This window comes from Cantharellus anzutake, assembly GCF_015039405.1.
Source record: "Cantharellus anzutake strain C23 chromosome Unknown EI90scaffold_29, whole genome shotgun sequence".
Classification (NCBI taxonomy): Eukaryota; Fungi; Basidiomycota; class Agaricomycetes; order Cantharellales; family Hydnaceae; genus Cantharellus; species Cantharellus anzutake.
In genome coordinates, this window is record NW_024066979.1 from 607,380 (window position 1) to 744,470 (window position 137,091).

The 137,091-nt window shown below is 49.5% G+C and overlaps 23 protein-coding genes across 23 annotated transcripts; 13 read left to right on the plus strand and 10 right to left on the minus strand.

The window, feature by feature from the left end:
* Window positions 1–26,334: 26,334 nt before the first annotated feature.
* Window positions 26,335–27,689, plus strand: EI90DRAFT_3016970 (uncharacterized protein; the record flags this gene model as incomplete). Its single annotated transcript, XM_039057057.1, has 7 exons — window positions 26,335–26,584; window positions 26,645–26,715; window positions 26,736–26,979; window positions 27,029–27,327; window positions 27,384–27,489; window positions 27,510–27,602; window positions 27,649–27,689. 7 exons carry the CDS (start codon window positions 26,335–26,337, stop codon window positions 27,687–27,689), a joined length of 1,104 nt encoding a protein of 367 aa, XP_038915259.1.
* An 11,375-nt stretch (window positions 27,690–39,064) lies between these two features.
* Window positions 39,065–39,764, minus strand: EI90DRAFT_3016971 (uncharacterized protein; the record flags this gene model as incomplete). The annotated part of the gene is made up of 3 exons (XM_039057058.1): window positions 39,065–39,103; window positions 39,163–39,657; window positions 39,708–39,764. The coding sequence occupies 3 exons, from the start codon at window positions 39,762–39,764 to the stop codon at window positions 39,065–39,067; spliced, it is 591 nt and encodes a 196-aa protein (XP_038915260.1).
* Window positions 39,765–44,991: 5,227 nt separating this feature from the next.
* EI90DRAFT_2923158 (uncharacterized protein) lies at window positions 44,992–46,219 on the minus strand (the record flags this gene model as incomplete). Its single annotated transcript, XM_039054811.1, has 3 exons — window positions 44,992–45,217; window positions 45,263–45,432; window positions 46,085–46,219. Coding segments are annotated over 3 exons (531 nt in total), but the record flags the coding sequence as incomplete, so codon positions are not given.
* Window positions 46,220–51,233: 5,014 nt separating this feature from the next.
* EI90DRAFT_3124859 (uncharacterized protein) lies at window positions 51,234–51,986 on the plus strand (the record flags this gene model as incomplete). The annotated part of the gene is made up of 1 exon (XM_039063761.1): window positions 51,234–51,986. One exon carries the CDS (start codon window positions 51,234–51,236, stop codon window positions 51,984–51,986), a length of 753 nt encoding a protein of 250 aa, XP_038915262.1.
* Window positions 51,987–52,686: 700 nt separating this feature from the next.
* EI90DRAFT_3124860 (uncharacterized protein) lies at window positions 52,687–53,271 on the plus strand (the record flags this gene model as incomplete). The annotated part of the gene is made up of 1 exon (XM_039063762.1): window positions 52,687–53,271. One exon carries the CDS (start codon window positions 52,687–52,689, stop codon window positions 53,269–53,271), a length of 585 nt encoding a protein of 194 aa, XP_038915263.1.
* A 6,131-nt stretch (window positions 53,272–59,402) lies between these two features.
* Window positions 59,403–60,847, plus strand: EI90DRAFT_1259534 (uncharacterized protein). The gene is made up of 5 exons (XM_039051609.1): window positions 59,403–59,582; window positions 59,668–59,785; window positions 59,960–60,114; window positions 60,260–60,539; window positions 60,664–60,847. Exons 1-5 carry the CDS (start codon window positions 59,520–59,522, stop codon window positions 60,669–60,671), a joined length of 624 nt encoding a protein of 207 aa, XP_038915264.1. The 5' UTR covers window positions 59,403–59,519; the 3' UTR covers window positions 60,672–60,847.
* A 3,222-nt stretch (window positions 60,848–64,069) lies between these two features.
* On the plus strand, window positions 64,070–65,728 carry EI90DRAFT_1260487 (uncharacterized protein). The gene is made up of 9 exons (XM_039051611.1): window positions 64,070–64,601; window positions 64,667–64,707; window positions 64,767–64,780; window positions 64,836–64,893; window positions 64,946–64,962; window positions 65,016–65,121; window positions 65,179–65,192; window positions 65,246–65,328; window positions 65,391–65,728. The coding sequence occupies exons 1-9, from the start codon at window positions 64,346–64,348 to the stop codon at window positions 65,402–65,404; spliced, it is 603 nt and encodes a 200-aa protein (XP_038915265.1). The 5' UTR covers window positions 64,070–64,345; the 3' UTR covers window positions 65,405–65,728.
* Window positions 65,729–67,911: 2,183 nt separating this feature from the next.
* On the minus strand, window positions 67,912–69,118 carry EI90DRAFT_1259899 (uncharacterized protein). Its single transcript, XM_039051610.1, has 3 exons — window positions 68,429–69,118; window positions 68,167–68,334; window positions 67,912–68,089 (listed from the first exon to the last, which is right to left on the minus strand). Exons 1-2 carry the CDS (start codon window positions 68,961–68,963, stop codon window positions 68,276–68,278), a joined length of 594 nt encoding a protein of 197 aa, XP_038915266.1. The 5' UTR covers window positions 68,964–69,118; the 3' UTR covers window positions 67,912–68,089; window positions 68,167–68,275.
* A 10-nt stretch (window positions 69,119–69,128) lies between these two features.
* EI90DRAFT_3061361 (uncharacterized protein) lies at window positions 69,129–70,049 on the minus strand. Its single transcript, XM_039060548.1, has 2 exons — window positions 69,502–70,049; window positions 69,129–69,446 (listed from the first exon to the last, which is right to left on the minus strand). The coding sequence occupies exons 1-2, from the start codon at window positions 70,011–70,013 to the stop codon at window positions 69,296–69,298; spliced, it is 663 nt and encodes a 220-aa protein (XP_038915267.1). The 5' UTR covers window positions 70,014–70,049; the 3' UTR covers window positions 69,129–69,295.
* Window positions 70,050–73,254: 3,205 nt separating this feature from the next.
* EI90DRAFT_3061366 (Alpha/Beta hydrolase protein) lies at window positions 73,255–75,404 on the minus strand. Its single transcript, XM_039060549.1, has 5 exons — window positions 75,260–75,404; window positions 75,066–75,209; window positions 74,727–75,004; window positions 73,971–74,668; window positions 73,255–73,905 (listed from the first exon to the last, which is right to left on the minus strand). Exons 1-5 carry the CDS (start codon window positions 75,262–75,264, stop codon window positions 73,651–73,653), a joined length of 1,380 nt encoding a protein of 459 aa, XP_038915268.1. The 5' UTR covers window positions 75,265–75,404; the 3' UTR covers window positions 73,255–73,650.
* A 2,319-nt stretch (window positions 75,405–77,723) lies between these two features.
* On the minus strand, window positions 77,724–78,545 carry EI90DRAFT_3016976 (uncharacterized protein; the record flags this gene model as incomplete). The annotated part of the gene is made up of 4 exons (XM_039057059.1): window positions 77,724–78,065; window positions 78,176–78,273; window positions 78,336–78,353; window positions 78,440–78,545. The coding sequence occupies 4 exons, from the start codon at window positions 78,543–78,545 to the stop codon at window positions 77,724–77,726; spliced, it is 564 nt and encodes a 187-aa protein (XP_038915269.1).
* A 1,089-nt stretch (window positions 78,546–79,634) lies between these two features.
* EI90DRAFT_3145815 (ClpP/crotonase-like domain-containing protein) lies at window positions 79,635–81,744 on the minus strand (the record flags this gene model as incomplete). The annotated part of the gene is made up of 7 exons (XM_039065349.1): window positions 79,635–80,048; window positions 80,114–80,769; window positions 80,856–80,923; window positions 80,995–81,058; window positions 81,153–81,234; window positions 81,389–81,502; window positions 81,616–81,744. 7 exons carry the CDS (start codon window positions 81,742–81,744, stop codon window positions 79,635–79,637), a joined length of 1,527 nt encoding a protein of 508 aa, XP_038915270.1.
* Window positions 81,745–82,390: 646 nt separating this feature from the next.
* On the plus strand, window positions 82,391–84,121 carry EI90DRAFT_3061378 (cysteine desulfurase). The gene is made up of 5 exons (XM_039060550.1): window positions 82,391–82,515; window positions 82,567–83,196; window positions 83,422–83,583; window positions 83,643–83,839; window positions 83,897–84,121. Exons 1-5 carry the CDS (start codon window positions 82,396–82,398, stop codon window positions 83,964–83,966), a joined length of 1,179 nt encoding a protein of 392 aa, XP_038915271.1. The 5' UTR covers window positions 82,391–82,395; the 3' UTR covers window positions 83,967–84,121.
* Window positions 84,122–84,188: 67 nt separating this feature from the next.
* On the plus strand, window positions 84,189–85,733 carry EI90DRAFT_2996784 (uncharacterized protein; the record flags this gene model as incomplete). Its single annotated transcript, XM_039056220.1, has 9 exons — window positions 84,189–84,279; window positions 84,371–84,454; window positions 84,506–84,537; window positions 84,597–84,691; window positions 84,751–84,841; window positions 85,166–85,236; window positions 85,291–85,422; window positions 85,446–85,526; window positions 85,637–85,733. Coding segments are annotated over exons 1-9 (711 nt in total), but the record flags the coding sequence as incomplete, so codon positions are not given.
* A 484-nt stretch (window positions 85,734–86,217) lies between these two features.
* EI90DRAFT_3289940 (uncharacterized protein) lies at window positions 86,218–89,013 on the plus strand. Its single transcript, XM_039067195.1, has 2 exons — window positions 86,218–87,073; window positions 87,141–89,013. The coding sequence occupies exons 1-2, from the start codon at window positions 86,626–86,628 to the stop codon at window positions 88,721–88,723; spliced, it is 2,031 nt and encodes a 676-aa protein (XP_038915273.1). The 5' UTR covers window positions 86,218–86,625; the 3' UTR covers window positions 88,724–89,013.
* EI90DRAFT_3061383 (uncharacterized protein) lies at window positions 88,675–89,010 on the plus strand. Its single transcript, XM_039060551.1, has one exon. It carries the CDS (start codon window positions 88,830–88,832, stop codon window positions 89,001–89,003), a length of 174 nt encoding a protein of 57 aa, XP_038915274.1. The 5' UTR covers window positions 88,675–88,829; the 3' UTR covers window positions 89,004–89,010.
* Window positions 89,014–90,476: 1,463 nt separating the features above from the next.
* EI90DRAFT_2996787 (uncharacterized protein) lies at window positions 90,477–91,509 on the plus strand (the record flags this gene model as incomplete). Its single annotated transcript, XM_039056221.1, has 6 exons — window positions 90,477–90,727; window positions 90,797–90,874; window positions 90,926–91,028; window positions 91,089–91,146; window positions 91,204–91,305; window positions 91,357–91,509. Coding segments are annotated over exons 1-6 (735 nt in total), but the record flags the coding sequence as incomplete, so codon positions are not given.
* A 62-nt stretch (window positions 91,510–91,571) lies between these two features.
* On the minus strand, window positions 91,572–96,150 carry EI90DRAFT_2996789 (SIT4 phosphatase-associated protein-domain-containing protein). Its single transcript, XM_039056222.1, has 11 exons — window positions 96,008–96,150; window positions 95,735–95,947; window positions 95,394–95,595; window positions 95,203–95,337; window positions 94,449–95,144; window positions 93,539–94,390; window positions 93,306–93,487; window positions 92,818–93,247; window positions 92,551–92,763; window positions 92,445–92,495; window positions 91,572–92,392 (listed from the first exon to the last, which is right to left on the minus strand). Exons 1-11 carry the CDS (start codon window positions 96,016–96,018, stop codon window positions 91,658–91,660), a joined length of 3,720 nt encoding a protein of 1,239 aa, XP_038915276.1. The 5' UTR covers window positions 96,019–96,150; the 3' UTR covers window positions 91,572–91,657.
* A 707-nt stretch (window positions 96,151–96,857) lies between these two features.
* Window positions 96,858–97,931, plus strand: EI90DRAFT_3145821 (uncharacterized protein; the record flags this gene model as incomplete). The annotated part of the gene is made up of 6 exons (XM_039065350.1): window positions 96,858–96,928; window positions 96,998–97,209; window positions 97,281–97,308; window positions 97,360–97,498; window positions 97,556–97,861; window positions 97,911–97,931. The coding sequence occupies 6 exons, from the start codon at window positions 96,858–96,860 to the stop codon at window positions 97,929–97,931; spliced, it is 777 nt and encodes a 258-aa protein (XP_038915277.1).
* Window positions 97,932–101,506: 3,575 nt separating this feature from the next.
* On the plus strand, window positions 101,507–103,559 carry EI90DRAFT_3124872 (uncharacterized protein; the record flags this gene model as incomplete). Its single annotated transcript, XM_039063763.1, has 10 exons — window positions 101,507–101,670; window positions 101,724–102,013; window positions 102,069–102,168; window positions 102,219–102,315; window positions 102,365–102,549; window positions 102,603–102,793; window positions 102,851–102,921; window positions 102,971–103,088; window positions 103,145–103,207; window positions 103,261–103,559. The coding sequence occupies 10 exons, from the start codon at window positions 101,507–101,509 to the stop codon at window positions 103,557–103,559; spliced, it is 1,578 nt and encodes a 525-aa protein (XP_038915278.1).
* A 263-nt stretch (window positions 103,560–103,822) lies between these two features.
* On the minus strand, window positions 103,823–106,042 carry EI90DRAFT_1261064 (uncharacterized protein). Its single transcript, XM_039051612.1, has 18 exons — window positions 105,894–106,042; window positions 105,768–105,836; window positions 105,688–105,715; window positions 105,578–105,629; window positions 105,489–105,520; window positions 105,402–105,426; window positions 105,328–105,339; window positions 105,254–105,269; window positions 105,115–105,184; window positions 104,990–105,060; window positions 104,881–104,940; window positions 104,797–104,824; window positions 104,692–104,742; window positions 104,604–104,641; window positions 104,461–104,554; window positions 104,325–104,399; window positions 103,956–104,265; window positions 103,823–103,902 (listed from the first exon to the last, which is right to left on the minus strand). Exons 2-17 carry the CDS (start codon window positions 105,827–105,829, stop codon window positions 104,257–104,259), a joined length of 723 nt encoding a protein of 240 aa, XP_038915279.1. The 5' UTR covers window positions 105,830–105,836; window positions 105,894–106,042; the 3' UTR covers window positions 103,823–103,902; window positions 103,956–104,256.
* An 8,920-nt stretch (window positions 106,043–114,962) lies between these two features.
* Window positions 114,963–118,076, plus strand: EI90DRAFT_3016987 (uncharacterized protein; the record flags this gene model as incomplete). Its single annotated transcript, XM_039057060.1, has 11 exons — window positions 114,963–115,299; window positions 115,389–115,487; window positions 115,542–115,753; window positions 115,814–115,892; window positions 115,931–116,015; window positions 116,069–116,098; window positions 116,251–116,482; window positions 116,646–116,837; window positions 116,895–117,717; window positions 117,796–117,996; window positions 118,039–118,076. 11 exons carry the CDS (start codon window positions 114,963–114,965, stop codon window positions 118,074–118,076), a joined length of 2,328 nt encoding a protein of 775 aa, XP_038915280.1.
* A 357-nt stretch (window positions 118,077–118,433) lies between these two features.
* Window positions 118,434–119,993, minus strand: EI90DRAFT_3016988 (uncharacterized protein; the record flags this gene model as incomplete). Its single annotated transcript, XM_039057061.1, has 1 exon — window positions 118,434–119,993. One exon carries the CDS (start codon window positions 119,991–119,993, stop codon window positions 118,434–118,436), a length of 1,560 nt encoding a protein of 519 aa, XP_038915281.1.
* Between the last annotated feature and the right edge of the window lie 17,098 nt (window positions 119,994–137,091).

Consider the following 137,091-nt stretch of genomic DNA (forward strand, 5'->3'; position numbering starts at 1 on the left):
AGTTAAGATTGCCACTGTAGTAAAAGGCAGCAATTAAGGAGAGAAATATTAAGTAGATATTTCAACAGGAGAGCTGGTTAACACTCCAGATTTCAAAGTGTAAACACAAAACAGTTATTTTGCTTCTGTTAAAACAAGCGATAAAATAAGACAAAAATAAAACAAACTCAAGGGACACTCCAGACACCATCCAAATTAAACAACGCTACACAGAATTACACCTAGACAAATTAATAAATTTCAATAAAGAAACAGCTCCGCAGGGCTCGGTTTATCTGTAAGTCAATTCCCAGGAACTTTAAAACTAACCCATAAAAATAGAATTAGCCAAAACACTCGGATTGGTACTATATTTACAATAAATAACACTAGTACACTCCCCCATCCTAACTAAAGAACCAGGGAACAGCTTGGTGGTGGTCTTGTTTGAACCTCCCAACTGGCTTTCCTTTGTTCTCTCCTTCACCGCTGGGCAATACACTCGCTTGCCCTGCAAGCCTACCTTCGGGCCTATCCCTCCTTTCCGTTTCTGGGTTATCGCCTACCATTCCGCTAACCCCGTAACCCGACTCGTCGGTAATATTCAATCGGCTAATGTCTAACCCCGTTAGCTCCGCTCCGCTCGGCTCTGCCATTTGCGGGCCTGCTCTCGTTGTAACCATATATATACTCCACTTGTACATAGGTTACACCTCAGTAATAAAATCGACTAGAGTTTACCCCTTTCAGTTCTGGTTGCCAGTTTAGTAAGTTAGGGCACAGACGTGTTACTTGGCACAGCGCTCCTGGCACAAGTCGCTGAGGCCGAAGCCCTCTGTCACAGAGACACTCCCTCGTCTCAACCTGGTCTCTGACACCAACTTCATGTCCTTATGTCAGAGACCAGATCTGGGATGAAGACGATGTCCCCATGGCAGAGGGCTTCAGCCTCAGTGACTAAACCAGGAGTGCTGTGCCTAGTAACACATCCATGCCCTAATTTATTGACTGGCAAGGAAACTAGATGAGGGGGAAACTCTAGTCAATATTATCACTAAGGTGTAACCTATCTACAAGTTATGTATATATAGCTACAAGGGAGTCAGGAAGGCAGGGCCCATAAATGGCAAGGGCCAGGTGGAGCGGAGCTAATGGAGTTACAAGTTAGCCAACTGAATATTACTGACAAGTCAGGTTATGGGTTTAGCAGGGTGATGGGCTATAACCCAGAAGTGGAAAGGAGGGATCGGCCTGAAGGTAGACTTGCAGGGAAGGCAACTGAGTTGCCTGGCCAAAGTGGGGGTGCGCTTGTGGACGTTGGAGCTGTCTGGAGACCTTCAGGGTTCCGTACTTAGGGAGGTGTAGGTAATATATTGAATTGAGGGGGTGGTGACCATCAGGGGAGTCAGAGGGGATTGCAGGAACCAGAGGCTCCGAGGTTAGTGATGAAGGAGCGGAGGCAATCCAGAAGGGTTGGAGGTGGTGGAGGGTGATGGCCATGGATGGATATGACACCTTATATCTCACTCATTTCTTAATGGTTTTTTTACATTCTCAGCATCATAAATTTACATTTATTCCCACCTTTCTAACGGTTCCAAAGTCATACTCATTTGTATGCAGGCAACTTTTCTGTTTAATTATTCGGGATTTATTGTATGCATAGGCGTTTGTAACCTTACTGCAGGCTTTCATGATTTATTTCAGATTTTTCCGCCATGTTCTCAGGTGTTTTTGCGTTCTCTGTTAGAACGGTGAAGGAGAGAACGAAGGAAGGTCAGTTGGGAGGTTCAAACGAGACCACCACCAAGCTGTTCCCTGGTTCTTGTCAGGGACAGCTCCGAAAGTGGCAAGGTCCCAGTGTGTGGGACTTGGTGGGATGAATAGTGACTGTGCATAGCAGTGATCCCATTGCGGGGTGAGCGTCCCTGACCACTTAGTCTGAAGTGGGAATGTGAGAAGAAGGCTACTTCTTCAGTTCCCACTCCAGCTGTTATTATATACATGCAGGGTTGATCACGTGGGGCGCGCCACATCACCCTCGCACACAGCCATGGCTCTCTGGGTGCCTCCGCAGGAGATCCCGAGAGGGCCTGCTGTGGGTGCGGGGCGAGTGCGGTGGTGGTAGTGGCGGTATAGGGATGGTAAGATACAGGAGGGGAAATGGGCATGCGCACCGGTGATACATTGAACAGTGGGAAAGGTGGTCCATGTAAGAGAGAGAGAAAGAAAGAGAGAAAGGAAGGAGAAAGGGAGAGGGAGAGGAGGGAGAAGCGGTGTGGAGCAGGGAAGTGGAGCGGGGGTCGGGCGGGGCATGTTGGGGCGTGCCCTGACAGTTCTTTAGTTAGGATGGGGAAGTGTACTAGTAATATTTGTTGTAATTATAGTACCAATCCGAGTGTTTTGGCTAATTCTAATTTTATGGGTTAGTCTAAAAGTTTCTGGGAATTGACTTACAGATAAACCGAGCCCTGCAGAGCTGTTCTTTTATTGAAATTTCTTAATTTGTCTAGGTGTAATTCTGTGTAGCATTGTTTAATTTGGAATTTTAACTTGAATTAAATCTTCTACTTGGTGAAGTTTCAAAGATTCTACTCAGTTAATGGATTTGGATTGTGTCTGGAGTGTCCCTTGAGTTTGTTTTATTTTTGTCTTATTTTATTGCTTGTTTTAACAGTAGCAAAATAACTGTTTTGTGTTTACACTTTGAAATCTGGAGTGTTAACCAGCTCTCCTGTTGAAATATCTACTTAATATTTCTCTCCTTAATTGCTGCCTTTTACTACAGTGGCAATCTTAACTGTATATCACTTTTTCACACTGGAGTGACAACCAGAAATGCTTGAGAAAAATAATATTCTTACTTCTCTGAGGGGGGCGAAAAGTTGCAGAAAGGGTCTCCCTTTTATACTCCTTGGGTCGCCTTCCTTTTTCACACTCTACCTCTTATTTACAGGATTTATTTACAGTGTATTTTTCTCAAACTGAATAAAAAATGAAATTTTCATGCTATAGTTCTACTGCACTCTGCTGCACTGAACTGTGGCTCTACTGCAGTCAGACTGTGCCTAGAATCCTTATTGTCCTTCCTTGCCTAAACTGTTTTAATAGTTAATTAGAACTTGACTGCACTGCATTTGTCGCAGTTTCCTATTTCAAATTCCTCATATTTACCATTAAATTCGCTATGACTCGGTGATTCTGAATTCAAACTTCGCATTACTATGCATACGGCTGTGCTGAGACCTTCAGCTAATTTATTCCATTTTTATCCAGCGACATTTAGTTAAAATGAGACTTGAAATGGTAAATGAGTGAATTATTCAGGTTTAGAACTGAAAGAAAAAGTTGCTAGTAGTCAAGAATTACTCAAACGAATGTATTATAGCTCTCCACTTCATTAGAATATCATTCCCTAAAATTCCTGCCATGGTCCATCGTAGTTTAGTGGATTTCATGGATTTCGTTCATCTCCCCTGATTCCCCTTTGTATTATCACATCCTAATCCTCCAGATGTATTGTTTGTTGTTATAGTAGGTCGTCCTCGAAGATATCATATTTTTATGTATTTTATTTAGGGCTCTGGACCTCTTTAAGCTGTCTTCCCACGCGTTTTCAGGTTTCTAACTTCATGTCCTTGTATCTCATTCATTTCTGGATGGTTTTTCACGTTCTTGGTATCATAAATTTCCATTTATTCCCACCTTTCCAATGGTACTAAAGTTGTGTTCTATTTCCTGGTATTCGTCGAGTTAGCAAAAGTTCGCATGCAGATTTGGTAATCACATGCATCGTTCCCATAGTCGTTCATATGCGGGCACCGTTTCTGTTTAATTGTTCGGGATTTATGGTATGCGCAGGTGTTTGTGTCCTTCATATGGGCTTCCATGATTTATTTCAGATTTTTCCCTCATGATCTAAGGTTGTTTTGCACTTTCTGTGCTTTGTTTTGACTGGGCTCTTCCTTATTTGGATGGAACTTGGTCTTCGCGATCTGCCGAAGTGCGGATCTCGGTTCCAACGGCTGGTTCCCTTTGCATTGCCACCCTCATGTGTCATTAAACATGATGCAGATTTCTATATTCCCGTCATTGGTATAACTTTACAACGGCTGGACCGTTTGGGCTGAAAATTTGCATAACTATAGTTCCCTATTTTTCATAATTTCCGTGTAAATTTCGTTGTATGTTTTAATTATGGATCCTTCGTAAACATCGTCTTTTCCCTGAGCCCGGACTTTTGATGTCACTATTCCCGTTATTGGATATCTCATTAATGCGTGATCCTTTGATTATGAAAGTTTGGGTGGATTAAGATTAGATCCCTTCCTTTCTAATGGGCTATCAAGCTTGTCTCGGTCGTTACTGGTTGTTCTTCGCACTTGCTTTTTAAACGTTGTCCTCATTTTCCGGGAGTTTTAGTCATATCTCCATTGTTTATGGGTAGTTTTCCCTGTAATTACTTTCATTGGGTCCGTTTGGGGGACATTGTCATGGCCGTGCATTCCGGCCCATTAGCCGCCTGTCCCGATGCCGCCCGAGCCCATTCCCGCTACGCAAGCGTGAGTGCGAGCCCCAACCTCAGCCCTATCCTCCCTGAGGACTCCCTGCTCACTTCCCTGCTTGCCCCTAGGCTCCCCTGCACCTGGCCGACTCCCCCACAGCCACACCAACCTTCCCGCCCTGAGTCCGCCTCCGGCACCATGCCCAGTGCAACTCCTCTACCCCGCCCACTTGGCCCCTACAGGGCTGCTACCATTCCTGCGCCTGACTCCGGCCCAACTCTGAGTCCAGCACCACTATGATACCATCGCCGCTATCGTGGCCCTACGCTCCTTCCTTTATTTATCTGTTATTGTTTGTTTTGACCCTCGGTCATTGCCGGCCACTATGCGGCCAACCCCACTCCTTATTCTTGTTTGCTTCCGGACCCTTCGGCCTTCGGCCTGGGTCTGCTTCCATTCATTCTTCCTCCTATATATATCCTGTATGATACTTTGTACCTTAGCTCTAATATCAATTTGACCACAACTCCCAAGTCCTGACCCCAGCAAGGCAACCCCAGTAAGTCTGAAATGAGGGCCAATGTCATATCCATACAATCCCAACCTCCACTCCGGGCTCCCAGAACTCCGAACTCTGACTTCCGGAGCCCTACTTCCCTTCCATCACCTTCTCCTTGCCGACTCCCAAGAGGTTATCCCACCTCCAGCTCGGACACCACCTTCGGTCCGACTCCAGAACATTCCGGGTCCGACCCCAACCTCGACACCTTCCAGACGAGTACGCAAAACCTATGCTCCCGACTCCGGACCTCCGCTCCAGTATCCCGTTCACGTCTCGTCTCCGGAACCTCCGGTCTTAGCTCCGACCTCGGACTTTGACCCCACCTCCGCTTATACCCATTGTATTGGTTAGCTCATTCCATTTAATTACCTTTGCCAATATTCCGGAGTTTAACCTCCGAGTTCAGACTTTCCGGACTTACTCCGGACCTTGCAACTATTGCATTGTCCATTTCAATTCCGCTATTCTCCCTCATTCCTATTTGGGCTGCTGCTTCCTTTCTATTCAGTCAGCTAGCCATTCCCGACTCCCATCCTCCTTCCTTCCTTCTTGGGCCTTGGCCCTTCATTCCTCCTTTGGGAAACACCATTGAGTCAAACACTTGACCCTCGGTGTTGTTCCTCTTTCCATCTCCCTTTGTCTCCTTTTGTCCTACCCTTGTTCCTTTTGATTCCGGACCCCTCCTTATATACAATGTACCTAGTAACTTGTAACCTCAGTCCGAAATCGACTTGAATTCCCCCAAGAGACTTTCCCTCTGCTAGATCCGAAATTAGGGACCCCCAGGACAACCAGCAATGGCACAGCGCTCCACCTGAGTCGCTGAGGCCGAGGTCCTTCCATGCTAAGTCTCCGATTCCACTCCGGAGTCGTCCGAATCCGCACGTTCTAACAGCCAAGAGACAGCTAGGGGGCACAGCGCTCCTTTAGGGTCGCTGAGGCCAAATGCCCTACCCTCAGGCCTTGTTCGCAGCATCACGGCCATCACGGCCTATAGTGGCCCGCAATGGCGACCTTCGGTGCCGACCCCGGACCAGTGTCTAACAGACATCTACATTCCCTATCATAAACACGACTTTGAATTTTGAATTAGTTCCTGAGGAATCCTTGTTCCATGGTACTTCCATCCTCGGCTACGTGTGCAGACGTGGGATAGTTTCCATGGAGGTTCTCTGGCTGTTTTTATAGTCAAATCTTGGTCGATTGTCCTAATTATTGGTTTAATATTTGCTATAAATTCCCCTGAGAATTCCGTCTCGTTGATGCTAAGCTTGAAGTATTTTTGCTAATTTTCTTTCTTCCATTTTATCATATGTAGTCATAATAATTCGTATAATCTCGTCAAAATTTGTTAAAATTCAGGTCCTTCTATTTTCTCATATCTACTTATCGTATGGGGTTTTGTAATTTATCTGGCATATTTCCATAATGGGTTTCCATAGTGTGACCGTTATTTCTCCTACAATGGGGTGAGAGCAGACAATTCTGGAGTGGAACTGGAGACTTAGCAAGGAGGGACCTTGGCCTCAGTGACTCAAGGGGAGTGCTGTGCCATTGATGTTTGTCCTGTTGGTCCTTAATTTCAGACATAGCGAGGAGGAAGTCTCTAGGGGGCATTTCTAGTTGATTTTAGACTGGGGGTCTATCAAGTATGTATGTCATATCCGTGCATACCCAATCCCGCCCCAACTTCCGGACCTCCTCCTTCCCCACCTCCGGAATCCTACCCTACCGCTGTCCGTTCCGATATTCACCTTCAGTCCTGGCACCACACCACCCTTCACCTCCCATGCCACCTCCACTCCTCCGTCACTCTCCTGTCCTATCTCCATCCGTTCTGATAACCACCTCGGACCGAACACCACCCCTCTCGCCACCCTCCTCATACTCCTCCGCTCCCTCCTCACAACACCTCCACCCTTCCGTCATCCTCCTACTCTTCTCCCATCCGCTCCGATACCCACCTTCGGACCTGACACCTCTCCTCTCTCCCTTCCCCTCTCTTCCCTCTGGTCCTCTTCCGCCGACCTCCCACCAAGTTACGACCTGAAATGCCCCCTAGAGACTTCCTGCTCGCCTACTGTGAAATTAAGGACCAAATGGACAAACAGCAATGGCACAGCGCTCCGCTTGAGTCGCTGAGGCCAAGGTCCCTCCACGCTAAGTCTCTGATTCCACTCCGGAGTCATCTGAATCCGCCCGTTCTAACAATGTACAAGTGCCCACATATAATAGAGAGACAAAAGCACAAGAAACAAAGGTGGTCCAAAGTGGAACAAAGGCATCTGAACGGAGACAAAGGGAGTTACAGAAGTGGAGTGGTACTGAGGGTCATGGGTTAGACTCTATGGCACATCTGAAAGGAGGTAAGGAGGGCAAAGCCCAGAGGGGCAGGAGGATGAGGTGAAGTGAGGTTGATGACTAACTGGCTAAAGTAAGGAAGCAGTAGTCCAAATAAGGATGAGGGAGAAGTGTGAAATGTATACTACAAGTGGCAAAGGTGCCGAATGTCAAAATGCAACGATCCTGGTGCAGATGGGGCTCAAGTAGAGGAGCTCTGGTAGTGAACTGAAGCTTCGCCAGGAAGCCCAGGTCTGCAGGCTGATACAAGAGGCTCTAAGAAGGATGCAGCCTCAGCGACTCAGAGGGAGCGCTGTGCCTCTGTTACATCTTAGTTAGTCCTTAATTTCAGATGTCTGAGGTATCTTGTAGGAGGGGGACATGAATCACTCATAGGGGAACTTGGGGGTAAGTTTTAGTCAAGATTAGAACTAAGGTACAACGAGTTCTAATCTAGTGACAGGTATATATATATCAAAGGTGGAGGAGGACTTTAGTCAAAGACTGACTGATACCGAATGATACTGAAAGTACTGAAAGGTTCTGAATGATATCTTTAATGGGGGACCAAGGTGTCGGGTTGAGGAGGGTGGAGTAGATGGCAACATGTGGTTGGAAAGTTAGGAAAAATGTGCCAGATATTCCCCACCTCAACGCTATCTCACTCAATTCTCCATCAAATTGGATGCAGTTTGTTGCATTGGATAGCTGTAGTTTAGGCGAGTTGGTTGACACGAAGGGAGCGCAGTTGTGTCGAGTGGTTTGGGCTGGAGATGCAGGTTAGGTTTTCTGTGGCCACTTTTTATTGTTTTATATTTTGTTGCTTGTGATATTGTATTTCCTATTCTATTTTCTCTTGCGACATGACCAGATGAGTCATATGGAACATGCTGGAAGCTTGCAGACATGTTTGCAGGGTCGTTTGTATATAATAACTGGGGAACGCCACCTGAAGCAGCAGATCCCACTACTCTTACAATTGCATGCATGTTCACTCTCAATGTTGCTATTGGCTGAGATGAAGCCTGAGATTTGTTCTCACTCTGTAAACCCACCGCACACTCTGATTTCAGGACCACATAATTTACACTGCAGCATGCAGTGAGTGGAATAGCACTGTATGGGGCAGAGAATGGACCCTGGGTTTGGGGTCATACAGGACCCTGTGCATAGGACAATTGAGCTTGGGAGAAAAAAACATAGGACCCGCTACGGAGTAGCAGGAATATTGGCTAGTTACATTTTGATACAGAGATTTCCCCTCCACTACATTTAGATCTGGTCACCAACTGTCAGGGCAATAGCCCTGAACCCCAAGCCATATGTAATTACGATGTACATATAGTCATGTGGGTAAGTGGTAACTTCTGGGTGAACCGCTTACACACACCATAATATACACACCATCATATCACCTATGGACTTGTGTGCTGAGCAATCCCACTGAGACCTCACACCAAGTGAAGTGTGCTGGAGGTGTGGTTGAGTGCAGTAGTCTTGAGGGAGGCAAGGAAGCCTCACAGTGTCCTCAGGGAGATGTCAGGGCATGCCCCAACATGCCCCGCCTGACCCCCACTCCACTTCCCTGCTCCACACCGCATCTTCCTTCTTTCCTCTTTCTTTCTTCTTCCTTTCTTCTTTCTCTCTTACATGGACCACCTTTCCTGCTGTTCAATGTATCACTGGGGTGCATGCCCATTTCCCCTCCTGTATCTTACCATCCCTATATCGCCATCATCGCTGCCGCACTCACCCTGCGCCTGCAATGGACCCTCTCGGGATCTCCCCCAGAGACACCCGGAGAGCCATGGCTGTGTGTGAGGGTGACATGGCGCACCCCATGTGATCAACCCTGCATGTATATAATAACAGCTAGAGTGGGAACCGAAGAAGTAGCCTTCTTCTCACATTCCCACTTCAGACTAAGTGGTCGGGGACGCTCACCCCACGATGGGATCACCACTATGCATAGCCACTATTCGTCCCACCGAGTCCTGCACACCGGGACCTCACCGCTTTCAGAGCTGTCCCTGACAGGAGATCCACACTGAGTTATAGGACACTGAGTCCCAGTTGAGTTTTGAGTTTGGTCTTGATTCTGTCTGGGAAGCCGCTTGCTGGCCCCCTTTTTATTTCTCATCCTGCTGGGTGGGAGGTGGTGCGAAGTAGTTGAAGTGGTGGTGGTGGTGGTAGGTTGGTGCACTGCTGTGCCATGCATCCATTCCTATCCAGTCCCTGACCCCTTGTGCTCCTCACCCTGCCTGCAATGTTGGGAAGTAGGGAGGAATGGTGTAGGGGATGGTGAGGTTGTTAGGAAGGTGTGGTGAGGTGGGAGAGTGTGGGGTCAGGATTCCGGGATATGACACCAAGAGGAGTCCATGAAGCTTGGAGGTAGCGGAGGTTATGGAGGTTATGGAGGTGGAGTCGGAAGTCCGAGGAATATTGGCAATTGTCATATCCATACAATCCCAACCTCCGCTCCGGGCTCCCGGAACTCCGAACCTGACTTCCAGAGTCCTACTTCCCTTCTGCCACCTCCTCCTTGCCAACTTCCAAGAGGTTATCCCACCTCCGGCTCCAACACCACCTTCGGTCCAACTCCGGAACATTCCGGGTCCGACCTCATCCTCGACACCTTCCAGACGAACACGCAACACCTATGCTCCTGACTCCGGACCTCCGCTCCGGAATCCCGTTTGCGTCTCCGTCTCCGGAACCTCCGGTCTTAGCTCCAACCTCGGACTTTGACCCCACCTCCACTTATACCCATTGTATTGGTTAGCTCATTCCATTTAATTATGTTTGCCAATATTCCGGAGTTTAACTTCCGAGTTCGGACTTTCCGGACTTACTCCGGACCTTGTGACTATTGCATTGTCCATTTCAATTCCGCTATTCTCCCTCATTCCTATTTGGGCTGCTGCTTCCTTTCTATTCAGTCAGCTGGCCATTCCCCACTCCCATCCTCCTTCCTTCCTCCTTGGGCCTTGGCCCTTCATTCCTCCTTTGAGAAACACCATTGAGTCAAACCCTTGACCCTCGGTGTTGTTCCTCTTTCCATCTCCCTTTGTCTCCTTTCGTCCTACCCTTGTTCCTTTTGATTCCGGACCCCTCCTTATATACAATGTACCTAGTAATTTGTAACCTCAGTCCGAAATCGACCTGAAATGCCCCCAAGAGACTTTCCCTCTGCTAGATCCGAAATTAGGGACCCCCAGGACAACCAGCAATTGCACAGCGCTCCACCTGAGTCGCTGAGGCTGAGGTCCTTCCACACTAAGTCTCCGATTCCACTCTGGAGTCGTCCGAATCCACCCGTTCTAACAGTGGGCCCGTGAATGGTGGGACTGAGCGGAGCTGTCAGAGACCAGGTCGAGACAAAGGAATGTCTCCATGGCAGAGGGCTTCGGCCTCAGCGACTTATGCCAGGAGTGCTGTGCCAAGTAACATGTCCATGCCCTAACTTACTAACTGGCAACCAGAACTAAAAGGGGCTAAACTCTAGTCGATTTTATTACTGAGGTGTAACCTAATATAGTTACAGTGGGGGCAGGCCCGTAAACAACGGGGCTGAGCAGAGCAGAGCTAATGGGGTTAAACATTAGCCAATTGAATCTTACCGACAAGTCAGGTTGCGGGGTTAGCGGAATGGTAGGCGATAACCCAGAAACGGAAAGGAGGGATAGGCCTGAAGGTGGGCTTGCAGGGCAAGCGAGTGTATTGTGCAGCGGAGGCGGGAGTGCACTAGCAGATGTCGGAGCTGTCCAGAAGCCTTCGGGGCTCCGTACTTAGGGAGGCGTAGGTAATATATTGAAAAGAGGGGGTGGTGACCATCGAGGGAGGCAGAGGTGATTGCGGAATACAGGAGCTCTGAGGTTAGTGAAGAAGGAGCAGAGGTAGTCCGGAAGGATTGGAGGTAGTGAGAGACAATGGCCATGGATGGATATGACATGCGTATGGCTGCGCTGAGACCTTCAGCTGATTTATTCTATTTTTATCCAGTAACATTTAGTTGAAATGAGACTTGAGATGATAAATGAGTGAATTATTCAGGTTTAGAACCGAAAGAAAAAGTTGCTAGTAGTAAAGAATTGTTCAAACGAATGTGTTATAGCTCTCTGCTTCATTAGTATATCGTTCCCTAAAATTCCTGCCATGGTCCATCATAGTTTAGTGGATCTCGTGGATTTCATCCATCTCCCCTGATTCCCCTTTGTATTATTGCATCCTAGTCCTTCAAATGTATTGTTTGTTGTTATAATAGGTCATCCTCGAAGATATCATGTTTTTTATGTATTTTATTTGGGGCTCTGGACATCTAGAAGCTGTCTTCCCACGCATTTTCAGGTTTCTAACTTCATGTCCTTGTATCTCGTTCATTTCTGAATGGTTTTTCACGTTCTTGGCATCATAAATTTTCATTTATTCCCACCTTTCCAATGGTACCAATGTTGTATTCTATCTCTCGGTATTCGTCAAGTTAGCAAAAGTTCGCATGCACATTCGGTAATCACATGTGTTGTTCCCATACTCATTTGTATGCGGGTGCCGTTTCTGTTTAATTGTTCGGAATTTATTGTATGCACAGGTGTTTGTATCCTCAATATGGGCTTCCATGATTTATTTCAGATTTTTCCCTCATGATCTAAGGTTGTTTTGTACTTTCCATGCTTTGTTTTGACTGGGGTCTTCCTTATTTGGACAGAAATTGGTCTTCATGATCTGCCAAAGCACGGATCTTGGTTCCAACAGCCAGTTCCTTTCGCATTGCCACCCTCACATGTCTTCAAGCATGATGTGGATTTCTATATTCCCATCGTTGGTGTAACTTCACAACGGCTGGACCGTTTGGGCTGAAACTTTGCATAACTATAGTTTCCAATTTATCATATTTTCCATGTAAATTTCGTTGTGTGTTTTCCATATGGATCCTACGTGAACATCATCTTTTCCCTGAGCCATGACTTTGATGTCACTTATCCCATTATTGAATATCTCATTGATGTGTGAACCTTTTATGATGAAAATTTGGGTGGATTAAGATTAGATCCCTTCCTTTCTAATGAGCTATCAAGCTCGTCCCGGTCGTCACCGCCCGTTCCTCGTGCTTGCCTTTTAAATGTTGTCCTCGTTTTCCAAGAGTTTTGGTCATATCTCCATCGTTTATGGGTAGTTTTCCCTGAAATTACTTTCATTGGGTCTGTTTGGGAGACATCTACATTCCCTATTATAAACACAACTTTTGAATTTATTGGTTACTAAGGAATCCTTGTTCCGTGGTACTTCCAGCCTTGGCTACATGTGTGTCAGGGTTCAGCACCCTGCCCTAGGGTGCCCCAGACTCCCCAACCAATCCCTTCCTTCCATTCCTTCATTGTTGCCTTGTTGTTGCCTTTCTGTGTTGTGTATCCGCGCGCACGGGATAGCGTGGGAACTTTCTGAGCGAGCAGCTCGCCCAGAATGTTCCCACGGGTCACAGCCACAGTTCTGGGCAAGCAACTCGCCCAGAACGTTCCCACGCTTACTGGGCACTGCCACCTGGATGTTCCCTCCGGGTCACACTACACAACTCTAAGAGCTGTATAGTTGTGGGCATGTGACCCATTCCTTTATATAGCAACCATGCGGGGAGATGAGACCTTTACCCTTCTTCTCATCTCATGCCCCGCATAGTGTGAGGACAGGCCAGATGGGGGTTGAGGTCAGGGAGCCTCCGAGTCCGAGGCCGGGCCCTGACAATGTGTGGGTGTGGGAAAGTAGTTTCCATGGAGGTTCTCTGGTTGGTTTTATAGTCAAATCTTGCTCGATTGTCCTAGTTCCTTGTTTAATATTTGCTATAAATTCCCCCGAGCATTCCGTCTTGTTGGTGCTAAGCTTGAAGTATTTTTGCTAATTTTCTTTCTTCCAATTTATTGTATGTAGTCGTAATAATTCATTAAAATTCAGGTTCTTCTATACTTTCATATCTACTTGTCATATGGGGTTTTTTTGTGATTTGTCTGGCATATTTCCATAATGAGTTTTCATAGGGTGACCGTTATTTCTCCTACAGCGCATACTGGGTTGCACCCTGAGGCTGTCCAGGGTGCCTGGGGCTGGGTCTGTCATGCACATGTCGTGGGAGGGTCAATAGTACATGGATATAAAGGAAGGTCATCTGTGTAAGATAGAAATAGAAATAGAAATAGAAATAGAAGGGAAGGTGGAGAGAAGAAGGAGCAGGAAAGGAGAAAGGGGGAAGAGGGGGCACCGGGTGGTACTGGGTGAGGTGGGTCCAGGTGGAGGCAGGTCGGGCAGGTGTGCCCTGACATGGAGTCAAAATCCTAGGTCAGAACCATGATGGGATCTCAGAGCAAAGGTATGAGTGGTGTCTGAGTACAGGGTACAGGACAGTGGTGGAAGGTTGTAACTTGGTGGAGGTTGGTGGAAGAGGGACAGAAGGAGAGGAGGGTGGAGAGGAGTGAGGAGAGGAGTGAGGAGAGGGAGGTGATGTCAGGTCCAAAGGTGGATATCGGAGCAGACAGGGATAGGGTAGAACTCTGGAGGTGGTGGAGAGGGGGGTCTGGAAGTCAAATCAGGGTTGGGTATGTATGGATATGACATTCTCCATGCTTTGTTTTGTGGAGTCTTCCATATTTGGACAGAAATTGGTTCTGATGGCTGGCTCCCTTTGCATTGCCACCCTCACATGTCCTTTGACATAGTGTGGAATATCCCGTTGTTGGTGTAACTTCACAATGGCTGGGCCGATTGGCCTGAAACTTTGCATAGTGGTAGTTTCTGATTTTTCATATTTTTCATGTCAATTTTGTTATGTGTTTTAAATATGGATTTTGCGTGAGCTATGACTTCAATGTTGCTGAACCCATTAATGAATATCTCATTGATGTGCAAACCTTTTACTATGGAATTTTGTGTGAATTGAGAATAGATCCCTCCCTTTCCAATGAGCTATCAAACTTGTCTCGGTTGTTACTGGTCATTCTTCGTGCTTGTCCTTTGAACGTTGTCCTCATTTCCTGTCATATCCATACAATCCTGACCTCCACTCCGGTCCCGGAACTCTGAAACCGACTCTGGAGCCCCACTTCCCTTCCATCACCTTCTCCTTGCCAACTCCCAAGAGGCTATCCCACCTCCAGCTCCGACACCACCTTCAGTCTGACTCCGGACCATTCCAGGTCGGACCTCAACCTCGGCACCTTCCAGACAAGCATGCAACAACATCTATGCTCCTGACTCCAGACCCCACTCCGGAATCCCGTTTGCATCTCCATCTCTGGAACCTCCGGTCTTAGCTCCAACCTCGGACTTTGACTGTTATGGAAATGGGAATTTCCCATTTTAGACTCTTATGGGTTCTGTATCATGTGATATGTAGAGTAATTGAGTTTAACCAATCGATTAATCAACAAAAACCCAACTGTGAAACCACCTGTGAAACCTCATGTTACAACATCTGTGAAAACATCTGTAAACCCTAATGAACCACCTCCCTTCCCCTTTCCTTTTCCCTGTGCCTCGAATGGATGAAAATGGGTGCCTCTGGCCCCATTTTCGTAACATTGACCCCACCTCCACTTATACCCATTGTATTGGTTAGCTCATTCCATTTAATTATGTTTGCCAATATTCCGGAGTTTAACTTCCGAGTTCGGACTTTCCGGACTTACTCTGGACCTTGCGACTATTGCATTGTCCATTTCAATTCCACTATTCTCCCTCATTCCTATTTGGGCTGCTGCTTCCTTTCTATTCAGTCAGCTAGCCATTCCTGACTCCCATCCTTGGGCCTTGGCCCTTCACTCCTCCTTTGGGAAACACCATTGAGTCAAACCCTTGACCCTTGGTGTTGTTCCTCCTTCCAGCTCCCTTTGTCCACTTCCAGACTACCAAAGCTCTCAAAGCTCTGAGAGCTCATAGAGATATATTTGCCCACGGAGGACTATTAGCTCTATGAACACCCTGAGCTCATGTTTAATTTGCAAAATATTCAAAAAATTAAAAAGCTTGACTACACTATCATGTTGTGACTGGCCACAGTCAAGTCCCTACCCTAGGGTCAACTGGACAACAGTCTACTTAACTTGCAACCCCTCATGTGGCACTGCACACCAAGGGCACACAACCCAATTGATATATACACTGAATTTAGGGTTATAAATAGGGTTAATCCAAAATTACTTAGGGGAAAATGGGGGGAAAATGAGGGGAAAATTGAGGGGGGGGATGGGGGGGAATTGGGGGAGATGAGGGAGAAAATGAGGGGGGAATTGGGAGGGGGAATGAGGGGAAAATTAAAGGGGGGGATGGGGGAGAATGGCAGAGGGAATTGGGGGGGGGGGGGATGAAGGGGAAAATGGGAGGAAAATGAGAGGGAACTGGGGGGTTTCTAGAAACTTGAAAAAAAGTCAGGGAAAATAAAATTCAGAAAATTCAGGGAGAAATGGGGGACTTTCAAAAAATTGAAATCACCTTTCTATCATAAAATTTTTGCTATCTGAAAATTTCAAGGCAAACTCCAAAATCCAAAAATTTACACTATATATTTCATCTCCTTTCTCACCCAAAACTCAACCAATTTCGACAATTCAAAAGGCTTGGCATGGATGTATGGATGATATCTGAAGGATACATCAGCTTTCTGTTTGCTTTATTGGGCTGTATTTTAAATTTACTCTTTTTGGGACACTTTTCAAAACTGATTTATACCCTACATAACATGCATGGTTACATTGCCACACTTAAGTGCTTTCCAATGCACATAGATAGAATCATCAAAATTGGATGAGTTTTGAGCAAGAAATGAGATGAAAGATAAAGTGCAAAGTTTTGAATTTTGGAGTTTTCCTCAAATTTTGCAAATAGCAATAAACAAGGTGCTGTATCTCAGCATATTCCATGGATACATCAGTAAACACAAAAGGTCTATGAGGTCTATGAGCCTGCTGAGATCATAGAGCTCATAGAGCCTTTGGAGCCTTTGGAGTGATGAGGATGGCTATGTTCCACACATTTACAGAAACATATATCCATATTACCATTGTACTACTTGTGCCAAGATAACTCAGCAGATTCCATGGAGACATGGAGACCATTCAAGAGCTCATAGAGCTTTTTGAGTGATGATGATGGCTATTTTACATGCATTTCCAAAAATGGATATCCATATTATCTTTGCACTTCTGCATCCTTATGAGAACAAAACCATATATATATTTCATTTTCTTGACTCTATGTGTAGAGGGTGCACAGCAAAAGACTCAATTTGCTCACAGAGCTCTGAGAAGTCCATACCAGGTTTGCTGATGTATGTACATTGTATATAAGGAGGGGTCCAGAATCAAAAGGGGCAAGGGTACTCCGAAAGCAGACAAAGGGAGCTGGAAGGAGGAACAACACCGAGGGTCAAGGGTTTGACTCAATGGTGTTTCCCAAAGGAGGAGTGAAGGACCAAGGCCCAAGGAGGAAGGAAGGAGGTTGGGAGTGGGGAATGGCCAGCTGACTGAATAGAAAGGAAGCAGCAGCCCAAATAGGAATGAGGGAGAATAGCAGAATTGAATAGGACAATGCAATAGTTGCAAGGTCCGAGGTAAGTCCGGAAAGTCCAAACTCGGAAGTTAAACTCCGGAATATTGGCAAACGTAATTAAATGGAATGAACTAACCAATACAATGGGTATAAGCGGAGGTGGGGTCAAAGTCCGAGGTTGGAGCTAAGACTGGAGGTTCTGGAGACAGAGATGCAAACAGGATTCCAGAGCAGAGGTCCGGAGTCAGGAGCATAGGTGTTGCATACTTGTCTGGAAGGTGTCGAGGTTGGGGTCGGACCCGGAATGTTCTGGAGTCGGACCGAAGGTGGTGTTGGAGCCAGAGGTGGGATAACCTCTTGGGAGTCAGCAAGGAGGAGGTGACAGAAGGGAAGTAGGGCTCCAGAGTCAGTTTCGGAGTTCCAGGAGCCTGGAGCGGAGGTTGGGATTGTATGGATATGACACTAACCTCCCTTGCATCAGTGTCTGTATTGGCCCTCCTAGATTCAGGGGCCACCGGGAACTTCGTGAGCCCCAAGTTCGTCCGGAAGCCTCAAGATGACCCCACTCCCACAGCCCATCCCCATCTGTAACGTCGATGGGACCCTGAACAAGAATGGAGCCATAACTGAGGAGCTGGAAGCCCTCCTGACATTCTGGCAGCACACAGAGCGAGCCCACTTTGCAGTCGCAAACCTTGGATGGCAATCCCTCATCATAGGGCACTTGTGGCTCCTACACCACAACCTGGAGGTAGACTGGGCACAACAGAAAGTCATCATGTCCTGCTGCCCATCCTCCTGTAGACAGCCATGAGCACGAGACGACCAAGACCCTGCACTAGAGCCAGGGGATGGGATCTACGCTGCAATCATTCCCCCTGGCTGGGGACACAACCTGAGGGCCACCACAACCCCCTCTCAGTGGATGGCCCAGGAGGCCCGTGACCCAGATGCAGAGCCCTCATTGTTCAAGACACTGGTGCCAGAGCACTACCAGGACTTCCGGGATGTGTTCTCAAAAGAAGCCTTCGACCAGCTGCCCCCCCAGAAGCCCTGGGACCACGCTATAGATCTGGTACCAGATGCCAAACTGCCCAGAGGAAAGACCTTCCCCCTCTCACAGCCAGAGCAGAAAGAACTGGATGAGTTCCTGCACGAAAACCTGCAGAATGGGCAGGTATGACCATCTAAGTCTCCAATGGGGGCACCAGTCTTCTTTGTCAAGAAGAAAGATGGATCACTACGCCTAGTACAGGACTACCGGAAGCTGAACGAGATCACCATAAAGAACTCATACCCGCTCCCACTTATCTCGGATGTCCTCGCCTGCCTCTGGAACGCCAAGTACTTCTCTGCCCTGGACCTGTGCTGGGGGTTTAACAACGTCCGGATCAAGGATGGGGATGAGTGGAAGGCAGCATTTGCGACCAACCGAGGGCTGTTCGAGCCTATGGTAATGTTCTTTGGGTTGTGTAACTCCCCTGCAACTTTCCAAACCATGATGAACGACATCCTTAGGGACTTCATCGACCGGGAAGTCATTATCTGCTACATGGACAACATTCTTATCTTCATGGCTACCCTGGAGGAACATTGGAGGGTCGTCCGAGAAGTCCTGGAAATGCTGCAGAAGAGAAGGCTCTTCCTGAAGCCAGAAAAGTGCAAGTTCAAGCAGACCCGGATCGAGTACCTCAGCCTCATCATCTCAGAGGGTAGCATTGCAATGGATCCTGTAAAGGTCCATGGAGTCCTCAACTGGCCAACCCCAACCAAGGTGAAGGAGGTGCAGTCCTTCCTGGGGTTTGTGAACTTCTATCACCGGTTCATCAAGGACTTCTCTGAGAGGCACACCCACTCCACAAGTTGACCCGAAAGGCCCAAGCCTGGAACTGGTAATTTCAGAAGCAGTGAGCAGGAAGTCTCTAGGGGGCATTTCTGGTCGATTTTAGACTGAGGGCCTAAAATGAGTATGTACAAGTGTGTAAGGAAGGGGTGGTGATTTACATTATTCCTTTATTATTGCTTGTTGTACTTTTGTATTTACATATGTATGGTGCGGAGTCAGGTAAAGGGTTCTTTACTCTTCTCCACACCAAGTCGAATACTAAGTTCTGTACAACCTAGATATCGACTGACCTGAGGACTGAAGAGGCACCAAGGTCAGCACCTACACTGACCTTACAAAGCACCTGTATATAGTAGAAAGACGAAAGCACAAGGAAATTAAAGAGGGTCCAAATCGAAACAAAGGCATCCAAATGGAGACAAAGGGATGATGGAAGTGGAGCGGTACTGAAGGTCATGGGTTAGACTCTGTGGTACATCCAAAAGGAGATAGGGAGGGCAAAGCCCAGAGGGGCAGGAGGATGAGGTGAAGTGGGGATGATGACTAACTGGCTAAATGGAAGGAAGCAGTAGTCCAAATAAGGATGAGGGGAAATCGTGAAAGATACACTACAAGCGGTGAAAGTGCCAAGTTTGGTCCATGAAGCTCGGAGGTTGCGGAGGTTATGGAGGTGGGGTTGAAAGTCCGAGGGATATTGGCAATGCTTTTTACGTAGAATGAGGTCACCAATGCAATGGACTTAAGCCAAGGTGGAGTCAAAGTCCGAGGTCGGAACTATGACAGAATCTCGGAGTGAAGGTACAGACAGTGTCTGTCAGGGCACATACCCTGACTTAGCCCGGACCCGGACCCGCGTCCGGACCCGCTCCACTTCCCGTGCACTTCCCGCGCCGCATGCTCCGTGCGCCGCATGATCCGACCCCGGATCCCACCTCATGTGACTTCCGGGTATCCCCGGAAGTTTTCGCCATATTGGGGCCACTGTGGGAAAGTGAGAAGTTAACCTTCTTACTTTCTTACCCACAGTAGGTTGTGCCTTAGGATAGGCTGTTCACATACAGGGCTGTGGGCTATAGAGAGAGGGGTCATGGGGACCCCGGGTCCGTCCCCTGACAGTGTCCGAGTATGAGGTACAGGACTGCAGCGGAAGGTCGTAACTTGGTGGAGGTTTGGTGTCAGAGACCAGACTTGAGACGAAAGAATGTCTCCGTAACGGAGGGCTTCGGCCTCAGTGACTTCTGCCAGGAGTGCTGTGCCTAGTGACACGTCCGTGCCCTAACTTACTGACTGGCAATTAGAACCTAGGGGGGAACTCTAGTTGATTTTTCTACTGGGGCGTAACCTATGTACAAGTGGGATATATATATGGTTACAGCGGAGACGGTTCCGCAATTGGCGGAGCCGAACGGAGCGGAGCTAACGGGGTTTAACCATTAGCCGACTGAATATTACCGACGAGTCGGTTCACGGGGTTAGCGGAAAGGCAGGCGATAACCCAGAAACGGAAAGGAAGGATAAGCCCGAAGGTGGACTCTGCAGGGCAGGCGAGTGTATTGCTCAGCGGAGGCGGGGGTGCGCTAGCGGACGTCGGAGCTGTCCGGAAGTCTTCGGGGCTCCGTACTTAGGGAGGCGTAGGTAATAAATTGGAATGGGGGGGTGGTGACCATCGAGGGGTACCGAGAGGATTGCGGAATAACGGGGGCTCTGAGGTTAGTGAGGGAGGAGCGGAGTTGGAACGGAGGAATCGGAGGGACCGGAAGTCGATGGCCAGGGATGGATATGACATTTGGCAGAAGAGTGATGGAAGGAGAGGAGTGAGGGGAGGAACAATAAGGGGAGGTAAGAGGAGGAATGAGGTCAGGTCCAAAGGTGAATATCGGAGTGGACGGAGGTAGGGTAGGAGGATGGACAGGGAGTAAGAGGAGTGTGGTGTGAGGAGTGATGTTCAGTCCGAAGGTGGATGTCGGAGCAGATGGAGATAGGGTAGGACTCTGGAGGTGATGAAGATGAGGGTCCGGGAGTCGGATTGGGATCGGGTATGTACGGATATGGCAACTGCCCCAGTTCTCTCCTTCCCCACTGACTCCAGCCATTTCAAGCTCAAGTGCAATGCCTCCAATTTTGCAACCGGTGCAGTCCTCTCTCAGCTCCAGCCCGATGGGGAGTTCCACCCAGTGGCATTCATGTCCAAGAGCTTTACAGATGTGGAATGTAATTATGAAGTGTATGACAAGGAGATGCTCGCAATCGTCTGAGCTCTTGAAAAATGGAGACACTTCCTAGAGGGTGCTGAAGAGAAGGTCGAGGTCTACACTGACCACTGCAACCTGGGGTACTTCCAGATGGCCCAGAGGCTAAATCAACACCAGGCTCGATGGTCCCTCTTCCTCTCCCACTTCCACTTTACCCTTGTCCACTGTCCCGGGAAGCTTATGGGAAAACCAGATGCGCTCTCCCATCGTGCCGACCACCTGAAAGGGAAGGATGACAACAAGGGGTTAACCCTCCTCCAACTGGCCTGGTTTGAGGCCCATGCGACAGAGGCAATCTCGGTGGAAGGTGAGGAGGTAGGCATCTTAGATCGGATATGCAGGGCAAAGGATCACAATGAGAGAGTAGTAAAGGCCATGCAAGAGCTGGGAGAGGGGACATTAAGGTCGGATGAATGGGAAAGGCAAGGCAAGCTGATCCTATACCAGGGGAGGGTGTACATCCCAAAAGACCCCCAACTCCGCCATGACCTCATGCAGCTACACCATGATGCACAGGCAACAGGGCACCCGGGGTGGTGGAAAACCCTGGAACTTGTCTCCTGCGACTACTGGTGGCCCCAGATGGCAGAGTATGTTGGGTGGTATGTACGCAGGTGCGACACCTGTAACTGTGTCAAATCCTTCCCCTCACAAAAAGTTGGGAAGCTTACCCCGAACAAGGTCCCCACCCATCGCTGGCAGGTGATATGGTGGGAGAACTCCCAGAGTCCAAGGGCTATAATGCCATCCTGGTGGTAGCAGACTGCCTGTCCAAACGTATCCATGTGGTCCCCACTGTGACGACTGTAGACTCGGAGGGTATCGCACAGCTCTTCCTAGAGCATGTTTGGAAGCACCATGGGCTCCCTGAGGAGATCCTCAGCGACAGAGGGAGTGCCTTCATCTCCCACTTCTTGAGGGAGCTCGTGGACCTCCTCGGCGTCAAACTGACCCCCTCGACACCCTACCACCCTCAGATGGATGGACAGACTGAGTGGGTCAACCAAGAGATCGAAGCCTACCTCCGGGTGTTCATCAACCATCAACAGGATGACTGGGCAGTTTGGCTCCTGCTAGCGGAATTCTCCTACAACAACCGCATCCACTCATCCACCCACCGAACCCCCTTCGAACTTGACACTGGCCAGCACCCCAGAATGGGGACAGAACCCACATGTATGTCCAAAGTGGAAGCCACTGATGGGTTCTTGTCAAGGATGATGAAAATGCAGGAGGAGGCGAAGGCTGCATTGGAACACGCAGTGGACAAGATGGCCCGTTACTACAACCGAGACCATGAAACGGCCCCAGAATATTGAGAAGGTGACCAAGTCTGGCTTAGCACCCAGAATTACATGACCGACCGCCCGACCAAAAAGCTGGACCACAAATGGCTTGGCCCCTTCAAGATCGTCAAAGTTGTTTCCCCAGCCACTGTCAAACTCCAACTTACCACACGACAGAAGGGAGTTCACCCAGTCGTGTCCGTAATGAACATCAGGTCACACCACCCAGACGATATCGCAGAACGACCCACTGACCCCCACCCAGGCCCGGAACTTGTAGATGGAGAAGAGGAGTACGAGGTTGAGAAGGTATTGGACTCTAAGTGGCTACGCCGCAAACTCTGGTATCTGGTAAAGTTCGTTGGTTGGCCAAGCTCAGAGAACCAACGGCTCCAGCAGGACCACTTAGCCCATGCCCCCTCCTGGATTGAGAAATTCCACAGGACACATCCCCTAGCCCCAGGGAGAGAGAGGGAGAACCGCCTGGCTGCTTTTGGGTGAAGCAGCTTAAGGAGGGGGTGATGTCAGGGCACACCCACCTGACCTGGGTCCACCCGGGTCCACCTGGCCACACCTCACCCACTGCCCTGCTGCCCCGCTGCCCTGCTGCCCTGCTGCCCATTCCTCTCCTTCCTCCTTCCTCCTTCCTCCTTCCTCCTTCCTCCTTCCTCCTTCCTCCCTCTTTCCCCTCTCTCTTTCTTCCCTTTTCTTTATTTCATTCTTCCCATCACTCTCTTCTTGTTTATTCCTTCTATTTACATGGACCACTTTCCCCTGTATCAATGTACTATTGACCTGTCCAGCCCAGACACCCTGAACAGCTTCCTGCTGTGCCCAGCATGCATGCCTGCAGTGGATGCTCTTGGGATCCCCTGCAGGGACACCCAGATGACTGCGGCTGTCTCCAAGGATGATGTGGCACTCGTCATGTGACTCAAGCCACATGTACATAAATGTACCTGAAGTGGGAACCAAAGAAGTAACCTTCTTCTCACCTTTTCCACTTCAGGTAAGTAGTGTAGTCTTGTCACGGCCGTGCATTCCGGCCTGTTCCCCACCCATCCTGATGCCACCCGAGCCCGTCCTGCTGCACAAGCATGAGCGCGAGCCCCAACCCTCATCCCTATTCTCCTTGAGGACTCCCTGCTCACCCCCCTGCTTGCCCCTAGGCTCCCCTGCACCTGGCCGACTCCCCCACAGCCACACCAACCTCCCTGCCCTGAGTCCGCCTCTGGCACCATGCCCAGCATGACTCCTCTACCCCACCCACTTGGCCCCTACAGGGCCGCTACCATTCCCATGCCTGACTCTGGCCCAACTCTGAGTCCAGTGCCACTATGATACCATTGCCGCTATCGTGGCCCTACACTCCTTCCTTTTATTTATCTGTTATTGTTTGTTTTGACCCTCGGTCATTGCCGGCTGCTATGCAGCCAACCCCGCCCCTTATTGATGTTTGCTTCCGGACCCTTCGGCCTTCGGCCCGGGTCCGCTTCCATTCATTCTTTCTCCCTATATATATCCTGTATGATACTTTATTGTACCTTAGCTCTAATATCGATTTGACCATGACCCCCAAGTCCTGACCCCAGCAAGGCAACCCCAGTGAGTCTGAAATGAGGGCCAAGAGACAGCTAGGGGGCACAGCGCTCCTTTAGAGTTGCTGAGGCCAAATGCCCTACCCTCGGGCCTTGTTCATGGCATCACAGCCATCATGGCCTATAGCAGCCCACAATGGTGACCCTCAGTGCCGACCCCGGACCAGTGTCTAACAAGTCTTCCCTTTTAATAACAATTCACCTTTTCCACTTCAGTCTAAGTGGCCAGGGACTGCTGTCCCGCATTGGGCCTGCCAGCACACACACCCACTTCGCACCCCAGGAGGGTCCCTCTGCTGGGTGCTACATCCGGGCCCCCTCCACCCTGGATGCGTCCCTGACACAGAAACGGGGTCACGGTTGTACTGAACTCGAAATGAGTGCTGGGTGGCTAATGCAATACATTAACATTTAACGGAATAACTGCTTGCTCTAGTGTGTCAGGGCACAGCCCTTGACCCCGCTCACCCTCAGACACCCTCACCCTTTCCCTAACCACCCTCTCCCCACATTTCCCCATTCCCCCTATCCTTCCCCCACTGTTTCACACAATGATGTGCGTGTGCGAACCCATGGGAATGTTCTGGGCAAGCGACTCGCCCAGAAATGCACAGCCACAGCCACAGGAATTTTCTGGGAGAGTAACTTGCCCAGGACACGTGACCGTGGGAACATTCTGGGGGGGTGAGCAGCTCGCCCAGAACTTTCCCACAGGTCACACCTGTTATGGAAAGTCGGCAGCAAGCGGGAACTGTATAGTTCCTAGGGTCCTTTTGTGTTGGCCTCACAGGGGGCTGAGAAGCTTACCCTTCTTCTCAGCTCATTCCCTGTGAAGGCTGAGGCTAGTCCCCTCAGCGACTTCTAATGTAAATAAGCACTATACATGTGGTCTCAGTCTGTCAGGGCACACACCCTGACTAGCCCGGATCCGGACCCGCTTCCACCCGCCGTGCTTCCCACACGTGCGCACGCTCCGCACACCGCATGCTCCGGGCCCGGTTCCTACCCCTTCATGTGACTTCTGGGTATCCCTGGAAGTTTTGCTGATATTGTGGCCACTGTGGGAAGATGAGAAGTTAGCTTCCTTCTCATCTCCTTACCCACAGTAGGCAAGTGTATTCTACATTGCCTTTATCTATACATCTCCTTACCCACAGTAGATTGTGCCCTGGATAGGGCTGGCCAGACCTGAGGCTGTGGGCCATAAGGGAGGGTCATGGGGACCCGGGAGTCGTCCCCTGACACAGTCTCGAACAAGAGAACTGATTTATTGTTCCTTTACCTATATGTGTGGTCTGTAAACACAGTCAGAACTCACATACAAGGAATAAAGTAAATAAAAGTATATCACCTCAGTCTCAAACAAGAACAAGAGAACTGAGGGGGTGTGAAAAATTTCCGTGCACAGTGTGTTTTATACACCTAGCACTAATATCACTTATAGTGACTGCCTGCTATAACCGGCAATGAAGAGGACATCAAGACAAAAGGTATATATGATATCCTCAATTGATATCGCATCAATAAAGAAAATATTAGTATGCATGGACATTGATATTCCAATAACTTCAAGCAGCTGGGGAGAATACCCCAGCTTCCACACCTGGCCTCACCCTCCAGCCACTCCCAGCTGGGGTCCGGATCCTGACATAGTGACAATAGCTGTCAGGTGACACGCATGCTTGTGCAGGTTGCACCAATAACCTAGTTGTGATTAAAGCCAGGGGAAAGGAATGTCGCCATCTTAGGGTCAGCTATATATGTACATGTAGAGTCCGGCAATAAGGAAACCAAACAGATCGCCGATAGAATCACATGATCATAGAATGTTCCAGAACAATGCCAGAGATGATCCAGGCCACCGGGGCTTAGGTAAGCGGAGTAGACGGGAATTGCCGGCATACTTCCCACGCACATATGTGCAGCTGGCATAGGGTCCAGGGTCATTGCTGATCCCTGACAATAGCTCAGTCTCAAGCAATATGCATGAGAACTACAGCAGTTTTGTGAGAAAGTGGCAGTCAAAAAGTGAAAGGGTATTGAACCCTTTTGTAAAAAAAATATCAACAAAATGAGTAAATATTCGGAATTTTTTATTTTCAATTCAAAAAAAATATGCTAATACAGTAGAATAAGCGCTGTGTGGCCATTTCCGCATCCCCCATCATTATCAATAATGACTACATCAGCGAAGACTGGCTATCTGAATAACTGTCAATATGGTCCTCATATTGTGTGTGATTGCCGCATATTTTGAATCATGACAGCCATTGACAGCCATTCGAAAATAGTGTCAGCCATGCCATCGTGCATTCCAGAAAGTCCAACTGCAGAGCTGTCAATGAAGCTCTCTATTTGCATAAATACAGGCTTTGAAACAGATTCCTCACTTTAATGAATCCTCAGGAAAAACTTCGTAACTCTTTGCCTATACGATGCCAGAGACATACACTCTGGATTATTATGTTCTTAACAAGGATAAGCGTGCATGTTGGAATGATGACCATATCACAGGGTCAGCCCCCCACCCCCTTCCCAAGACACCTCAGCAGGCATTCCAATACTACCTCGCAACAGGAGATGCCCGATATTTGCCCGATGACTCTGACAGAGTCCTTGACGCTTTTGATCCTTCAGCCCATAATTGGCCACCTGAAAACTGGACTATTCCATTCCCACCAAATTGTAAGAAAATTACCGTAAATGTAGTTGGATAAACACTGACTTTGCCACCATTCCATTCAGGGGAAGCACTACCACTTGATGATCCAATGCGGATGAAGTGCAAAGAATTTATTGCACAAAAGCAGAAAGCGGTACAGGGAATGCAACATAGGCTACAAGCTACCAATACTGCAGTCGCCGTTCCTTCTGCCCAAGCTGCAACAGCGCAGTCCTTGTCCCACCTCCACTTCAACTGTCATACCCTCCATATCCCATCGCATACCCCATGGTTTCCTTCCCTGGGCAACAAACCATGTTCCTACCACAGCAACCGACTTCCTCCCCACCCATTGCCATGCTTAACCCAACCCGGGCCCCTGACACAAAGAACTCTGCATCCAATGAAAGATTGGAAAGTATGTAGTTTTTTCACTTACTATGAGCTTCACTCAATGACTTGAGTAGAATTACTCGAAATCTGCTACCAATGTGACACACTCAATCCGAAGAAGGTGGCAATGGAGGCAAGTCTCCATTTGCCCATTGATTGTTCTGCCCAATTTGCACTCCAGAAAATCGAGGAGGGGATGGGCATCAATGTCACTGAGCACAACATTGGGCACCTTCCAACTTTCGATGGAAAGCAACGGTGGGATGTGCCAGTCCAGCTCAAGACTGTCGCGCACATGGAAAAGGTGCTAAATGGACTCCGCAACTGCATGTCTCGTGCCCAGGCAAGCAAAAAATTATACATTGTCAATATTGTAAGTTCCAAAACATTATCTACATGTCACCTATATGTGATATACCAACTCACCAGAAACCAGTACCCAAAGCTGACGACAAGCATGGAAAAAGCTGTTGTTCTAATACAGTAAACGACGCGATTCAATCCAACCCGACTTCGGAGCAGTATGTGCTGCTTGGTAAGAGGTGGGAATGTCAGAAATGTGGTGGTCACTGTTGGCCACATACCCACGCAAGTGGGAAGCATTTGCACCTGAGCAATGCAATGCTGTCTTTGTGGGCACAACAATGGGTATGTACTTCCAAATCACTGCAATCACTGATACTCATCTCATTAGTATTTGTAGACAGACAACACTCCTGGCGCCAATCTCCATAATCCCCCATCCCACCAATGGTTTGATGTCCCAGCTCTGGCGAAACAAACTAAGGCCATCAATGAGAAAAAACGCCGGGAATCTAGTGTGAGGCCCCGGCCCATGTCTATATTCCGCCCACAACATCAGTTGATGTTGTGTTGTGTAATAATTATGTCGCGACGCTAATTTAGCGTCGCGGAAGCTTCTCTATTTATTTGTGCTGAGAATGTATAAGATTGTATATAAACCCTCGGGGTAGCTGTAAAAGGCGGATTAGCCTTTACTTCTACCCCGTCAATATACAGCCAAATCAAGCGTATACTTAGACGGATTACTGAGGCCTGAGGCGAACGGGGGAACGGAACGTTACCGTCCCCAAACTAGTAAGATAACCTTTCACTTTTTTACGCTCTTATTCTCTTTTCCATTCTCGGCACCGCGTTACCGGCGCCGAAACCCCATTCGGCAACGCGCGCGTCATCGGCCCCTGACAACGCGCGACTTCGATCAAGTTCTCACGCGAACTTGTTGAACAACTCGACACCTCTTCTGGATGTCGTGGAGATACAACACCAGGAGCACGTCCAACGCTCCCACCAACACGGCCGGCCCCTCCACTAGCTGTAGGGCGGAAGACGACACCACCTCAAGTGATGGTGGCGATCTGGGCCTGCAAGGGCCCAGGGACGCATCTCAGACGCGTCCCACCTATATGAGAGACGTTGACGAAGTCACAACGTCTGAAGCCCTCACAGCGGAGACTCTTGCGGCATTCGTCCCAATGCGCGCGTCGCGTCCTCCATCCCCAACCCACTCCCTCGCGTCTGAAACGGCGCGAGTACTAAGAAATCGCGTCGACCAAGTTGACGACGACATCGCCGACTTGAGAGGCGATGTCCGTAACATGAATACCCAGATCTCTGGGAATAGCGACAACATCGCTCATCTAGATCGTAACATCATTAAGGTGGAGGAAAGACTTAATGAGAAACTTAATGAAATTCTCCTCGCGCTCTCTCGACGTGACGAGCCAAAGCCACCCGCAGCAACGGTGGATAACCCATCTGCAAACCCTCCAGTGAACCCAACAACGGGTGGAAACCCCATCGTCGTCTCTGACCAGACGAAAAAAACCGCTGTTGAGGCGCAAGCGCCCCAAGAGGTCCCTGTAGTCCCCGTTAATCAAACGGGTCAACAAATCACTAAACCCGCTGTGGAGGCGCAAGCGCCCCAGGAGGTCCCTGTAGTCCCCGTTAATCCAACGGGTCAACCAATCAGTGGGGTCCCCATACCTGGAGGGATCCCCACTGTCTCTGCCGTCGTCACAGAGGCGACAAGTTCACGCGCGTCTGTCGAGGTACAAGAATCTGACGGACGTTTTGTTCCTATCTTTAGTGGAACGAAGCCACCTACCCCGTCGATGGCGCCAGTAACCACTGACGCCAAAGGAAAGGGTAGGGAGATCGACCCAGGACAACTGGCTGGATCATCGATTACAGGGGAGAGTGGAACTTCTCCATTTCATTTCAGGCCAGGCTTCGTGCCCGCGCCGTTCATTCTGTCGTCCCAACCCACGAACAGTGGGGTGAAGATACCAAGCATTGACGCTACTCAAACGCGTAATTTCCCTCCCGACCACGGGAGAAAGAAAGCAGTGCCGATGAAGGCCACTGTGGAGATGATACAAGAGGAAGACGGTGATGCAGAAGCCACCAGTGTTCCGTACGATTACTACGCACGAAAAAAACGCCCGATCTACGTCCAGGATCATGTAGATGACATTGGCGGACAGCCCACCAAGGTCAGACCTATCTTCGCTAAGCGTAGTCTCAGCGAATCTACTTTTGACTTTAACACCCGTCTGGATGCAGACGCAGCATTCGTATACAACGTGGGTCGTGGGGCAAACGGTGAAGACCCCGAAAGACTGTCCCACGGCACAGCACTCAGACGAGTGCTGGATAACTACCACCGATTCTCACAACCGCCTGCGGCTCCAGAAGGGGGCAAGAGGCGTGTAGACCAAGTTAGGTCTAACTCGGGAAGAAGGCCCCGCCGTCCGAGTGGCGATGGTGATGACGAGGATGGTGGCGAGGGTGGCTCGTCCTGGCCCAACCCACCATTTCCTGACCTATTTGGCACCGAAGCAAAATGGGAGCCTTCATCCAACTTTCCAAACCGCTCGTCTGTACGACCCGGTTTGTTTGACTCAACCATGCGTTCATACGCAGCACCGGCGGCACGAGTAGTGCCTGATCCATCTGAGTTCATGACTCAGCTTCTTGAATCTGCACGCCGAAGTGTGGAGGTCTGAATCCTGCAGCCACTGCCTGCAGATGTACGCCCAGAACTGCTCAAGAAGATGCAGGGACTGACTCCGACCATCAAATGGTCTGGAGAGAATAACTCGAAGATATTCCACAACTGGCTGCACTCCTGGCTAGCCTATATGTCGTCGTGTGGGTGGAAGGGTGAAGCTTACAACGAGTTTCACGTCCACACTTTGACAACCGCCGTTGAAGGCGAGGCACAAGACCTCCTGATGCACTATATACGCATTGGAGTGCAGAACGGGGTAACCCCCCCATTCTGGGATCTACTAGAGATCCTTATCTGCACCTTCATCAAGAAGTCTGCAGCAGTAGCATCCACGAAAGCGTTCAAAACGCTTTCATACGATTCCGCGAAGGGAATCAAACACTTCTATAACCAGCTGTATCGTGCAGCTGGGGAGATGATCACGCCTCCTGACCAGGCAACGTTCAATGAACGTTTCCTGAACGCCATCCCTGGCGAAATGCGTTGGGAGATGGTTATGCGCCACGACATTTCCGTGGACTACACAACGAAAGACGAGTTGTGGACCGCCGTGCTCCGCCTGGACCACGCATACGATTCAATTAAGGCCATCTCTGCATATCGTAACGACTCGCAAGCGCCAGCCACGTCAAAAACGATGCAAAAACAAGCCAACGCCGCAGCAGCACCCAAAAAAGCTGCTGATTCTTCGTCCGCCAAGAAAGTGTACAAAAACACATTCGGGGGAAACACGTCAGCTCTGAAGAGCGGACAACGCTCAACCTTCCGTGTGAGCTATTCGCCGGCTCCAAAAACAGAGAAATCGATGTCGTCTACAGCGACGAAATCGACGCCATCCTTGGATAAGGATGGGAAACCGCGTTGTTTTAAATGCGGGAAAATAGGCTATCAATGTGATTGCCCAAATCACGACAAGCCCAAACCGCGCATGTACAACATAGCGGTCAAGTCTGACGAACGAGACCTACAGGACTCGGAGCCTGTAGAAGAACCGGAAGGTGTTGAAGATCCTGCAGAGGTGCAGGACTATATGGCCGACGATGAGGCGTTCGACGATAAACTCGTGGACGACCCATATGATCCCAACCTCCTCGCTGAGGCGGAGGAGGAGTACGTAGAAGTGGACGCCGACATGTTCGTCGGTGCTATGACGTTCGTGGATCCCACAGACGAAAACTTCTCCATTAAATTAGCGTCTGCTCGGCAAGCAGACAAACTGCCATCTGATGAGCAGATAGTAGCTGAGCTTGTCGACGACGCAGTAAAGACCTACAAGAGGGACGGTGTTATACCGGTCCCAAAATCTTCATCGGGGAAACCGTCAACGCAAAGTGTGATGAGTTCTTCAGTGCCTAACAAGCTTCTGAAGAAAATCCCGCCAATATTCGACGCGAAGTTTAGAATCTCGCAAGAGGCAGGTAAATACCCTGAAAACCGCAGCGCCGACTTAAGGCGGACGCTCACTGGCGAGGTTAACATCGCCGGGGTAAACGCCTTTGTCCTATTTGATAGTGGCGCTGAAACAGACGCCCTATCTCCAGATTTTGTCCAAGCAGTTCACATTCCACTGCTCGAGTTGCCAAACCCCTTGGTTCTCCAGATGGGGACCAAAAACAGTCGTTCGTGCATAATGTACGGCACGAATACTCCTGTAACCATTCACGGGGTTACGTCTACTCACTATTTTGACGTCGTCAACATTGACCGCTACGACGCCATTCTCGGAGCTCCGTGGCTGAATGCCAACGGAGCGTCCCTCAATTTCGAAACTCACACCGTCCACATAAAGACGGGCGACATCAAAACGTTTGATGTCCTGACGGAACGGGGTAAAACCTCAGTGGGGGCTGCTGCATGCGGTCGCCCCAAACTTCCCCGTGCACCGAGATCCGAACTGTCATCTAAACAGACGGCATGACGCAATACGGCGAAGGCTGGAAATTTGTGCCGAGATATGTACATTACATATATATACCTCGGAGTAGTTGTAAAGGCCCGGTAGCCTTTTACCTCTACCCCGTTGAATATACAGCACATTAAAGCTTAAAAAAGTGAAAGGTTGCTTACTTATTTGGGGACGGTAACGTTCCGTTCCCCCGTTTGCCTCAGGCCTCAGTTAGTCCATCTAAATATAAGCTTAAATGTGCTCTATATTCAACGGGGTAGAGGTAAAAGGCTACCGGGTCGAAAGATCTCAGGCTTCCCGACTGTTCCCATTTAGAAGGTCTGCCAATGACAGACCCTGAATTCGTGCCACTCAGGAATTGGTGGCGTGAACGTTTCAAAGACATCATGGCGCCAGCCCCTGAAGTCCTACCTCCGTTCAGGGAGGTTAACCACCGGATCAACTTGATTGATCCGAAAAAAAAATATATAGAAAGAAGGGCTACGTGCCCTCAGGCTCTCGAACCGCAGCTTCGAGAAAAGATCACTCGTTATGAGCGAGCCCAATGGTGGGAACGCAAGGCGGTCGCAACGGCGGCTCCACTTCTTTGTCTTGCAAAGAAGGACGGTTCTTTACGGACTGTAATCGATGCGAGAAATCGCAACGCGAACTCCATTCTCGATGTCACGCCCATGCCTGACATGCGTTTCATCATGGATAGTATGGCTCGGGTAACTTATCGATCAAAGATCGATATGACAGACGCATACAAACAGATTCGTATCGAACTGGACTGCGTACAATACACGGGGATGAGTACCCCGTACGGTACTTTCATATCGAACGTGCTGCAACAAGGGGACTGTAATGGCCCTTCCACGTTCCAGCGCATTTTGACTTGGATCCTAAGGGACCAAATCGGTCGAGCCGTCCACGTATGGTTCGACGACATCTTCACTGGAACTACGTCAGTGAAGCAACACAACGAGAAATTCTTGTGGATATATACTCGTCTGAGGGACGAGAAGCTCTATGTAAGCCCAAGAAAATTTGAGCCATTCACCCCTGTACTCGACATACTGGGGTGTAAAGTGGACTCAAACGGAATCCACGCAGATTCCGACAAACTAGAGAAAATAAGGAACTGGCGAACGCCAGAGAACCACACCGAGGTTCTGCAATTCCTAGGGCTCATTGAGTACCTAGCGAAATTCCTACCCAACGTCAGTGCATACACTGGACCGTTGCAATCCATATGCACCAGCCATATGCCGTTCCGCTGGAACGCCCTACACGAAAAATGTTTCGCGCAGATCAAAGTAATCGCGTGCAAGACGCCGATTCTAAAGCCCATAATCTGGGATATACCGGATTCAGAAGACCAAGACAAGTACCGTGTCTGGGTGATCACCGATGCCTGCCCCGCTGGCGTCGGGGCCGTGCTCGCACAGGGTGCAGAATGGCAAACCTCTAACCCTGCTGCGTTTATGTCGAAGAAGTTCACCCCGACTCAACGGGCGTATTTCGCCTATGAGCTAGAAGCTCTAGGCATTCTGGAAGCGCTCACCAAATGGCTCGACGAGCTGACTGGTGGGCGGAAATTCACTGTGGTCACTGACCACAAGGCGCTTACTTACTTCAAAGAGAAGAATCACATTGCGCCGCGTCACATTCGTTGGCAGAATTTCTTTCACGGTTTCAATTGTGACATCGTGTATGTACAAGGCCACACAAACAAAGTGGCCGATGCCCTGTTGCGATACTATGAGTCCTCGTCAGACGAGGATGTCCACTACGACGATTACATATCCGCAGATATACGGATTGATAAAGAGGGTGACGATCTGCCCTTGGCGCTGTAACGGGTCTATCACCACTAGACTCGAGACAGAAGAGAGGGGGAGAGTTGGAGTGGTCGCTTGCACAGGTTTGTTTGACTGGGTGTGGATTCCGCTACTCCTCACTGTCTAGCTAACTATACAGCTGGTCACGGTATCACGGAAGAGTCCGGTAATGACAAATAAGGAAAGAACAATAAGAAGGGGAAACATCAGGTGGAAATGGAGTCAGAAAAATCAGGAAAAATAAGAAATGTGTAGAAGGGAACATTGGCTAAGGGTGGTAGAATCGCGGGATTTGGCTTGTTTATGGTACACCAGCAAATCCCCGTTACAGCGCGTGCTGAGGAAGCACGGGAATTATTACACCTGCACAGGTTGAGACTGCAGTGCATACGGCTGGGTGCGTCCCACTCTATCGGAGACGCTCAGGAGCCACGAGATCTCGAGGCATCCGTGCTCGATCCCCCTGATGATCGTCAAGGGAGGAGGGAGCTTTCCCTCGAAGATGTACTGCCGCCATTGGCAGAGCTACGTCCTCATGTAGAGGACAAAGCTTTCATCGCAAGTGTGAAAGACGGCTACTCCAAACACAATGCTTGGAGAGGGATCCTGGCAAAACCTGGGGATTTCCCTAGGTTCTCGATCGTTGATGGCCTAATTTTCCATCTGAATGATTCAGGCGAGCCACGACTTGTCCTCCCTGAATCTATTCATAAAGGGGAGAGGATAACGGGCATCGCGATCGAGCACGCACACCGCATCCTTGGTCACCTCGGTGCCAAGAAGACGCTCGAGTACATACGCAAACACTACTGGTGGTCTTCGATGTCAAAAGACATCGAGAAATTCTGCACGTCCTGCGGGACGTGCCAGATGACCAAGAAAAGCAAACTCAGATATCCAGGACTGCTTCACCAGCTCCCGGTCCCTGAGAAACCTTGGGAGTCAATCGCCATGGATTTCGTCGGACCATTCCCGACGAGCCTGAGTTATAACTACCTCTGGGTAGTTCTGTGCCGACTAACGTGCCAGGTTCACCTAGTGCCTGTGACGACCCAGGTCAAGACTATTGAACTGGCGCATCTGTTCCTGCAACATGTCGTGCGCTTGCACGGCATGCCAACATCCATCGTGTCAGACCGTGACACGAAGTTTACGTCTCAATTTTGGACTGAGTTACACCGACTCATGGGTGTTAAACTCAAGTTAACTACCACATTCCATCCTCAAGGGGATGGCCAAGCAGAACGAGCGATCCAGACGGTGGTCCAGATCCTTCGGTCATTCGTCCGACCCGATCAGCGAGATTGGGCCGTGCATATACCCATGGTAGAATTCGCATTGAACTCAAGTGCGAACAAATCAACGGGATTCGCCCCGTTTGAGTTGGTATACGGATACCTCCCACAAATGACCGTGTCTCTGCCGTCATCCGAATTGCCGGGGGTGAAATCCTTTGCCCAGCGGGCCCTGGACAACATCCAGGCCGCTCACGACGCTATTATTAAGAGTCGTGTAGAACAGGCTATCCAGGCGAACCGACATCGGCGCCCTGATTCCCCAAAACTGAAGAAAGGGGACTACGCATATCTTTCAACGAAAGATCTGAACCTCCCCAAGGGGAGGGCGCATAAGTTGTTGCCAACTTATATTGGCCCCTACGAAATACTGGAGGTATTTGAGGACTCATCAAACTACGTCCTCAGGCTTCCCCCAGTGTTGACGCAAAGAAATATCTTTGCGAAGTTCCACGTCTCACGGCTCGCACCTCATGAGCCGAATGATTCTGTGCTGTTCCCTGGGCGCGCCGTAGAAGTGTTTTACGACTTTGGCGACGACCCAGAATGGGAATACCAGGTTAAGGAAATCGTCGACCATCGATGGGACAACGATAAGTCTTTATGGTTCCGTGTCCGATGGGGACTTGGTGACCTTACTTGGGAACCCTTGGCCAACGTAAACGATCTAATTGCGTTGGATGACTACCTAACAGTACAAGGGGTAGAGAACGTCGAGGAACTGAACCGTCAATGACGGGATCAGACGCCGGACAATAGATCCAGCGGACCATCACGACCACGGTGTGAACGTTGCCTACCGGTCCGATACCAGCGGATATCAATGCCTTATCACAGCCAACTATGGCGTTGAAGCCATGAGTTGCCTAAACTGGCAAGTCCGGGAATATCCGAATAATATCGGATAAATGCGACGAAAGCGGGATCAAATCCTGCTTCCTACCATCAAATTTGAAATCGCTCAAATGAACGCGACTGAATCCCCCCTCGCTGATTCCTCCCTCGACCTTTCCCCCATCAAGGAGGCCCTCGTAGACTCCAGTCCAAACTCCCCACCTGTAAGTCCCACCACGGATGCTGCCATGTCGTCGATGGACGACAACTCCACAGTCGCTCAGACTGTCACCCCTGGAGCGCCCAGCACGGGCGTTTTAACCCCAAAACAGGACCATTTGGTCCTGCCCACTTGCGTAAGCGCGAGTGAGAAATACCCCCACCTGCCACATTCCACACAGACAGGGCTCGATCAACTCGAAATGATTACAGAAGTCGTGTGGGCCCGTATCGAGAAGAAACTCGAGAAACGCAAAGAGACTACGTTCGAAGACGAACGTAGGAGTGATGAGCTCGATGAGCTCAGGAACAAGTATGAGATGCTGCAGAACGAGGCCGACGACCTGCGTTCTGAAAACGACCGTCTTCATCGACGGGTCGAATCCCTCCGAAAGGCCAACGACGAACTCAACGAGGACGTCTTTAGAGTCGCGCGCACGGCGAGGGGACGCCCTGCGTCTCCCAAACCCGCCCCGATCACATCTTCTGCTCCCTCGTCGTCACGGCCCACTGTTCCCCAAACCATCGTTATCCCCAGGGTTGGCCCGGTGGATCCTGCGTCGGCCAAGTCTGCGCCGTCGAAAAAAACCACCTCTTCCAAGAGATGGGCTCCCACGTCCGACGATGACGAGATGGAAGGCGAATGGGTCGTCGACCCTGATGCCCCGTTCGAAGAATTCGTCGCGAACCGTCCACCCGGCTACCATTACTACGAGTACTACGACGCCAAACTCACTGAAGTGCATGGCGAACCCCTACCCCCACCGACATATTGTCGATCGGTGGCCCTTCCTACCCACTTCTACGACATCGACCATGTCGATAGAATCGAATTCCCAGACGCGGCTGCGCTCGTCCGCGACAAAGGACCTAAGTGGTTCGAGTTGGTTCGTAACTAAGATAGACGACGTTCATAAGTTGTCACTATGATGGCAATTGCCGGATGTGGCAGTACAGGTCACGAGCGGCCAATGTTTCTAGGCCCAGAAATTCATGTGTATAATTGAAGTTATTGTATTGTCTGATTGTCTTATATATACTATTTATATATTCTTTTCAATATTTCTAGCTGCAAATTCCCGAATAACCTCCTGCACTGCCTCAGGTGGGAGTCCGCGATGCCCTTTGTATTTTTTGACTGCCCATTGGGCCTCACACCCATTCAGGCCATAGCAATAGCTCTCCATGTACCGTAATGAACGATTTGCAAACCTGTGGATTTGTGTTATCATAAATATTTGGGATTTAATTGAAGAAGGAATCCTTACTTTCGCATTGAAGTTATCGTCACAGATTCCAATGCTTTCTGCAGATTAATTTCCACATCTTCAACCTTCGATGATGGTGGAGATTCACGATAGGTCCTCTTTGAATAGCCCCATACTTGTTCAATAAAGTTCAGTTCGCAGTGGAATTTTGGGAGGAATAGAATGCCAAACCCAGCAGCTTCACAGTGTGTCTGAAGCAGGGATTTGACATTCATGAAGTCGTTAGAGTGGAAAAGGATATTGCGGCAGCAGCATTGTGCTGCTGTACCACGACATTTGAACTTGTCACACTGAGCACGAAGCCCAGCAACCTCATAGCCCCGCTCTTCTAAGATCTTTGCCATCCCTTTGAAATATCCAGGATATTTGGGGTGATCATCAGGGTAATAAATATGTTGAATTTGACCATTCCAAGTTGTGTCTGCCATGTGTTTAATCGTGGTTTGAGGTTTCCCATTGGGCCTGTATATGATTGCGCCACTTGAATCGCGTGCATTCACGGTTATTCCCCATTCCTTGGGACCCTTTGGCATTTTGAGTGCTGACAAAGCATCATCAGCACGTTTGGAATGTGTGCGTGCATTGTCAAAGACCAAGACATGATTGTCATGGGGATAATGCTCCTTCAAGATCTCCATTGCTGTTGTCACCTGTTTGATCACATCATCGTTCGTGAAATATCCATCCCGGTTACTGCCTGGCCTGAGTGTGACCCGAGCTGTCCGATCACCACCTTTCAGCCACCCATAATCAGCTGAGACGAAATCAGCCACCATAACAGAAGCACCTTCACCCTTAGCATAGGGTTTTGCTGTTTCGGAGTTATGAACCCAACGGACCTTCCGACGATCATGAGCGTAGAAGATGGATTCATCATGAAACCAGACAACAGTGCGTGGACCCTCAGTTGAATCAATCACCTCTTCCCCCTTTTCATCCCATTTCCTCATTGTCATCCCATATTCAGCCATTGCGGGAAGAAACACATGCTGCCGATATCGGATGACATCTTCTCGCTCATGACCATCTGAATATTGTCCCTTCTTTTCCCTCTGCCAGCGGTACCCCATCACTTTTAACCATCGTTGTGCTGTTCGGACAGATATTGGTTTCTTTCGGCTCAAGCGCTCACACATCTCTGGAGTATTTAGAAATTGAACAATGTCCAATGCCGAGATGTATGGACCAAGGCTACGGAGGTGAGCCTCGATTTCGTGCCTAAGATCCTCATCCGTCACAAGTATTGATTCCTTCCATTTTCCATAGGGGTTCATTGGAATGTCGTCGGAATCAACCATGAAAGCGCGACACCACTCACACAACCTTTTTGCATATGAGGGCCCACGGTCCCAAGAGGTTGCCACAAACTCTGAAGCACAAATCCAGCCTATGTCCAGCACCAAACCCGCATGGTCAGAACTATACACTCGCAGCAATTGGAGCATTTGTTCAAATCTCATGCGTGTTAAGTCATCAAAATTTGATTTTTTATGACCAGGGCCATTCCGGCGGGGTCGAACAATTTCACTGAGCCTTTCAGCAGATTCTTTTGCAGCCTCTCTGGATGGAGCGGCAACGAATGAGTGGGAGTGATACTGAGTTGGCAAAGGATCTTTGGGGTAAGTCTCTGATGTGATGGGGATGGGTGTTTCGGATGGGTTGATGGGAGTGTCTGGATAGGGAGTACTGGTGCGCGTTGATTCTGAGGCATCATCTGTTCCAGGATTGATGTTATCTGGAGTTGGGTGATTGGAACCATTGAGATCTTGGCTAGTTATTTCACGCATACTCAGCAGAGAGTCATCAGAGTCGGCATCCGAGTCGCTGACAACAATCGGGTCTGGGGTACTGGAGTTGGATTTGTGGGGAGGGCGAAAGAAATCATGTATGGTGCGTTTTTTTTGGTCAGCTTTGGTTTTCTTAGCCATCTCTTGCACTTTCTGCATAACAATGCGTTGTTTGGCAGCATGACGGCGTCGGGTCCGCTCTGAAGGAGTCCCGTTGATTGTTGTTCCGGCATACTGAACCTTATTCCCCACAATCGCACCCCGCTCATGTATTAGATGGGATAGGACCTTTTGAGCCTGACACATGCGCTCAAACAGCGGGATTTTTGATAGCCGTTCAGAGGTGTTGTCGGAGTTTTCATCCAAATCATCGGCATCAAACTCGCTCTGATCACTGTCACTTTCCAGCTCAATGTCGAAATCACAAACATCGGAGTCACTGCAACCCAAGGTGTTGTTTTCGGTGGGAATGGACAAGTGTATCACAGCAGGAGTGCATCGATGTGCGGGTTCAGGTGCATTACTGGCCAGTTTTCTCTGAAAAAAAAATCAGAAATAATGGATTTTTTGACTAGATAGCACATCACCTTCTTGGAGTACTCTCCAAGGTTATTTGCGCGACGGCGCTTTCTCTGTACCGGCATGAACACGATGTATGGAGGGAAAAGGGAATGAACAAAGTGGTTTCCTTTTTTGGATTCGGCAGTTTCCTCAATTTAATTATACTCAGCCCATTGCGGCCAACCTGAAGTCCGTTCATTTTTTTTAATTGCAGAATTCACGTCGGGGTGGAAAGATATTCTTGATTCTGATGCTCAGAAGTATTTTGCTCCTCATTTGACAATAACAATAAATATTTAAATTTGCACACCGAGAAGTCATAAAGTGGTATCATTTCTACAATTTCTCAGTTCTACATTTGCCTCAAAAGTGCAGTATCAGGGATGAGGTGGGGTGTGAGTTGTGCCATGATTTGCTTCCGGATAGTGACGACTTATGAACGTCGTCTATCTTACATACACACCGAAGAGGGTGTGAGGTTCTATGCTACAATGTACCATCTTGCCTGGTCGTTCAAGACGGGCAAGCCCTCGCAAGAGGACGTCGACACCTGTACCGATTGGTACAGGGTGGCTACAAACAACCGCGCCTCACGAATGCGTATGTCGCGCGACGACATTGAGACGGAGGCGAAAAGACTTCCCGACCAGTACCCCCCGGCTCGTATTGCACGGATGTACATCCTCGCGTGTCGATGGATAAAACCAATGACTGACGACGCTCGTGAGCGTCGTAAAATTCAACGCCAGGAACGAGCACTTATGTACTCGAACCCTCCCCCAACGTCGTACTCAAACCCGCCTATGATGTACGCGAGCCCACACCCTGTGGCGTATTCAAACGCCCCACCTCCGCCGCAATACCCCCCTCCGACATATGCACACTCGTCGGTGTACGAATCCGCCCACGCACCACCAGTGCGAGGGCGTGCTCCCTCTTCTCATGGACGTGGCCATCCCACGCACCATGTCCATTATTCGCACCGTCGTCAAGACGAGGATTCGTCCATGAACGACGCTGATGTCGAGACTCGTCACTACGACAACAACTATCTGAGTGACGATGTCGCTGTCGACGCGGCTAGGTCCACGACGACTCATAGGACTACGTCGAATCGCCCATCCGGCTCTGGCCCGTCCGGGTCAGCGCCGCGTAAACGAATGAGGAACTGACCCCCCCTCATCCATACCTTCGTCAACGACAATGCCGTCGTTGATTACCCACTTTCGTCAACGACAAGGCCGTCGTTGATCAATAATCTCTTACCTTCATCAACGACAATGCTGTCGTTGATTGTCTATTCTGTACCCTTCGTCCTTCGTCAACGCAATCGTCGTTGATTATTCATTTTCTCGTCGGCGACAACTCTGCCGTCGACGACCTACACTGTCAACATCGTCATGGTGGACGATGGTATTTAATAAACTCACAACGACGAGAAAGTCGTTCCATCGTCGACAACACTGTCGTCGAGATCTGGGTGCATATGTTCCAGGAGAAACTCTAAGTGGGCTTCCCCTACAAAATACTATTATAGCCTCCTGCAATGAGTGTGCCCCCGTTTGCATACATTCTTCGTATGTAGAACGTTAAAAAAAATTTTATTTCTTTAAAAATGCTTGCTTTCCCCTTGTGTATATATGCTAGTACCCTGTCTGCGATCTAGTATCGCAAGGGAGGAGGATGTGAGGCCCCGGCCCATGTCTATATTCCACCCACAACATCAGTTGATGTTGTGTTGTGTAATAATTATGTCGCGACGCTAATTTAGCGTCGCGGAAGCTTCTCTATTTATTTGTGCCGAGAATGTATAAGATTGTATATAAACCCTCGGGGTAGCTGTAAAAGGCGGATTAGCCTTTACTTCTACCCCGTCAATATACAGCCAAATCAAGCGTATACTTAGACGGATTACTGAGGCCTGAGGCGAACGGGGGAACGGAACGTTACCGTCCCCAAACTAGTAAGATAACCTTTCATCTAGGAACCTGAAGTGCAAGTGCTGTGCTACTACTCCACCACAAACCCCTCCAAAGTCCAATGCTGCAACCACACTACTGGCCAAGAAAATTAAGGCTGAGGCTAGTCCCCAGGTAAAGGTTGGGCTCATTGTGACACCAACTAAACTGCGACCTGAAAACCGCGAAACCATTGTTCTCTCCTCCGACCCGGTAACCCCAGTCCGTCACACATCCATCATTTCTCTCTCATCCTCACCTGTCCCTGGACCTTCCAGGAAGGACTCTGCCCTCATTTTCAATCTTTGCAGTGACAGCTCTGCAGATGAGTCCGACATTGACGAGTTAGAATAAAATTGTGCACTTGCTGTCAAATCTTTTTTTAAAAATTATCCCAATGAAAATTTGATTATAAATTTGATCATAATATACAAATGCCTCGTGAGCTCAGCCAATCATTTAAGCCAAATAGCCCAAATGACTGAACCAGCCACATGCTGAGGCTTCAGTCACTGAAAATACTGCTTCAAGAAGTAAAGTTTTTGTGGCATTGATATCCCCTCTAGATAGCACAGCGTCCACATGGTCTCGATTGAGACAGAGCCAATGTTTTATTGAAGAGAAGGCTTCCTCAATCGGGTTTAAGTCAGGGGAGTAAGGTGGAAGGAAAACAAGATGGACACCGCTACAATATCAGGACCAGTAAGACCAAGCTTATAGAACCATAAGGCACACTTACCAGTCAGCACACACTCATCGGACTTATGAATCCGCGCATTATCCATAATTAGAACAGATCGGGAGAGAGGGAATGTGTTCATGCGTTGAAGGAGAGAACGAAGGAAGGTCAGTTGGGAGGTTCAAACGAGACCACCACCAAGCTGTTCCCTGGTTCTTTAGTTAGGATGGGGAAGTGTACTAGTGTTATTTATTGTAAATAAAGTACCAATCCGAGTGTTTTGGCTAATTCTATTTTTATGGGTTAGTTTTAAAGTTCCTGGGAATTGACTTACAGATAAACCGAGCCCTGCGGAGCTGTTTCTTTATTGAAATTTATTAATTTGTCTAGGTGTAATTCTGTGTAGCGTTGTTTAATTTGGATTTAAACTTGAATTTAATCTTCTACTTGGTGAAGTTTCAAAGATTCTATTCAGTTAATGAATTTGGATGGTGTCTGGAGTGTCCCTTGAGTTCGTTTTATTTTTGTCTTTATTTTATCGCTTGTTTTAACAGAAGCAAAATAACTGTTTTGTGTTTACACTTTGAAATCTGGAGTGTTAACCAGCTCTCCTGTTGAAATATCTACTTAATATTTCTCTCCTTAATTGCTGCCTTTTACTACAGTGGCAATCTTAACTGTATATCACTTTTTCGCACTGGAGTGACAACCAGAAATGCTTGAGAAAAATAATACTCTATTTTCTTACTTCTCTAAGGGGGGCGAAAAGTCGCAGAAAGGGTCTCCCTTTTATACTCCTTGGGTCGCCTTCCTTTTTCACGCTCTACCTTCTATTTACAGGATTTATTTACAGTGTATTTTTCTCAAACTGAATAAAAAGTGAAATTTTCACGCTATAGTTCCACTGTGCTTTGCTGCGCTGAACTGCGGCTCTACTGCAGTCAGACTGCGCCTGGAATCCTTATTGTCCTTCCTCGCCTAAGCTATTTTAATGGTTAATTAGAATTTGTCTGCGCCGCATTTGCCGCAGTTCCCTATTTCAAATTCCCCATATTTCCCATTAAGTTCGCTATGACTCGGTCATACTGAATTCAAACCTCGCATTACTATGCGTGCGACTGTGCTGAGACCTTCAGCTGATTTATTCCAATTTTATTTAGTGACATTTAGTTAAAATGAGACTGAAATGATAAATGAGTGAATTATTCAGGTTTAAAACTGAAAGAAAAAGTTGCTAGTAATCAAGAATTACTCAAACGAATGTGTTATAGCTCTCTACTTCATTAGAACATCGTTCCCTAAAATTCCCGCCATGGTCTGTCGTAGTTTAGTAGTTTTCGTGAATTTCGTTCATATTCCCTGATTCCCCTTTGTATTATCACATCCTAATCCTCCATATGTATTGTTCGTTGTTATAGTAGGTCGTCCTCGAAGATATCATATTTTTATGTATTTTATTTAGGGCTCTAGACCTCTTGAAGCTGTCTTCCCACGTGTTTTCAGGTTTCTAACTTCATGTCCTTGTATCTCATTCATTTCTGGATGTTTTCTCACGTTCTTGGTATCATAAATTTTCATTTATTCCCACCTTTCCAATGGTACTAAGGTTGTGTCCTATTTCCCTGTATTCGTTGAGTTAGCAAAGTTTCGCGCGCACATTCGGTAATCACGTGCGTCGTTCCCATAGTTGTTTGTATGCGGGAGCCGTTTTCGTTTGGTTGTTCGGGATTTATGATATGCGCGGGTGTTTATTTCTTTCATATGGGCTTCTGTGATTTATTTCAGATTTTTCCCTCATGATCTAAGGTTGTTTTGCACTTTTCGTGCTTTGTTTTGACCGGGCTCTTCCTTATTTGGACGGAAATTGGTCTTCGCGATCTGCCGAAGTGCGGATCTCGGTTCCGACGGCCAGTTCCCTGCGCATCGCCACCCTCACGTGTCATTACACATGATGCGGATTCCTATATTCCCGTCATGGGTATAACTTCACAACGGCTGGACCGTTTGGGCTGAGAATTTGCATAACTATAGTTTCCTATTTTTCATAATTTCCGTGTAAATTTCGTTGTATGTTTTAATTATGGATCCTATGCAATCATTGTCTTGTCCCTGAGCTCGGACTTTTGATGTCGCTATTCCCGTTATTGGATTTCTCATTAACGCATGATCCTTTTATTATGAAAATTTGGGAGGATTAAGAGTAGATCCTTTCCTTTTTAATGGGCTATCAAGCTTGTCTCGGTCGTTACTAGTTAATCTTCGCGCTTGCTTTTTAGACATTGTCCTCGTTTTGCAGGAGTTTTAGTCATATCTCCGTCGTTTATGGGTAGTTTCCCCTGTAATTACTCTCATTGGTTCCGTTTGGGTGACATCTACATTTCCTATTATAAACACGACTTTGACTTTTGCATTAGTTCCTGAGGAATCTTTGTTCCGTGGTACTTCCATCCTTGCTACGTGTGCGGACGTGGGAAAGTAGTTTCCGTGGAGGTTCTCTGATTATCTTTATAGTCAAATCTTGGTCGATTGTCCTAATTCTTGGTTTAATATTTGCTATAAATTCCCCCGAGAATTCCGTCTCGTTGATGGTAAGCTTGAAGTATTTTTGTTATTTTTCTTTCTTTCGATTTATCGTGTATAGTCGTAATAATTCGTAAAAATTCGTAAAATTCGTTAAAATTCAGGTCCTTCTATGTTCTCATATCTACTTGTCGTATGAGGTTTTTGTGATTTATCTGGCATATTTCCATAATGGGTTTCCATAGTGTGGCCGTTATTTCTCCTACAGCGTGGGAGAAGGGACCAAATAAAATCGTTGAATGTCGCCGTTGTGTATGCCCCTTGCTGAATATTCACATGGAGCATGCCCTCTATGGTCAGAGCAGGAAGTATAGAGTACCTGAGGAAGGGACATTAGGATAAACATGGATTTGAAAAATGTTACACACTTAGTGCCTTGCATGAAAAAATCCTGACGACAAGCTCAGTCACCAGATGGTGCCCAGCCATGGGAGCGTGAGGAAGTATTGTGATTGCATCCTGTCTCATCAACAAAAACAAGCTGTTCAGCTTGATAATGCAGACCCATATAGTTCCTAAATGCGGTATGTAATCCTTCATTGCATTCAAATGCCGGCTTTTGTAGCTGTATGATTTGTTTAGAGTTGTCACGACCCGGCAATTCCCACGGTCAGGTGATCACTCCCCACACATTCTCCCTCCCCCGCTTCGACCCCGTCAACCCCGCTGCCTGCCCGACGCCGCCTGAACAAGCCCGTCACCCTTCCCCGTCACCACTACCTGTTTCCACGGCCCATCACGGGCCTACGAGTCTTTCTTTATCACGCTTGTTTTTCTTGATGGCCGTACACAGCCGTCCTTCTCCCACACTCTTTGTTTGTTTTCGTTTCTTCTTAACCCCGCCCGCAATCTCCATGAGATCTGGCGACTTAATTCCATTCATTCCGTTATACTTAAATACCGGTTGTACACTACCTCGTACTGGAGTTCGAAAATCAACTAGGGTTACCCCCTGCACTCTCTGTCTGACCCAGTCGCACCTCCTGCCTCCTGAAATATCGGGGCTGCATCAAGTACGAGGCGCAACGCTCATGAACGAGTCGTTGAAGCCGAAACCCCTTTCCGCCGCGATTGTCATCCCTGCCCTTGATGGGCTGTTACGCCGAGCAGCGGACCTTAACGGTCGCCGACGGCGAGTCACGGTAACGTTTTCCCACGCCCTGACAAGAGTTGATTAAAATAAGACATAAATATGTGTAATGCATACCTTTTTGTGTGTGAAGCCCCATTGCTTCAGGCTGAGCCAGACAGTGGATTCACAAACAGAGATGCGGTGATATCTCTCTAATATCTGTTGTATTTCATGGAGGTACAGGTCCGGCTTGAGTTTGATATGGCCTTGGACGAGCTACTTCACATAATTAGTACTGAAATCAACTGCTATGAGCATTTATTGTGCTCACATCCAGATCCCAGTTATTCAGTTTGCAACTGCACCTGCAGTTGCCGACTTTGTCAAAAGGGATCCCTTGCCTATGAGCTGAGAGAATCTGGTGAACTGTGCATTCACTAATATGGGTGGCCTGTGCAATCTCCTTGGGGGAAAGAGTTTGAGACATTATGGCAATGAGCCGCTTTGTGTCTGGTGTGGTGTGGCTAGTACCCATGAGACAGCGATGGTGGCTACAGAGCTGAGCAGCTTGACATGTGCCAGAGAGCTGGGTCCATCAATATATCATCAACAGGGAATGCAGAATGGCCATATGGCGCTTATTTTGCTATATTGACATGTGCTTCTATTGAATTGAAAATAAAAATTCCGAATATTTACTCATTTTGTCGATATTTTTTTACGAAAGGGTTCAATACCCTTTCACTTTTCGACTGCCACTTTCTCACAAAACCGCTGTAATATATTACCTAGTGACAATAGCTGTAAGGTAATATACAATAAGTTACAACATGTAGAAATGAGAGAACTGTAACTAACCTCAGTCTCAAGCAATATGCGTGAGAACTGAGGAAAAAGGAAACTAATCCAAAGGATTGAATGTAGTTTGTGGCCATCGCGGATAAGTCCGAAGTGACCAAAATAAGTAAGAAGAAAAGGTGTTGTGACCAAGTAGTCATGCTACTGCCGGAATGTGGCTGTCTGGGCAAGTTCCTCGCTCGGATGTGGGAATGTGGCTGTACGGAAACTCGTCCGGCCTCCCATAGCACACAGTTCCTCCAACCACGTTATCCATCAGTGGGGCTCAAATAATACACAATAGCTATGGTGCACTGAGCAAGGGTGTGTATACAGTCTAATGGACAGTTATGCCGGGTCTAACAGCCTCAATCAGTGTCATATCCGTACAATCCTGACCTCCGCTCCAGGCTCCCGGAACTCCGAACCTGACTTCCAGAGTCCTACTTCCCTTCTGCCACCTCCTCCTTGCCGACTTCCAAGAGGTTATCCCACCTCCGGCTCCAACACCACCTTCGGTCCGACTCCGGAACATTCCGGGCTCGACCTCAACCTCAACACCTTCCAGACGAGCACGCAACACCTATGTTCCCAACTCCGGACCTCCACTCCGGAACCCCATTGGCGTCTCCGTCTCCGGAACCTCCAGTCTTAGCTCCGACCTCGGACTTTGACCCCACCTCCACTTATACCCATTGTATTGGTTAGCTCATTCCATTTAATTACGTTTGCCAATATTCCAGAGTTTAACCTCCGAGTTCGGACTTTCCAGACTTACCTCGGACCTTGCAACTATTGCATTGTCCTATTCAATTCTGCTATTCTCCCTCATTCCTATTTGGGCTGCTGCTTCCTTTCTATTCAGTCAGCTGGCCATTCCCCACTCCCATCCTCCTTCCTCCTTGGGCCTTGGCCCTTCATTCCTCCTTTGGGAAACACCATTGAGTCAAACACTTGACCCTCAGTGTTGTTCCTCTTTCCATCTCCCTTTGTCTCCTTTCGTCCTACCCTTGTTCCTTTTGATTCCAGACCCCTCCTTATATACATTGTACCTAGTAACTTGTAACCTCAGTCCGAAATCGACCTGAAATGCCCCCAAGAGACTTTCACTCTGCTAGATCTGAAATTAGGGACCCCCAGGACAACCAGCAATGGCACAGCACTCTGCCTGAGTCGCTGAGGCTGAGGTCCTTCCACACTAAGTCTCTGATTCCACTCCGGAGTCGTCCGAATCCGCCCGTTCTAACAATCAGCAGGTGTTTCCCAGATGGGAATCAAGGGGGGTCAGTTATGGAAATCCTAAACATCATGTCCCTTTTTAGGATTAGGGAAATGTGCGAGAACCCCCCCCCCCCCCCTCTTTAATTCAATCAGCAGTATCCATTATTCCGGGAGATGCCGGTATCCAAATTTGGGATTTTTCTGCATCCTCCCACACACTCGCTGCTGAAACCAGGAAATGAACTCAGTGAAGGTATCTCTGGCAACCTCAAAAATGGTTATCTATAACATGCACTTAATCCAAGGAACAGGTTGATGCGGACTACAGTGAAGTATGTCCAGATTGCAGCAAGGAGATTTTGCTCGGCTATGCTGGTCCTGTAAATATGGAGAATCACAGAGGAAAGAAAGCCTGCCGCAAAAATCAGGAACTCCAAACAGCCGAACTGAGATAAACAAGCAAGTGTCATTGATGAAATCCTTTTTCCGGGAGCCCCATCCTGTCCATCTAACTGTGGCCTCCCCGCTGCCACTACCCCCTGGATCCCCTACCTATTCCCCAATTCCAGCACCTGCCTTTCTCCCCCATCGTGTAATCAACTCTAGCAACTCAGCAGCATCAGTCATGGTGGCTCCGACAATGCTCTCAAAACTCACCCTCATTGCTGCCCAGCTCCCAGAGTCCATGTAGCCAAAGCCGAAGATGCTGTGGCAGCACTATGTGGTGATCCTGAGGCAATTCTTCATAATCTTGAAGATGAAGAGCCATATGAATGGCTTGACAGAAAACTAAATAACATTTGTGGCAGCTGGGGAGTCAGTCGAGGACTTGTCCAACAAGCAATCAAATGGGGTGATCTTGGCTTACTGGGTCTTTGCTGCACATTACAATTTTTTATTGACCGCAAGTTGGCATCTGAGGTCATGCTCGAAACCCGACTTGAGATTCTAATAAATGAAGCAGAGAAAATGTACATTACCTCCTAAACCCTACAATGTGCATTTGACCCAATCATTACAGGTTGCCCAAATATTCATATACACCAGATGACACACTGGATGATACACAGGATTGTGATTCAGTGCCTCAGCCAGAATGATTGTCACCACCAGTTGCCAAAGGGACAAGCCAACAACCCATCATCCTAGATTCAGATTCAGATTCTGTTGACAGTGGTTACTGTTATCCATTATCCAGTTCGGGCCCTCACCAAAAGACTATGCACTATTGTCCTGGATTTCAGTTGACAGTTCCTGAAGGGTGTACTCCATTCACAGAATGGCCATGGCTAGAGCTTGAAAATCTGGCTATGTCAATGAGTGTACTCATTGAAAATGGGGCACTCACAATACACTCTGTGGCCTGCATGGAAGATGGGAGACCCTGCCGAGAGTGCCGAAATTTACGGCAGCTGACTCCCATTGTACACATCCAAGACCATATCATCCGAGGAATCCCAGAGAATACCCCATACAAGCATTTGAGTATGAGGATGGTTGAGTTGCTCAGGCGAAAAGATCATCAAATCAATGAACTTAAATTGGGTTGCCTCTGTTGGAGGAAGGGATCAAGTGATCTCCCAAACCATCAGGGAAGGGGTACCCCCCCCTGGCATAATGGGCAAGTAGTGTATGGATGCACGCTAGAAGTCCTGGGTTCAATACCAGGCTTATCCATTTTATGTCATTTGTCCAGTCACGCTGGTTTACATCATAAGAATTTGGAGCTCCGGATAAGTCCAGTAGTTGCACCGGATACAAATTTCCTCATGGTGGACAGCCATGGTACATCAATTTGGAGGCTAACACCCCAAATTGAGGGCGAGTGTTGGAGGAAGGGATCAAGTGATCTCCCAAACCATCAGGGAAGGGGTATCCCCCCCCTGGCATAATGGGCGAGTAGTGTATGGATGCACGCTAGAAGTCCTGGGTTCAATACCAGGCTTGTCCATTTTATGTCATTTGTCCAGTCATGCTGGTTTACGTCATAAGAATTTGGAGCTCCAGATAAGTCCAGTAGTTGCACCGGATACAAATTTCCTCAGCCTCAACACCCAGCATAAACTCAAGCACTCACTACATCAAACTTGGACTATAAGCGGTTTGCTATGGCTGTAAGCCAGTGTGATGCTCCACACATCAATATTCTAGTGCAGTCTGCCCTTCGAAAGAGGCATGGAATTAGAGAAATCATTCAGCTTCTCACAAAGGCAACTTTGGGTACTTACCATCCATAATACACGGAAGAGCAACACTTGATAGGTGTCGTACTGTATCAGCTAGGGGGTGCAAGAGTTGCCGAGTTTGCACATGCCACCCTAGGAACCCCAGGCCTAACAACAGTCCGAAAACATTGCACAACCTCAATTCTCGCCTCTTCAGGTTTTCCCACACTGGAGGAGCTGACATGGAATATTGAATCAGCTTATGAGTGCAATGCTACTTCAGGGGAAGGGATGGTCAGACTTGTCTGTATGTTTGACGAAATTAAGGTTGAGGAGGGATTGGACTGGTGTCCTCAGACCAATTCAATCATTGGCCTCTGCTGAGAACATTCAAGCCCTGGCCCACATATCTTCAGCAACTTGGATGATGCCCAAGTGATATGTGAAGATTTGCGAGAGAGACGTGTCCACTTTGGGACAGAGGTGAGTTGATAGTGCTGGCAGCCAGGCAAGACACTGACAATAGTATCATAATTAGGCGACAGTTGGAGCAATTGGCACACTTACTGAAAGCCATCGAGAATACATTGCCCGGCCTTTTCTCATCAGTGCAACATGCAAAAAGGAAACAGCAGAACAGCACACTGGGCTCCTTCGATTGGCATGGAAAGCTTGCAATGAGAAGCAGTCCCTGACAGGTCGTGTATACTGTCTTGCATCTGATGGTGAATCGCGATGTGGAAAGGCACTCATAGCTCTCACCGAAAAGTCCCCTTTGTCAGCATCATCACCTATCCACCCACTCCTCCGGGACCTGCAGCTACTAAATAATGGTAGGAGATGATGATATCACATCGGACAAGGATTACAAACATGTAATGAAATGTCTGTGGCATGCTCACCTTCATCCCAAAGGTGTCAGAATCGGTCCTGTTCAAATCACTCCCTCAGTCCTCTGAAAACAGTTTGAGTCTGCTGGCACCTCATCTAATCGCATCAATAATGTCCTAAATGTTGCAGACAAACAAGATGTCACAACAATGCTTAACCTAATGCAATTAATTTGGTCACTCTCATCTCCTTCGCTGCTGGATAACCCCATTCACTGCCAGGACCATCTTGCTTTGATCCAACACTTGAAGCTTGTCCAATGGCTCATCTTCCCTTACATAAACGTCGAGCTCAGCCTGCATGAGCAGCTAAAGTATCTCAGTGCTGCAGCACATGTGGCATATGTATTCTTCACGCACGAAAACATGCGCTCATCATACATCCCTGCCACGCTATACCGGGACATACAGATAATGGTCAAAAATGCTTACTTTTGCGTTGCAAAGGCAAAGTATGAAACTCCGAATAGGAAGTTCTTCCTTATCCTCTTGGGCACTGATAGGTTAGAATGGATGTTTGGGTTCATCTGTGCAGAGAATGGCTATAATGTGAACGTTAGCACTTATAGTCTCTCTAACCGTACCTCTGGTGCAGTTGAGTGCCATGCAATATTGTCCAAACATCCGGAGTGGGACCGAGGACCATGTCGACTATGGCTTCAGGGCATCAGCAATGCAGGTGGCATCGAACAGAAGGTCGACCACATCAATCCAGCATCATGGAGAGGCAACATTTATGTTGCTAATGTACAGCTAGCTCCGGCTTGGAGAGCTGGCCATTATCTCGTCAAAAATGATGATGATCTCAGAGAATTCTGTCTGGCACAGAAGTTCAATGATCTGGAATGCCAAATGGGCGCTGATTTGTGTCAGGGCCCGGCCTCGGACTCGGAGGCTCCCTGACCTCAACCCCCATCTAACCTGTCCTCACACTATGCAGGGCATGAGATGTATAGTAAAAGGAAAGATAATATACACTTGCCTATGCAGGGCATGAGATGAGAAGAAGGGTAAAGGTCTCATCTCCCCGCATGGTTGCTATATAAAGGAATGGGTCACATGCCCACAACTATACAGCTCCTAGAGTTGTGTAGTGTGACCCGGAGGGAACATCCAGGTGGCAGTGCCCAGTAAGTGTGGGAACGTTCTGGCGAGTTGCTCGCCCAGAACTGTGGCTGTGACCCGTGGGAACATTCTGGGCGAGCTGCTCGCTCAGAAAGTTCCCACGCTATCCCGTGTGCGCATGTACACAACACACAAAGGCAACAACAAGGCAACAGTCAAAGAATAAAAGGGGGTAAAGTAGGTGGGGAGTCCGGGGCACCCTAAGGCAGGGTGCTGAACCCTGACAATTTGTTAAACCCATTTGAATCAGTGGCATATGAAGACCGCAACAACGATGAAGGGCTCACCCAAAGTTCACAGCCCCAAGGAAACCCCACATCATCCATGACATCGACGTTCAAACTATCAGACCTAGCAGATAACGAATGTGCACATCGTAATGGTCTCAGCTGTACTGTTGGGTTGCCAGATGGGAAGCAAGTACATAAGGCAAGGGGTCCTATGTGAGTTCACAAAGTACTCAAGGGAATCAAACTCCATGGACCGTTTGAGGAGAGTGGCAAATGTCTCAAAATTTGCCCAACTCACACCGATACTGGCCCATTGTGTGGGAGATGGTTCAGTAATCGAAACACAGTGCATCCTAATCCAAGATCCTGTTGCAACAATTTTACAATGCAAAGGAGTCCCTTTCCTGGCAATCGCTCAAGTCAATTCAATCAAGGTTGACGGAAGTCCCCAGACATATGTGGACAAAGAAATGCTCCCTGAAAAGACAGTTCTGGTTGGCGTCCAGATCCTCAGCCTGAAGCCGGCAAATGTACAGTTGTTGGATGGGAAGGAGGGTGATTGGGTGTGGGAATGCGGGAATGATGCAAGCCTCATAGTTCCTGGAAAATATCTCCAACAGATTAGCCCAGAACTAGTTTTAGAACATGGAGGGACCTTACCAAGTCCCACCGCATATGGATTCCGGAGTGATGAGTTGCGCGATCTTGCCACAACAATGTTTCAAGGCCTCACCCCGGAAGATGTCCGTGGACTCATTGAAACCCAATTGACAGAAAGTTTCCCATATAAAATCGAAGGCAAGCACTCACAGACAGGCAAGAAGAATTTATAGCAATTTTACTGACCTATTTTATAGGGAGAGTGTGTATGGGTTTCGGGTCGGCGGATTCGCCTATCAGCATTGGTTCGCTGCTGATGGAGCCCCGGGATTTGTCGGTCATGACACAAGCGAATGTATTGCCCAGCAGAGGTGGGGGTGCGTGAGCAGACGTCAGAGCTGTCTGTTAGAACTAGGCAAGGGCAGACGATTCCAGAGGGGAACCGGAGACTTAGCAAGGAGGGACCTTGGCCTCAGCGACTCAAGCGGAGCACTGTGCCATTGCTGTTTGTCCATTTGGTCCTTAATTTCATAGGGGGCGAGCAGGAAGTCTCTAGGGGGCATTTCAGGTCGATTTTAGACTAAGGCCTAAAACAAGTATGTACAGGCGTCAATATATATAATGAGAGGGCGAAAGCACAAGGAAACAAAGGGGATCCGAATCGGAATGAAGGTGTCTGAATGGGAACAAAGGGAAGACCAAAGCGGAGCGGTACCAAAGGTCATAAGGCAGAACCTGTGGTACGTCCGAAAGGAGGTAAGGAGGGCAAGGCCCAGAGGGGCAGGAGGATGAGGGGAAGTGGGGATGATGACTAACTGGCTAGAATGGGAAGAAGCAGCAGTCCAAATAGGGATGAGGGGAAAACGTGAGAGATACATTACAAGTGGCGAAAGTGCCAAAGGTGATCTGTGGAGCTCGGAGGTTGCGGAGCTTACGGAGGTTGCGGAGGTGGGGTTGAAAGTCCGAGAGATATTGGCAATGGTGTTTACGTAGTATGAGGTCACCAATGCAATGGACTAAGGCCGAGGTGGAGTCAAAGTCCGAGGTAGGAGCGATGATGGAGGCTTGGAGCAAAGGTGTCATATCCATACAATCCCGACCTCCGCTCCGGGCTCCTGGAACTCCGAACTCCGACTTCCGGAGCCCTACTTCCCTTCCGTCACTTTCTCCTTGCCGACTCCCAAGAGGTTATCCCACCTCCGGCTCGGACACCACCTTCGGTCCGACTCCGGAACATTCCGGGTCCGACCCCAACCTCGACACCTTCCAGACGAGTACGCAAAACCTATGCTCCTGACTCCGGACCTCCGCTCCGGAATCCCGTTCGCGTCTCCGTCTCCGGAACCTCCGGTCTTAGCTCCGACCTCGGACTTTGACCCCACCTCCGCTTATACCCATTGTATTGGTTAGCTCATTCCATTTAATTATGTTTGCCAATATTCCGGAGTTTAACCTCCGAGTTCGGACTTTCCGGACTTACTCCGGACCTTGCAACTATTGCATTGTCCATTTCAATTCCGCTATTCTCCCTCATTCCTATTTGGGCTGCTGCTTCCTTCTATTCAGTCAGCTAGCCATTCCCGACTCCCATCCTCTTTCCTTCCTCCTTGGGCCTTGGCCCTTCATTCCTCCTTTGGGAAACACCATTGAGTCAAACACTTGACCCTCGGTGTTGTTCCTCTTTCCATCTCCCTTTGTCTCCTTTCGTCTTACCCTTGTTCCTTTTGATTCCGGACCCCTCCTTATATACAATGTACCTAGTAACTTGTAACCTCAGTCCGAAATCGACAAGAATTCCCCCCAAGAGACTTTCCCTCTGCTAGATCCGAAATTAGGGACCCCTAGGACAACCAGCAATGGCACAGCGCTCCGCCTGAGTCACTGAGGCCGAGGTGCTTCCACGCTAAGTCTCCGATTCCACTCTGGAGTCGTCCGAATCCGCGCGTTCTAACAAAAGGTACGAGTGGTGTTCGAGTACGAAGTACGGGACAGTGGTGGAAGGTCGTAACTTGGCAGGGGGTCGATGGAAGAGGGCCAGAGGAGAGAGAGAGGGAGGAGGAAGGAGGAAAGGTGTCAGGTCCGAAGGTGAGTATCGGAGCGGACAGGAGGAGAGTAGGAGGGTGACGGAAGGGTGGAGGTGTTGTGGGAAGGAAGCAGAGGAGTGGGAGTAGTAGGAGGGTGGCGAGAGGAGTGGTGTTCGGTCTGAGGTGAGTGTCGGAGCGGACGGAGATAGGGCAGGAGAGGGACGGAGGAGTGGAGGTGGCATGGGGGGGTGAGAGGAGGTGTGGTGTCAGGACCGAAGGTGAATATCAGAACGGACAGCGGTAGGGTAGGACTCCGGAGGTGGTGAAGGAAGGAGGTCCGGGAGTCGGGTCGGGATCGGATATGCATGGATATGACACTGTCCGGAAGCCTTCGGGGCTCCATACTTAGGGAGGTGTAGGTAATATATTGAAAAGAGGGGGTGGTGACCATCAAGGGAAGCGGAGGTGATTGTGGAATGCAGGAGCTCTGAGGTTAGTGAAGAAGGAGTGGAGGTAGTCCGGAGAGATTGGAGGTAGTGGAAGTTGATGGCTGTGGATGGATATGACAGCTACTGTTAAAACAAGCAATAAAATAAGACAAAAATAAAACAAACTCAAGGGACACTCCAGACACAATCTAAATCCATTAACTGAGTAGAATCTTTGAAACTTCACCAAGTAGAAGATTTAATTCAAGTTAAATTCCAAATTAAACAACACTACACAGAATTACACCTAGACAAATTAAGAAATTTCAATAAAGGAACAGCTCCGCAGGGCTCGGTTTATCTGTAAGTCAATTCCCAGAAACTTTTAGACTAACCCATAAAATTAGAATTAGCCAAAACACTTGGATTGGTACTATAATTACAACAAATATTACTAGTACACTTCCCCATCCTAACTAAAGAACCAGGGAACAGCTTGGTGGTGGTCTCGTTTGAACCTCCCAACTGACCTTCCTTCGTTCTCTCCTTCAATGCGACTCTCTCTCCAGACCACCGATCTAGAAGAATCAAGCGTGACAACTTCCCAGCAAGGTTTTGCGAATGAAGAGGGCCTAGAACGGCCTAACAGCAGAGCCGATTCTTCATCACCCAGGCCTGCATCTACCGATCTCAGCCTGTCACCCCTGACCAACCCTTCACCACCAACCAAACCTTCGCCAGCCAACCTTTTTCTGCCATCCAGCCTTTCACCTTCAACCAGCCCTCTACTGCTGACTGGCCTTTCGCCGCTGACCAACCCTTCACTGCCGACCCACCCTTTGCTGCCAACAAACACACTGACCCAACCAAGCCAGCCCACCACACATCCAAGTGGGTGCCCCATACATGCAGTACAGCGGCTGGAGAGTGCTCTCCATAGATGCTGTGATGCAGAAGTTATGGCTGCTGAAATTGCTGATGGGTCCACTGTTGTATGCTGTCCGTGGCCAGGATGCAAGACAGTTTGGGTGAGTCTGTTTGAATGCCTTCAACCCCGATAACAAAAACTCATTTTCCTTATTAGTTTCATCGAGTTTGTCAAGGGCTTGGATCATATATTCCCCCAGGATGGAATTGCGGATCCCACAACAGTGCCAGAGCGACTAAACGCGCACGAAGGCACTAATTTTTCCCTTCTCATAACATACACCCTTCGCTTAACAATCAATCTCACTGTACATACGTGTTAAACACTGATCCGGAGTCGGCACCGAAAGTCACCGATGCGGGCCGCTATTGGCCGCGATGGCCACGATAGGAGGAAGAAATGAATGGAAGTGGACCCGGGCCGGAGGCCGAAGGGTCCGGAAGCAAACAAGAATAAGGAGCGGGGTTGGCCGCATAGCAGCCGGCAATGACCGAGGGTCAAAACAAACAATAACAGATAAATAAAGGAAAGAGCGTAGGGCCGCGATAGCGGCGATGGTATCGTAGCGGCGCTGGACTCGGAGTTGGGCCGGAGTCGGGCACGGGGATGATAGCGGCCCTGTAGGGGCCAAGTGGGCGGGGTAGGGGAGTCACGCTGGGCACGGTGCCGGAGGCGGACTCAGGGTGGGAAGGTTGGTGTGGCTGTGGGGGAGTCGGCCAGGTGCAGGGGAGCCTAGGGGCAAGTGGGGGAGTGAGCAGGGAGTCCTCATGGAGGATAGGGCTGAGGTCGGGGCTCGCGCTCGCGCTCGCATAGCGGGAATGGGCTCAGGCAGCATTGGGACGGGCGGCTAACGGGCCGGAATGCACGGCCGTGACAATACGATCCATAACTTAATCTAATATGTCATCTGAAAATAAGTTTTGCCCTCCCTCATGAACCCCCCCCTGTACCCTGTGTACAGCATTTCCCAAAATGACCCCCCTTGATGGGAATTGGGGCCTTCACAATCAGCAATTGGAAGCCCGTTCCGTAAACTCAGAATCAATTCTAATAGGGGTACAACTGAATTAAATTTGGTAAGATATAGTACAGGTAGAGGGCATCGAGCGATGCACGCATTCATGACTAAGTGCCCATTTTGGGAGACATCCATACCCCATTATTGAATGGATTCCCACAGGGATAAGAGTGGTCAAACGGGTCAAGATTTAGTGGAAATTTATGACTTGACATGGAATCAGAGGAGAGAATCTGCAAGCTGATGCTTATTTGTGCCTGATACTTCCTATCTGCCCGTGAGTGACAGCTAATGGCCTGTTGAAATAACCACCTCAGCCTAACAGGGCATATGGTGTAATGGCAGTTTGCGATCCAGAAGACTGGAGTTCGATTCCCAGTATGTCCAACTTTTAGGTTTCCCTAAAAGACCACGTGCAAATTCCAACATGGCCTTCACTCAAATTCCCCAGACCACGTGTGATCCATTGCACCTAATCGTCCAGTCATTTTCATCCTGTGTCGTGTCAAAAACAGTTCGAAATTCAAACAATCACAGCTCTATCCATCTCCACACGAGTCATTCACATTTCCGATACATCACTCGGGACCGTGCGAGATAACTCCCGGGATACCGGAGATATCGGCAACCTCCCACGGCCTCCTCCCTCGATTCACTCCACAAAGGCGTTGATTTTCTTCCTGGTGCCCGCGAATTTTAACATTGATTGCGCGCACGCACATCCTGGTCAGCCGGTCCCTTGGTCTAGCTGGCTGGGGCAACGCACCTGGCTACGCTGCCCTTGAACTCACGCGGCTCATATGTGCATCACATTGGCGCGCACCCGAGCTCCGGCGAATTAGTAGAAGTGTGGTTCACACTGGTGTGATACGTGCACGTCTCCTCTCAGTCCATATATAGAACACACGTGTGCACGCAGGCTGCATCCTTGGGGCGTTCATATATACAGTTGTCACATGCGTGGTGTACATGCTCTAATCTAAATATCCCATGTAACATGCGAGTGGAAAGTAGAGGTGTGGCACCAGTATGGGGTCATCAGTACTACTAGCTATCAAGGAGTTGAATGGCTTTACTGCCTATGTGGCGTTCATGAATGGGCTGCTGCCGCAATGCCTGCTAAGCAGCAGAAGGTATTTGGCTCGAGTTAGATGATGCATAATTCTATTGCTCCGGGCACGAAAAATCACATGTATACGAGGAAATTGATAACCCTCATGGCTTGAATGTGCATCGAGTCTCTAAGTCATGATTCAGGGGCGCAATGCCATGGTAAGACATTAATGAGTAAATCCGAGGATCGGTTCGTGGGAAACATGGCACTACGGTTTTCTCACGCTTCATATCTCGTGTGCAGGCAAGGTCAGGCTTTGCGCAGCAGCCATTTTGGGTGGCGTTGCAGACAGAGATTGATGGGTTGATGGAAGAATAGTAGTGGGTTGACATCAATTAATGCGTGATCCCGACGGCGTCGGCAACACGGCTTTCGATCGTTATGCACATTTAGTCGGTTAAATCTATTCTCCATTTACAAATATTGGATCATTTCTCGAATCATTGACAGATAAAGTTAAAATTGAATACCTGAGGAGACTGCGGAATCACTGAGGAGCGAGCGCAGGCGTTTTTGACTTTGGTACGGACTCGAGCTAATATGCGAAAGAGAGCGCTTGATTGGAAGAAATGAAGGAAACGGAGAACCCCGCGATAATGGGAAATGCCGAGAATGAAACACGGAATCCTGTTGTGATCGCGATCGCAACAGTCGAAGTTGGTCCGTTGGTCCATTGGTGATGATACCTGTAGTGAATGTGCACAAGAAACTTTCAAAGCAGGCGACGGTGAACATCGACACTGGCCGAACACGAGTCCTACTCCAAACCCGAGTTGCAACTCACTTCCGGTGCCAACTCCGCCTTTGTTGTAGTCTCACTTCGGAAACCGGTCTGGACACTTTCGGCTCTTATACAATCGGGCGTTTTACATAAACAACGTGACTTGTTGATAGTAACCGCAGTCCATCCTTCTTTACTTTCCTCACTGCAGCCCTACGTCCCCCAATCTACCATCTTCCTTCAGTGCTATGCGTCCTCGAAACTTATCCTTCCCTCTCTTTCTCCTCTGCCTCTCTCAGGCGGCTCTCCTCGTTCAAGCAGTTGCGTTGTTCACTTCTCATTCCATCAACCTATTCCCGGTATCCATCCAACCTAACCTACAATTCCTCTCACCAGGCCGAAATCACCAAACGGGAGGATGACCCATTCAGAGAGGTCTTTTTCCCTCCGCGTTCGAAATTGATAGCCCACGGGACACTTTCGTCCCTTGGTTTTCTCTTTTTCTTACCCATCGGTGAGTGGGTGGAATGAGTGCAACTCGCCTTCGCAACGGGAGTTTCCAAGGCCTCTCGTCCTAACTTGCTTTGTTCCCCCGCATACATGTACGCCATTCGTTCACCTTCACGACAACGAAACGATCAACACCTTACCGACGGCTAATGAACTTCGATCTCCCACGCATCACCAGGCATCCTCATTGCCCGATACCGCTCTCTCAACCCATCATACTGGCTCAGAGTTCACCTCGTCATTCAAACCTTCGCAGCCCTTCTTATCATTTCGGGTTTTGCCATCGGTGTCAACTACAATCACGACGCATATGACGGATACGATTATCGCAACGTAAGGCACGGAGTGAGTGATTTCTTCTCTTTTCATATTGGCCCTTTCATTCGCATTCGCGATCTCTTTCGGTTCGTTCATTTGAGAGTGTCAAGCCTATAACTGATGGCTTCCCTTTTTTATCCAAACAACAACGATGATACAGAGAATAGGAATCGCATTGTTCGTCCTCTATCTCGTCCAATTTTCGCTCGGTTTCTTCATCCATTACATAAAACTCCCATCACTCAACCCTTTCCTCTCTTCATCATCGAAACTTGCATCTACACCACAGTCACAACCCCCTCACCCACTCGCAACACACCCACCACAAAACATCTTCCATGTCATCATAGGTCTTACGATTCTTTGTCTATCGATTTACCAAGTTCGAACTGGATATAGGGATATGTACCCTTTGTGGACTGGACTGGACACGCCGGGAAGCGTGAACGATGTGTGGGGCGTTTGGGTCGGGGTGATCCTTGGTGTTTGGGTATTGGGCTGTTTCGTGGGCGTGAGGTCGTATTTGAAGGCGAAACAGAGTTGGAACGGGAGCAGGAGCGGGAGCGGGATGATGTTGCAGCGTCGGGATGGGGAATACGAGAACGATAGTGCGAATGCGACGTTGGGTTGGAATGGAGAATAATAAAACCTTTCTTTTGGCGATGTGGCTAGGGAGGGTGCAGTTTCGAAGGTCCGTATGGTATGGTATGGTATGGATTTGGATAATGTGTTGCCGTTAGCGCTTTGAGAGTGTTTGGCTGCCCTTTCTTCTCGGCATGATTTTCCCTTCTGCTTAGGACTGCAATCTCATTCTTGGTCTTTGGAATGGAAGAACTGCTTACCCTTTGTTTGACAAGACTGGCATTGTGTGTTTGGGTGCGCGCTTGTGTAGTGCGTTAGGGAAGTCCTTGTTTCCGCTATTCTATGCGCCGCTGGACTCGATCTATCCCGGTCCAATGCGAAAAATCAATACCACGCGTGAATCATGACGCCGTAGTAGTGTTCTCACCCCCACTGATCATTGATGCCCTGCGGGATCGATCGTTCCTCAACTCGCATCTTTGCATCAGTTACTTGAATTCACACCATGCATGTCCGCTGTCCGCTCATATGCACTTCCAACAGATCTAATGTTGTCACCGGTACCATGCACGCGTTTTTCAGCAGGTCAACGTTGTGAAAGAAGTGTGCATCCAAAGTGGACAGAGAAACGAGATCTATTCCAATAGAGGCTGGTAACCTGCCCTGAGGATGCGACCGCGCGCATGGGTGGATGATGGTGGGACCCCATCATCGCGAGTTCGTCCAAAAAGGGAAAACCATCATCGGGGAATCCGCCGTCATGGCGGAGTCTGCCGGAAAAGTGCGTGTCATTCACAGAATCGGCAAGTCACCGAACGTACCAAGAGCTGTCAAGGGCCTGAACCTAGGGAGACTCTGTGACTGCGTACTAGTATGTGCTCGAACCAGCACATCAAGGTGAACTGCCGACTGCCTTACAATTCATGGCCTAGGGTGTCACCCTCAAGGCTTTCATTTCGATGTCGCCGTAGCTTATGGTAGTCCAACCCATACGAAAGCGGAACTGTAGTTACAGGACTCATGTTCCTGACTTACGCTACAGTCGCCGGAGAGCTGGGACCTCTGAAGCCTATATTGATGGTTTCAATTGATGGGAAAAGGAAGCCAGAGCCATGTCCAATTGTCTAATTAGAGGCTTGGCTAATACGTACGACCAACCGATGAACGTGTCTAGACTGACACAGCCGACCTCGAAGCAGCATTATTTGATCTCTTTCGTTCTTCCCCACCTGATAAGAGGCACCGCTTTTGTCTCACTTGCCATTCGGTCTTTTCCCTGGGGTGCAAGCGACAAATTCACCCCTCCCCTTTATGCCTGGAGCCGTGTGCAATTTATTACCGGACGGTTGACGAATATACATCATTTTTTTGCTCGATGCACATGGTCTTCGAGTGTGACGCCAGTCTTGTGTGGATAAACCGTTTCCCAAGGAACAATCGCCTGCTGCGCCTGTACGACGTAGCACGTTGTGGCAGCACCGATCGCTAGGTGTCTTTATGTTATTGTCATCCGCTTCTCCCCGCAGCCAAGCCCTTCTTCAGGAACCCCCCGCCCCTGATTTCCACCTAACGGAATGCGATCTGGCACCAGATACCAGATCCGGCGAAGCGAGCCTGTGGGTGTGTTGAGAGGGCCTGGGGGGGAGGGTGCTCGTCCCTCACCGCCTACCTCGTGCGGGTAGCGTAACTACTTGGAATCGGCGTTGGAGATGTTGCGCTGGTTGTTTCCGCATCCACCATTAGAGAACTTTGTCAACCCAGTCGTTCATGGCGCCTTCGCGCATCCCTAGACGCTCGAGTCCAAGTTCAGCTTTTGCGCCCCCTCATCGATCCTTCTGTACTTTTCCATCTGCCTCCCCCTCCCCAAGAAAACCTACCCTTAACTTTGAAGCCCTCGAGGCGGCGGCGTGTCTAGGAGACATTGATGAATAACTTGAGGTCATTGTTCCTGAGCTAAGTGGCTTAGCTTCTTCCAACTCGTTCCCAAATGGTATTTGCCATCCACTTCGCACCTACAGTTTCACTTCATTACATAGACCATCCAATTAATCGTTTTTTAGCACCACCGTGCGTCCTGGTGAGAAGACTGGATATTCATCGGTGATATCTCGGCTGTATTCCCCATCAAGACATCCCCCATCTGACTCTTATGTGAGCAACACTCCATGCGGGCAGCTTTCAGTAATGTTACGAGAGCGTTCAGTAGCGCGCGACTAGCGTGAGTTCTCGTGAGGACCGTCCCATTACTGAAAAATTGGACAAAGCAGTACTAGAGCATGCAACCGGCTTGGTCACTACGCACATCCACGGCGTACTTCCAAGTCGCCTCGCCGATTATGGGTCTCCCGCCCGCTATAGATGTTATGGACGTTGGGGCTCTCAATGATCCGTAGATGTATTCCAAGCCCTTGTAGTCCTAACCATTATTGCGACTCTTGGGCAAGATGCTGAATCCCAAATAGCTGGGTTACAGGAACCGCTCAAAGCATCTTGTCTCTCATAGTGACACACTCTCGGATCCTACAAATCTTTATGTAAGACGTAAACCATGACACTATTTCGATTACGTCTGCCTCCTCGCGTAGTCAGCTCTTCCGCCACCTTAACCGTTCCTCCCGCACGCCCTCCCAACCCCTACAGCAATCTACGCACAGTCCTTCTTCTCTCTGTGCATCTTTTACTATAAGACACAATAAATCCGGCCAACTCCATGTACACTGGGCTCATGGTGCATGGGCGAATCATTTCAAAAAATGGGCAACCTACTGATGCCCCACGACATAGCCTTATATTTCAAAACGCCCCACGTTAACAATTTCCCCACTGACCACTGTTCTATGAAATCCGCACTCTTCAAACAAAAGCAGGGGTGTGGTAAGCGTATGTCACGATATTAGGCGGTGCTGCAAGGCTTAATTCAATGTGCCTCAAGGAACACGCGCGAGAATGCCAAGCCTCCAAGAGTGTATCATGGGACCCATTCAGAGTGTTCCAGATCTGCAAGGTCACGAAGCCGAGGCTGTGCAACGTGATAACTTGCATGACGCATTTGATTTGATCAACTGACGCCCAACCCCAGGTTGGTTGTCTATATTTGAGATGAATCTCTTCTTTTTCCTCCCGCTTGTATACCCAGCCATGGTGTTCTTCGTTTCGCCTGTCAGGCGTACTAATGTCGACCTGGGCCCGGGCAGGCGATATTGCCAAATGAGGGTTTGACAGCAAACCCAGCCAAACTGACGGGACGAAAACGGATGCATAGCCTTACCTGACTAGTGGACTTGGACTTGTGGGGTCTTTGTAATGATTTTCATAGCTCTCTGGACTTCTGCTTATTCTGCTCTAGTATGTGCTGATCGCCTCGAAACCGATATCAGTCTGTCCTACATGAATAAGCGATTACGTCCTCGACCAACAACGGCCTCCAAATGTAGCCTACCGCACAGGTGCCTCATTTCACCTGTTTCTTGCCATTGGTCCCACCAGTCTGTATGGTGGTCGGTGACCAGCAAAACTCCCTCACCCCAGCTTTATATTTGCAATGAGAATTTCATCATACACGCTGCACAACGTACTTAAGTGAGCCTGTGGGTGCGTTGGGAGGGGCAGCAAAACTCCCCTCCTTTCATCTACCTTGTGCCAGCAGCGTACCAGCGTAGTAAAAATGATGTTGAAGATGTTTAGGTTGATCTTCCCCGCCTTCATCGTTGCCTTGTTCGTTGCACAAGGCTTCGCTAACCCAGTCGCACCCTTGCCCGTTGAGGTTGAACGCCGAAACGACACGACTCCAGCCACTGGACCCTATAACCCGCTCGCCGACCCTACTATTCTTTCTCCCGAACCACCTATCACCGGTACGGGGGAAACCCGAGACCTTGCAAGGGATTATGGACACGGACATAGATGTCCACATGACTATCGTCAGTTGCTTGCTCGGACAACTGCTTCCCAAACCAGTCGCTTATTTTTTTTTTGCTCCATTCAGACAAATGCTCGGATCATAAGTGTTGCCCGAAGGATACTTACGTGGGTTCATGGTTCGTTCTGCTATGCAAAACATCCAACTAACAGACTTTGCATGCTAGTGCTGGAAGGGCTAGTGAGTATTACAGGTCATGAAGACGTAGGCTGGATATTCATTGGTGTTATGTTAGTTGTTTCCCCAACGGATGCGATCATTGCGGACATGGTTACTGCAAACCTGGCTATCGTGTAAGTCCCATTTCATACGGGAAAACTCTGATGATCCCTGACTTTAGGGTAGTGCTACAAGGGCAAATAGTCTGTAGAAGTTAGCGCTCCCTCTTAGCTTGACCCTTATTCGCGTTTCGTAGTTGCATCCCCGTTAACACGTACCCGTGTGGTCCATACCACTTCTGCTACAAAGGACAAGAATGCTGCAACAAAGAGAAGGGGACCTGCTGCCCGCCTGGATATTTAGTACGTTCACGTATTCCGACATATTTTGGTATCACTCTGCTAACGTTGCTACCACAGTGCCACGGATACGGGTTCGTTCGACCGTACCATTGAAGCTAGGTCTCTCTTACTCAATTACCCACAGATGCATTCCGAAAGGTTGCAACCCATGCGGCGATAAACATTATTGCGGCCCTGGATACAAGTGCTGCAAAGGCGGGAAAGCATGTACGTGGCTACGTGTACCCCTTGAAGCATTCTTATTTCTCACAATGGCTCATCCGTTGAAGGTTGCCGCCACTAAGAATGTACGTGGCATTCCGAGTCGATGGATCGACGTACGAAGCGATCTAGTCGAGTTGAGTTGGAATTGGTGCCGACCTATCCGTTCATGGACTCTCACTTTGGACTGCGCTTCTGACTGAGGAATGGTTCTTTTTTTTTGCGTTTTCACGTAGTCCGAAGTTCCCTATCTGTACTGTGTAACTCTTTTTTCGTTGGTCGACTGAGAATGCAATATCGTGATTAAATCATGTCAGATGTAGCCATGCAGGGCTTTGTTCCTCAGGCGGCTCGTCACACAATCCCTGCTTTGTGCTGCCATTGTCGGAAGTCGCAGTACGCGCGTTCTCAGATTCGTGGTGGGGCTTGATTATACCACTTGAGGTGCATTGTATATATGAGTCAAAAGAGTGCCCCCGGTCTCATGCAACGTATGCAGGCAGTGAAGTCTCTCACCGATGTAGTGGCGCCGTGTAGATAGTCTCCGAGCGGTTCAAGCGGAACGCTACTAGTAGACCTAGCAAACTGCCATACGCAGACGACGAGTATGCGTCATTTGGGCATAGCGATTTACGTGTACATGAACGCGGCCTGTTGGCGTGCGGATTGGTGGGTACAGCGAACGCAGTGTAAGGGCGGATGCATGTGGCGGAAGCCAGACGTGAATGAATGGGAGTGGGAAAAAGACAGGCTAAATATGCGAACTCGGGCTCCGCAGTGCACAAGCTTTGTTTGAATCCCGTACTTCCATTAAATCAAGGGGGGAGTGCAATAACTTGGCGACACCGGGGTTGTTGTTGTACTCTATTTGTTACCCCGATGTGGCAGTGCGGACAAGGGGATCCATACATGCTGAGTGTGTTGTTGCACGACCAAGATCTGAGCGCGATATCACTGTTCGGTAGATATCGTGCTTCAGGCCCCCCCGTGCCCATATACATTAACGAGCGGCTTCGCGCGGCCACAGACGGCACTGTAAGACAAAAGGGGAAACTACAAAGGCGAACAACATAAGCTTTGTGTGGCCCGGCCACGTCAACATGTGTCTGGGTGGTGTATTCAGGTGGGTAGGATCCTCGGGCAGCCGGGGGTGATTGCTACTTTTGGACAATTCGTTTTTGCCCTTTACTCCATCCCTATGCTCTTCAACCGGCCTGCTGGCTAGTGTATGCATGTGTGTGTGTGTGTGTATCAATTTTAACTTCGTATCTATGCCTTTTGGCATATGGCGTAGCGTACAATGGGTTATACTATACACAATCAGTACATGACCGCACTAGTGTATCTCCCATCGTGCCAGCTCATCTATTCACCCTTTACCGTCTCTTCCTGCAGTTGCCGGTTCCACGAGACCGCTCCATCCCTCGAGTCGCAATGACCTAAATTTGAAGACCGAAGTCCCGGATGAAGGGGTTAATCGGGTAGCCCACTGGGGACGGCGATGCTGTAGATTGCCTCCCTGTGAGTGACGGAAGCAATGCCGCGTAGGGGGGCCAGAGGCGCTCAGCGCCCATCCGGACGCCGCGTGCTAGACACCCCCTAATGATACGGTGTGTACGTCGAGAAAGAAGGGGAACATGGACAAACAGATATTTCCGAGGCATAAGAGGCAGCGCAGAAAAATGAACGCAAGCAACTGCCACGTGTAGGCGATATCCGCGTCGTCCACTCATGCGCCGGGAAAGTCTCTTAGAGCCAAAGCCAGCTAACCACATTGGGCACTGGAGCAGCCTCTGGACCACGGGATCATCCCAGAAGTGGTCTGCTAGGGTATGAAATGGTATTATTCCTGGTCACTGTTCGTAGGAATTTTCATGGGATTATGGTATGTGCAGGGAGCAGAGTCGTCGGCTTCCAGGTATGGATGCTTGACTTGGTGTTGACAATAGGCCTTACGCATGATTGTCTAGGAAAATTCGCACCATTCTCTCCCCCACGTTCACAAAATACTGCCTGGTCCAGTGCAACCCAGCATAGATGAATTCAGACCGTAGCACCACCGACACGAGATGGACTCGCTCCCACTCTTCCCCCGGCCCCCACATCAGATAACGCTTTAGTTTGAACCTAAGGTTCTTCGAATCTAATGACTGGCCAGTCAAGGATCTGCTGACTGGATCAGAATAACTACAGCATTAGGCGTACAATCCGCATTGAACCAGCGGTACGGGCTTTGGACGTATCAAGATGAGCCGTACGTTATTTGACCCGAGCAAAGCCCTATCAGATATATCATTGGGTTAGGTGGGGGTTGACATACCCCAGGCAACTTAGGTGGTAGAAACACCGAGTCAGAGATTGGATCGCTGACTCGGCTGCATGAATGGGTGATCGAGGGGTCCGAGGGCCAAGGTTTCTCCCGCCACGACGCTGTCATAAAGCTGGGGCGAACCAACTGAGGTTCAATGCCTTCATCGAGCTCTTGAAGTTAACCAAGTGAAGATCTGGGGCTGCGTAATGTACTTCGGAAAAGAAACCGTCGGTCAAAGGAACAATGAGGGTTTAAACGTCTAGCGTAGAACCATTTGTGATACGAACGCCGCAGGCTTGAAGACAGATTCAATAAACGGCTCCAGTCTACAGCACACACGTCGGAATATACTACCACACACACCAGCAGCCCACCCTAGTACTGCCAACGCACCTTTATCGCCTCCGCCGTCCACTCGCGCTCTTAACAAACCTCGCCGTCTCCCTTCGTAAGCGTCTAACAGAAAAAATCAGCATATAACGCCTTACAAACAATAGGACAGCAAAAGAAAGGAGACGTTCTTTGAAACCCACCTAGCAATCCTCTCCCTCTCGACCTCCCTCCTCTCCATTTCCTCCTGACTAATTACCTCCAACCTAGGCCCAAACTCACCCACCTCACTCCACTCCCTCCATATCCCCCTCAAGGGCTTCGGTCCTCTCTGTCCTCTCCCTCCCCCACTTCCACCACCACCCACACTCCTCCCCTCCCCACCCCTTCCATCCCCCGCACCACTCTTCCCCCCGTCCCCCGCGCCTCCCCCGCCACCCCCGCCTCGCCCCTCGTTCCACCCACCTGAGCCAGGAACCAACACCCCCCACTCGATCGCATCCTTCTTGTGCTTTAATATTTCCTCGTGTATCGCATGGGCAATGAGCGGAACTGCTTCTCCGCCAAGTCCTAAATCCGCGGCTAAAGTCTTCGCAAAAAGTTCGGGTGTAACGTGGGGTGGGTTTGGGGATTGTGGAGGAAAGGAGGATGGGAGAGGGTATGATGGGGAGGGGGAGGAGGGGAGAGGAGATAGGTCCCACTCTATATGGTCCATTAAATGGAACGTCGAGAGCTGAACGTCTAGCGCAAGGATGACTCTGCAATCCATCTGTTCTCTTGAGGTAGGAGCTCTCGTAACGAGTTTAGACCCACCTGCATTCATCACCGTTGCCGGCTCTTGTGCGGGTACTGAAGGAGGAAGAGATGGAAGAGGGGAATGCGATCGCGATGGAGACTTGGAAACTCTCCTCGAAGGTTGTTCAGATAGAACTACCTTGGGGGTATTCGCATTCGCATTCGTCTCCGTACCGACCATCATCGTAAACCTATCCACCCCCATTTCACCCCCCCAAACGTGTTCCTGGCGGACCCTTCATCCTCTTTCTTCGATCCTTCCTGCACCTCCTGATCATCCTTGTCCTGCACCACTCCCCCTTCTACACTTGACTCAGATTCAGACTCCGAGTCAGATATCTCAATATCGAAACTCGCAACGCCGGCATGTTCTTCCAGCTGAGCTCGTATAGCACCTGCCACTTGATCCACAAACGGAATCGTTGGTAGTTCGAGGTCTTGGCAGAAAATACGAGCAAACATCTCGGGGGTTAGGATTCCCTCTGTAAAAAGAACAACGATAGGAGTGAAAAGCGAAATAAAATAAAATGATGAACTTTAGTGTCCAGATGAGAATATCCAGACCCACGAACCGTTGAGATTCCACATGAAGCTGTCACGAATCCGATGGGTCTCCGTGTCAAGGTCGATACGAATTGGGATCAGGATCTCACGCGCCTGGGCGGCTTTCTCGACTTGATCAAGTGGGCTAAACCAAGACATCAGCCATGGCGCAGCGAGCACTGAAAGAAGATACAACTTACGGATATTCATGCCTCGTCTTGCTGACCCACTTACTCGAGACAAACCTACTAGGAGGTATCATCCCCAAATAACTCTTGTCCAGCTCAGCCCTCACAGGGCCATTGACACTGGCACCCGGAGAACCGACTCGACTGCCACTTCCCCCACCTCCCCCAGCACCACCTGCGCTCCCAGGCACACTGCCACTCCTCCCACCCGTCCCACTCCCACCTCTCCTCTTCCCACCTCTCTCCCCAATAGCCGTAAACTCCTCATCATCATCACTCTCCATCCCAAAATTATCATCATCATCATCGCCTTCCGCATAGTTAATCACACCTCTTCTCCTCCCACTTGTCGTCAACAACGAAGAAGCATTCACCGAAGAAGATGAAGGTGTTATATTGCTGGGTTGTAATAACAACGTTGAACCCGTTCTTAATCGTGAGATATAAGTGCTTTGAAATGCTTGGGGATGTGTGGGGACGGGGTTTAATGAAGCGTTAGGGCCTGAAGATGCTGAACCTGGCATGCCCGTGCCAGTACCATGTGGATGAGGGCCTCGTTGAGTAGCGGTTATTTGAGCATGAGTGATAGGTTTAGGTGTACCGCGTTCTGGCTGTTGTATGACGCGTGTGCTGCGTCGTGGGGCATTCTTAGGCGTGGAAGGGCCAGCATTGGAAGGAGAAGAAGTGACAGAAGGAGTGGCATAGTGTTGAGCCGTCGCAGGAACACCTTGATAATAACGAAAGATTGATTTATTATTCCCATCAACGAGGAGAGAGTGATTATTTCTTTCACCTGCTCGTCCTTTTGGTGTGGAATTTTGCATCAACTTTTTTTGGTGTCTGGTTCCTCCTCCTGACGCGGTGTCGGGCACGTTACTTATGGTGTGAATCAACTGGATCCGGCTTCGACACAAACAGTTGTCAACTCGAATAGGCAGGAAATCAGAAACTGTGGAAGGCCTTCCCCTCCCCGTTCTTCCATCCGTTTTTTCTTTGCATCTTGCTGCAGACACTGGCGCGGCCATGTCCGATGACGAGCTGGACGCCTATCTGGAGTCCCTCACATGTAAACCCCACAGAGTTATCAACTGCCGCTCCTGCAATCCGATAGGAAGGACAGACGCATCTACTAGCAAAAACTCCAAGAAGAGGGCATCCGACTTCTCACCACCACCGAGCCGTGCGGCACCCTCAAAACCAAAATCACCAACACCAAACGACACCCCCAAGAACCTCGCCGACCACTTCATCTCATGCATCGACTCTGCTTGGGAAACTGTCAATGATATACGACACTCCTTCTCCCCACCAACCATAAGTGAGGTGACTAAGAAAAGAATGGAGGAGATTTGCACGCTGTTTGGCCAACCACCGGCCCCAGATACTGCCTCCCTATCCAAAGCTCTTGAACTAGCCACCGAAACATGCAATACCCTGGCCCAGTCCAATGCCGCCCTAACAGCAGAACTGGCGAAAATGAACGACAAACACGCAGAGCCCAGCACGACGCGTAACACCGACGCGCATGAGAAGACAAACTCCCCACAAACTACCACACCCCCAACTCAAAACAGCAACAGCAACAGCTTCACACAATCAGAAAACCCCACCCCGATCAAACCAACGAGAAAAAAACTGCCCCAGCCACAACTCCCAACTCAAAAGAACCACTCTAGTCGCCTGATCATCGCCACCGACCCCCCTCTCCCCATCCATAAACGCAATATACAACCTGAATCAGTCAGATGTATTAATGCGCAACTGAAGGGAAAACACCCCACGATGAATAAGCAAGTTCTGGCTGTGTACTCCTCTGCCCGAGGCAACCTTGTCGTCGTCGGAGCGGTCGGAACACATGCAAACGACCTAGCACCCCTAAAGGACGATATAATCTGCATCATTGACGACAGTCAGCCTTACCGCACAACAGCGTGGCAAGACAAAGCACTATACCGGAAAAAGCTTGATGGTGTTCCAACCAGGGAACTACCAGGACAAACCCCTTACGCCCCTGAACAAATCCTTACTCAGCTACGGGAAGGATATGGTCCACTCTGGGATAATTTTACCCCCACTTCTCCACCAGCTTGGTTGGCAAACGATGAGACCCTACAAGTGAAACACAAGGCATCCCTGGTCTTCACTTTTGACAGCCCTGAAAAGGCCGAGCGTTTCCAGAATGCAAAGGCTTTCTATGTGTATGGTGCCCTGGCCACAGTATCTGACTACAAGGATCGCCCACGCCCGGTCCATTGCGAAAAATGCGCATCACTCCACCACATGTCTCACCAGTGCAAGACGGAACACCGGTGTCACATATGCGGCGATGAGGAACATGCAACAACTGTCCACCCTCAAGACCGACCACCAAATTGCATCAACTGCGGTGAGGAACACCCGTCATCAAGCCGCAGCTGCCGTGTGTATTGCAAGAAGGCACAAATTACACCCAAAACATCGAAAACCTGCACGGGTAAGGCTACATGCCCCACCATTGAGGTCTCAATGAGAGACAACCCGTAACTGGGATCTGCCCCTTCTTCCATTTACTTCACGTTATTTACATGACACCCACCCCTGACTTCACCAACCCGAGGATCTTCTAACACCCGACGCTACCAACCTGCCCCCACTTGAATGTATTGAAAATCCCTCATGTACGCTTCGGTGTCATCGATGGGATAGCCGCACTGCCACGTCATCACGAGGCCGCGGGGTATTAAGAGAGATTAATCATCATCATCATCAACTGTGGAAGGCGCCATTAGCGATCGCCATCATTGGTAGCAATGATGGCACCAAGCACCCGAAATCCCGTTCTTAGTGGCTCTCATATCGTGGACGTCGTATTCAGGCAACACGCCTGGTAACAGGTTCACTCTCATCTCTTCGCCTCAGGACCATCCACGCCCACTGTGGTCATTTATAAACTGACGTGCAAACTCATCCCGGAATGGGCAGCCTCCTGTCATTTTTCAATCCGTTTTTGGCCCTCAGATATCCTCTGGTCTCCGCAAAAAGTGGGAGGGGTTGTCTCTTATTGGAGGCTTGGATATTGTCTTCTCCGGGGCGCGACGGGGCAGCATGGATAATCCAATATTCACTAAAGCTGATTGATTTGCTTCAAAAGCTTCCAAACCCCAAGTGGTGCGAGGCCAAGGATCAATGCTTCTTGCGAGAACGTCTGCAGGCCGAAGTCTTAGCGAGATGACGCTGCACTATCTAGTAGAGGCTGACATGCCCCAGCCCCGTTGCTTGATAGGCGCCGCGTGGTACTGTGAAATTGACTGACCAGCAGCATCGGCGCCCAAATATTACTCCAAGGATGTCGTGTAATACGTGTCAATTTAGGGACACAATAGATCCGGCCAACCCCCGCTACATTACAGCTACGGCATGTAAAAGCCATCCCCTCGTTGGACAGTTCCGTTAAATCGTGCCGGTAGCATGACTGCAATGCTTCTGCTTCAGGCGCCCAAGCTCTCAGGCATTCGGAATCGAATCTCATCTTCGGAGCGGCTTTGTACAACACCCCCATGTAGTTCTGCAATACATACACAGTCATTCACAAACCAATAAAGCTATCACGCGTTGTTCGTGTGATGAGCACGCAGTAGATATGAAATGTAGAAACAATGCAATGGCATCGGACCAAGGCCACATCCCTAAACAAAACAAGCAACGCAGCCATAAAATGAAGAAAGGTTGTGTATACAGGGGAAGTCATAATGCAAGGCCTGACAATAAACATACACAAACGAATGTTGCAATGCAGCACCGAGGCAATGAACAGAACAGATTGTTAAAAGGAAGGGAAAAAGGATCTCGTTGTGATTGTGCCAGTAGTCGGCCACAAAGGCGGTACGGCGACAGGCAAGGAGGCGACGTGGACAAAGGGGTTGAAATATTGTGTGCTTGACGTGCTCGTTGCGAGGGGAGACGGTGGCACAGTACGATCAAGGCGCAGGGGTGGCAAGAGGTGGTGTATGGACATGAAAGGGGTGATAGCGCAGGGTGGATGACATCAGATTCGACGAATAATGCAAGGTATCTGGTAAAGCTGAAGTGGAAAACGAAATTCGAAATTGCCTGGCGAATGGCACTTAGATAAAACTGTTGGTTTAACACGAGATGGGGGGTATTCGCAATGCCTGCAAGAGTCTAGACGCCATAAATTTGCCAGTCAAAGAGCACAGCATTCCCCCAGAAGGAACGCCTGCAGGCATCCTCTGCGGCTATGCCACCGCCAAGGCCAAATTGTATCGCCTTGACTGCAGTAGAAGTTGTCGCGCACCATTCGCCTAGATTGGCGTTAGAAGGGTTGGGATTTGATGTCTTCACGAAGGCCCCCCAGCGAGCTTGGATCTCAGCTGTGAGGGTCTGCTGGTCAGGTGTAGGCGAAGGTGTGGTGCCAAACTAAAGGAATGAGTGAATAAGAAAAAACTGTATGTCACGCGGTGAGTGGATCGAAGCAAACTGACCGTGATATAAATATCGTCCTGATGGCACACTCTCCCACCCACCGTGCAGAAATCCGAAGCATCATTTCCGGCATAAGTTGCTCCACGCCTGAACAAACCGACATAGACATTTCCACCCCTTGCGGCATAGGATCTCGCAAATGACCAGCTGGGACATCTCCACGTAGCATCCGATCCTAATACCGAAAGAGTTTCTCTCGTCCGATCGTCCGGCTGACCAGGCACGACCTTCATCGAAGAAACATTATACCAAGGCGAAGCCAGAATTGTCGCCGTTCGATTTCCAAACGTTGCTTGTACAATAGGCACATAGTTCTGCTCAGGGAATCCGAGCGGTAGAGTTTCACCAATAAGGAAGCCCGCCTCATCCATAACAGTGGTGACGAGAAGAGGCTTGAGAAGGGAGGGATATGAGTTCCGGCTCAGCGATGTCGTGATGAACTGTCCATCAACGCTTGGGCGTATGGGCTCAGCAGACCCCGCAGCCGGGGAAATAGTTGACGCATTACCGAGCAAGTAGCTCTGGGTAGAAAGGAGCTGTGAAGTTGGACATGTTGCGGGAGAGCAGGGAAGCTTGGAGTAGAACCATGATTGGAGGATGTTGTAAGCAGATATAGGCAGGAAGTTGAAGTCCATAGGATCGCTCTGAATGATGCCATTCTTGAACAATTTGGCCGCAGTGGGTGCAGCCATCAGCGCTATGGGGGGGGTTAAATGTTATATGGATCAAACCAACGACGATAAACGACGACTTGCCTCGAACCATCATTCCTCCACTACTTTGCCCAGCGACAGTGATACCGTCAGGATTGCCATGGAAGCTGGGAAGCACCGATCTCAAGAAGCTTAAGGCAGTTGTGACGTCTTTGACACCAAGGTTTATACCACCGTTTTGTGAATGTGGAGGGATGAAACCGAGCACTCCAAGACGATACTGAAGGGTTACAACAATGGATCCTGTGGATAATGCAAAGGTAGAACCGTCCAGACCGGGGTTAGTCGCGGCTCCATAATAAAAGGAGCCGCCATGGATCCTGTGTGATGCTATTGGTCAACAAAAGATCCACCACCAACACTGATGATCGTGATACCCACCAAGCGAATGTGTTCAGCCCATTGCCCGATGCAGCGGCAGCAACAGGAACGTAGAGAATGAGGAAGAGGCAATCCTCAGAGTATTGGCTTGAGTCAACGGAAGACTGAGGGCACGACGGAGGCGGTGAGGCGGGGTCACCGTCACTGTTCTTGTGTATAAGTCTCGCCGCAAACGCAGATGCTTGAACACTTACGGCATCCTCCAAGCATTCGCTAGAGTCGCAGCCTGCCAACGGGCAGCCGAAGCATAACGGACCGCAAAACGCGCCACCCCATTGGAAACGGTTCCATTAGCAAAGCCGAGAGGTGTGTAAACGCCCTTTGTCACGTCGAACGATCTCTTCGGGCAACGATGGTGTTTGGGCCGGAAATGACAAAACCAATTGGAGAAAGGATGGCGCACTTTTGTTCGCGTGTGCAAAGGACCATTTGTGAGGAATGCCAATGCATTAAACGTTAAAAGAAGTATTGAGAAGGCAGTGAGGAGTAACATAATGAGCGGGAACGCTGTTAATGACAACGTCGTTGACAGTGCGGCGGGGGTTTCGGATGAGATAGGAAACGATGGCGTGAGGAGTATCTAGTTGAAAAACGAGAGGACAAGCAATAAAAGACTCATTAAAATAATTCGTGTTTGTACAATGATTGTTGAAAGGTACAAAGGCCATTGAATTACACGAGCAACTATACATAAATTAAATGACCCGCCCCAAATTCTCGGCGACGACAGTTCCTGGCTATTTCCGAGGAAAAGTGAGAGATCCTTGCTTGGCGAATTTTGGTTCTACGCGCGTGAATAACGCAAAAGTCCCATATCCTCACAGAATCCTGAGCTCGCGAAGCATCATTTTTTGTCCGTGGGAATCCAAGTGGTCACACGCGGAAATGCAAGCCAGAAAGGTGAAAAACGCACCATGTTTACCACGAAAAAATTTTTTCATAAAGAGGGTTACGTAAGGTCCACCTGGGAGAGGCTTTTGCGGTGAAAACAAATATGGGACACGTTAAGTTCCAAACTGGACAATCGATCGAAGTGAATGGCATGTAACTCGATCCACAAAGAAAGTATGCGTAGTGTTCTTTTATCTGCAGGATATTGATGGCACCCGTTCCCTGTACCTATAAGCTTCACTGCCCATGCGCCAAAGGCGATGAAGGCTCTGCCAGGTAGTTGGAACCCTCATAATAAAAGTGGCTTGGTCGTACGTCGTCCCTTTCTTCCCCATAGGTCAAGTGAGTCTTTTGACCCTTGGGCGGCCAATTTTTCGTCCAGGTCTGGGTTCACGAGCAGGCTGTACGCACACCAATAGATCGATTTACTAGAATTTCAACAGGAATAGATATCCAAAGTAGCGCATGCGAGTCTTACCTTCACTTTGGCTGCGCCCGTATCCTCTTGCCCAGGTGTAGGATGTCACCATAAGGATCTATCGGGATACTAGTAGGACATTGATAAAGTATTCGGATCTTACAATTATCCTTCTACACGACCGTTGTTTAATTGCATTCTTGTTAAGTGGGATATATAGATGGCACCTTCGGTCGTTGAGTCGATGAGAACAGTTTCAGGCGAGAGCTAGTAAGTAATGCGGGTTTCAAGCTATTAGAAGGAATGACGCCACTCCCACGCAGTCTAAAAGATTACATTTCGGGAGAAACCAGAGGAGTTCTAGTGCTGGCAAGGCTGATCATTCCTTGGGTCAGTTTTCAAGAACGGTAATTTGAAATGGGATCGGCCATTGAATAGAGCTAGGCAGCAAATGGTCGCCGAAAGCGGTCATACTGGCCTTAGTTCATCAGGCCGGATGCGTCGCTGCTCAGCTCTGTGCCTTATCTCAAGGTCCTGCCGAATCCAAGCCGTGCCGCTCAGCCACTCTGCATTTTTGCTTTTCGCCAGCAGACACCGTGCCAAAGTAGGCTTGAATTGCTTCGGCTGTTGTAGGTGATTACTTGCGCAACACATCTGACCTCAGGCCAGTAGGACTAAGCGATGTGGCTCATCCAACATCGAACATCGATTCCTGTAAGTTAACCCGTACGTTGCCTTACTTGCATACGTAGTATGTCATCGTGGCCATCAAATCCACATACCGCAACTGAGAGTCATTACCCTACTGTGGCTTCGGTGTGAGTATGGGAACATGAACATACTATTCATCGGACGCGGAGGGCTTCTGGTTGATATTGGGTCCATCTACACGGTGTGCCTTATTGTGGGACTGAGCTTGCGCTGTTATTCCACAAATATGAGCTGCCAGTGCTCCAGATTCTATGTAGCGTGGTCCTTCGCTCGCGATTAGGGTACCATCACATTTGTACGACACTGTTTGGCCGAATAATCCGAGCGCTAGTCCCAGGACACTTACATCCATTGGGTCATGATTTCTCTCACCGGCCAGGCGCCAGCTTTAGGGCAACCTTGCTTTGGGGTGGTACGGTGCAACGCAACACGGCCAACTCACTTTAACTGTCCCAATATGCCTGCGGTCAAACTCCTGGCTCTGCTTTTTTCACCAACCCATTCATTAGTAATCTTGGCGCATTTGTGCTTTCAACTGAGGGGTACAATGCCAACATGAACGATTCCAGGTCCGACGAAAACACATGGGGTCCCTTTCCCGTCAGGGTTTTGTGTGTGCAAGGACGCCGAACCGGGGTTCATTCATCTATCTCCCCAAATTTATGTTGCAGCTCATCATTCAACTCTTTGTAGATCGCTCGTTTCTGCCCTGTAATTCTCGTTCGCAGCGCAGTTTCACTTTCTAGTTCGAAACCAAACATTCGCTTCCGGAAGGACAAGTTAACTGCAACGGCTTCTTGCTTCTTTGCTTCTTTCCATTCCTCAAACGGTGGATGGAATGCCGATTTCCACAGGATGACATTTCCTTGAGGTGCAATACAGCCTTGTATTGGATCGCCCTTATCTCCACCAGGAGGGCTTCTGAGCGGAGTTGGGCTGTCAAATGATTCCCAATGCTTTCCCCCCCAGTTCTCAGGATGCTATTGTTATGGGTCAATGGGACATGAATAGTATCCCACGCCTGTTCCTACCATATTGCAAAGCCTGGGTACGGTGCGCCGCCCTGCAACCATTACTACTAGTCTCTTACATGACATATTTGGCAGCCCAAACCCAAGGACCCGGACCCGACGGAGACATGAACCTGAGCAAACTGCCGATGCCGAATAGCGTTGGCACCTTCGCACACTAGACCCGCAGCTGGGAGTTGTATGTGCGCGAATTACAAATACAGGGTTTCTTTCTCACACCTTGCTTTGTGAGAGCGTCTAATTGACTGCCATCATCATTCTTGACGACCAATGACAATCCCATCCAATGCAGCCATGTGGAAATCCTCGATACAGCCGCTCACGGGGATAGTAGATGGGACTTCCACTTCCCTCAGGGTTTTTGTGTTCGATAACGCTCGGGAAGAAATTGGGTGAAACCAAAGATTGCTGGGCTCCTGGCTTGTACATTCACTGCATTTTGAGCCCGAATTTCCTGCACTATTTCTGGTCTTCCGACGGAACTTTTTTATAGTTCACGCAGTGCAGGAACCACGTCTCCCTGACTGACACCTGTATTGCTTTGGACTTCGCCAGAAATTTCGGGGGACTTAGAAGCAGTAGTTCTGGTTGACGCTTCCCAGGCTTGGGGCCCAAGTTTCAGCAACGTATCTGTGACGTTGTCAGCTTTGTGTCAGGACACACTCAGCGCGAATGTATTCTGTCTGGACTACAGAGGGTTCCAGCTAGAATCCTATTTTGGACTGCTTCGGGGCTGATGGCTCGCATCTATAACTACTTGTGTGCTTTCTAGACTTATGTTGTTCAACTCGACATGCCAGACTTATCCGGGCTATATATCTATGGTCTCTTCTCTGGTGGCTCATGTTGACCCTCTCCCAGTGAACTACAATCCAACTTGCAAAGACGTCGGGTTTTCCTGAGGTTGCCAATCTATGATTTTGTTATCTGCGGTATATGGGAACGCACGTGTCGTATCCCCACCTATCGGGCATATAGATGCTCAGCCAGCAAGCGCCCCAGCAGCAACGCATCCACACATAGGCAGCTCATGATCACCATCAATATTTTTCTGGGCCTTACTATCGTCTTGCGGGATGTCTGCCTGCAGTGGGAGAGCTCAGCTGTTCCCCCCTGCGCTGCCTCGCCCGCCGCTTCATACTGGCAAGAGGTGTCACGGCCCCGGGCGCCCTACCTATATGCTTGTAGGGACCCATGACCAGGCCTTTTCCACCTCACTCTGCTCTATCATTACTCGGGTCACCCCCATCGTTTGCACCGGATTGGATGCTCCGATGACGGTAATTTTTGCCTGCCAGGAAAACCCTACACGTGTGACGGTGGTGGCTGCATCATGAAATGCACGAACCACATAGCTATGAAGTTGAGCACACTTAATAATTCTAGGCTCATTCCGTGGAGTACATAAGGAGTTAGGACTCAAAGTTTGTGCACCTTGGGAACAACGTTGGTCCTTGGACTACGCGATGCTCGGCAACGCGGATTCGGATTCGGTCGACATCCCCCCACTGCACTTCGCTACTGCCATGTCTTCCATCTGAGGTACTCTCCTTGGAAAGTTTCGCACTGTCTGTCGATGACCTCCCCCACCTTGGCTCTGACCCCCTTCTTCCCACTTTTATTAACTTCAAGCCGCTCCACAACCTCCTCTCTCGTTAATGCATTCTCTCCGCCGTTGTCGCTCATAACAAGCGCCCTGATTTCACTTTCGGTCGGCAGAGCGTAATGGGAGAGGCTGATTTGGACGGATGTACGTGGAGTTTGAAGACGCGGCGCGTTTGAGACGTATGGAGAGGTAGGGTCAAAAAAAGTCGAGATGATCTGGGACTGAGAAATTTCGGGGAGGGTGGAGGGAGACCAGTTTGGTCGGGATTTGGATTTTTCAAAGAGAACGGCTGTCACGCCTGTGATAAAGTCAGGTGAGCCGCCCGACTGCCGAAAAATACAATAGATATCAGATCCGGAAAGGATTGCAGGGAACAGGAACGGTTACTTACGCAAAATGCGTTGGCAATTCCCAATTCCATCTGCAGTGAATCGCTTAGCCTCCAATCCTCTCTGCTTGCCCTCCTAACAGCCTCAAATGCAACCCTCAAACTCGTTGGGCTCCTCATGTTCAACACTTCCAGTGTCTCCTTCGCCCACTTACTGACCTTCTCCTTATCCTCCGTATTTCCAGAAAACGCACCATTCGAAAATTTTCTCAGTGTATCGAAAACACCCTCAATATCCTTCACCCCGAATGCTAAATCCAGTGCGACTCGAACAGCTCCTGTACTGATCATAAGCTGATCCACTCCCATTTCCTTCTCCCTTTCCGCGTCTACATCCAAACTAAACTCTTCAATAGTTTCATTGATAACCTTGTCATTGGGCTCCTCCAATCCTCCCAATCGTTCGAGTAAACTTGGTATAATGCTAGAATCGACGTAATGAGTTGCCAGGCCGAGTCGGAAAACTTCATAGCCTTTGATAGTTTCTCCCGTTAGAGCAAGATAAGTCCCTATTTCGCCGTCGAGGCGAGGACGGGAGAGGATATATGTTGTTCCGACGTCGGGAGCATATCCTATCTTGGTTTCAGGCATGGCGAAGAGGGTTGAAGGTGTTGCGATGCGAAATCGAGCATACGCTGAGAGTCCGACGCCACCGCCCACTGAGTCCGAGGCAAATAGGCAGAGATTACGAGAATGGTGTCTTGTAAACTGGGCGCGGCCTAACGATTGAAGGTGTGGCACCTACTAGTTATACCCTCCATCACGGAGATATAGGGCTTCTGCAGTGTTGCTAAATCATAGTCTAGTTGGAATCTGGTAGGGAAAGAGGATGACAAAATAAAAGGGTTGAGGATTTGGACATGCAGCCGGAAGATGAGGCTCACTCGCTCTTAAAGTAGTCTAGTGCCCTCTGTCTTGTTTTCTCGTTTGCAGCATACTTGACAATGGCTAAAGGTTATGAACATATTAGAAATTTCTGGAAGGTTTCAGAAGATAGGCCCTCCAGACAGCAATTGCATATGTCCAAGGAGACAAAACATACTTTTAACTTCACCGCCGGCACAATACGCTCTTCCGATTCCTTTACTGATGATCATCTTACACAGGTTTGAATTGTCCCACTCCTAAAAACGTTTCTCAAATCAGAAGAGTTTGAGTGGAGAGGGAGAGCAGTTCAACACCACATTAGAAATGTGGCAGCCGATGTCATAACGGCCCAGAATAGAGTTCAACTTAAGCAATCGTGGCGTGAGGCTGCGCGCGAGTATGATACTTCACCTTAATCTTTGGTGATATAAGATTGATCATCCCTTGGTCAAGAGCATTGAGAGTTTTTGGCTGATTGAGTATGAACGTCCGGGAAGAGTATGCAGACTCAAAGAGGACGGGAGTCTAGTTGAGAAAGAGTGATGAATTTTTTATATTTAAAGAATTCAATTTGCGGGGCATGGAGATTATGGCGTCAATTTGGCCGTAGTTGCAACAGAAGCAAACAAGAGACATGCCTCGTCTGGAAATACGTTATCCCGTCTATCAGGGGCGCTGCTGGAATCGCCAGGTGGAGAAGCAGTTGTCATATGTCTTGAAACAGCAATCAATCTCGTGGTGGGTGCAGATGCAAGAGGACGACGCATGACACCACCCCAGATACTCGTTCTAATCGAGGCTGAGAATGGTTGGAAAGCAAATGTAGGTCCTATGCGCAGCATGGACGCTGCTTGCCCACAATGCGTTACTCTGGTCGTGGTGGAGAAAAGTGCAAAGTGACTGGAAAGTTGTGCGATGCTTCCCACGCCTGATACACACGTGACGCGTCATGTAACATCATATTTGCGATATCCCTCAGTCACCTCCCCTCCATTCCTCACACCAACATCTTCTCATCCGTAAAGCAAGCGGGATTGTTTGCCATGATACTCTCCAAGGCGTTTCGATCTGCCACTCGTAACGGCGCGGTCTCTAAGGCCGCAATCTCAGCTGTGGCGTCGCGTGCAAGGAGAAGCTTCGTTCAACCTACCACTCTCGATAGGGCGGCTGTCATTGATCTCCCGAGTGTTTCCGAAGACGTCGTTTCCCCGAATCATGGTAGCTATTATCTCTCATGTAGCCGTTACTTGGGACGGCGGTGCTTACTGGGTCGTCTGTTGCAGGCTCGCTCGGTTTCACGCTCGAGCCAGTGAGGCGGAATGACCGTCCTATCTACCTTGACATGCAGGTAGGGACTAGTACTCTCCACCTTATCGAACCCCTCATGGGGCTTGTTCCTTTCGCAGGCGACGACACCGATGGACCCTCGAGTGCTCGATGCAATGCTGCCCTACTTGACAGAGCAATATGGCAATCCCCATAGCAGGACCCACTCTTATGGATGGGAGGCAGAGGCTGCCGTTGACGCTGCTCGCAAGGCTAGTGTTCTGGCTTTTCCATTGAGACTTGCTTACCATCGCCACCCACAGCATGTGGCTGACCTCATTGGTGCTGATGAGAAAGATATTGTTTTCACTTCTGGCGCCACCGAGTCAAATAATATGATCATCAAAGGCGTTGCACGCTTTAACAAGGAACGGCGGAGACATATTGTCACCACACAAACTGAACACAAATGCGTGCTTGACTCATGCCGAAACCTATCCGAAGAGGGTTTCGATATTACATATCTCCCCGTTCAATCGAATGGCGTTATTGATCTGGCACACCTCGAGGCGGCCATTCAACCTGGCAACACTAGCTTGGTCTCCGTTATGGCGGTGAACAACGAAACAGGCGTTATTCAACCCATAAAGGAGATAGGAGAACTCATTAAAAAATACAAGGGGGTATATTTCCACACGGATGCTGCGCAAGCCACTGGGAAAATACCACTCGATGTGAACGAGATGAACATCGACTTGCTGAGTATTTCGGGGCATAAAATTTATGGGCCTAAGGGTATTGGTGCCGCTTACGTGAGAAGGAAACCTCGAGTGAGATTAGAACCGATAATCAGTGGCGGTGGCCAAGAGAGAGGGCTGAGGAGCGGGACCCTTCCTCCCCCGTTGGTTGTGGGTCTTGGGGAGGCCTGTCGAATTGCGACTCGCGAGATAGTTGTACGTATATTCCCTCTCCCATACTTCTCCGTTGCATTGGTGGCCCCATGATTATATTCTGCACAAGGATGTAACATGTCCTTCAAGGTAGTCGAGTGACAGTTTGAAGTTCGAGCTGTCGACTTGGCAGTGACCAGCCGTGCAGGGGTGCTGAGTTGTTGTCCTTCCATTCTTCTTCACTTATTTCTTTCACCGCTGTCCACTCACGCTGCTGTTGTGCCATAGTTCGATCATGCGTATGTAAGCAAGCTCTCCCAGCGCCTCATCAATGGGATTATGTCGAAAGTGGAGCATGTTGTACGGAATGGTGACCCGAATGGGTATCCGGGTTGTGTTAACCTCAGTTTCGCATATGTCGAGGGCGAAAGTCTTCTAATGGCTCTCAAGGTGATTTCTTCTGCGTACTCCTTTTCTCGGTTTTGCGCTAAAGCCTGGATTTCTGTCAGAAAATCGCTTTATCCTCGGGCAGCGCGTGCACCTCAGCTTCCCTTGAACCGTCATACGTCCTACGAGCACTCGGGGCTGCAGAGGATATGGCACACTCCTCTCTCCGCTTTGGTATAGGTCGTTTTACAACCGAGGCGGAGATCGATTATGTAGTGGCTGAGATTGTAGAAGTTGTCAATCGATTGCGTGACATGAGGCATGTTTTCCTTTCTGCTCCACTAGAACATTTTATCTGAGACACTTTACCCAACAGCCCACTTTGGGAGATGGTCCAGGAAGGAATCGATCTAAAATCCATTGATTGGTCCCAATCTCAGCATTAAGAATGGGCCAGTCCGTTTGTTTTGAGGATCCCCTGATATGAGACCAAACTACATACATTGGAAATGTCATTTTCGCTGCTTGTGGATTCCTTCCATGCATGCTCCGGGCAGTTGTTTTGGAGGTGAATTCAAGGATGCCTGTTCGGAGTTTCAAATAAATTTAGAAGTCCGCCGGAAGCACCCGAAGCGGCAATAGCCTTCCAACAAAAGCTTGAACGGTTGCAACATTCTGAAAAGACAAGAAAATCGTTGCGGAAACCGACCTCAACTCCAGGAGAACATAAAATGTCGTCTCGTAGGCTGTACCTTGGCCGTATGTTGTTTTTCCCTTTCTCCTTGCGTCCTGCGTAATACGTTCCCGACCATCAACGCCTGAATTGCGCCGTTGTCATCATAAAACACAGGTCTCCCGACGGATGCCCAACAGTCAGACGTCCAAAAGCTTTTTGATGGGTATGGGCCCGTCACCGAATGTCGGGTTATGACTGGTCCGTTAAATACTGGATACAAATGACCTGACTGTTGATGCGCGCTTGCAGGATTTGGCTTCGTTGAGTTCGAGAATCCCAAAGTAAGCGCGTTGGATAGTCTACGCGAAACACATTGTTAATACGTGGGCTGTCTTGGTAGGATGCCGAGGACGTCGTGCAGAAATTCAACGGAACACAATTCATGGGTAACAGTATAATTGTGGAGTTTGCCCGTGATAACAGGCGTCGTGACGAGTGAGTACTTGTTGACATGTGGCAACTATTGGCGTTGATCTTTGCCAAACGTAACTCAGACGTCGTCGTGACCCTCCCCCTCGTGCTAGGAGACCTCCTCCAGGCCATCGTGTCATTGTCACTGGCCTGTCCAGGGATACGAGTTGGCAAGTGAGTATCCTCTTTCATGTCTATTTAGGAACGCCCTTCGTTATGGCTTGGAATGGGGCCGGATATTTTGATGGTACTTTGTGCGGTTGAGTTAATGGACAAAGGCTCTCCTGTCGGATCTCGCGGATCGGATTTGGTGATTCACCGAACTTCCCTGCGTTGGTGCGAAGAGCATTGGACTTTACGGCCACCTTTACATGTAAACCGCGGTGGATGCCTCTTTGTGCTGCCTTTTGGACCCGGCCCGTCCCTCTGTTCCTACCCTTGGAATGGATTACCCGCCTGGATGGAACCTCACCCCAACTTTGGCCTACCTCTTTCTAGGATCTCAAGGATTTCGGTCGTGACACCGGTGGTCAGATTACTTTTGCCGACATCGACTATCCTGGCAGCGGGTGGGTTACGTTTGGGTTCATCATCACTTCAGTGATGTACAGCTCCTATTACAGGATTCTCGAATACGTCACTCAGGAGGATGCCGATGATGCGGTGAGAAAGCTCGATGGCAAGGACCTCCGTGGCGTTAGCGTTCGTGTCGAGCATGGAGATGTGAGTTGTTCGCACTGTCCCCACTTCGATTCGTTTATCCTTCTCCGTAGAATAGTAAAGACCGCTACCGTGATCGTTCTCCGCGACGCTCTCGTTCGCCTCCGCGTCGGTATGACGAGCGCTCTCCTCCCAGGAGGTATTATGATCGTGAACGTTCCCTCCCTATAGACGGGATGACTATACCCGCCGCCGCTCGCCGCCCCCAAGGCGGGACGACAGGGAGAGGGATTATGATAGGCGTGACAGGGATCGTGATGATTTTAGAAGAGATGACAGAGATAGGGAATTTGATAGGCGCGATGACAGGGACCGCCACAGGGAATATGATCGCAGAGATGACCGCGAAGCGAGATACTGACTGGTAAGCTAGACACTCTTATGGCTATCCTTTTTTGACTGACTGAGGCTCCTGGGTCCAGCTTTTACAGGTCAATTAACCGTTTGATTGTAAAACTGGAAAGGATAAGGCTTGAATCTGTGGTTGGCGTATAACTATTTCCTCTGTCTGCGATGAAGCGCGATTATTCGTGTCTTGAATGCTTGTGGTGCTCCATTTGCGTAGCTTGGGCTCGTCCTTTTTGATAGATCGTGCTAGGCGTTGCAATTCGGCTCCACCTCCCTTGCTGTGTTCGTCGTCTCCCTCCTGGACTCGTCAGGTTCTGTTTATTACCTCTTCTCGTTGCGTAGTTATAATCTCATTTTTGCATGCCCCGAACTATTCGTCTCATCATTATCTGATGCATCCCACCATGTCTGACTTTTGAATGCGCCACAACATTCGTGATGTCTTGTGATGAGGGAAACTATGATCGAATCTGTGGCTATGCCTGTCAGATCCGAGAACATTTCACTTTTATTCTCCATTACCACACCCATACGCTCAGCACTCGAGAATTGTAGGAGCTAGCAGTGGAACGTATTAGATGCCCAGAACCAAGTGTCTGGGATCATAAGCCCGCTCGTGTCTGCAGGGCTCCCTCGATGGTTGCAATTGGCGACCGGCAGAGGCAACCGAATTGCGTATCAGAATCATGATGGGATGCTGAAAATGTAGACCCCTGCCAGTCCATTGGATGATCTTTATAAATGACGTTTAGGGACACCGGGTACTCAAGTTTGCACCCTCGTTCCCTCCCTTTGTTCCTTCCTTTTCCCTTGCGATCCTTCCAACCCCATCGCTATTCAGAGGAGCTTACGGCCACCCTGGTGCTGAAATTGGAGTGGCTTCGGAAGTGATGCCCCCCGCTCTCGTTGACATCATCGAAAGCTCCCATCAATTTGTGGACCGTTTATCCGCCCGCTTCAGTGGGCGGGTCTCAGCCTCCCAAAACCGTCGTGGTTTGACCAGAGGCAAGCGTAATATCCATCCACGGGCACTGCATAGAGGAGCCTCTACCCTCTCTCGTAAAACTGAGGGGAGTGATGAGAGGGCTGTCACACTCAGTGATCCAGCACTTATTGAGGACCGATCGAAAGCATTGAAACCGAGTGTTGGGGTGTGTGCATACCTGTACTGTGGACACAGCCCTCGCAGCGGCGCCTCCAGAAGAAATTTGAACTTCACCGCAGCCGAGACCTCAACCAAGATTCGGCCAAGAGCTACCCAGAAGCCTGGTCAGGGCGTCGCCGTGTCTACCGCCATTCTAGCATCCATCCTTAGTGCCGTACTCACCATTGCGTTGTGTAAGCCTCCAGCCATTAATCCATTCCCTCAGGATTGAGCTTATTAGTTACTCTTTGCGCAACATAGGTATTCTTTTTTATAAATATGGTTTGTCACGTTTTAAAGCCTGGCGTAATCAGCCTCCAAAGAGCAAGGCTTCCGAAGCCAACTCCGTCGATACCACCGCGAAGGAAAGAAAGAATTCAGTCCTTTTAATTGCGGAAAGCCCACGCTACTCCCTCCCTTCAAACCCATTCCAGTCCAACCCGGTCCAGCCGCGTATCCAGGAGGGACCATATGATGATACTTCCCCGGAAATGGATCCTGTTGCTCGGATGCGCCCTATCTCGCTTGCACTAAAGCAACAATATCAAGCCAGAAAGGCTGAGGCGACCCAAGTTAACCTCGAAGAGAGTGGTGTTGCACCTAGCCCTATGTCCATAAGCATCCCCCTGTTCGTCAAGACACACCACATGCAACAATCTTCTAATTCTTCGAGTGTAACGGTCGTCAACCAACATGGAATCCCTCCCACTGTATTCAAAAATCCTTCATTGGGTGATTTCAATAACTATAGTCTTCCTCATATAAAACCTATTTCTAAGGCTTTAGACGCTCCCCCCGCCATGACCAGAGAGCCCTCCCAGGACCTTATAAAACGCAAGCCTGTCCCAGATCCCGAACGGCGAAGACATCATGAGCGTGGGCACTCCCATGAACGCCATGGTCGCAATCGCAGCCGAAGTCGCAGCGAAACACGACCAATATCAAGTCGTCCCGGTACCCCTAGCCTTTCGAAACGAACACGACGGCCTCTCGCCGCAACCCAGGACGACTCTTCAGAGAGTGGACAGGAACTGAGCATCCCTGACTTCCGGTACGATGTACCTAATACGCCTCGGTACTCCTCGCTTCCGCGGAACCAGTACCGCCAATCATCCCAGCCGAATCGTACGGCTGAATCTGACAAGACCCCTCCATTTTTTCCTCCCACGCCCCCCTCTGTTGCTGAGTACCTGGCTAATTTTGAAGCCCGATCAAAGCAGGACCGAGCGACCGATCTCCCTCTTCCACGTCTTGTCAAAGTAGTGGGTACCTTCCCGCCTTCACTTCCCGATGAAATGGAAGTCACACTCAATGAAACGCTCCGCCTTATACGAGTTTTTGCCGATGACTGGTGCTATGTTCGGAGGCTCTACCCTTCCAAACCCGGAGATGAAAATGAGAAGCAGGCGATGCAAGTTGGTGCTGTCCCTTTGCTGTGCCTCGCAGAGCTGGACGGCACGCGGGTCACAAGGCCAGCCGCGGTTACACCGGTGAATGTTACGAAAGTTGATGCGAGCGCTCAACCAGGTACTCAGGAAACGAATAATACTTCACCAGATTCCTCAGAAAGTCAGCACACCGATTCCGGATCAGGGTCATCCAAAGCGAACCCTCGTTCGGGTTGGTCGACCGACATGACGCCCTCGACGCCGATGACCTCCCCTGATCTTGGCATTACTTCTCCGGAATCCAAGGGTAACACCCTGACGAAGCAACCCTCGGGTAATCAGCATGCCCAAATTCCTAGGTCTCTCCCTCAACCCCCTGTCCCCGCCGTGAGACAGATCGCAGATACGGTGCATTCGCGGAACGGGAGCTCTGTCGATAAGATACGTTTGTCGTGATTCCTTGTTTTGTCCTACTCAACGCGGACCGATATCATCGCCTCACTCATTTACATCGTTCGTTTTCTTTCTCTCTACCCCACATCCTATCGATGTCGCGTCTGGGATGCTTTACGTGCTTCTTTTTGGTGGAACCTGCACGCACTCGTGGAAGTCCGGTTACTTAGGGTTGGGGGAACTAACCCTAGGTCCTTCCCTTCGTTCGTTCCTCTTGTTAACTGGCATCTATCGGACTTTTGATTTGTGGATATGTAACAAATTTATGCTTCGTGGAGAATAAAACCGTTATCAAGATTATGTCGACGGACAGATTATCATGTGTGCTGGCCAAATTTTGCCATAAATTTCTTGGTTTCGATCGAGGCCGATGATAGTCGCGAGGTTACGGTCATGAGAGGATCACCGAACTAGCCCGGTCCAGGAAAGGAAGTTCTTTCCGATAGATCAGGCTCCGCGCATAGAAATTCAACGATAGAACCTGACACTGACGTGCGCATGTTACTAAATGGCAAAGGCCCGGCGTCGCGAGCAACTTGGTTCTGAATAAAGGTCCGAGGGAGCGACGGAATTAAGGCCTAAGACATCGAAAGAGATAAAAGAGATATGGCTGAACTGCCCCGCGTCGCGACAAAAACTTATCCTGACTGGTCTTTTTTTGAATATATTGTAGGCTAATGAAGAGACAGATAGCGCTGAGGCAGGCTCCTGCCCAGTCGGTCTTGTCCGAATTGTCGACTGATCTCCGCAGAAGTGCTGACACTAAGACGAGTAGGAGGGGGTGGTCCAATTTCTTCTCAGTTCGGCATCCCATGATGCTGAAGGGTGACATTATATTATCAAGGAAGCATTCGCATTTGCATCATTTGGGACCATCTAGAGAAGCCTCGATCCTAGAAAAGTTGTGATGAAGGCCTCTCGAGATCCCAGCCTCCTAATGTAGGGGAAAACACCTGATGCCAATCTCATCGCCGCCGTCCGTCCCTTTTTCTTTGGTAATCTCAATCATCAATGTATAAAGAATATTACTTGGCCTCTTGAAACGCCACAGGCTCACCGGATAAACACATTATCCATACTTTTCTTCGCGTTGATCCCCACTCTTAGCGCAGCACAGCTTCTATGTCTTCGGTGCGCCTGCGCATTGATGGATCACAGCAGCACATACCCTTGATCCAGGGAACAGGTATGAAGGCTCTCCCGTTCAGCAACCCGGAGTTCCTCGCCGCTTGGCTTGGGATAATGATGACAGTACCTGGGTTCGTGATGAACATAGTTTGCAACACGGAAATCCCTGAGTGGCAAAATTACACTTATAATGAGCGACTTTGTCGAAGTATATCGCTGTCAAAAGATGGCTGCAGCATCTTCAAACCGTTGTGACTGATGCTGAGCGGATGAGAAAATCTCGAAAGTCAACAAGGATAGGATCATCCTTAGTTCTCGAGACTGGTGACAAAGATCCCCGCGTCGGACCCTTCGCAAGCAAGCCGCTATCAGACTGAACGGACTCTGAAGCGTCTCGCTTGCACGATTACTGCATCATATTAAGAACAGAAGACCCTTGAAATACTTCAGCATGGCCGCTGGATGGTCGCTGGACATCGCGAGGTGCCCATTATGTAGGATTCAGGAGATGGGCCCCAGCACTCTTGCAAGCCCGTGGGCACCATAACTACAGTTGAGTTCCCCAATCGCGCAACATCCCAGCGTGACCAACGCAGAAACATTTGAATCAGTCTCCCTTGCGGCCATACGTTAGTAAAATGCTGTCCTATTTGGTGGAGTGTGAAGCACTGCCACTCGACATTGTGCGAACGGACATGGCGACTTTCGTTCGAACGGGTCGAAAGATTGTCGCCATCGGGCGAAACTTTGCAGAACATGCCAAGGAGCTAGGGAATACGTCACCTAGAGAGCCATTTTTCTTCTTGAAGCCAACATCGTCGTACACTCCCAACAAAGGAATCATCGAGATTCCGAAGGGATGTGTCGTTCACCATGAGGGTAAGAATAAAACGTAGCATTGCGAGGAATGCGTCTCACACGTGCTGATGCGGAAATGGACTCCCATAGTTGAGCTTGGCGTGGTGATTGGCAAGGGCGGACGTGACATATCGAAGTCGGATGCCTATTCTTTCATCGCTGGCTATGGTTCGTGACCACGTACCTTTGAGTGCTAGGCGTGCCCAATGGCCTTCGCAGCACTAGCTATTGACATGACCGCGCGGAATATTCAAGAAGACGTGAAGAAGAAGGGATTGCCCTGGTCCACCGCGAAAGGCTTCGACACATTTACACCTATCAGGTTAGCAATGCCAAGGGCATTTTCCCTGTCCCCTGCATCTATTTTTTTTTGTCCCCGTAGCGAATTTATACCGAAATCTGCGATTTCGGACCCGCACAATGTTAACCTCTGGCTCAAGGTACACTCCACAATGCCCTTTCATCTCTCATCACACCTCCACTCATCTTTCCTTAAGGTGAACGACGATGTTAGACAAAATGGAAATACAAAGGACATGATATACAAGATCCCTCGGTTAATTGAGCACGTTTCATCTATCATGACCTTTGAGGGACCTGTCTTCTTCTGCATTCAACGGCATCGTCTAATTCAGGCTTAAACTTCCTAGGAGGGTGATCTACTTCTCACTGGGACGCCATCAGGAGTAGGCCCTATCCGTACTGGGGACAAGATTACAGCCGGGCTTGCTCTACCGCAGTCCACGGAAAATATTGTTTCGCTCGAACTTCACGCAATTGATCGAGCTGGAGGTTACCGTTTCACACCATGACTGTGAGTCATCAAACTCAACTCGCCGCTCGGATTGCTCAGAGCCTCCCGGTTGCTGCATAGATGACGATATTATAGTGACAACAGTGTGGTAAATACAGATGAAAAATGGATAAATGAGTCCATACCATACACCGGATTTAATGCGAAGATGTGAAGTATTGGGGGAATCGGGAAGCGGGGTCTTCGCCATCCTCAAGACGGAACGTTCTTGTGGGCGATCCCAATTTGGATGGCTGAACATGCAAACTGAAGGCATCAAGCAAATTTCCTTGCTGATTTTTGTCCAGTGAAACACTCCCAAACGAACGCTCCAACTCAGCCATTGCGTGTGACTTCGGGACCTCGTCAGACGATGTTGCTATCGGAGGATGAATGAAAGGGTCGTCGCTGGAAACATAGGAATAATTCTTCCGACGCGACCCAAAGGTATCGGGATCCAAATTCACCTCCTCGAAGTTCTCGCCGAACGAATCGTCGAAAAGTGGTTTACTTGCTCGCGGTGTCCGCTCGCCATCCTCTTGATCCTTTCCGCCCCTCATGCTGTGCTCGGCCGATAGGCCATGAATAACTTCGTCCACGAAATCGTCGTTCTGCGATGAATCCAAACTCTGCGTGATACCGTCTGCGCTTGTGCTCGCAATCACTTCCAACATTGGCGCAGTCTGGAAGTCACCAAAGCCGTCGTCATCTTCATCAAATGAATTGCGGCCCCCAAACGAGAAACCCTCTAATGGTGAATGCCCGCCAAACTCATTATCAAGCTCGAAGGTTGGATTTGTGGATGATGATGGGAAGGCGAAGTTGTCGGTGAACTCGGAGAAATTAAGTGACGTTTTGCCCGCATGCGAGTCACCAAGTGAACCAAATTGATCCTTTCAAACATGTGAACAAGGTTCGTATGGCTCGGACGCCCAATCAACTCACATACTCTTCCGAGAATTTCTTTGGGCCGGTCTCAAAGTCGGCAAATGAATCCTGTGACGCATTGAATGGGTCAAGAGTGACGTGAACCATGCTGAGCTTTACTTACGTGGAAAGCAGCCCCAAATACCCGCCGGGTACTGGAGCCGAATGCTCTGCGATTGTTGGAAGGTTGGTTGCCCGCGGACAGGTCAAAGTCACCAGCCTGTGGAGAATCACTGAGCCAGTTGGCATCATCGTCGTCGTCAGAATTATCAGATGATGAAGATTCAAGTTGGGAGCTCGCCATCGAGTTGAGCTGTTGAACCAAATATCGAGCGAACTTCGAAAAAGATAAGTGAAAATGCATACTGAAGAATCAGACGCATTCTCTCACCCGACCTGTAGGGGCTGAATCATCGTCTTCATCATCCTCATTTCTGGCGGCAAAAACAACATTCTGGACTGGGGCAGACCCAATTCCATTAGTTGATCCAACCTTAGTGAAGGTCCCCGTCTCTCTAAGCGCCAAACCATCCCCTTCATCTACAGCCAGGCCCCCGGCCCTTGCATTTCCGATGGCTCCTAATCCGGGCCGCAATGGAGCCGATAGAATAAGTGGTTTCCCTCCGCCAAGTTGGCTTGCGTCTCGCTCCTTGGTCTCCTGGAATCGTCCAGACACATACTGGTCCCATTCTGGCTGTGGTGCATACTGAGACAGCCGTTCCATCAGTTCGCGGGGGTAATGGGACAGTGCACTAATGACATCTTCGGATATTAATGTCAGATGTCCCATGAATCCAAGTCTAACACCCTTCGGTTTCGAGCTATTGGGGCAACCGCATTAGCTAAAAATAAGGGTGGAGAACTTATGGGGATCCTGACCATGCTTCGTCATTACGCCTTTGTGCTTCGATGATACGATGGAACAACCGACCCTCACGGAACAATGCCATGACAAGTTCGCGATTGAGAGCCCTATCCATGCGCCCGGTCATAATTTGGTGAAGTAGATCGTAGACAACGTTGTGAAGAAAGTTATTCAACGGGAAATCAAAGAATAGATCCTACACTGACACTCAGTATGGTGGTCAGAATGAGGTGAAAGCAATAAATACCAATAGGGTTGAGATGACGTCCAATTCGAGGAATCGTGACTTAAACATGTCGCCGGGCGGCATTTGAGGACGATCCGGACTTGATCGTGAAAGTGTCAAAATTCCTTCAGGTTCATCCCTAACTGAGATAAGTCGTGACGTGTCTAAGGACACCGATGATATGATAGAGGCCGACATGCCCGTAGCATCAGATGGTGGGCTCGGCGGTATTTCATTCGGGTCCGTGAACGTAAACGGGTCAATGTCTTCTACAGGTTCCTGAGGAGTTGAACTGTCCGCAGAAAGATTGGCATTAGAGGAAATTGAAGATGATTCGGTGTCTGGAAGGGGATGGGGCTGTGATCTCGGGCTCGGCACTGCAAAAGGAGCCGGTGGCAAGGGTTCACGACGCTGTCGAACGGCGGACCCATCCTCATGGATATTAATCTCTTCCATGTGACCACTGTCATCGCTTCCGCTTTCGCTTCTGTCGTCTCCCAGGTTGCTAAGATACTCTGTGTCACCTCCAGATGTGATGGAGCCGACCGACAAGTCCGTGGAGGCGAAAGAAGCTTGCAGGTCTCGTGACGGAGTTGGCTCTTCGGTTTCTGTTTCCGGGGGCCTTTCAACCTGAGGTGGGGGTGTGGGGGAATCGTCCATGCCTCCATTGGATACTACTCGTGCCAGTTCCTCCAGAGCACTCAGCCCGCCCATTAAGCGACCCTCATCGTCATATGCAGGGCCATAACCAACGGGACGGTTGAGGAGTGACATGTTTGAACAATGAAGGAGCTCAGCATATAGCTCACATATACGAAACCGCTCGAGTGTGAGCGGCACAACCTCGCCGACTGTCGTCAATATTGGGCCGTTCTCCATGTTAGAATATATGAGCCCCATGCAAAAATGTCAGTGCAGTGTGACGACTCACAAATGAGCGAGGGCTCTTGAGCAAGGCCTGAAACTGGGATAGCCGGTCGCTCAATATCTCCAGCAGACCACCAAAGTGGACGATCCCCATTTGATCAACCATACTATCCATATTCTGTTCTAATATTTCGCGATCCTCCCCTGCACGCTTTTGGGGGTCCGAAGTCGTTCTAATTATTGTGGGAATATACTGTTGCTGAACTTGGATTAAACGATGACGGAGTGTGTGAAATAAATACGGCTCGAAGAAGTCTGAATTATTTTTGCGCATGAGCTCAATGATGACTGAAGCGACGTGGAGGAGAGATGAAGTTGATCGTTCGGTACCCGTTGAAGTCGCGGAATGATATTCAGAGCCCGAGGATAGTGACTCAGAATCGGATTGAACATCGTCATCATTCTCACGCGTTGCGTTCGAATGTGGAATTGCAGACACGCTGCGAATGCTGGTTCGTCTTTCCGGTGCATCATCAAGCATGAAGCCTACGAGGCTCTGAATCAGGTCTTTCGACACTAGTTGACGTGGGAATCGGTTCGCCACTAAGACGACTTGGCTCTCGTTCGCGTTAGCAGGGGAAGGTGCACACATGACAATGATTCCTTTGAGAATCTCCGCAACGATGGCATGTAGATCAGGAGGATGACGTGGTGACAGTAGTGAGACAAGTTTCTGCATGAAACCTTGCGAGGACAACCACTGGGGGACGAAGCTGGGATGAGACGGCCACCCATTGCATAGGAGGCATATCACGAACCTCAACAACGTCAGAGCCGCCAGAAGCGTCATCCGTCTGCAGCATGCGAAATAATAGATCAACAATTGCAGGCGTCTCTAGATGCCTCATTAACCGTTCAAGTATGGAAGGTTGGCTTGTAATGAAGTCTAGCATCTGTGAATAATCGTCAACAAGATGAAGTGCGACTTGCACACAGAGAGTGGAACAACCTCCTTGGGCTTTTTAGACATGAAGACTGCATTGATCTTTGTGAAGTGAGAAGCCAGTAATGGCTTCTGGGTTAATTGTTGAGGGGGGGTATCCAGGATGGCGTCCCAGAATGGGACAAGGAGTTGCTCCGACTCTCGCACACAGGTCTCAACAATAGACCATATCTCGCAACATAGAACTTCTGTCGACACATGTGGGTATCTATGTGAGCAAGAGTCAAACTCTGGGTATTGAATGGTTGGGGAACATGACCAAAAGCGCGCGGTTCACGCACATAAAGGCCGGGTGCTTGTAGAGATAGTGCGAAAATAAGGGGTTTATAGTGGCACGATTCACTCACTTGAAGCGTCCCATACCATCCCCTTCGATCTCTCCTGATGCATAACCGAGAAGCTTGCGTAGGACATCCGTTCGTTGGAAATAGTCAATCAGACGCGTGTTCTGGCTCTTGCATTCACTTAAGAGATCATCGTCATCCAGAATAGACTCAAGGTCAGCATCCTCCCTATCCAGGAGAGTATCGATGCTCGACGTCTGCTGGAATGCAAATCTCCTGTGTTTGAACAGTAATTAGCGCGCTTTCGCCTGGGACTCGAGAAACGACCCAATTTACTTCCAGAACATATCAAGAAAAGGCCCTTCAGCCTACTAGATGATGAGGAACCAGGAGGGATGTCCAACAGACGTGGGTGTCGCCCTGTTTGCCTTTCAGGGACTTGACGAGAAGTCCTCACGTGATCCGGCGCTAAACCGGAGATCCGATGGCGATGATCCCGCACAGCAATATTGATGTTTGTTTGACCTCAGGGTTTTGAGGTCTAAATCAGTCGACCCAAGAGCAGACCTGCTCTATTAGGGTGTTGTCTTCGGAGCTGCTTCAGTCCGTTGGAGTACCAGTTTCCAACATTCACAGCATCTCCGCCTTGTGTCGTCAGATGAACCTTACACCAGCGGCGGTCGGAGTCGTCACCCACCCAGACGTCATCTTTGAGACACCTCACACTTCCGACACACTTCCGCTTCGTGGTGGTAAATAATATGCATCACTACCTAGTACAGCAAGCGAGCCCCTTTCTTCCCTGTGCCTTACTTCACTATTTGTACTCTGTCCTGACTGCAAGCCGCTTCATCTCCTCTTAGTCCATTGAACCACATGCTTGCTTCCTTACTACACTCCACTCGAGGGGATATGTATCGAATCCTCTCGGCGGCCAGAACACTGAATTCTATCTGTCTCGGGCCTGCGATTCGGGGAGCGCAAACTCGCTCGGCGGTCTTGGCTCCTTCTCGACGTCTTGTTTCATCCCGCAGTAGCCTCAATAATGTGGCGAAGACTTACCCTCTTTGTCGGACACTTGAGACACTCAGTCTGGAGGATAAAGTTCGTACTTGGGGCCATAGATAATGGCTCCAATATTCGACTTTTGCAGCTCTCGTCGTCTTACTCATCCGCTACTGTGTTTATGCAGGTCTGCGTCATTACCGGCGCAGCAAGGGGTTTAGGCTACAGTTTCGCCGAGGCTTTCATTGAGTCGTTTGTATCCAGGTGTATTCCATTTAACTTTGGTCACCTTACGTTTCGCATTGGTTTATGCCCACGCAGTGGAAGCACCAGGGTTGCCCTTGTCGATCTTTCACCTGACGCCACGGAGGCCGCTGCCACAAATCTCTCGGAATGGGCTACTGAGAAGGGTATAGGCCCAGTTGAAGTGGTGGCTTACCCGCTGAATGTTACGGACGAGCGTGCCGTCCAGGAGAGTATGGGGAAAATTGTGGAAAAGTGGGGAAAGATTGATTGCATACTTACCGCAGCCGGTGAGTCCTACAGCGTCTGCATTTCGTTTTTGAAACTTAGCGGAGCTCTAATTTATTTCGGATGTCGCCAGGTGTTGTCCACAACTATTCATCGTTCGAGTACGTTGACTATCCAGTCGTAATTTAAATGTTTTTAGAGCGCCTAAATAGGTATCCTTCGGAGCGGATGAAGTCCCTTTACAACGTAAACGTGCACGGCTCATTCTACTGCGCTCGCGCAGCCGCCCAACATATGATGGCATTAGGCACAGGCGGGTCAATAATCTTCATTTCAAGTATGAGTGGAAGAGTAAGTTTATCACGAGTGCATCATTTCCGATTTTCACTCGTGGACCTTGAAAATTAGATTGTAAACTGGCCACAACTTCAGATGCCGTACAATGCATCTAAGGCGGCCGTCCGGCAGATGGCTGCGTCGCTTGCATGCGAATGGGCAGAACACCAGATTCGCGTGAACGCGATCAGTCCAGGATACATCGAGACATCGATGACAGGTCCGATAGTGGAAAAGTACGGGAGGGGTATGTTGGACGAATGGATCCGTGGTACGCCCATGAAAAGGCTAGGCTTGCCAGAGGACTTGAAAGGTGCAGCGGTACTCCTCGCGTCAGATGCCTCGAAGTTTACGACGGGATCAGAGTTGGTTATTGACGTGAGTGATGCCATCTCCGCTCCATTTTGTCTTCACAGCCAGTCTGCAGGGTGGATACACTTGCCTGTGAATCAGTGATGGGTGAAGCAACAAAGGTGTCGTGTTTGATATTTGTGGTCACGGAGCTTTCTTTAATTCTATCTTATTCCCCGCGACCCCCTGACGCATGTACATTATTGGTTTCCACACCAGATCTATTTTTGTATCGTAATGGCTGTATGTACGGCAATGGGTTCGCGTATTATCTTTACCTTCGATGTGCCCTTGTCCTGGATTCGACGATGATCCCTGCCTAAATTCTGTTAAATAAATCATTAGCGACAGGATCTTTACAGCTTCCATAAAATTAACCATATGACTCGCATTTTCAAAGACTGTTGCAGCCTCGACTTATTTGCACACCCATTGGACCTCGCCGTGGAAACCGCACTGCTGCACAGCTTATGCATCTGAATGATTCAGCCGGCCATCTTGATACGTTGCGCTCTCATTATGATCCAAGTTGTCATTTGCCTGTATGACATGTGCAACAAGTGCGCACGCGTACAGAAGAGTATTAATACATCCGGATCCACGCATACAGCAGTCTTTCGCCCAGATTAGTAGGGACTGGAACTCGCATGAAACTCTGCTGATGATCACATGGCTCCGCTAGCAGCAAGGCCGCCCGCAACACCCGCCGAAGTTGCATTGTCTTGCCTCTGCCTTTCCTTATGCATGACGAGAAGCCCAAACACAACGTCATCCAATCGCTGCGAAGCCTCTGGTGAGACGAAAAGTGAGGCTGGCGCTCCAGTCGCAGATTTATTTGAGCCGAATAGACGCTCGTTCTTCTGGTAGCGCGCCAGAACGTTCCCACTTGGATCGTGTACCTGGGGACGCCATGAATATTAGAAAATGCGACAATCACCATCCAACAGCGCATCAACGCACAACGGGCCCATCCAATTTCCACGTCCATTCCCCGTTAGGTGTTGGGAATGCCCTAGAACTACGACGCGATGATATGCCCTTCAACTGGTTCTGAACCAACAAGATAACGGTTGAGGCTACTGACCTCGAGAACGTTCCCTTGGGCAGCAGATAATCCTTAACCAACATCTTCCCACTCCCCCGCATCATCATCACATCTTTTCCCGATGCATCATGCCATTCGAATTTGACGATCTCGACAAGTTGTCCATCGACGACACGCGACACAGTCGTGTTGTCCGCGTGGAAAAAATGTGTCTCGGACATGATCGTGTAGAGTATCGACCCATTGGGTGCGTGTATTTGAGTATTCCGTAGGCTTGTGTTGGAGAGTGTGAACTCCATATCGGTCATGACTGTACAGAGGTGAAAGAGCGCAGCTCCGCGAGGGATCTCATCTAGTAGTGCCTGCTTATATACGCTGAAATGCTGATGGACCATTGCTGAGGCACTGCGTTGTCAAGACCGCGAGGGTCCTGGGCGACGGGGGAGTTCTCTTGGAAGCGCATTTTTCCGGGCTTAGATGTGTGGTTCGATGTATGGCGTCGCTCTCCTTACTTCTGAGCCATCGCGTGCGTATGCCGATGGAGACACGGCGATGTGTGTGACCCATCATGATTCGAAGCTCGGGGTATTCCCCCCATTCGTTCGAGACGGGATCTGTAATCAGCCACTCCAACATCACTAACTCGTACACTTAGAAACGAGATCTACGTACACAGCATCCCGCAAGTGCTGACTTAGCCACATCTGCGGGAAGATTCAATTATGTGAGCCAGCGGGAACTTCATGAAATAGAGTGGCTGACCACTCAAGAAACGGCGATGGCTTCACAACAGAATGAAGGCAACAAAGCGGCGCTGAAAAAACGTCATTCATCAAGTTTTGCGGCTGGGCACATAGCCAAAACACAAGATAATACCATGGTTAGCGACGAGACGCAACGCAGACCTCGTAAAACGCACTCCAGTATTTCTCTGGATAAACCATACAGTACGACGGAACTTTCTAAGCAAGATCAAGTGGAGAAATCTGCTGAGGGTGGGTATTCGGTGCTTCCCAATCTCCGACTCATATTCTTTGACCATAATCACGGCAGAGAAGAAAAGAAAAGTAGCCGATCTTGATAACCAGAAAAATCATGGAAGCTGTAAGGGTGAGTGGCCAACCCTTTAACGAGGTTGGAGCGCATGGGGTTTAAGAATCGTATCGTTGGGACGGCAAGTTCGACACATTCCGAGCTATGCTATAGGGCGGGGATCTGGTGCTTCCAGCTTCGAGGAACCAGCAAATGGCCCATGGTTCTTCGCATACGTCCCTGGTACGAGTACGAACTTCACTTTTCTCAGTCGTTAACTCGGAAGGGTGATCAGTGCTGAGCGCCCTCCACCGAAGGTTGCTATTGAGTTATGTGCGCGTTAGTCCGCTGGAAAGGGGGTACGTGCGCCCCCCTTGTACCAGGACTGGAAGTGGAAGGCTTGGGGACGCCCTCATCATCCGTTGGAACCTATCGGAAGAGAAATTATGACGGGCCTACTGATGAACACCTTTAACTCATGCGGAGAGGAGCGTCTGCACGCCGGAACCACTATCTGGAATCCATGATAGTCGCATCCTCGGGTGGTTCAAACCGTGCGTAGGTGTGTGTGCACCGGTAGAAGTGCCGGACGAGTACAACCAAGCAACGCTCGGATATCAAAACCATTTTTCAAGTCGAGGGTTACACACATAGCTAACAAGCAGGAGTGTGGCCATTGACACCGATGGGAGGCATCAAGGGATTTAGGGGCTTAAGCACAAGAACTCTGTAAGCCAACGCACTAAGTGGGACGAGAAGCTCTGGTGAAACCAGGTCAAGCGGCGAGATCAGATAGGAGACCCGTGTCTCCCACACTTTTCCAACCGTGGCGATGGAAAAAAAGACAACCAGTCTCTAGACCAGGAAATTCGAGCCCCTTGAGACAAAAGGTCGCATTAGAAGCACCTCAGAAACTTTATCGCTCTAATGACATGGGCTAGGGTAGACGCCACCCTACCTTGCCATTCTGGATCGACAACAGGCTGAAATCAGTTGGAAGGGGCTCAAGTTAGCCACAATCAACTTAAAGACGGAAAAGATGAAGGCAGACCATGATGCCACCTAGTAAAAGACCTGCTGCTTTAGTGAGAGTGGGATCAGTTGTTGTGACTTATGTGATAATGGAAAATGCGCTCATGCCCACTGTGCGCCCAAGTAAATATAGCCTAGCTATTGGATATGTGCAAGCGCCGTAAGTGGCAATCCCCAACTTCGGCGTTTACTTCTCTTCTCTGAGCAGACATGAAGAGCGCACAACCTGCATAAGATGTTTTTGGCCAAAGCAACCCCCCTTTTACAAGCCAAAATCGCATCGGTTGGCATCTATTGTCATGTTCCTAGCACCAGAGAACACCGGCGGGGAGTCGTCGAGTACAATGGCGAAAGGGAACACGAAAGCCATTCTAACATACTATTTGTCTCTAGAGGGGCTTCAATGCAATCAATATCGCAACTGAAGGGAAAATTTTGACTCAAAGAGGGGTGTCGAACGAGCCGATCTCAAGAATCGGAAGTAGATCGGCACCACGTTGTACAAGAGCTGGCAAATTCCGGGTAAATTCCCTCAGCATCTGTTTCTGGCTTGCAAGCGATCAATGGGTGTTGGATCTCGTCTCAGCCATTCAGGGTCTCTTGGGACCGTTTGTTACACGGGAGAAGTCGAAAGGACTAAAGGTACCTGGCTGGGCGTCGAATGGGATGATCCTAACAGGGGCAAACATAGTGGCGAACATAACGGAAAGGTATACTTTCAGTGTAGGTGAGCCGCGTATTGGTATTGGGCTAGAATACTTCTGACCTTTCAACCTCTAGCATTCCTGGCGCTGGATCATTCATTCGCCAGACAGCGGAGACTTCGTTTGGTGTAACTTTCCGTCGCGCACTAGAAGACAAATACCTTAGCGGCCTCAATGCCCATGAGGAAAAACTGGCCCCCAATACTGCAGAGGTTTTTCTGCTAGGTACGATTGAGATCGAAGCGCCCAATTTCGATCGCGTACGGCAGAAATTCTCTCGTATCGAGAAGCTCAAGGAACTCAGCCTTGATGGAGAGGGTGTCTCCAGCATAGAAGCAGACGATGAATTGCGGAGATGGTGTCGAAGTGAGCAACATTTAGCTTTTGTCCTTCCCCAGTACAACTGATGGGGACCGTGAAGATGTACAGGGCTTGAACCTATCCAAGAATTTGTTTACGGGCTGGAACTCCATCTTAGTTGCTATGAGCTTTTTACCCGCTTTGAAGTCCCTGAGTCTCGAGTAGGTCTTTACACTGCGCATTTACCAATACGTTTCATTCCGCTTTCCAGCCGGAATCGTTTCCAGACACTGACGTCCCCTCTGCCGGAAACATCATCACGGGTGACCGAATTGAGGCTTAATGACACTTTAATGTCATGGGAGGAGGTTAGTTTCCTCAGCCCTCAGAGATTGACGCCGGGTGAATGGCAAGCAGCTCCCGTACATTGCTCCAGCTTTCCCAAAACTAGAGGCCCTTCAATTGGGCTTCAATAGATTGCAGAGGCTGGGTCCTTGGAAGCTGAGCTCCTCGCTTGTATCCACTCTGAGGCTGGTCTTTTTGGACGGAAACTTGTTAAGTGACTGGGTCAACATTACGGAGGCTGTATCGGGCATTACAAAGTGAGCAGATGATGAGAAGATGATGATCGTCTTTCGACTCGTTTCATGCGCAGTCTCCGCCATGTGAGCCTGTCATCCAACGCTTTCGTTGAAATACCTCGGAACACCTCGAGTCCTCTCGGGAACCTGAAACACCTCGTCCTGAGCTCCAACATGTTATCCTCATGGATGTCAGTCGATGCTGTTGGAGAGTGGTGCCCCGCCTTGGAGTCACTTGGAATTACTGGTAATCCTATTACTGCTGGTACGTGAACCGACTTCAATTATTGACCGCCAGCTACTGAGCTATAATCGTCACAAGTGGAGGACTCGACTGTTCGAGCATTTATTATCGCCCGTCTCCCCTCGCTTAGAACTCTCGACGGAGGAGAAGTAAGATATTGATCTTGCTGCTTGGACGTCTTGTCATTGATGGCCTCAGATTCGAACATTCGAGCGACGTGACGCTGAGCTCTTCTATCTATCTTATATAGCAAACTCTATTGAAGATGAAGACCTTCGTAAACGAGAGCATCCTCAATGGGAAGCGCTGTGTCAGAGTGAGTTTGATGAATTTGCGTTTTCTGTCTTGCGTGACTCATAATTGGATCTCCAGAACATGGACGTCCAGACGTCACTAAACCTGCCCCAAAGGGTACAATGGCCGACCGGATGATAAGTGAGTGCGGCTGGACTTTCCAAAACTCTCCGAAATTTGTTGATCTCGCCAAGCCCTACACCTCCATCAACTTCCCAAAAAACACCCTTCATCAAATGTCCTCACAGCTGACATGGTCCCTGAGAGCGTTGCTACCCTTCGGGTCCTTCCTAGCATGCCAATCCGCCTACTCCGTATGAAAATTTTCAAAACGCTGAAAATCCCTCCTGACAAGGGGAAAGATGCACTGCTTTGGACTCTCTTCAACCGCATGGATAACACCTGGCTTGCAACTGAACTTCCTTCAGCAGAAAATCGGGAGATTGACTGGTATGGTGTGGAGGATGGCAGTGGTATAGGGGTGTGGGTGTAAAGGGCGGGTGGCTGGATGGAGCAACCATTTCTGGATGCAAAGCAAATGTCTACCTAGATTGTCAGTTGTATGGTGGGTGACTTATCTCACACGCTACGTTGGAGTATTACTCTGACAAATAGCAGTTGTATGTCAATTAGACCCGGTGGAAAGTTGATATTTTCCGGCGCAAACTAGTAATAAAATTCCACGTTGACTGTAAATGCTGTAGATATTTTGTACAACAACAATACGAGTTAGCTTCTGCTCGCATTTGATCCCCTGCTGACTATCCCGATGCTCGACTCTCGACTCACAACAAGGCAACTCGGTAGAACCCCAATGCACTCAATCCGCAGCTGGCCTTGCATTAGGGTGTAAGTCAAGTGGAGTTATCAGACTTGATGGTATACGTACTGCTGGCCAACAGTGAAGTTCATCCTATGAGATAGGGACAAGACAGGCGCACGCAAGTCACGGAGGCAGAAAGTCCGAGATATCCTCTCTGAGCTAGATAATTGGTGAGGCGTTGCGACCAAAATCATGATCATTCATTATGAAGGTGTATGATGAATCCAAAATACTGGTAAGCAAATCACGGGTGGTGTTTGGAAACAATGTTATATAATATGTAATGTCTAGCTAATAAACGACTTCCTCTATGGTTCTATGAAGCGTGATGAGAGGTTATGCGGTATCATCGGTATATCATCACTTGTCATAGCCTCTACATTTGAGGGATAGGATCAGAAACCATGGCTATGGAGTAGGAATCATGCTGCGCACCTTGATGCACCTGCACCTTGATATGCGGATCGCCAGAGTAATTACCACTCGAAGGCGGGGGAATTGATCCGGCCTCTGTTTGCAGGCTCTGAACTGAGGTAAGCTATAATAACGTTGGGCACATCACCGCTCTTACCCGAGCAAGGAATCCGGTGAGGAAAAGAGATTGATGGATAGCTTCACCTTCTTTTGGGTGAAGGCATGACCGCATGCGATTTCGCGCGTTTAAACTGAGAAGGTCAGATGAATAGATCTTCGACACCGGGGTTGACTACCCACTTAGCAAGGAGTGTGAAGGTATATACCCCACCTAATGACTGAACAATTGCACTTAGAAACAGTTTGTTCTGACCCAAAATATCCTTACCGTGCTGAAGAACAGATAAATGAAATGGACCGTTTGCTTGTAAGATAGAAACTGGGAGCCTAGTCAGAGAAAGAGAACGCCGCGCGCATGAACCTCTTTGCATACGATAATTTCGATTACGATTGCCATAATACTAACGAGGGGATCATTAGACTCAGGTGCGAAGGGAAAGTTAGGGGCGACATATACCAGGGTACTAAACCAGTGTTCACGGCGTATATTCCCATCAAGGTGAGAGCCCGGTCCGTCCTAGAGCCCAGGTCAGGATTCAAGGCCATTTCCACAATTTCCTACGTACCGTCGAAACCCCGTCCGACTACGCCATAACAGTACCACCATAGTCCCTGCTATTAGCATGTCTGTTACCGCCTTACATGATGGGATCAGTCAGTATGAGGCTACTCGTTCAGAATCTCGGCTTACTTGGGATGTCCACCACCCAATAACGTCGCCACGATAGCCGTGCGCCACACTACCACTTCGGAGTGTTATCCTAATGAGCCGTCAGGATCGATGTCGCCCTAGATGGTTTAGCAATATGCCTCCACATAGGCTAACTTACGCGCTCACTGCAACCTCTAATCGCCAAGCCGTTTCCTCAGTACAACGGGAGAAGTCAAATGAATTTTGATGTACCTAGGCCACAGCCTTGAACATTGTGCCAGAATATCAGTTCGCAGAGTAGTCGGTGCAGTCCCACAAGAACGCACCCAGTGTGGACAATGCTGTAATCAGCTGTTACAAAGGAGACTGAGTAAACACGCTTGGATTCGAACACGAATTCGACAGAAGCTCACAATCACCAGGGGAAGCCATGGCCGTTTTGTCACTGGAAAGGATAAGGATTAGTCAATTTGTGAAGTGATGAGTTTGAGACAGTACTCACTCTTCCTGATTCGATCGATGAAGAAGATATGAACTAAGGAGGAGGAGATAACCTTGAAAAACGTCAAATTACGTCCCTAAGCCGAAACATTGCCCAAAGTTATTACGAACCGTTACAAGGGAAAATATGCTACCATGCCTAAGGAACAGCATCAGCTCTGACCTTCCGGATCAGGGGTGCGCAGGAATACCATGGATTACGCCCAAGAACCGGGCGCTGCGTAAACTCAAGAACCCAGACTGTTTTTGCCATACAGCCTCTAAATAGATGGCAATGTGTGTGCATCGAGTTGGATGTTAATCAGTGCAAGGCTCACATGTTGAAGAATTGCAGTGATCTACAGAATCGTTACTTAGTGAGTCAGGGACAGTTATTGTTGGAGGAACCGTGTGCTATGAGGGTACTCCAGCGGAGTTAACCTGAACAGCCACGTTCCTGCGTTAGCGTGGGAATATTCTGGGAGAGCAACTCGCCCAGAATCCACCATGTGACTACTTAGTCACAACACCTTCTTTTGCCTATTTTGGACTAACCCGTGCCAGGCCACGGACATATTCATTCATTTGAATTCATTTCCTTTTCCCTCAGTTCTTCACGCATATTGGCTGAGACTGAGGTTAGTTAGTTACATTCCCTCATTGCTTTATCATTGTAACTTATATTATGTATATTACCTCTAGTCATTACTCATAGGTAATATATCTAGTTCTTCACGCATATTGGCTGAGACTGAGTCATTACTCATAGTCCAGCTCCGAGATCACAAGTGTCGCTCATCAACAGTTATGAGAACAATGAGGAAACAACGTACGTCAGAAATGCCACCTATGCACGATGCAGGTAGCATAAGTCGTCGAAGAACATTCGCTCCGGGATCGAGAAAGGGCGTACCAAAAGCTTTATAAACCACGCATCCTCAGGGTAGTTTGAAAAATACGTATACACTTGGATCGTCGTGGCGCCAAGTATCCTGGTTCACAGTGGGACAGTGAAAGGTGTCATATCCATTCCCGGCCATCGACTTCCGGGCTCTCCGACCCCTCCGTTCTAACTCCGCTCCCCCCTCACCAACCTCGGAGCCCCCGTATTCCGCAAACCTCCTGGTACCCCTCGATGGTCACCACCCCCTCATTTCAATTTATTACCTACGCCTCCCTAAGTACGGAGCCCCGAAGACTTCCGGACAGCTCCGACGTCCGCTAGCGCACTCCCGCCTCCGCTGGGCAATACACTCGCCTGCCCTGCAGAGTCCACCTTCGGGCTTATCCCTCCTTTCCGTTTCTGGGTTAACGCCTGCCTTTCCGCTAACCCCGCGAACCGACTCGTCGGTAATATTCAGTCGGCTAATGTCTTAACCCCGTTAGCTCCGCTCCGTCCGGCTCCGCCAATTGCGGAACCGTCTCCGCTGTAACCATATATATACACTACTTGTACATAGGTTACGCCCCAGCAGATAAATCAACTAGAGTTACCCCCACTAGGTTCTAAGTGCCAGTCAGTAAGTTAGGGCACGGACGTGTCACTAGGCACAGCGCTCCTGGCAGAAGTCGCTGAGGCCAAAGCCCCCCGTTACGGAGACATTCCTTCGTCTTAAATCTGGTCTCTGACAGTATTTATCTGCTCCCTGACTAGTACACGTCTTGTATGGCACCAAAAGTCCTTCGCACTCGTTCGCAACTACGCACATTGGTCCCCAACTCCGCTTCACCTTCCCCAGAACCCTCTCAGCCTGGTCCTAGTCGATTGGCGAGAAACCCAGTTGAGTTTCGAAGCTTTTCTAACCTTGAAACCCCTCTCCCATCGACTCCGATCATGCGCCCCGCTAGGAATCGATCACCAGTCGCAGACTCCGACTTCGGAGACACCACGGAACAACCCATAGATCCCGCCCACTTCTTTGGACTCGGTTCCGAGGTCCCCGACTTCGTCGACCCTCCTCCCGCTGATCCTCCCATCCCCACTGTTCCAACCACCGACGATGCCGAACCCACCTCCAACGTGGCCATTACACAATTGGCCCAAGCCATTGCCAGTCTGGCTCGTCACACCGGACGACGACGACGACCACCATCTTCCGCTCTCCGGACCAAGGTCCGCGAACCCGAACAGTTTGACGGGAAGGATCCCCGAGAACTCCGAGTATTCTTGGTCCAATGCGAGCTCAACTTCCAGGACCGTCCCCTCGCTTTCGCTAGTGACCGCGCTAAAGTCATATTTGCGCAGTCCTACCTCAAGGGAATGGCCCTCGATTGGTTTGAGCCGGACCTGTTATTCGACCAGAATTCCACGCTTCGTCCGTGATGGATGAACGACTATCAAGAGTTCGTTAACGAACTTCAAACTAACTTCGGCCCTCACGATCCTGTGGGTGACGCCGAGGTTCAACTAATGACGTTAGACATGAAGGACGGACACCACATCAACAAATACGTCGTCGAATTCAATCGACACGCCTCTCAACTCCACGGTTACGGAGAAGCCGCGCTTCGTCGTTTCTTCTACAACGGATTGCCGGAACGTATCAAGGATGATATTGCCAGAGTAGGTAAACCCTCTACTCTCTCTGAGCTTCGCACCCTGTCCCAAACTCTCGATGTGCGCTATTGGGAGCGTAAATCGGAAGTTACACGTCACGCGAAACCCTCTTCCTCTAACGTCTTCGACAAGTCCACCGCCGCTTCTCGTTCCGACCCCGTCCCTTCCTCCTCCTCTTTCAACTCCGCTTCCGGTAGTAGGCCTCCGAAGGACAACAAGAAGTCCGAGGCCAGCTCCGTTAAACCGGACCTCTCTTCTAAACTCGGAGACAACGGCAAGCTCACGCCACAAGAGCGTAAGCGCCGCCTCGACGAGAAACTTTGTATGTTCTGCGGTCAGTCTGGCCATATGGTCAAGGATTGTCCCAAGTCTTCTTCTCGCGCATCTAAGGCCCGTTCGGCCCAGACCGAGGAGCAAGGATCCGCTTCCGCAGAAGCAAAAAATTAGTCCGCACCCCCGTGGACTCCGCACGGACCGGGGGTTGCGATCCTTCCTTCCGTGCGCTCAAAGAAGTGCGTTTAAACGCGTCTTCCATTTCCGACCTATCCTCCCTCCACATTCCCGTTTCCTTTTCTCTCTCAAATGGTCTATTTTCTCCTTTCAATGTTGACCCTTCGGGCAATGTTCTACCCGTTGTAGATAGTGTTGTTGATGTACCACTCTCTCCTCCACCCCCTCCGACTACTTCCGTAGATCGATCCACCTCTCTCCGCTTCGCTTCTTCTTTTTCTCCTCCTGTTTCTCCTCCGTCCAATAGTAGGACACAAAATAAACCTTTCCGCTCCTATGAGAACGTACCCGCACTCGTAGATTCTGGGTCTTCGGACTGCTTCATCGACGACACCTTCGTAAAAAAGCTGGCCTTGAAGACATACCAGATCAAACCCCTACAACTACGCCTATTCGACGGTAGCACCAACTCAATCATAACCCGTGCCGTTGATATTCCCCTCCGCTTCGCTTCCGGAAACATCACCCCCACGACTTTCTTTGTCACATCGCTGGATGGATCATGTTCCCTAGTCCTAGGACACAACTGGCTTACCCGCTACAATCCGTTGATTGACTGGGTCTCAAGCAGTATCACGTTCCGAACTTCCGAACCTACCAAGACAGTCACTCCGAGCTCTCCCCCGTCGTCTCCGGCAACACTGCCGTCGTCCGACATCCAACCATCTGATGTTTCGCCAGCACCTCAGTCACGGGCTGCTACTCCTCCATTACCATCTATCGAGTTCGTCAGCCGTTCCGCATTCGCGAAGGCTTGCCGACTCGAAGGATCGGTATCCTTCAGCCTAACCATCCCTTCCGAGGAAAGCCACTTGAGGGCTGCCTCTCCCCACACCGATTCCGTCGACCTCTCGGCCGTTCCGAAGGAGTATCACGAGTTCGCGGACGTGTTCAGTAAGAGCAAGGCCTCGACGCTGGCACCGCACCGTGAGCACGACCTAAAGATCGACCTTGAGGAAGGCACCTCCCCACCCTTGGGTACCATGTACTCTCTCTCTCCTTCGGAACTCGAGGCCCTCCGGGCGTTCTTAGATGAGCACCTGGCCTCCGGTTTCATCCGTCCCGCTACCTCCGCTCACGCGGCACCGGTCCTCTTCGTCCGCAAGAAAGACGGATCCCTCCGTCTTTGCGTCGACTTCCGAGGGCTGAACAAGATCACCAAAAAGGATCGCTACCCACTTCCCCGCATTTCCGACCTCCTTGACGCACCTAGCCATGCCACGGTCTATACCAGACTCGACCTCCGGCATGCCTACCACCTGGTTCGCATCGCAGCAGGCGACGAATGGAAGACTTCCTTCCGCACGCGCTATGGTTCCTATGAGTGGCTTGTCATGCCATTCGGTCTCACGAATGCACCTGCGGCTTTCCAGCGATTCGTAAACACGATCTTTGCCGACCTCCTGGACGTTTCTGTGGTAGTCTACCTAGACGACATCCTTACCTACTCGGAAGACATGGCTTCGCATCAGGAGCATGTCCGAGAAGTTCTTAGGAGACTCCGCAAACACGGCCTATACGCCAATCCGAAGAAATGCGAGTTCCATACGGACACTACGGAATATCTCGGTTACTGCCTCTCTCCTTCCGGACTCACCATGTCCATCGAGAAAGTCAAAGCCGTCCAAGATTGGCCCGAGCCCCGTAAAGTCAAGGATGTCCAATCCTTCCTTGGCTTCGCTAACTTCTACCAGCGTTTCATTCACCAATACTCCGACATTGTGGTCCCCTTGATGCGCCTCACGCGTAAAGGAGCCCCCTGGCTATTCTCCGACGACTGTCGCGCCGCTTTCAACACCTTGAAAGAGGCCTTCACTTCCGCTCCTATCCTCACGCATTGGCTACCCGACGCCCCCCTCATTGTAGAAACCGACGCTTCCGATTACGCGATCTCCGGAATCCTCTCCATTCGCTGTGATGATGGAGAGATTCGCCCCGTCGCTTTCCGCTCAAGAACACTCTCGGCGCCGGAGCTCAATTACGACACCCATGACAAAGAACTGCTCGCCATTCATGATGCGTTCCGATCATGGCGTCATTACCTCGAAGGTTCAGGAACCCCAATCGACGTCGTCACCGACCACAAGAACCTCGAGTATTTCTCCACCACCAAACTCTTGACCCGGCGGCAAGCCCGCTGGTCAGAGTTCCTCTCCCAATTCCACATGACAGTCCGATTCCGTCCCGGAAGACTCGGAGTTAAACCAGATGCGTTGACAAGACGCTGGGACGTCTATCCCAAAGAAGGGGATATGGACTACGCTCGCGTCAACCCACAGAACTTCCGACCGGTCTTCACTTCGGAGCAGCTCACTGCGTCCTTACGAGCCACGTTCCTAGCTGCCACAGTAATCCGAGCAGCCGTACTCGTCGACACAGAGGCTCTTCATCGAGACATCCTAACCTCCCTCTCCTCCGACACCTCAATCTCTTCTCATCTCGCTTCCCCCAACCTCCCCAACTCCCGCTGGTCCGTTGATGCCGAAGGCCTCTTAAGGCTGGACAATCGCATTTACGTGCCGGATTCTAACGATCTCCGTCTCCGCGTTTTGCGAGACAAACACGACCACCAACTTTCCGGACACTTCGGGCAAAACCGGACTCTGGATCTAGTGCGTCGTGAGTATACCTGGCCGGGTATCTGTAACTTCGTCAAGAGTTACGTATCCTCCTGCACTTCGTGTGCCCGAGCCAAGGTCCCCCGTCATAAGCCTTACGGCTTACTCAAACAACTCCCCATCCCCGAACGTCCTTGGAACTCCATCTCCATGGATTTCATCGAACAGCTACCCTCCTCTTCCGGATTCACTTCCATCTTGGTCGTCGTGGACCGCCTGTCCAAACAGTGCATTTTTATCCCTACCCACGATACCATCACCTCTCCGGAACTGGCCAAGCTTTTCCTCCTCCATGTGTTCTCCAAGCACGGAGTTCCATCCCACGTCACCTCCGACAGGGGTCCGGAGTTTGTCTCTCATTTCTTCCGTTCACTTGGTAAGGCCCTCGACATCCGCCTCCACTTCACCTCCGGTTATCACCCGGAAGGAGACGGTCAGACCGAACGGATGAACCAGACGCTCGAGCAGTACCTGCGTATTTACAGTAACTACCAGCAGGACAATTGGTCCGAACTCCTGCCTCTTGCAGAGTTCGCATACAACAACGCTCCGAATGCCACCACGGGCGTCTCCCCGTTCTTCGCCAACAAAGGCTACCACCTGAACATCACTGTTCACCTGGAGCGAGACCTGACATCGGTACGCGCCCAAGAGTACTCCGTCGATCTCGACTCCCTCCACCACTTCCTTCGCGAGGAAATGCATCTCGCCCAGATCCGTTATCAGGGCCCGGCAGACTCTCGCCGGAGCCCTGCCCCAGCTTTTGAAGTAGGAACCTCGGTCTACGTGAAGGCCAAGTACTTCCGTTCCACTCGACCTTCCAAAAAGCTCTCCGAGAAAAACCTCGGCCCATTCGAGATCATCGCCCGCGTTGGAACCCACTCCCTCACTCTCCGCCTGCCGGATAACATGCGAGCCATTCACCCGGTATTCCATGTCTCGCAGATCGAACCATCTGTCCCAAACACCATTCCGAATCGCCACCAGCCACCTCCGCCTCCCGTAGAAATCGAAGGCGAGATGGAGTTCGAGATCGAGGAGATACTCGACTCCAAGATCGACCGACGTAGACGCAACAAGTTGCTCTACTTGGTCAAGTGGCTAGGCTATGAAGGGACCGACGAGGAGACACAATGGCTCCTTGCCGGTGAACTCGATCACGCCTCCGACCTCGTCGAAGCGTTCCACTCTCGGTACCCAGCGAAGCCTGGACCCGAAGCTCCTTAGGAACCCCGACTCCTCTCCCATTTCTCCTTTCCCCTCCGCTCCTCACTTTCGTTTTCATTTTTATTTTCCTCATTGTTTCTCTTCCTGTAAGTGCAGCTCCCCTCGTCTTACTAATTCTGGGCCTTCAAGGGTTCAGGCCTAAGAAGGGGATACTGTCATATCCATTCCCGGCCATCGACTTCCGGGCTCTCCGACCCCTCCGTTCTAACTCCGCTCCCCCCTCACCAACCTCGGAGCTCCCGTATTCCGCAAACCTCCCGGTACCCCTCGATGGTCACCACCCCCTCATTTCAATTTATTACCTACGCCTCCCTAAGTACGGAGCCCCGAAGACTTCCGGACAGCTCCGACGTCCGCTAGCGCACTCCTGCCTCCGCTGGGCAATACACTCGCCTGCCCTGCAGAGTCCACCTTCGGGCTTATCCCTCCTTTCCGTTTCTGGGTTAACGCCTGCCTTTCCGCTAACCCTGCAAACCGACTCGTCGGTAATATTCAGTCGGCTAATGTCTTAACCCCGTTAGCTCCGCTCCGTCCGGCTCCGCCAATTGCGGAACCGTCTCCGCTGTAACCATATATATACACTACTTGTACATAGGTTACGCCCCAGCAGATAAATCAACTAGAGTTACCCCCACTAGGTTCTAAGTGCCAGTCAGTAAGTTAGGGCACGGACGTGTCACTAGGCACAGCGCTCCTGGCAGAAGTCGCTGAGGCCAAAGCCCCCCGTTACGGAGACATTCCTTCGTCTTAAATCTGGTCTCTGACAAAAGGCTCAATCGGCGATTCGACTGTGTCACAACCTGTGATGCCTACGTTGCATTGAGGAACATCCCAGAGACGTAACCTCCCAATAAGTCGTCAATAGGTGTCATTGCACGACCAGCCTAATTGATCAGTCCTTGAGGCCACGGCTTCTGGGGGAGCTCGAATAACGAGTTTTTTGCTAGAAGGGAGCATTTACCACAATCTTCGCGTTATGCAACAGTAGTTTCTACCTTTCTAGCCCTTAAAGGCTCCTTCCCTCTCCCTGGGAGTAGAGGGGACTAGGCCGGCTACGAATATAGGAAAAACTGCACCTTCCTGCCAAAGGCGAGGAGGCTAGTCGGGGGACCAAAGGGTCTTAGCTTAGCTGATGGAGTCGCTCAAACGTACTGTGCGCTGAGCTGTGGAATTGCCTCGTGCAGCACTCGAACTGGTCGATCTGCTAACGCGACGGAGGTTTTTCAAAAGGCGCGGATTTCTGAGGAAATCACTCTATATTAAAACATTTGCCGAGCGGTCAGGGACAGATTAGCGGTGAGTGCAATGTAGCTGGAGAAATTCTATGTCAGTATTAGTCAATGTCAACTTGGAAAAGGTACAATCGGCTAATTAAGTGGTGGCTCTTGCTGGAGGGCACGCGGCGCAGGGTCATTTTCTCACTACATATTGATCTGTAATATAATATATACACCCTATCTGAAGCTGAATAACCATTTTCCCGGGTATGTCTCATATTTTCTTGACCTGGCGTATCCCCGATATCAAAGCGCCGTGTCGCACGACACTGAGAAAAATGAATCCATGTTCAAAACTCGACTAGAAAACTGCCAGTTCCTGCGATTGTCTTTTACAAGAATTTGATCAGAATCGTGTCCAAATCTATTTATATATCGTGATCTGATCACGATGAAAATCATGGCATCTCGCAAGAGTGACTAACAGATGAAAGCATCATTAATATGGGACATATCTACAATATTGCTGTTATAAGTATCATGGGACATTCGTAGGACCCAGACCTGACATCCCCGTTATTGGCACCATAGTGATGGTAGAGACAATGGAAGGATGAGATGTGAGAGCAGCCGGCATTGCCCCGTTCGGAGGGAATGCATGTGGTCGCGTGATAATTCAATATGGGGTAATAGATGTGGTCAAACGGAGTTGGCACTGCCACCACCAAACGGACCAGCCCTCATGCAGGCCTTGCGCAGATGCGCCGTTTGGGTTACTAGGGGATGCTGCTTGGGGGAGATGACCCATGCCGACATACACGAGTTAGAACCAGGGGCTTGTTGTACGCACACCGATTATTTATATTGGAACCCTGACGTACATCAAATACAACGCGCGGCTCCGATTAAGGCATGCGCAATGTCCCGGAGCGCCACCTAGTCCCTGTACCATCCACCAGACACCGTGAAGAAATCAAAGGGGAAAATGAAGGGAGAATGGGCTTGTGGTTGGTCCTGTAGGTGCAGCCATGCCACAGAGGAGACGGGGGCCGGGATAGTGGAGGATTCATTTGAATAACATGTCAGCTCCATTATACAAAACTGCAGTGCAGATGGTGGGTTGAACGGTGCAGGAATGCACAAAACGGTGTAGATACAAACCTCTCCCCTAAAGTTTGTTTAATAAATCAAATCTGATGGTTTGGATGCAAATTTTGAAGGAAATTTTCCGTTTCCACCTAAACGGTGAACGGCCCTAGAACAAGATACCAGCTCAGAATGCCCCCTCCCTTGCCGGATGCATCTGGCGACGTGTCAAACGCATCAATTCTCATGTTACAGGCCAATTTTTCCAACAGCCTGACTTTGTTGACAACAGCGCCCTCCGTGAATGACTTTCTGAAGGCTACGGATGGCCCTTTCGCCCGTCTGAGGAGCCTGGTTGGACAACACACTTCCACAAAAGATATGCCACAGTTCCAACCCCTTGCCCCCCTTGAGGATGTTGTAAAGAACATTGTGCAAGAGCCACGGGGGCACACCTCCGTCAAGGCAGTCAGAGGTATTGGGAATATACTTGATGAAGCATCCGTGATAGACGACCTCAGCTTTGAAGGTGCATTATTTCCCTCACTGCTCAAACTGTTTAGAAGCTCTCAACACTGTGCAGTTTTCATGGAGACGTGTATGGCTGCGTATGCCCAGAAAAGGGGGAAGTCCCCCAAGAAGTAATGAAGAAGTTCCGCTCTCATAATGCGACTGATACAGGCCAAACCGCTTGGCAGACATGGCTTAAGCTTCACCGTAGGTTAACAATATGCTCACAGCTCATCTTAGAGACTAATCATTTCTCAGCAGGACTCGATAGCCAAGATGCAGCAAGCCTCTGCAAGTCGGAGCATCTGGAAATCGAGGAGAAGTATCCAGACAGGGCGGACGAAGCAAAAGCCTTTTATGACAAAGTTCTCGTGCATTACGGAGACATTATTTTGTCTAAGGACGAAAGAGAGACCCAACCTAATGAAAGTCTCCACCTGCTTCAGAAAATGACAGGACAATATGCAGCACAGGTGAAGTAGATTGAGCGGAGCAGTTATAGAAATCAATCTAACTACATGTTGTCATGATAGGTCTGTGCACTTAGTTCCACCCATCCCATTGGCATTGCTGTAGTGGGATTTGTAGCGGATGAGACCGTCCCCCGGAACAGTCCACAGTAGCTTTCACCAGCTCACCGATTATGGCAGAAATGGTGAAGGCTATGGGTCTGCCACTCACCGAGGATGCAGCCCTTGCCATAAGAAATCTGTATGATGGCATAAAGGCTTTCAGGTATGCAGCGCAAGCACAGGAAAGTGCAGATAGCTTACTCGTAATTCTTTTAGCCCATACCAACCCGATATCAGCAAACAGAGGTATGAGCACCTCGTCCTCATGGTCCCCATCAGCTGAAATTACTGCAGAAGCTTCCTTCGTCATCTTTGTGCAACAATGAGGAGTTTGGCGCATCAGGCCTGATGAAGTCTGTTGTAGCAACTGCCAGGTAAAGTGTCCATTTCCATGATAGCCTGGACAAATACCTGACGGTGAAGATGGAGGCCATGGACGAAAACGACATCGATTATCATACACAGATATTGAAAAGGAAAGACGGCCTTGCCATGGCAGACAAGTCATATGGCCCACATAGCCGACGCTGCACTGAGGCTGCTGCGCAGCTTAAAACAATGATACATACGTCCTACTTTGACAGAGCACTTCACATTGCCTATCTGATATCTGGTGTCAGAGGAGGCAACGTGTGTAAGCGAGCTTGGGACCGACTGGAGGGTTGCAAACATACTTCCATTCTTACTTGAGCATCATCTCCGTTTTGCTGGCTGGCATCGTGGCATCCGACATTTGAACGAGTCGCTCCCTTGTGATTGGACCCCACATGAGTCTGCTCGGGGTATGATGCAGCTCTACCACTCCGACCCTGAACAGAAATTGAGAATCGAGACAATGACAGAAGGTAAGGGAATGTCAGTGAAGTTCCAAAGGGCACAGCTGATGGGTTACAACTCACCAGAGGAGTATGAGAAGCGTGAGGTGCTCCATTACGCACCTGATGCAAATGGGAGTGTTGGCAAATACATGCTACCTGAAAATGAGGTGAGGAGGGCAGTTGCCAAAGCTGTGCTCACCGTGGCATGACCTAGGAAACGCAAGGCAGACTTACCAGACTCACCGGAAGGGAATACGGTCGGAGACGGTAAGATAGAGTCTCCATCTCCCAAGCGAGTTAGGAAGAAGTCCAAAGCCACCCGCATGCATGCTCCAGCAAAGGCCAAGCCTCCTTGCATGGTTCCTGGGAACAACAGTCAGGTGAATGAAGCTAGACTGCCACAGAATAAGGCAGTAGGACCACAGGGTGATGACGTGGTATCGGGGACACCGGATAATAACTCACCTGTATCCAGCGGGTCATTGTCACTGATACTCCCTTCAAAGATAGAGCCGCTCAACTTGTTGAAGCTGAAGGCCACTCACATGCATGCTTTAGCAAAGGCCAAGCCCCCTCGCATGAGGCCCAGGAACAGCAGTCAGGTGGATGGAGCCAGACTGCCACAGAATGAGGTGACAGGAGCACAGGAGGATGAGGTGGTACCAGAGACAGTGTCACCGAGTAACAGCTCACCTTTATCAAGCGGGTCCTTATCACTGATACTCCCTTCAAAAATAGAGCCGCTCAACCTGCCCACGTTCTCACTGGAAGTACGCTCCAGATCCCAACCGGAATGCAAGCTGCAACTCACTGACATCCCGCAAAATGATGTCTTCATGGAACGAACTAGCAAAACGGTTCCAGAATCGCATACCTCAATGGTTATCCCTCCTATTAGGTTGATTCATCCAACCCCCAACAGCACTCCAGCTAGAGGGCAATCGATGTCAGGATCGAATAATAATGGGATTACGTATCTCACTGTGAACAAAGGGCCAACACCCCGGGCATGCTCAGAGATGCCATCTTCCACAACAAGCACGAGTGGTGAGCCTGCCACCTTTGACACCTTGTTCAAATGTGCACGACACTCGGTGTGGTGAGCTGCACTGAAAATTCTGCCAGTGGTTCGTTCGGAGGCACTATTGAAAGAAAATGTCAAATGCTTGGTGGAGATCGACATCATTAAACTGCACATCGACAAGAAGGTACCACCTCCTGAAACCTTGGACACAGCTCAGCACTGGGAAATCGTTAGGGACGTTGGAGATGAGCTTCGTGGTAAAGGTGCCAATGTAGGAAGACTTGCCGGGGACATCCGACGAAGTTAGTGATGAGAAAGATGAGGTTTTGAACATGTGGATCCAGATGTTGCCTGGTTGAAGGATAGCCCAACATTACGCTAATCGCTAAAAGCATGAATAGATATTATTTACGATGGAGGTATCACACAGGTCATTATTTAACTCATAGCCGTGCAACTTGTAAGCTTGACAAATGTAAGATGGATACTGTAAATGTGAACACAAATACAGAGCGGTCCGAGTTACAGAGAGGGTGATACACCAGCCCAAGAGTCGCAATACGAGTTACCACATGCTGATGTCCGTATAAGTCCGTTTCACACTGCAGTAAATAAGAACATATGCTCTGCATAGTGAGAATCAAGAACAGGGTGCAGGTGCTACAAATGGTAGACCACGTATGAAACGTATGAACGGCGGCCACAACCCCCTCCTGCATAATGTTACACGTCTCTCCAACTACAACCCCCGTAGTTCCTCTGTGGTCAGCTTGTTTAGGGGAGCAGGTGGATTCTCCACCACTTTGAGTGTAAAGAGGCCAGTTTTTGGCTGCCAATGAATGGACTCAAACTCCTCTTGAGACAGGTTCCCTGACCTCTTCAGCATCTCGTTTGTTCGTAGTTCGATGCCCTCAAAAAGTTGCCTTGCAGAACTGGCAATGAAACAAATGACACCAGGATAGATAGAACCCTCTGAGGGGTAGATTCGTTGATGGAATGCGCGTTTGAAGCGGCGAAGGCGACAAAGGATAAGGCAGAAATGAAGGAGAGCAAAATGTTCCTCTTTGCTCAACTCAAAGGGCCTGCACAGGCACATCTTTTCGAGCACGTCTTGTTTGAAGGTCACCTCAACCACTTTGAATGGTAAACGTCCTTGGCTGGACGTTGTCGTCATAATCCGGAAGCGATTGTATTCAAAGAGGTCTTGGGAGTACATCCAGGTCCACAGCTCCGTTGTCTCAGTTGGCAAGGTGTCTGGGCCTTGAGGGATTAGCAGGGCAGGTGCACGGTCCAAGAGAGTCTGGATCATGGTTTGGTTGAGCCCACGAGAAAAGACCTCACCAACAAATCCAAGCTCATATACCCCAATGTATCCGCTGGGTGTATAGTCATGCATGGCAATATCTCTGATAGTCACACCTGGGAATCTTGCTTGGAGGTATCGCCTGAGACTGTGAGCACTGTCTTGTGTCTTGCAGAGTAGGTTGAGACAGTGTGTCGACCCATCCCAGCTGTCCACTTTCTGATTCACTGTTGGGGCATGGACTTCATGATAGGCAAGAACCCCCCACTGCTTCACTGCATCCAGATCACCGCATAGCTCCAGTACCGGGCCTGACAGGCGTATGGATATACCTAGCCAAGTGTCGGTGGTGGCAGGGCCAGTGGCAGATGACAAGGGAACACTGATAACAGGCACCGTTTGGATGGATGATGGAAGGGGGTGTTGAGGGTGGTAGTACGAGAAAGGGATTTTGACAAATGCTGCCATGAGTGGAGCATGTGTGCCAATGGGGAATGGGATTCTCATGCTCTTCCATTTCCTGCCTTCCAAGGCTGTACTACGATGCAGACCCTCTTCATATTTCAACCCAAGCCAGACTCCCTGAAGGATGTTCTTCATCATGCTGGAGAAGCGTTTGAAGGAAGTAGGATCTCCGTTGGGGGCAAGCGCTTGGAGGCATTGCTCCATGACAAAGTGCTGGGCAGAGTGATCGTCATTCGGGGCCGCAAACAAGAATTGCTGTGGGCGGGTACGTGTAGCGGTTGCCATAACAACAAAGTCAAATCCTACAATGATGTCCCCCTTCACAGCGCCTTTTGGATCCTTGGACTCGGTTCCATATCTCCCATTGAAGAGCAAGCTCCGCCACCTGGTCAAGTAAAGGTGGACATGACCGAGACACTGCAAAGCATTTCTCGCCATACTCCACCCTCCAATGGGGAACCCCCCACCTTTCCAGAGTGAGGGCAAAGGCCAAGGCAGAGGCACTAAGGGTGGGGTCATGGACCTCAGCATGAATGCCCTCCGAGGCGTCAAAGATGGTCCCAAGGACTAACTCTTGAACTGGCCATGTCAGAAGTTCCACACCACCCAATATGGCACATGCATCAAGAGAAACGAGGTAGCAATAGCGAAGATGCCCTCATAGCTCTCCAATCCAGCGTTCAATCTCAATAACGGTGTCATGATGGTAGTTTTCAGATTCCGCAATCATCCGGGAGTGGAACAGCTTGTCAAGGTAGACTTCTGACTTGCGCTTGAGTATAGCCATAATTTCACGGTGAGAGGGAAGGATTTCTGCACGGCAGAGATGGGAGACTACGTCTTGAACATGGCGAAGAAGTTGCTTTACTGTGGACTGCATGCCAATGATCTTCTCCCTCCACTCAGATGTTGGAAGCCACTTCAGACCGTCGGGAGAACAAAGTAGATCGATGTTAAGGATTGGCAGCGGAATGTACTGGAAGGGGCGATGACGCTGAAGGAGAGAACGAAGGAAGGTCAGTTGGGAGGTTCAAACGAGACCACCACCAAGCTGTTCCCTGGTTCTTTAGTTAGGATGGGGAAGTGTACTAGTGTTATTTGTTGTAAATATAGTACCAATCCGAGTGTTTTGGCTAATTCTATTTTTATGGGTTAGTCTAAAGTTTCTGGGAATTGACTTACAGATAAACCGAGCCCTGCGGAGCTGTTTCTTTATTGAAATTTCTTAATTTGTCTAGGTGTAATTCTGTGTAGCATTGTTTAATTTGGAATTTAACTTGAATTAAATCTTCTACTTGGTGAAGTTTCAAAGATTCTACTCAGTTAATGGATCTGGATTGTGTCTGGAGTGTCCCTTGAGTTTTATTGCTTGTTTTAACAGTAGCAAAATAACTGTTTTGTGTTTACACTTTGAAATCTGGAGTGTTAACCAGCTCTCCTGTTGAAATATTTACTTAATTGCTGCCTTTTACTACAGTGGCAATCTTAACTGTATATCACTTTTTCGCACTGGAGTGACAACAGAAATGCTTGAGAAAAATAATACTCTATTTTCTTACTTCTCTGAGGGGGGTGAAAAGTCGCAGAAAGGGTCTCCCTTTTATACTCCTTGGGTTGCCTTCCTTTTTCATGCTCTACCTTGTATTTACAGGATTTATTTACAGTGTATTTTTCTCAAACTGAATAAAAAAATGAAATTTTCATGCTATAGTTCTACTGCGCTCAGCTGCACTGAACTGCGGCTCTACTGCGGTCAGACTGCACCTAGAATCCTTATTGTCCTTCCTCGCCTAAGCTATTTTAATGGTTAATTAGAACCTGACTGTGCTGCATTTGTCGCAGTTTCCTATTTCAAATTCCTCATATTTATCATTAAATTCGCTATGACTCGGTGATTCTGAATTCAAACTTCGCATTACTATGCGTATGGCTGCACTGAGACCTTCAGCTGATTTATTCCATTTTTATTCAGTGACATTTAGTTAAAATGAGACTTGAAATGGTAAATGAGTGAATTATTCAGCTTTAAAACCTAAAGAAAAAGTTGCTAGTAGTCAAGAATTACTCAAACGAATGTATTATAGCTCTCCACTTCATTAGAATATCGTTCCCTAAAATTCCCACCATGGTCTGTCGTAGTTTAGTGGATTTCGTGGATTTCGTTCATCTTCCTTGATTCCCCTTTGTATTATCACATCCTAATCCTCCATATGTGTTGTTCGTTGTTATAGTAGGTCGTCCTTGAAGATATCATATTTTTATGTATTTTATTTAGGGCTCTGGACCTCTTGAAGCTGTCCTCCCGTGCATTATCAGGTTTCTAACTTCATGTCCTTGTATCTCATTCATTTCTGGATGGTTTCTCACGTTCTTGGTATCATAAAATTTCATTTATTCCCACCTTTCCAATGGTACTAAAGTTGTGTTCTATTTCCTGGTATTCGTCGAGTTAGCAAAAGTTCGCATGCGCATTCGGTAATCATGTGCATCGTTCCCATAGTCGTTCGTATGCGGGCGCTGTTTCTGTTTAATTGTTTGGGATTTATGATATGCGCGGGTGTTTATATCTTTCATATGGGCTTCTGTGATTTATTTCAGATTTTTCCCTCATGATCTAAGGTTGTTTTGCACTTTCCATGCTTTGTTTTGACCGGGCTCTTCCTTATTTGGATGGAAATTGGTCTTCGCGATCTGCCGAAGTGCGGATCTTGGTTCCGACGGCCGGTTCCCTTCGCATTGCCACCCTCACGTGTCATTAAACATGATGCAGATTTCTATATTCCTGTCATGGGTATAACTTCACAACGACTGGACCATTTGGGCTGAAAATTTGCATAACTATAGTTCCCTATTTTTCATAATTTCCGTGTAAATTTCGTTGTATGTTGTAATTATGGATCCTACGCAAACATTGTCTTTTCCCTGAGCTCGGACTTTGGATGTCACTATTCCCGTTATTGGATATCTCATTAATGCATGATCCTTTTATTATGAAAATTTGGGTGGATTAAGATTAGATCCCTTCCTTTCTAATGGGCCATCAAGATCGTCTCGGTCGTTACTGGTTAGCCTTCGCGCTTGCTTTTAAAATGTTGTCCTTGTTTTGCAGGAGTTTTAGTCATATCTCCATCGTTTATGGGTAGTTTTCCCTGTAATTACTTTCATTGGGTCCGTTTTGGGGACATCTTCATTTCCTATTATAAACACGACTTTGAATTTTGCATTAGTTCCTGAGGAATCCTTGTTCTGTGGTACTTCCATCCTTGGCTATGTGTGCAGATGTGGGAAAGTAGTTTCCATGGAGGTTCTCTGATTGTTTCTATAGTCAAATCTTGGTCGATTGTCCTAATTCTTTCTTTAATATTTGGTATAAATTCCCCCGAGAATTCCGTCTTGTTGATGCTAAGCTTGAAGTATTTTTGCTAATTTTCTTTCTTTCAATTTATTGTGTATAGTCATAAAAATTCATAAAAATTCATAAAAATTCATAAAAATTCAGGTCCTTCTATTTTCTCATATCTACTTGTTGTATGGGGTTTTGTGATTTATCTGGCATATTTCCATAATGGGTTTCCATAGTGTGACTGTTATTTCTCCTACAGCGCTGTGCCAAGTTACACGTCCATGCCCTAATTTACTTACTGGCAACGAGAACTAAAGGGGGTCAACTCTAGTCGATTTTATTACTGAGGTGTAACCTATGTACAAGTCAAGTATATATAGTTACAGCGGGGGCGGGCCTGTGAATGACAGGGCCGAGCAGAGCGGAGCTAACGGGGTTAAACATTAGCCGATTGAATATTACCAACAAGTTGGGTTATGGGGTTAGCAGAATGGTAGGCGATAACCCAGAAATGGAAAGGAGGGATCGGCCTGAAGGTGGGCTTGCAGGGCAAGCAAGTGTATTGCCCAGCAGAGGTGGGAGTGCGCTAGCGGACGTCAGAGCTGTCTGGAAGCCTTCGGGGCTCCGTACTTAGGGAGGCATAGGTAATATATTGAAAAGAGGGGGTGGTGACCATCAAGGGAAGCAGAGGTGATTGTGGAATACAGGAGCTCCGAGGTTAGTGAAGGAGTGGAGGTAGTCCAGAGAGATTGGAGGTAGTGGAAGTCGATGGATATGACAGGGTGTCTCCACAGGAGATCCCAAGAGGGTCCATTGTAGGCGTGAGGTGAGCACGGCAGCAGTGATGGCGGTATAGGGATGGTAAGATACAAGAGGGGGAATGGGCATGCATGCCAGTGATACATTGAACAGTGGGAAAGGTGGTCCATGTAAGAGAGAGAAAGAAGCGGAAAGAAAGAGGAAAGGAAGAAGGCATGGTGCAGAGCAGGGAAGCGGAGTGGGGGTCAGGTGGGGCATGTCGGGGTGTGCCCTGACATCACCCCCTCCTTAAGCCGCTTTGCCTCGAAGTGGCTGGGTGGTCTTCTCTTTCTCTCCCTGGGGCATGAGGGTGCATCCGATGGAAGTCTTCCACTAGGTCAGGGGTGTGGGTCAGGTGGTTGCGCGCGAGCCACTGGTTCTCTGAGTTTGGCCAGCCTGTATACTTTACCAAGTACCAGAGTTTTCGGCACCGCCATCTGGAGTCCAGAATTTTTTCAACCTCGTACTCCTCTCCGTCTACGGGGTCTGGGCCTGGGTGGGGGTCGGTGGGGCGTTCCGCGATCTCATCAGGGCAGTGCGGCCTGATGTTCATCATGGACACAACCAGGTGGATTCCCTTCTGTTGCGTGGTGAGTTGGAGTTTGATGGCAGTGGGGGAGACGACTTTGGTGATCCTGAAGGGGCCGATCCACTTGTGGTCTAGCTTCTTGGTCGGACGGTCAGTCATGTAGTTCTGGGTGCTAAGCCAGACCTGGTCGCCTTCTTGGTATGTAGGGGCTGCCCCGCAATTGCAGTCATAGTAGCAGGCCATCTCATCCGCCACATGCTCCAGTGCTGCCTTCGCCTCCTCTTGCATTTTCATCATTCTTGAGGAGAACGCATCTGCAGCTTCCACCTTGGATGTGCATGTGGGCTCTGTCCCCATCCTGGGGTGTTGCCCGGTGTCGAGCTCGAAGGGGGGGTTCAGCAGGTAGCGGAGCGGACGTGGTTGTTGTGGGTGAACTCTGCTAGCAGGAGCCAGTCCACCCAGTCGTCTTGGCAGTGGTTGACAAACACTCAAAGGTAGGCTTCTATCTCCTGGTTTACCTGCTCGGTTTGTCCATCCATCTGTGGGTGGTAGGGTGTTGAGGGGGTGAGCTTGACTCCGAGGAGGTTTGTGAGTTCCTTCAAGAAGCAGGAGATGAAGGTGCTTCCTCTATTGCTGAGAATCTCTCGGGTAGGCCATGGTGTCTCCAGACATGTTCAAGGAAGAGCCGCGCGATTCCTGCTGAGTCCACTGTCGTCACTGTAGGGACCATGTGGATGCGCTTGGACAGGCAGTCCACTACAACGGAAATGGCATTGTATCCCTTCGACTTGGGAAGCTCCCCTACCATGTCAACAGAGATCACTTGCCAGCGGCGTGTGGAGACCTTGTTCAGGATGAGCTTTCCAACCTTATGGGAGGGGAAGGACTTGACATGGTTACAGGTGTCACACCCATGCACATACTGTCCTACATACTCTGCCATCCAGGGCCACCAGTAGTCATGGGAGACGAGTTCCAGGGTTTTCCATTGCCCTGGGTGCCCTGTCACCTGTGCGTCGTGGTGTAACCACACCAGGTCATGGCAGAGTTGTGGGTCCTTGGGGACATATGTATATTCTTCCCCTGTATAGGACTAGCTCCCCCTGTTTCTCCCATTCGTCTGACCTAACCGTCCCTTCTCCTAGTTCTTGCATCGCCTTCACCACGCTCTCATCCAGGTCCCTTGCTCTGCAGATCCTCTCGAGGATAGTCAACTCTTCTCCTTCTATGGAGATCACCTCCATTGTGTGGGTTTCAAACCAAGTTGGTTGGAGGAGTGTCAGCCCCTCATTGTCATCCTTACCCCTCGGGTGGTCAGCACGGCACGAGAGTGCATCTGGTTTCCCCATGAGCTTTCCTGGGTGGTGGATGAGGGTAAAGTGGAACTGAGAGAGGAAGAGTGACCACCATGCTTGGCGCCGGTTCAGGTGCTGCACGGTGTGGAAGTACCCTAGATTGCGGTGGTCAGTGTAGACATCAACCTTCTCCTCTGCTCCTTGCTGTCAGGGATGCGTCCGGGGTAGAGGGGGTCCAGATGTATCGCCCGGCAGAAGGGCCCTCATGGGGTGCGAACCGGGCATGCATACTGGCAGGTCCGGGAAGGGACAGCAGTCCCTGGCCACTTAGACTGAAGTGGAGAATGTGTTATTGTTATTAAAAGGGAAAACTATACTACTTACCTGAAGTGGAGAATGTGAGAAGAAGGTTACTTCTTCAGTTCCCACTTCAGGTACATTTATGTACATGCAGCTTGAGTCACATGACGAGTGCCACGTCACCCTCAGAGACAGCCATGGGCATCCGGGTGTCCCCGTTGAAGGAGAGAACAAAGGAAGGTCAGTTGGGAGGTTCAAACGAGACCACCACCAAGCTGTTCCCTGGTTCTTTAGTTAGGATGGGGAAGTGTACTAGTGTTATTTATTGTAAATATAGTACCAATCTGAGTGTTTTGGCTAATTCTATTTTTATGGGTTAGTTTTAAAGTTCTTGGGAATTGACTTACAGATAAACTGAGCCCTGCGGAGCTGTTTCTTTATTGAAATTTCTTAATTTGTCTAGGTGTAATTCTGTGTAGCGTTGTTTAATTTGGAATTTAACTTGAATTTAATCTTCTACTTGGTGAAGTTTCAAAGATTCTATTCAGTTAATGGATTTGGATTGTGTCTGGAGTGTCCCTTGGGTTTGTTTTATTTTTGTCTTATTTTATTGCTTGTTTTAACAGTAGCAAGATAACTGTTTTGTGTTTACACTTTGAAATCTGGAGTGTTAACCAGCTCTCCTGTTGAAATATTTACTTAATATTTCTCTCCTTAATTGCTGCCTTTTACTACAGTGGCAATCTTAACTGTATATCACTTTTTCGCGCTGGCATGACAACCAGAAATGCTTGAGAAAAATAATACTCTATTTTCTTACTTCTCTGAGGGTGGCGAAAAGTCGCAGAAAGGGTCTCCCTTTTATACTCCTTGGGTCGCCTTCCTTTTTCATGCTCTACCTTCTATTTACAGGATTTATTTACAGTGTATTTTTCTCAAACTGAATAAAAAATGAAATTTTCACGCTATAGTTCTACTGCGCTTTTGCTGCACTGAACTGCGGTTCTACTGCGGTCAGACTGCGCCTAGAATCCTTATTGTCCTCCCTTGCCTAAGCCATTTTAATGGTTAATTAGAACTTGGCTGTGCTGCATTTGTCGCAGTTACCTATTTCAAATTCCCTATATATACCATTAAATTCGCTATGACTCGATGATTCTGAATTCAAACTTCGCATTACTATGCATACGGCTGTGCTGAGACCTTCAGCTGATTTATTCCATTTTTATTTAGTGACATTTAGTTAAAATGAGACTGAAATGGTAAATGAGTGAATTATTCAGCTTTAAAACTGAAAGAAAAAGTTGCTAGTAGTCAAGAATTACTCAAACGAATGTATTATAGCTCTCCACCTCATTAGAATATCGTTCCCTAAAATTCCCGCCATGGTCCGTCGTAGTTTAGTGGTTTTCGTGAATTTCGTTCATATTCCCTGATTCCCCTTTGTATTATCACATCCTAATCCTCCATATGTATTGTTCGTTGTTACAGTAGGTCGTCCTTGAAGATATCATATTTTTATGTATTTTATTTAGGACTCTGGACCTCTTGAAGCTGTTTTCCCGCGCGTTTTCAGGTTTCTAACTTCATCTCCTTGTATCTCATTCATTTCTGGATGTTTTCTCACGTTCTTGGTATCATAAATTTTCATTTATTCCCACCTTTCCAATGGTACTAAGGTTGTGTCCTATTTCCTGGTATTCGTTGAGTTAGCAAAAGTTCGCGCGCACATTTGGTAATCACGTGCATTGTTCCCATAGTCGTTCGTATGCGGGCGCCATTTCTGTTTAATTGTTCGGGATTTATGGTATGCGCGGGTGTTTATTTCTTTCATATGGGCTTCTGTGATTTATTTCAGATTTTTCCCTCATGATCTAAGGTTGTTTTGCACTTTCCATGCTTTGTTTTGACCGGGCTCTTCCTTATTTGGACGGAAATTGGTCTTCGTGATCTGCTGAAGTGCGGATCTCGGTTCTGATGGCCGGTTCCCTGCGCATCGCCACCCTCACGTGTCATTACACATGATGCGGATTTCTATATTCCTGTCATGGGTATAACTTCACAACGGCTGGACCGTTTGGGCTGAAAATTTGCATAACTATAGTTCCCCATTTTTCATAATTTCCGTGTAAATTTCGTTGTATGTTTTAATTATGGATCCTACGCAAACATCGTCTTTTCCCTGAGCTCGGACTTTTGATGTCGCTATTCCCGTTATTGGATATCACATTAATGCATGATCCTTTTATTATGAAAATTTGGGAGGATTAAGATTAGATCCCTTCCTTTCTAATGGGCTATCAAGCTTGTCTCGGTCGTTACTGGTTAATCTTTGCGCTTGCCTTTTAGACGTTGTCCTCATTTTGCAGGAGTTTTAGTCATATCTCCGTCATTTATGGGTAGTTTCCCCTGTAATTACTTTCATTGGGTCCGTTTGGGGGACATCTACATTTCCTATTGTAGACACGACTTTGAATTTTGCATTAGTTCCGGAGGAATCCTTGTTCCGTGGTACTTCCATCCTTGGCTATGTGTGCGGACATGGGAAAGTAGTTTCCGTGGAGGTTCTCTGATTGTTTTTATAGTCAAATCTTGGTCGATTGTCCTAATTCTTGGTTTAATATTTGCTATAAATTCCCCCGAGAATTCCGTCTCGTTGATGGTAAGCTTGAAGTATTTTTGCTATTTTTCTTTCTTTCGATTTATCGCGTATAGTCATAATAATTCATAAAAATTCGTTAAAATTCAGGTCCTTCTATTTTCTCATATCTACTTGTCATATGAGGTTTTGTGATTTATCTGGCATATTTCCATAATGGGTTTCCATAGTGTGACCATTATTTCTCCTACACCATGGGGGATCCCGAGAGCGTCCACTGCATGCGCGCGTGCTGGGCACAGCAGGAAGCTGTCTGGGGTGTGTGGGCCGGATGGGTCAATAGTACATTGATACAAAGGAAGGTGGTCTGTGTAGATAGAAGGAAATAAACAAGAAAAGGAAGATGAGAGGAATGAGATAAAGAAAGGAGAAGAAAGAGAGAAAGGAAAGGGGAGGAGAGGGAGGAAGGAGGAGGGAGAGGGTTGGACAGCGGGGAGCGGGTGTGGTGTGGCTGGGTGGGTCCGGGTGGACCCGGGTCAGGTGGGTGTGCCCTGACATCACCCCCTCCTTAAGCTGCTTCGCCTCGAAGCAGTCAGGTGGTTCTCTCTTTCTCTCCCTGGGGCTAGGGGATGCATCCTGTGGAATTCCTTGATCCAGTCAGGGGCATGGGCTAAGTGGTCCCACTGGAGCCACTGGTTCTCTGAGCTTGGCCAACCAACAAATTTTACCAGATACCAGAGTTTCCGGCGTAGCCACTTGGAGTCCAATACCTTCTCGACCTTGTACTCTTCTTCTCCATCTATGAGTTCCGGGCCTGGGCGGGGGTCAGTGGGTCGTTCTGCAATATCGTCCGGGCGGTGTGGCCTGATGTTCGTTACGGATACGACCGGGTGAACTCCCTTCTGTCGTGCGGTGAGTTGGAGTTTGATGGCGGCTGGGGAGACGACTTTGACGATCTTGAAGGGGCCAAGCCATTTGTGGTCCAGCTTTTTGGTTGGACAGTGCAAGAGGGCTCGTGGCTCTCGATGCCGACTAAGCTCGTGGGGGACAACTCTCCCTAAACTCTACTTTCTCTCTAAACTTGATCCTTCAACTCCGTGGTGGGTTCTCCGGGATTCCGCAAGGTCCGGGCTCAGTGTCCACTACTCACTCGTTGTGAGCTAGATCACTGCCCTTATTCCTACTGTTGGAATTCCACACACTCACACCCTCTCTAGCGCGTCCTAGCACCTTAGAGAATTTTGGGGGAGGGGAGAACTTCTTTCTAAAAATCCGGTATGTACAGGATTATAAGAAATAATTATTTTTAGAATAATTGATGGGAAATATTGGTACCATATGGCACCTGCATACCTTATTAGGCGAAATAATAAAAAAAGGGTAACAGTAACAATAAAAGAATATCAATCAATATCTGAAATGATGGCAAAATATGAAAATAAAAGAAAATAAGCGATTTCTCAACGGATTTACGGAATTAAGAGCCTAAATTGGAAATGTGACTGAATAGAACTATTATGCAGCCAATGAGCATTTTTACCAATTTATTAGATGCCATGGGAATGAGTGAGGCTGGAATTCTGGGTTGCCGCTTGAGATTCCCACGCCCGCACATGCTCGTGACCTGCTGTGCCTAACTTCTCCAACACGGAACTCTGTCAAATCTCCTCCGATTGGGACGTTCTTGGCATCGTCAGAATCGTACGAATTAGGACTATTTTTAGATACCAATTCCGTACCGAGTCGTCGCGTAAATGAAAGTCGTTTCCTAATCGTAGAATCGGGTATCCGAGCCGAGTCTGTGCGTGGGCGATTATCCCGCCTACAACGGTTGGTCATGTAGTTCTGGGCGCTGAGCCAGACTTGGTCACCTTCTCGATATTCTGGGGCCACCTCACGGTCTCAGTCGTAGTAGCGGGCCATCTCGTCCACTGCGTGTTCCAGTGCGGCCTTTGCCTCCTCCTGCATTTTCATCATCCTTGACGAAAACGCGTCAGCGGCTTCCACTTCGGACGTACGTGTGGGTTCCGTCCCCATTCTGGGGTGCTGGCCAGTATCGAGTTCGAAAGGGGTTTGGTGGGTGGATGAGTGGATGCGGTTGTTGTAGGAAAATTCCGCTAGCGGGAGCCAATCTGCCCAGTCGTCCTGTCGATGGTTGACGAACACCTGGAGGTAGGCTTCAATCTCTTGGTTGACCCGCTCGGTCTGTCCGTCCGTCTGGGGGTGGTAGGGCGTTGAGGGGGTTAATTTTACGCCTAGGAGGTCTGCGAGCTCCCTTGAGAAGCGGGAGACGAAGGCGCTCCCTCTGTCGCTGAGGATCTCCTCAGGGAGCCCGTGATGCTTCCAGACATGCTCTAGGAAGAGCCATGCGATACCCTCCGAGTCTACGGTCGTCATGGTGGGGACTGCGTGGATACGTTTGGACAGGCGGTCCACCACCACCAGGATGGCGTTATATCCCTTGGACTCTGGGAGCTCTCCCACCATATCCACTGAAATTACCTGCCAACGACGGGTAGGGACTTTGTTCGGGGTAAGCTTCCCAACCTTTCGTGAGGGGAAGGATTTGACACGGTTACAGGTGTCACACCCACGTACGTATCACTCGACATACTCTGCCATCCGGGGCCACCAGTAGTCGCAGGAGACAAGTTCCAGGGTTTTCCACCGCCCCGGGTGCCCTGTCACCCACACGTTGTGGTGTAGCCCCACTAGGTCGTGGCGGAGTTGGGGGTCTTTTGGGACATATACCCTCCCCCGGTACAAGACCAATTTGCCTTGCCTTTCCCATTCATCTGACCTAAGTGTTCCCTCCCCTAGCTCTCGCATGGCTTTTACTACCCTCTCATCGTGGTCCTTTGCCCTGCATATCCGATCTAAGATGCCTACCTCCTCACCTTCCACCGAGAATGCCTCTGTTGCACGGGCCTCAAACCAGGCTGGTTGGAGGAGGGTCAACCCTTCGTTGTCGTCTTTCCCTTTCAGGTGGTCAGCACGATGGGAGAGGGCATCCGGTTTTCCCATGAGCTTCCCAGGATGATGGACAAGGGTGAAGTGGCAGTGGGAGAGGAAGAGGGACCATCGGGCCTGGCGGCGATTTAGCCTCTGGGCCATCCGGAAGTACCCCAGGTTGCGGTGATTGGTGTAGACCTTGACCTTCTCTTCAGCACTCTAGGAAGTGTCGCCATTCCTCAAGAGCTTGGATGATCGCGAGCATCTCTTTGTCATACACTTTGTAGTTACGTTCCACATCCGTAAAGCTCTTGGACATGAATGCCACCGGGTGGAACTCCCCATTGGGTTGGAGCTGGGAGAGGACCGCACCAGTTGCGAAATTGGAGGCATCGCATTCGAGTTTGAAGTGGCCGGAGTCAGAGGGGAAGGAGAGAACTGGGGCAGTGGTGACAGCTTCTTTGAGGGTACGGAAGGCATCGTCTTTGTTCGTGCCCCAGTTCCAGGTTTGGGCCTTTCGGGTCAGCTTGTGGAGCGGGCGTGCCTTCTCAGAGAAGTCTTTGATGAACCAGCGATAGAAGTTCACAAACCCCAGGAAGGACTGCACTTCCTTCACTTTGGTTGGGGTTGGCCAGTCAAGGACTCCACGGACCTTTATGGGATCCATGGCAATGCTGCCCTCCGAGATGACGAAGCCAAGGTACTCGATCCGGGTCCGCTCAAACTTGCATTTTTCTGGCTTCAGGAAGAGCCTCCTCTTTCGCAGCGTCTCCAGGACTTCTCAGACGACCTTCCGATGCTCCTCCAGGGTGGCTGTGAAGATGAGAATGTCGTCCATGTAGCAGATAACGACTTCCCGGTTGATGAAATCCCTAAGGATGTCATTCATCATGGTTTGGAAAGTCGCGGGGGAGTTACACAGCCCAAAGAACATTACCATAGGCTCGAACAGCCCTCAGTTGGTTGCAAATGCTGCCTTCCACTCGTCCCCATCCTTGATCCAGACATTGTTAAACCCCCAGTGCAAGTCCAGGGCAGAGAAGTATTTGGCATTCCGGAGGCGGGTGAGGACGTCCGAGATGAGTGGGAGTGGGTACGAGTTCTTTACGGTGATCTCGTTCAGCTTCCGGTAGTCCTGTACCAGGTGCAGTGATCCGTCCTTCTTCTTGACAAAGAAGACTGGTGCACCCATCGGAGACTTAGACGGTCGTATCCGCCCGTTCTGCAGGTTCTCGCACAGGAACTCATCCAGCTCCTTCTGCTCTGGGCGCGAGAGGGGGAAGGTCTTCCCTCTGGGCAGTTTGGCATCTGGTACCAGATCTATAGCGTGATCCCAGGGCTTCCGGGGGGGCAACTGGTCGAAGGCTTCTTTTGAGAACATGTCCCGGAAGTCCTGGTAGTGCTCTGGCACCAGCGTCTCAAATGATGCGGGCTCTGCGTCCGGGTCACGGGCCTCCTGGGCCATCCGCTGGGAGGGGGTCGTGGTGGCCCTCAGGTCATGTCCCCAGCCAGGGGGGATGATTGCAGCGTAGATCCCATCCCCCGGCTCTAGTGCAGGGTCCTGGTCGTCTCGTGCTCGTGGCTGTCTACAGGCGGACGGGCAGCGGGACATGATGACTTTCTGTCGTGCCCAGTCTACCTCTGGGTTGTGGTGTAGCAGCCACGAGTGCCCTATGATGAGGGACTGTCGTCCTGTCATATCTGTGCATACCCGATCCCGCCCTGACTTCCGGACCTCCTCCTTCCCCACCTCTGGAATCCTACCCTACCGCTGTCCGTTCCGATATTCACCTTCGGTCCTGGCACCACACCACCCTTCACCTCCCATGCCACCTCCACTCCTCCGTCACTCTCCTGTCCTATCTCCGTCCGTTCCGATAACCACCTCAGACCGAACACCACCCCTCTTGCCACCCTCCTCCTACTCCTCCTCCTACTCCTCCTCATACTCCTCCGCTCCCTCCTCACAACACCTCCACCCTTCCATCATCCTCCTACTCTTCTCCCATCCGCTCCGATACCCACCTTCGGACCTGACACCTCTCCTCTCTTCCTTCCCCTCTCTTCCCTCTGGTCCTCTTCCGCCAACCTCCCACCAAGTTACAACCTCCTGCCACTGACCCGTACTTTGTACTTGGGCACCGCTCATACCTTTGCTCCGAGCCTCTGTCATAGTTCCTACCTCGGACTTTGACTCCACCTCGGTCTTAGTCCATTGCATTGGTGATCTCATACTACGTAAACACCATTGCCAATATTCCTCAGACTTTCAACCCCGCCTCCGTAAGCTCCACAACCTCCGAGCTTCATGGATCATCTTCGGCACTTTCACCACTTGTAATGTATTTCTCACGTTTCCCCCTCATCCCTATTTGGACTGCTGCTTCTTCCCATTTTAGCCAGTTAGTCATCATCCCCACTTCCCCTCATCCTCCTGCCCCTCTGGGCCTCGCCCTCCTGACCTCCTTTTGGACATATCACAGGTTCTGCCTTATGACCTTTGGTACCGCTCCGCTTCTGACATCCCTTTGTTCCCGTTCGGACGCCTTTGTTCCAATTTGGTTCCCCTTCATTTCCTTGTGCTTTTGCCCCCTCCATTATATATATCGGCGCTTGTACATACTTGTAGTGGGCTCAGTCCGAAATCGACCTGAAATGCCCCCTAGAGACTTCCTGCTCACCTACTGTGAAATTAAGGACCAAATGGACAAACAGCAATGGCACAGCGCTCCACTTGAGTTGCTGAGGCCAGGGTCCCTCCACGCTAAGTCTCCGATTCCACTCCGGAGTCGTCTGAATCCGCCTGTTCTAACACGTCCCAGGTTTGCAACCACGAAGCGGGCACGCTCTGTGTGCCGCCTGAACATCAGGAGGGCTTTCAGCTCTTCGGTTATGGCTCCATTCTCGTTTGGGGTTCCATCAACGTTACGGATGGGAATGGGTTGCGGGAGAGGGGTTGTCTCGAGCTTGTGCTTTCGGACGAACTCAGGGCTTACGAAGTTCCTGGTGGCTCCTGAATCTAGGAGGGCCGATACCAACTGTCAGGGCACAGCCCTTGACCCCACTCACCCTCAGACACCCTCACCCTTTCCCTAACCACCCTCTCTCCACATTTCCCCATTCCCCTTATCCTTCCCCCCACTGTTTCACATAATGACACGCGTGTGCGAACCCGTGGGAACGTTCTGGGCCAGGTTTTTTATGTTCATGTAATTTCTGAGGAGAAATGTACAGCCACAACCGTGGGAACATTCTGGGCGAGCAGCTTGCCCAGAACTTTCCCACGGGTCACACCCGTTATGGAAAGTCGGCAGCAAGCGGGAACTGTATAGTTCCTAGGGTCCTTTTGTGTCGGCCTCACAGGGGGCTGAGAAGCTTACCCTTCTTCTCAGCTCATTCCCTGTGAAGGCTGAGGCCAGTCCCCTCAGCGACTTCGAGGAGTTAGCACCTGGGGAGAGTACCCCAGCTTCCACACCCGGCCTCACCCTCCGGCCACTCCCAGCTGGGGTCCGGATCCTGACACCAACACTGACGTGAGGGAGGTCAGGGCAGTTAGTTTCACTGTAAGGTTGAGGGATCTGGGGGATTGCTTGGAGAGGACATAGATGGCTGGCAGGGATACTGCCACTTCGGGTGCCGTCTCTATGGTTCTCTTACTCTCATGGGTCAAGGATGCATTTTTTCTCCTCTTCTTTGCAATAACTCGGTGAAGTTTTGGCATTGGCATTGACTCACGCACGCTGCAGTATTTACACGAACTATCTCCTATGGGCGCCTGGGACACATCCCTCACCGGTTGCCTTCCTGAAAATCCCCCTGAGCCTCCGTCTCTGGCTCTGTCCCTTCCGTCTCTGGCTCTTCAGTCAGCTGTCTCTTCAGCCCTTCCATCAATGCCTGAAGGTCCTCAGGGTGGAGACGTCGCACCCAGCGGACTCTGGGGTGCAGGCAGTCTTGTAGGATGTGCCCCTGGGTGTTACAGTTGTAGCACCGTCTCTGGTCAGTCCTCGAGCGGTCGAGGTCCATCGGTCAGGGGCCCGTCCCTGTTGTGGGGCGGGCTGCCGGGGTGGAGGGTGGAGGCAGTGGTGCAAGTCATGGGGGCCCGGGCATGGGTCGGGCCTGAGGTGGGGTCATGATCGACGGGGGTCGAGTTGGCAGGAGCGTGGGTTTGGGTGGGAACGCGCGTGGTTGAGTGGCTTGGAATCGTCACCACTGGTTGTCCAGGAGCATGGCTTTGCGCTTCCACTCGGCCCAAGTAGTGGGCATGGGGCGGAGCCGGTATATGCTCTCCCAGAGGCGGGAGTTGATCGCCTGCTCGAAGCGGTCGACTAGTCCTACATCACCCAGCCTTGAGGCGGGTCCCAGTATCTCGAACTCCTGGATCACTTTATCCATGGGGTCGCTTCCCTGGTGGATGGCTGCCAGCTTCTGTCTAGCTGTGGCCTCCCGGTTCGGGTCCTGGAACATGGCATCGAGTTCTGTGTTGAACTCGTCCATGGTGAGGGGGGGGGAGCTGGCCATCAGCAGCATGATTGTGCATTGCATGGCCCATGCCCCTGCGGGTCCTCCTTTCATGTAAGACAACACAAACAGGATCTGGGAGAGGGCAGTGGGGAACTCAGCCGCGTGAACATGGAAATAAATCCTGCACTCGGCCTTAAAACAGTCGAGGTCCTCACTAGCTCCTGAGAAGGGAGTGGGGGGGGCGACCTTGGGTGGTTTGGGTCTGGGCACAGGTGCGGGTGCGGGGGTAGGCGTGGGGGCAGGTGCTGGTGCAGGTGCAGGTGGGGGGTGGTTGCGGGCCTGGCTCTCCACAATGGCTTGGAGCTCTTGGAAGCGAGCCGGCAGTTCTTCATACTGCTCTTCTGACACCATGGCTGGGGAGGCAGGGGAGATGAGGTTGAAACCTTCTTCTGCTGTCAGGGACGCGTCCAGGGTAGATGTCATATCCGTGCATACCCGACCCCGACCCGACTTCCGGACCTCCACCCTCTTCACCTCCGGAGTCATAACCTACCGCTGCCGTTCCGATACTCACCTTCGGTCCTGGCAACACACCTCCTCCTTACCTCTCCGACCCTATCTCCATCCGCTCCGATACTCATCTCGGACCGAACACCGCCCCTCTCGCCACCCTCCTACTACTCCGCTCCCCCTTCACAACACCTCCACCCTCCCGTCATCCTCCTACGCTTCCCCTGTCCGCTCCGATACTCACCTTCGGACCTGACTACTCTCCTTTCCGCCACTCCTTCTCCCTTACCTTTCCCCTCTCTCCTCCCTCTGTTACTCCTCCGCCACCCTTCCGCCAAGTTACGACCTTCCACCGCTGTCCCGTACTTCGCACTCGGACACCGCTCGTACCTTGCTCCGAGCCTCCATCATAGTCCCTACCTCGGACTTTGACTCCACCTTGGTCTTAGTCCATTGCATTGGTGACCTCATACTACGTAAACACCATTGCCAATATCCCTCAGACTTTCAACCCCGCCTCCGTAACCTCCGTAACCTCCGCAACCCCCGAGCTTTGCGGATCGCCTTCGGCACTCTTGCCGCTTGTAATGTATTTCTCGTGTTTTCCCCTCATCCCTATTTGGACTACTGCTTCTTCCTATTCTAGCCAGTTAGTCATCATCCCCACTTCCCCTCATCCTCCTGCCCCTCTGGGCCTCGCCCTCCCTACCTCCTTTCGGACGTATCACAGGTCCTGCCTTATGACCTTCAGTACCGCTCCGCTCCTTCTACCCTTTGTTCCCGTTTGGACGTCTTCGTTCCGATTCGGTTACCCTTTGTTTTCCTTGTGCTTTTGCCCCTTC

Coding starts and splice junctions, on each gene's coding strand:
- EI90DRAFT_1259534 (XM_039051609.1), top strand. CDS start 59,520: ATGCGTCCTCGAAACTTATCCTTCCCTCTCTTTCTCCTCTGCCTCTCT. Junction 59,583..59,667: donor TCTCTCAGGCGGCTCTCCTC/GTTCAAGCAGTT, acceptor TCCTCTCACCAG/GCCGAAATCACCAAACGGGA. Junction 59,786..59,959: donor TCTCTTTTTCTTACCCATCG/GTGAGTGGGTGG, acceptor ACGCATCACCAG/GCATCCTCATTGCCCGATAC.
- EI90DRAFT_1260487 (XM_039051611.1), top strand. CDS start 64,346: ATGATGTTGAAGATGTTTAGGTTGATCTTCCCCGCCTTCATCGTTGCC. Junction 64,602..64,666: donor TAGATGTCCACATGACTATC/GTCAGTTGCTTG, acceptor TGCTCCATTCAG/ACAAATGCTCGGATCATAAG.
- EI90DRAFT_1259899 (XM_039051610.1), bottom strand. CDS start 68,963: ATGGGGGTGGATAGGTTTACGATGATGGTCGGTACGGAGACGAATGCG. Junction 68,335..68,428: donor GGTGTTGGTTCCTGGCTCAG/GTGGGTGGAACG, acceptor TGGGGAGGGGAG/GAGTGTGGGTGGTGGTGGAA.
- EI90DRAFT_3061361 (XM_039060548.1), bottom strand. CDS start 70,013: ATGCCAGGTTCAGCATCTTCAGGCCCTAACGCTTCATTAAACCCCGTC. Junction 69,447..69,501: donor AAGACGAGGCATGAATATCC/GTAAGTTGTATC, acceptor GTCTTGGTTTAG/CCCACTTGATCAAGTCGAGA.
- EI90DRAFT_3061366 (XM_039060549.1), bottom strand. Junction 75,005..75,065: donor GGGCTGAACACATTCGCTTG/GTGGGTATCACG, acceptor AGCATCACACAG/GATCCATGGCGGCTCCTTTT. Junction 73,906..73,970: donor AGGACGATATTTATATCACG/GTCAGTTTGCTT, acceptor TCATTCCTTTAG/TTTGGCACCACACCTTCGCC.
- EI90DRAFT_3061378 (XM_039060550.1), top strand. CDS start 82,396: ATGGACCCTCGAGTGCTCGATGCAATGCTGCCCTACTTGACAGAGCAA. Junction 83,197..83,421: donor TTGCGACTCGCGAGATAGTT/GTACGTATATTC, acceptor GTTGTGCCATAG/TTCGATCATGCGTATGTAAG. Junction 83,840..83,896: donor AATCGATTGCGTGACATGAG/GCATGTTTTCCT, acceptor TTTACCCAACAG/CCCACTTTGGGAGATGGTCC.
- EI90DRAFT_3289940 (XM_039067195.1), top strand. CDS start 86,626: ATGCCCCCCGCTCTCGTTGACATCATCGAAAGCTCCCATCAATTTGTG. Junction 87,074..87,140: donor CGTACTCACCATTGCGTTGT/GTAAGCCTCCAG, acceptor TGCGCAACATAG/GTATTCTTTTTTATAAATAT.
- EI90DRAFT_3061383 (XM_039060551.1), top strand. CDS start 88,830: ATGCTTTACGTGCTTCTTTTTGGTGGAACCTGCACGCACTCGTGGAAG.
- EI90DRAFT_2996789 (XM_039056222.1), bottom strand. Junction 94,391..94,448: donor TCAAGAGCCCTCGCTCATTT/GTGAGTCGTCAC, acceptor TCTAACATGGAG/AACGGCCCAATATTGACGAC. Junction 92,764..92,817: donor ATTCAGCCCCTACAGGTCGG/GTGAGAGAATGC, acceptor TCTTTTTCGAAG/TTCGCTCGATATTTGGTTCA.
- EI90DRAFT_1261064 (XM_039051612.1), bottom strand. CDS start 105,829: ATGGCAAAAACAGTCTGGGTTCTTGAGTTTACGCAGCGCCCGGTTCTT. Junction 105,427..105,488: donor CATGGCTTCCCCTGGTGATT/GTGAGCTTCTGT, acceptor CCTTTGTAACAG/CTGATTACAGCATTGTCCAC. Junction 104,941..104,989: donor AGTCGGACGGGGTTTCGACG/GTACGTAGGAAA, acceptor CCTGGGCTCTAG/GACGGACCGGGCTCTCACCT.